The 142,707-nt window shown below is 50.4% G+C and overlaps 2 protein-coding genes across 8 annotated transcripts in view; both read left to right on the forward strand.

The window, feature by feature from the left end:
* Positions 1-2,996: 2,996 nt before the first annotated feature.
* On the forward strand, positions 2,997-114,266 carry Atp11a (ATPase phospholipid transporting 11A). Of its 7 annotated transcripts, none has more exons than XM_036209343.1 (31): positions 2,997-3,326; positions 52,395-52,517; positions 59,559-59,648; positions 60,334-60,414; positions 63,297-63,404; positions 64,375-64,503; positions 66,660-66,763; positions 67,084-67,134; positions 69,727-69,791; positions 70,343-70,424; positions 71,472-71,622; positions 72,637-72,834; positions 77,122-77,295; positions 78,603-78,772; positions 80,168-80,239; positions 80,817-80,890; positions 83,476-83,579; positions 88,394-88,575; positions 90,040-90,291; positions 91,520-91,697; positions 93,528-93,630; positions 93,766-93,911; positions 94,370-94,429; positions 95,365-95,492; positions 96,341-96,476; positions 96,893-96,916; positions 101,712-101,777; positions 102,892-102,995; positions 104,418-104,583; positions 109,230-109,333; positions 110,351-110,412. In XM_036209343.1, the coding sequence occupies exons 1-30, from the start codon at positions 3,288-3,290 to the stop codon at positions 109,320-109,322; spliced, it is 3,453 nt and encodes a 1,150-aa protein (XP_036065236.1). In that variant the 5' UTR covers positions 2,997-3,287; the 3' UTR covers positions 109,323-109,333; positions 110,351-110,412. The 7 variants fall into 7 exon arrangements, with proteins under 7 accessions (XP_036065236.1, XP_036065237.1, XP_036065233.1 ...); XM_036209344.1 differs by lacking the exon at positions 109,230-109,333 and adding an exon at positions 107,032-107,116 and having other exon boundaries at positions 110,351-110,410; XM_036209340.1 differs by lacking the exon at positions 109,230-109,333 and having other exon boundaries at positions 110,351-114,266.
* Positions 114,267-125,423: 11,157 nt separating this feature from the next.
* Positions 125,424-142,707, forward strand: part of Mcf2l (MCF.2 cell line derived transforming sequence like) — a 147,223-nt gene continuing 129,939 nt past the window's right edge. Inside the window, exon 1 of the mRNA XM_036166687.1 lies at positions 125,424-125,595. Within this exon, the coding sequence (XP_036022580.1) occupies positions 125,424-125,595 (172 nt within the window). The remainder of the gene's footprint in view (positions 125,596-142,707) is intronic.

Raw genomic sequence — 142,707 nt, forward strand, 5'->3', positions numbered from 1 at the left:
TCAGAGCTCAGCTAGCTTTAAAAAGCACTGGGGCAAATGCCTGGGAGAGCGCAGTCCTGGGCTAGTGCTATAAAAACAAACAAACTTCCCCTAGTGGTCACAGTCTATGAGGGTTAGATGAGCTGCTTTGAGGGATGAAGCACAGGGTACTCACCGGTGCCACTAAAGTGCTTAGGGAAGAAGCCATTACCCGGAACTAAAGGAAACGAAGAAGATGGAGGGGGGGGGGTGGGGTTTACCATAAAAGGATGATGAAATAAGATCTTATTCTGCAGAAGAAGATTCCAGAAAAAAACAGTCAGGGAGCTGGAAGGGATTGTGGGAGGCACAAGAAGTAAGATGTCCTCCCGTTGGGCGTGGCCTGCTGTCTTGGGCAGCACCTGTGGGACCTGGAGGCTCTCTTGGAAATACAGCTTACTGGTGTTCCTAAGGAGGGTGGCAGAAGGCATTTGAGCTCACTTTCTCCAGAAGAGTATGGCAGAGGGAACGCTCTGGGGACTCCGAACTCAGCCGTTAGGGGCTCTGTAGTGTCCACCTTGGCTCTTGAGAGACCCAACCACTGTGTGAAGAAGTCCAGGCTAGACCACTGAGTCCTAAGAAGCCATCTGAAGAGAAGAACAACCCTACCTCTGAAGCTCCCAGTTCTCCACCTCGGGGCACTTGTGCATCTGACTCGAGCTATGATGACATTCCTACCTTGGCAGAACCTCCTAAAGAATGTGGTAGCTTGGAGATTTGCAGCCAATACCAGGGAGGGCGGACCAACCTGCCAAACCTAGGAGCCCTGGCCCGGGCTGGCTGCCTGCTGCTTAAACACCTCCTGCATGGGTAGTGGCTTCTTACACAGCAATGACTCACAGGTTCACAGAATAAGTTGGAGTTTCTGTTATTTTAACAGCGTCCTAACTGATTTGTTTTTATAGGTTAAAAGCGCTGACATCTGTTGATAATGGAAAACCCAACTTACCTGGTTTAAACATAGTCGCATTGACTCTTAGGTTAGTAAGTTTCTGGTTAGGACTGGTTAATGGATCTATAGCAATCCCTGCTGAGCTCACTTTCTCATGCTTCTATGCCCAGCAAGAATGCGTTCCTCAGGCTACCACCTCTGATCCTCTGATGCCTGTAAGGGGGCTGCAAAGCATTAGGCACCCCCCCCCCCCAGACAACAGCTTCCATTCTCAAAAGGGGAGCATGTTTTCTTAAGAGTGGTCCTGGGAAAGGGCTACTAAAACATCTTCACCAAGCATTCTCCTACCAAGATTCTCCCACCAAGTTCCTCCTGGTGTTCGTTAGCTTTCTCATTTAGAATAAGCCAGCCACTTGATGGGATGGTGTTAGCTGGGAGGAACCAGAAAGTAGCCTGAGCTCCACAGAGTGTGAAGGCTTAGAGGACAAGGATGAAGTCACTCCTGATGTACCTCTAGGGACATACTTTCCTCAGTATGAAGAGTAAGCTGGGCACGGGGGCTCACTGCTGTACACCTAACACTTAAGTGGCTGAGGCAGGAAGACTGCATAGAGTTCAAGGCCAGCCTAGGATAAAGATTCTGTCTCAAAAACCCAAATGAGAAAATAAGAAAAGAAGAAGAAGGAGAAGAAGGAGAAGGAGAAGGAGAAGGAGAAGGAGAAGGAGAAGGAGAAGGAGAAGAAGAAGAAGAAGAAGAAGAAGAAGAAGAAGAAGAAGAAGAAGAAGAAGAAGAAGAAGAAGAAGAGGAAGAAGAGAAAATGAACACATGCCTCTACATAGAACATTCTCTAAAGATAGGAAGTCTTCATCCTGAGACTGGTCTGTGCCAGGCTCACCCATTCCAATTGTATGCCACCAGAAGCCTACAGTTTATCCTAGCAGTACCGATTCATGGTAGAAATTAGATAGTATCACCAGGGACACATGAGCATGCAGTCATGGCCACAGAACCACCAGGTGCAGGGCCAGCCATTAGTCCCCAGGCACAGGGGCCTGCCGTCCTGAGAGTTCACACCTAGCTACCAGTGACAGCTGCCTTCCCACACCACCAGGCTCATGGCAAGTCCAGGAAGGCCGGAGAGAAACGTTCGCAGAGACTGGCTCAGTGTCTGCAGCGGGTGCTGTGTGGTGAGACACGGGTGTGGAACCCAGGTGAAGAACAGGGCAGAGGGCCATGGGGAGATGGGGTGGAAAGTGGGAAACATCGAGCTGGTGGCTCAGAGGGTCTTTCTGCTTAGTTACTGGAACTGGTCCGTGGTCATCTGTGTTTAGTCCGAACTGTAGCAGTACCAGATCTCCCCAACACCCTGTCAGAATGGTCCTAAATACATTTCTAAGCTCCTGATCGGCCACTGCAGATCCTTAGTCCCCATCGGGTTCTACGGTTAGCTGAAGCAAAAGCAAGGGATGTGGAACCAGTAAACACTAGCTAGGTTAGGAGGACCCGGAGGTAAGGAACCTTGTGCAGGCTTCACACCTGGAACTGGGGGTGCTAGAGGTGCTATTTAGCTGAAAGCTAGTAACAGGAAGCACTTGACTGGGGACTGGATCACCAGGCAAAACCCAGAGGCCTGGGTCTGGATGGAGGACCCGAGACAGGGCCCCAGCAGCAGGTAGAAGTAGTCCTGAGCCGAATCAGGACTTGTTTAGTTGGGTCTCCAAGGGAGGAAGTCCTAAAAGGGGTGGTGGTGTCTGCACCCTGCAGCCACCTGAGGATCCTGCGCCTTCTGTCCACGCCAAGGCGGGAGGCATGACCCACAGGCTGGGGGGGGGGGGGCTCAGGCCCACCGCACCCGCCATCGGGCCCCGGGCTCACAGGCAGGCTTCCTTTCCAGAACAGGAGTGAGCCAAGGGAGATGGGGAACCCGCACCCGACGAGCCACACGGGGGCGGCGACAGCGCCCTCCCGCCCCGCGGGGAGGCGGAAGCAACAGGGCGGCGGCGCGCGCTAGGGAGTCGCGGCGCGCGCGCGGGGCCGGGGCGGGGGCTGCGGCGCGCGCATGCTCACACGCGCCCGTGACGCGCGGGGCGCAGCGGGGCAGAGCCGGCTCCAGAGGCGCGGCGGCCGCGGGAGGAGCGGACGCGGAGCAGCGAGCGAGCGCAGGCCGCGCCGGCCCGACGGGAGCAGCGCGGGGCGCGGGCCGCCTCCTCCGAGCCCGCCTTGCGCGCGAGCCGCGTCCCTTAGACCGCCGGGCGGCGGGGCATGAGCGCGGAGGGGCCGCGGCCGCCCCCCGCGCCGCCCAGGCCGTGACCGGGCGGGGGGCGGCTGCATTAGCGCCTGCAGCCCGCGGGGCTCGCAGAGCCCGGAGCGGCCACCATGGACTGCAGCCTATTGAGGACGCTCGTGCGCAGATACGTGAGTGGAGTGGCGAGCGGGGCTAGGGCTGGGGCCCAGGCCGGGGCTGATAGGGATCGGGATCGGGGTCCAGGCCGGGAACGTCCCGCCGAAGGGGTCCGCGCCGCCCTTCACCTGCGCTCGGCCAGGCCCATCCGGGGAAGGCAGTTGCAGCCCTGGCGATCCCGGGGGTTAAGGGACATCCATCCCCGGGGGTCGCGCTCAGTTTTAGCGGGGCGGGCCCGCGCGGGGAACAGGGACCGACTGGGAGATGGGCACAGGGCTGCGGGTAAGCGGGGAGTCAGAAGTGAAGTTTGCCGTCTCCGAAAGTAGCCGGCCAGGTCCGAGTGCGCAGTTCCCGGTCCGCCTAGATGCCACTGCTCGGGCAGTGACGGAGCGTGCCTCACCAGGGGAGACCAGGGAGGTGGCAGCCATGGGTCAGGACGGAGCGAAGGGGTGTGTACAGAAAAGAGAGAATCTGCCCCGGGACGGCGCGTCTTCCCCGGCGCTGGCACAAGGACCGATTGTCCGGCAGCTGGCGCCGGGTGGTCACAGGTTTGAGGAGCGCCCGGGTACGGAGGATCGACCCGAGCCGGCTCTTTCTGGCTTTCTCTGAGCCGGACACTTGGCCTTAGATGTGGGTTTTTTTCCCTGAGGGGGAATGTACCCACTGTGTTTTTTCCAGTTAATTCCCTTCCAACTTTGACCTTCCAGTAAGAAAAGAATGAGACTAGGAACTGAATTTACACACACACACACACACACACACACACACACACACACACACACACACACACACCCGTGGAAAGTGAAAGGTGGAGGGGTGGTCTTGTTCCCAGTGGAGACTCGCAGTGGGCGTGCTAGCCTCCCGGGGTCCCAAGTAGGTGCTGTCGGGTGCTGTCTTTTACTTCCGTATGGCCCCCGGGCAGGCCCTCGCTGCCTTACATTCCTCAATCTAGGTAAAATTTCAGGTTAGTTTCTTTCTCTCTTGCTGTTTTTCCTCTGAAGTGGCATTTTCTGTCTAGCAGGTAGATACTCCTTAACGAACTTTCCCACTCTTCAGTTAGTTATTTGATAATGCACCTGGTATGTTATTCATTTTTATTATTATATTATTCTCTCCACGTGTTCTCTTGACTCCTCTACCATATTCCTGGACACAGCTACTCATATCTATGATTTTAAACTCGAGTCTAAGTCATGAAATTAATTTGACTTTTTCCAGACACAGTTTGATTTTTCTTATAATATGGTTATCTTCCAAGATGTGTGAGATTATAGTTTCTTTTGTAAGAGGGAAAAAAAAGAGACTGCCTATTCTCATCTCATGGATTACGCAACTTACTCTACAGAACTGAGCCTCCTCCATCGCTCCTTCCTCTCCTCACAGTCAGAATTCCTGAGATGGTAAAAGCACCACAGCTCCCTCTGAGGCCCGAGGTTGCTAAAGATGGAGTCGTCAGTGCTTGGAAAACACTGTCATAGGTATTTTGTCCTGGGTCAGTTCCCGGCAGTGAGTAAAGGCAGGTAGATGAAAGAGAACTCTTGTCTAGGCGAGGCTGGTATACATTGCTGTACACTGGAACAATTGCATGGCCGTGTGGAGGTGCACAGCTTTTGCACCGTGAGGTAGCCTCCGTGCCAGTGTGCAGTCTGAGTCACACCATGTATCTTAAACATCTTTTTTTTTTTTTTTTTTTTCCTCTGTGTAGCTTTGCGCTTTTCCTGGAACTCTAGATCAGGCTGGCCTTGAACTCACAGAGATCCACCTGGCTCTGTCTGCCTCCAAGCGCTGGGATTAAAGGCGTGTGCCACCACCGCCCGGCACACCACGTATCTTAAACATCTTAAAGAGCGTATGTGGAATTAGTGACACTTCCTTTAGGTGTGTGAGGTGGGGAGTGTGGCCCCTTTGACAGGAAGCAGCAGAGCCTTCTGGAAGCAGCTTGAGGAGGCCTTCCGTGTGCTGCAGAGTACCTGGGACAGGTGGCCTCGTGTGCTGCTTAGGCGCTTTTGCCATAGGACAGTAACACCTTGCAGTTCTTGTGCGGATTCAGTGTCTTAGTCCAGAAAAGGGCTCAGACTGGGACCTGGGTCCGAGGAGAGGCTCAGCAAGTTTACCACCACACAGACTGCTCAGGTTTCCCAGGCCCTGGGCTGCCAGGGTTAGTTAGCTGAGTGCTTGAATACTCTTCCAAAACTTTGAGTGACTCTCACTGTGTGCCTCTGGTTGTCCAGGATGTCACTGTGTAGACCAGGCTAGTCCTGAACTCACAGAGATCTGCTTGCCTTTGACTCCTCAGTGCTGGGATTAAAGGCATTGGCCACCTGGCCCCAAGCCCTTTAAACTTTAAAAGGGGGGGGGCGTATTGGTTGGATCCCCCCCCCCCCCGCGCCATCCCCAGGGCTTCCCTGAGGCAGTGGGAGGGAAGAATTGGTGGTGGATATGACTTAATAAATTGAAGCAAGGTGTGGAGTACTGTTGCCTGGCACCCAGGAACAGAGCTTCTGAGGCCATGCTCCTCACAAAGGTCCTCTCCCTCTGGCCTTGCCTGGTTCATGCAGAGGGGATTTGATTTTCCTCTCATATTTCTGTAGGTCAGGAGCTTTATTTTGTTTATGTCTGAGTGATTAGGTTTATTAGTTTTTAGGCCTTACCGAAGCTTCTGTGAGCCTCTGCCTCCCAGAATTTGCTTTGCACGTAACACACTTTGTCCAAGATGGAAAACTTGGGAAAACCTGAAGGCCGGCCTTCCTTCCTTCCTTCCTTCCTTCCTTCCTTCCTTCCTTCCTTCCTCCCTTCCTTCCTTCCTTCATTGGTGATATTTAGCAATTGAACGTAGGACTGTCTGTATGCTAGGCAAGTGCTCTACCCCTGAGTTATGGCCCCAGGTCTTTTTGCTTTCTGAGACAGGATCTCCCTAAGTTGCTCAGGCTGGCCTTGAACTCACTTTGTATCCAGGCAGATCTCAAGCTTACGGTCATCCTGCCTCAGCCTCAAGGGTAGCTGGGATTATAGGCCTGCAGCACCATGTCCCACTGATTTAAATTTTCCTTGTATTTTATGTGCGTGGCCTCCTTGCCTGCATGTATGTAAGTACACCACGTTCATGTCCGATGCCTGCAGAGGTCAGAAGAGGATCACCTGGGGGTGGGATTTGAGTTGACCATTATGAGCGGGGACTGCAGATCACACCTCTGGAAGAGCAGCCAGTTCTCTTAACTGCTGAGCCTCCTCTCATCTTTTTATATATTAGAAAAAGATGGCTTTGGTTCCTGAGGACTTCAAGCACTTACTCTGTACTTCCCCCAAAGTCTAGACATTTGTAAGCATGCATATGTATCACCTACTACTACTACCTATTCTTCCTCTTCCTCTTCCTCTTCTTTTTTGAGGGAGAGTGTTACTATGTAGCTTTGGCTGTCCTGGAATCAGTACATAGACCAGGCTAGCTTCAAACTCAGAGATCTGCCTGCATCTGCCCCCTGAGTACTGGAATTAAAGGTGTGCGCCGCTGTGCTCGGGCTCTTCATTTTTATCACAGACATCAGGGTACACTATGAGCTTGCCTGGTCTAAGAGACTTAACTCACTGGACTCGCCACTCTAAGGATCCAGGCCTTCCTGTTCAGTCCCCAGAGTCCGTATTCCCGGACACAAAGTGAAACCACTTAACCACCAGGGCCCTTCTGGTATTTGAAGTAAGTGTTTCCTTAGGCATAAAACCCCAGGCTAATGCATGGGCTGTCTCCAGCATGGTGGTGGTGGTGGTAACTATCTATAGGATGGATTTGTAAAGTTTATAATTAACATACAAGGGGCAGCTAGACAAGCTTGTCCAGCGCCTGCCTGTCTTCAGGCTCTGGTGTGTTCTGATTGGACATTTCTGAGCAGTCACCCCAGCTGTGTATTTAACCTTTATGTTCCATTCCTTGCCTTGAATCTTGCCCACTGTTCTGTGGAGCCCTATTGAATGTCCCTGCTCATTAGGACATACGAGCCTCCGATGCTTTTATTTCATGCTGAGGACTGAATTTAATGACCACGGGGAAAGAGGATTGTATCATTACAGCCAGTTAAGTTTCTAGAAACAGGAGCACTGTCCTCAGTTTACCATTAGCTGAGATGGCATGACTACTAACAGGCTCGTGTGGTGCCTCACTACCCAGGAATTCTGTCTGCAGATGTGTTCCAAACCGAACATACAAGTTGTTACTGGGTGCCTGTGCCCTGTGCTTGACACAAACAGGGTGGGTGAGATGCCTATATCTCAGACTTACAGATGTTCTTTTCACCAAGTTAAACGCAGGTAAGAGTGCTATTTATTTGTAATAGGAATCAATAGAAAGCCATTTTTTACAGCACTGGAAATACAAGATTGAATAGGTACTATTTTTGCTCTACTGGGATGCTGATGGCTGAGAAACTCAGGGTCGATGCAGAGCTTTGGAGGTTAGGCATCAGTCTTCCTGGATCCTCACTCACATCTGTCTCTGCCTCCGCCTGTAACTTGGGCTGCTGGTTAGCTTCTTCAGTCTGTTTCCTCCTCTGAAAACAAGGCCGGCCCTTGTGCCCACTCCCTGGTGCCTGCACTGTCTAGGACATCGCACACGGTTCATGCTCCATGAGTGGGCCAGAATGGATTGGACACCATGAGTCCATGCTGCATCGCTTCTGAGTGGACTTCTGCTCTCCCTCTTCATGGAGCAGCTGACAACCTGCCTAGATGTCTGAGAAGAGAGCAGACGGCACACCCCTCTGCAGAGCCCACAGCCCTGCTGTTTCTGTCCTGGCCTGCCTCCCTGGTTTGGGGCAGCAGATCCTGTTTTGATAGAGACCAGACCTGGGGCTTGTACTCCCCATCCACCCTCTTCCTGTTCAGGTGACATCATCGGCCCCATGGCATGGAGTCATGTCTTTGACTGTCTACCCTTTATCTTAATGGCTGACTATTAAAGCTGACCAGACTTTCCTTCCACCTTGTCTTTGTCTTGCCCCTGGGGTGCTCTTCCCAGGGTCTTTTCCACCTCCGTGTGTGGTTTACATGACCTTAGTCAGATGGCAATCCCCATGCTTGGGTAGCCACCTCAGAATGGGAGGCAAGCTGAACGTCAGCGAGTGTTAGTGGTCAGATGTGTTCTTTTTTCGGCATCACAGATAACAGTTGAAAGGAGAAATATATTTTTGGCTCGTCGTTTCAGACCAGGCAAGGTGTGCTGAACATAATGGCGGGGTTAGATGGAAGATCAGAGGGACTTGTTTACTTCCTGGTGGGCAGCCAGAAAGGAAGTGGGTGTGGGGGGAGAGAGGTGGAGACGGGAGAGAAAATGGGGTCCCAGAGACAAGGGGTGTCTTTGTCTCTCCAGGGCAAACTCCCAGTCCCCCAGTTTCTCCACCAATGTTCCTTCCAGCAACTTCCAGTGACCCGTCCATTTATGAATTCATCACTATTAATCCATTGATCAGGTCTGAGTCCTCACCGTCCAGTTACCTCTTGATGATTGACTCTAGCAGCTGGGGGCCAAGCCATGAGCCTTTCGCAGGAGGGTGTTTTGTATCCAGACCATAACATTGGTTTAATAGACCTGGTTGGGCAGCATCCTGAGGACCTAGGGACTGACTGGGTCTGGACTGGGTAGTGTGTCCGGTGGAGGAAAAGGCTAGTGCAGAGGCTGTGGGGGCCTGTGTACACTCGGACACGTGTGGACTTTTCTCCTCCTGCTAGGATCCTGGCCTCAGACGCCCCTTCTCTCTGTTACTCCCTTATCTGGGGAGGGGATAACCCTCCTGTCCGTGCCAGGGATCCTGTACACACTGCTGCTCCGGACCTCTGATGGGTGACTCTGTCATCTTAACTGTGCTTGGAGGAAGTGCTGCTGGGCAGTTCTGAAGGGAGCACCACGGTATCACCAAGCACTGGAGCACTCAAGTCTTTAAGTCTTGGTCGGCACTTTGGCCAACTTCTAGATCCTGTTTCCTTAGCTCTCGGCAATGTGGGATGGACTGGACTCTGAAGGCTTCTCGCCCTGCAGCCAAGCCTCTAAGCTCTGTGCCTTCCTGCCTCTGATGATGTCCCTGTGTCTTTCGTAGGTGCCTTCCCGGGGCTGCTGCTAGCCCCACTGGCTCTGTCAGAACTGAGCTCTTGGGACTGGTTCCTCTTTTCTTCTGTCAGTTCTTAGGGCCTGGGGGAACAGCGGCAGTGCCCTCCACAGACCCTGATTTCCAGAGCAAAGCTCTGAAGGTCTCTGAGGAGTTTAAGTTGTTGATTCTCAAGAGTTAACTCTGTGACCCCGTGGAAGGGATTTCCAAGTTCTGTGTCTTCTTGCAGGAACCAGTCCTAGGTCAGGTTGTTGATTGGTGCTGGTTTGGGTTGGCTACTCAGTAGCTGGAACAGTAGTTGAATTTCTTGCCAATACTTCAAGATGGGTGAGTGGCTGCTAACATCCACACTTTCTGACTTTTCCAGAATACTGGTGGATCCTTTTCCCTGGGGCTCTGCTGCTGGAGAGAACAGCTGTTTAGGACTGCCAGTGCTGGCGCGGGCTGTTCCGAGCTGCCTGGCCTGTCTCTGGCATGTGACCTGTCTCTCACCCACTGATAAGGATTCAGGCCTTTCTGGTTTGGGCCCCCATGTAATGAGGGTAAAGCAGTTTACACGCTGCTTTTCAGGTTCTTATTGTGCTTCGCCTGATACTCGCTCTCTCTCCCTGCCCCCACTCTCCCTCTCCTCCACCCCCCCTCTCCCTCCCCCCTCTCTGTGTGTACATGAAAACCTGTGTGCTCACTCTCTCAAGCTTTAGTGCTGTACCTGAAGCAGGGAAGGGCCTCCCACTGCACCTCCTGAAGAGGAAGGAGGTGTGGAAGTCAGTGGACAGCACTTGACCTCGGTGACCTGGGCTCCTGGTGGACCTGGCATGTGAGCTCTCTGCCCGTTAGCTACTTTCTCCACTGTCAGCCCCTTCGCTGTTCCTCAGCATTTTAAAAGTGGAGCAGGAACCAGTTGGCGTTTATGAGTAATAGGTGACTGCTTCTTCCTCTGAGTCCACATACAAGAATTGTTAGTGGCAAACTCCCGCTCAGAAACATACTGAGTCCTCTAAGACACAGGTAATTCAGAAGAATTTGTATTTTCAAATTCCTGTTCTACAGCCATAGTAACCACATTCTGACCCTCCTGATTCTCTATTTTACATGCCTCTTCTGTCTCTGTATTTAATTTCGTGGGTGTCAGAACCGGACCCCTTCTTGGGATTTATATTGGGAGGTTCATGCACATTGGACATTGAGATGAACCAAGCTATGGCCGACTATGCTACTGGGGAATGAGCTATCTTCCTGGGGCTGAGCCATGCAGCTTTTGGGGATGCGCTTTGTTCCCAGGATGCAAGCCAGGTTAGAGGAGGGGGCACATTTCTAGAGTGACCCATACTGCCAGAAGATGGCATGGTGCCTATCTTATTTGGTATTAGTTGTGGCTCAGAGTATCCAAAGGAATATTAGCACTTGGGGCTGGAGTCCAGTGAGAGTCTGACCCAACCTAAGTGTTTCTTGTTGAGACAGGGTCTCACTATGTAGCCCTAGATAACCTGGAACTCACTGTGTAGACCAGGCTGGCCTCATGAACTCACAGAGATCCATCAGCCTCTGCCTCCTTAGTGCTGGAGTTAAAGGCATACACTACCACACATGGCCCTATCCAGTTAAAAAGTTTTTCTTTTTAAAGCTAGAGTTGGCCCATGTAGCCCAGGCTGGCTTTGAAATCCTTCCTTAGCCTCCTAGGAGTGCTGGGAACCTCTGTGCCTGGCCCAGTCTGTGTTCCAGGCACAGACAATTTTCATGGAGAAAGGTGTTACTGGCAAGAGGCACTATGCCCCTGCAAGTCTTGACCTCACTCACCTGGTGAGTCCTAGCCCTGTAGCTCTGTGTATGAGTCACATTCTCTGTGGTTCTCAGTTGTCCCAGGTGTCCATTGAAGTCACTCTGTCTCCCTGGGGAGAGGAGGGTGGAGGGGTGGAGGTGGGGTGGGGGTGAGTGAAGAAGAGGCAGATGGTAGGTGCAGCTGCTTCCCTGAGGGTATGGATCTGAGGATCAGATAGATACTCACTGTAAAGTGCCAGCAGAGTGTGGCTCGCCAGAGTGTATGTGCGTGTCATAAAGAATTTATTCCTCAACTTGAAAAGGGAATGGAAGTTACTTTTATTTTCTAGTTGGAAGCTAAAGAAAAGATTTTTTTAAGAGAAGATTTGTTCTATGAAAACTGTACTTGATCGAAAGCCAGTGGGTTAGGCATTCCACAACGCTGTGAGAGTACAGCCTGGGGATGGTGGCATTGTCCGTGGCCTCCCACCCCACCGTGCCAATCCCAGAGAAAGGAGAATAGGGCCCAGGTGAGAGAGATGTGGCTAGATGGATCTGGGGCCACAGCAACTCTACTAGGAGAGGGGACCCTCATCTGCTGTCTTGTGAGCACCCCCTCCCCCCCAGGAAGGAGCATTGTGCTCTTCACAAGAATACTGGGTCTGTATTCTGTAATGGGGTGCTTCCAGGTGCATGGGCCTTCTATGAGGTCATATACCTACTTTACCCAGCACGGCCCTGGCACAGGCATGTTGTCCTAAGATAGTTAATAATCGTCCACAACATCCCTGTCATACAAGTGCCTCAGTTTGGCAAGTTAGTTAGGTGGCCCTCTCTTAGGTGGAGAGTGGGCCCAGAGCATTGTGGTCCTTGCCCGCAACCTTGCCGAGAGGTGCATGTGACCACACAGGGACCGCTGGCCATGCTGCAGATTCATGGTAGATCCCATTACCTTGTTGGAGAAGTCACCTCCCCATGCGCCCCCAGCAGCATTAGAGGAGGGATTGGGTGTCCTGGCTCCTGAGGGCACTAGCCTACTGCAGTCTGCTGAGTAGGCACGTGAGGTTTAGGGTGGCCTGACCCCCATTGTCATGGCTGTGTTCTGCTCCTGCCTCCTTGTATCCTGTCCCCTGATGGGGCCTGTCTTACCCTGGGAACCCCATGGTGCTGGTCACACAATGTACCTCTGAAATCACATGTGTGTGGCTTGGTGGTGTACACAAGTGCCTGAGGAACATTCTGGCTGGTATTTGTTTTACACAACACAGCATAGAGACAGAGAGTCATAAGGCAGGCAGACCCCGCCTCCTGCTACTTGACAGAAAAGTCCAAGAAAGAAACTCCAGAGCAGACTGCTGAGAGCTGCCGCGGGCATGAAGGGAGCAGCAGCTGACTTGGGCTGAGGACAGAGTGGAGCTGCCCTCATGACTGAGGTGCATGCTAGCATTTCCCTGGCTGAGGAGCCTGCCGTGTGCCGCTGCTTCCACGTGGCCTGTACCCTGTTTGTGTTTGGGCCCTGGCCAACTGCTGATGTGGCCTGCCATCCATGCGCTGATATGTGTCAACACTTTGTATCTGTGATGAGAAGCCTTGGAAGCCGCCTCTCTCTGAAGTGCATCAAACATTATGTAAAAATGACATCTGAGGCCTGAAGAGCCCTCACTGCCCTGGCTGCTTCCATCCCTGTGAAGAGTCTCCTACTCACTCAGGGAGGACCCCGTGTCTGGGACCCCTGTCCCTATCCCATGCCAAGCAAGGCTCCCAGCCCCTTGGCCTTTGAGGGTGTGACCTGTCTTTACAGATGTCTTCTGGCTGCCCGTGTCTCCTCACTGTTGTCAGCTAACTAAATTTGTCCCCTCTAGGTGAAGCCAGAGCGGGCAGGCTGCAGGTTTGCATGGAGGTCTCAGGAGTTTATGTAGCGGATGACTATCTATCTCTGTTTTAGGCTCTTGCTAGTGTCTCATCAGGTGAGATTAGCAGCTGGAGTTTCTGAAACTGCAGCAGATGGGCATCTGAGTTAGATGGCTGAGTGTACCAGTGCCAAGGGTGGGTAAGAGAGGGAAGCCAGCTGTGTCTGAGGTGTTGCCCGGAGGGATGCCTCTTGCTAACTCTGTTAGCGTAAGTGGCTCTGTTGTTACCCAACAGCTTATGTGCAACACTGGAGTGGGTGCCATCCACACCTCCGTACACTGCCCACCTTAGCAGGAAGTATTCCTTGGGTCTGGAGGCTGGGCTCTCGGCAGGGCTGGGTTCTGATGTCCCCATCTGATCAAAAGAGAGGCTGGTCTTCCTAGATTAAGACCATCCTCGGGGCTTTGTTACCAGCCTATATGGTTTCATAGTACAAGGGCTTCGGCACCTGAACTTGGGAATAGAGTTCAGCCTAAAGTAGTATATGGTTTAGGAGGCTCTGTTTAGATCCTTTTCAGAGAGGAAGTGAATTTCAAAACAGACGCTTTGTTTCCTTTCTGTATTACCAAATAAATTATAGCGCTTTCTACAAAATCTGGGAAAATGGCATAGAATAGACTTAGTGGGTTTTTGTTGTTGTTATTTTTGTTTTTAATAGTGAAATAGATGAATCTCCCACTATTACACGTGATCTGATGACTTGATCTCTCTTCTGAGGGTCTGGCAGGGCAGAGGGAGTTAAGATAAGGCAGTAATGTAACACCTTGTTTGGGTCCAGATGCCCAGCATCTGGCTTATTGACCAGACAGATGTTGCTAGTTACGTCACAAAGTGGATTGGGCCTGCCTGCTTAGTGAGGACCGAGCCGTGGCTCTACTAAGTGGGCTTCCTACCTCTCTCATCTTCAGGCTGACTTTTTCCTGGGGCAAATTTAGGTAGGTGGGCAGGAAGTGCAGGAGTTGACTGGGGCTCTGCTGTCTGCACAGCTGTCTCTGGTACCATCGTAACACAGCTGCACACCACAGCTGTAAGTCTCCAAGCTAGTCCTTTTAGGGTGTTTAAAGAACCAGAGTCTCATGGTCTGTCATTTGGAGACTGTGATATCAGAAACCATCATCAGTCATGGCTCTCCTTCCAGGCGGGCGTCGCCAGGCCTCCCTGGTTGTGAATTCTAGAGACTTTAAAACCATTTGACTGAAAATGAAGCAGGAGAGTTTGCCTTTTTTTTTTTTTTTCCAAATTGAACTTTTTTATTGATTCTTTTTGGATTTTGTATCATGTATCTCGATCCAACTCATCTCCCCCTCCCTTCCCATCCACCCTCCACCCTTGCAACTCCACCCCACCCCCAGGATAAAGCAAGATTGAAAGAAAAGAAAAACCTTGTTGTGGAAGCTGTAGTGTGACAAAGTAAGTCATGTAGTCCTTTAGTCCATATATTGTTACTGGCAAGTGTTCATTGCATTGAGTCGTTGGTCTGGTTTGAGGTCTCTGATTTTTGCTACATCATCAATGCTGGACCCTCACTGGGACTCCTTGGATGTCCTGTTGATGTCCTATGTCATGGAGATCCTGTAACTTTGGATCTGCGGAACCAACCCCTCCACGTGCTCCAGCAGATCATAAATGGGGTGGATGGTGGGATGGGCCAACTCACAGCTCTGGTTCTGGTCTGGGTGGTTGCTGGGTTGGTCAGCCCACCAGCTCTCCTTCGTCATCAACAGCAGGGTGAGCTCTCCAGTGCTGCCCTGGCCAGCTCACCCTATGGAATAAGCAGTAAGGGGCAGGGCCGAGTCTCCTGTTATGTCCTCCGGTTGGTTTGCCCACACCTACACCACAGGGCCAGCTCTACTGTGCTGCCAAGTCAGTGTGTAGAGGCCACTCTGCCTGGTGTTGCAGCTGGTGAGAGGCATGGGCAGCTGAGAAGAGTCTGTCTTAAGGAGTAATGCCACCCAGCTTTGACACTGAAGCCCATGCCTAGAGATGTCATGTGCTGCCCCAAGGCACATGGTATTTATGCAAAGTGTGAACCAAGGCCAAGACAAGAAACTGCTTTCCACAGAAATTAGGCTCCACTGGAGCAGGGGAGGGTCTGAGTGGGCTTGTTTCTCTCTCACACACACAACCCCCCCATCTGTGACCTCCTCCCTCCATGGGAGGAGGAAGTGCCTTAACAGTTAAATATTCAGTGCTCAAGGAAAAGAGGATTTCCCCAGCCTATTTTCAGCCGGGGATTAGGGACAGCAAACTTCTGCTGTGAGGATTTCATCGAGGTTTCTGTGTAGTTTTTCGAGGCCTAGAGATCACCTGAACTTGGAGGTAGAAATGAAATGATAGGAGGGTCATTGGTGTGGGACTAAAGGTCAATCTCGTCTACATTTGTCACTTTCAGATAAAGTGCTGTACATTTGGACTCACCATTTGTCTCTAGGAAGTATTGACATGGTTGTTTGGGTTCAGAGAAATACGAACCGTCAGTGTAGCGCATTTTTCCAGTAATCAACTTTGGTATCCATTGGGAAGTGTCATGTGTGTGAAGAAGGCTGCGGGGTGGTCAGGGACCTCTCAGTGATTGTTCCTGATCAGTTAATCTCACTATTTCTTGGATGCAGAATAGGAATAAAACATCACTGGAGAGTGTCTACAGGCTCCCTGTGAACTTCCACACAGCAGCCTGCCTGCGCAGGGCAGCCTTGACATTTGATGCTCCTCCAACAGTGTGTGCTGTGTGCTCAGCACATTCAGTGGAACACACTGAAGACTGGTTACCACACAGATAAGAACTGAGTGAACACATGGTGTGCTTAGAGAAGAAGGGGTGGGGAGGTGGACAGAGTTGAGCACTAAAGGGCTCTGGGCCTGTGGCCCTGCAGCCCGTCTGTGGACCACCAAGCAAAGGAAGCCTGAGGCTCGGAGACTGGGTGCTGTAGCATGGAGCTTGGTAGACACAAGGATGACCCCACTGTCTGCCTTGGAGTTTTATGTCTTAAAATAGGTAATAGTGTGTTGCATTTTGAGAAAGGTTTGTTTGTTGGTTGGTTTTTAAAGCCCAAATCTGGCTTTATAGCCCAGGTTGTCTTCAAATGCAGGTTTCAGCTCTCTGAGTGCTGGGATTACCAGGGTACACTGCCATGCCCAGCTTTTTATGCAAGCTTTAATTCTGTCTTGGAATAATGTGACCAAAGAAATAAAGTTACATAATAGAAAAAAATTAGAATGATTTTAAAAATTGTTAATGTTTTAGATGACACAGTGTGTGTGTTTTGAGGCACAGCATGACATTTTAGTGTTGGTCAGCTCACGCAACCAACATGTCTGCTCACGCTACTTCTTTATGTTGGGATTGAGCACCATCTACACTAACTTTGCTGGTTATTTTGAAATATTTCCCTGACTGCTGTCAACTCCAGTCACCCCTGTACTTCTTGTCCCTAGCATCTGTGTCTTTCCCTGCTCTGCCCCAACACTGTCCCTAAACTCTCCCAGGCTCTGACACTGTTCTGTGCTCTTTCTTTGAGATCAGTTTCAGATTTCACATAAAAGTGGGGACACACAGTGCCTGTCCTTTGAGGAGTAGTTTTTCTTTAAAGGTACATGCGTGTAAGTGTGTACTTGTGCCTGTGTATAAGTGCAGGTATGTGCCACACACACGGAGGTCAGAGGACAACTTTTGGGAGTCAGTTCTCCCACCGTGTTGGTCCTAGGGATCAAACTTAGATCATCCGGCTTGGTGTCATGAGCCCTCACCTGATGAACCGTCTTATTGGCCCAAAGGGATGATTTTTAATATTCTATGGATGTCTTGCTTTATTGATTATGAACAACTTTTATTGTAGTAAAATGGTACTTGTGATACTAAATTTACATTTAACTAATATCTGTGGCATCAGACAACAATGTTTTGCATCAACACAGTCCATTTCCAGAACTTATTCCAAATGAAGCTGATTTGTGGGCAGTTTTAAATATGAAATTTATTCTACATTTGATATGGTATATCTTGCTTTTTGAGGAGACACTTTTTTTTTTTTTTTAATCTATAAAAACCAAAAAGATGGGTAGGCATAGTGGCAAAGGCAAGTGGATCTCTGAGTTCAAGACCAGTCTGCCTGATGGACAGAGTTCCACACGAGCAGTCAAAGTTAAACACTGAGATCCTGTCTCAAAGAACAAGACAACCCCAAACAAACAAACAAACCCCAAAACATAATAATAAGACTGAGACTGGAGCACCAACTAAATTTTCGTGGAGAATGTCCTCGGGCAGGCTTTTCCTTGTGAGTAACTAGCAGTGTTCTGAGCCGGGCAGGGTAGGAGTGCACCAGGCCTTTGCTTAGTGCCCACTCAGGCCAAGCGTGGTGAATGGAGATGGTAGGGGATGGAGAGGACCCGCTGATTCGCTGGGCAGATCGGGAGGTCCCTAAGTCCACTGAGCCATGGCATTCTGTGGGATAAGCCTTTCTAGTCTGTCTTGGCTTGAAGACATCTTTTTCTTTTCATCTGTGATGTTGAATCCTTTAATGTAAAGAAACAGTAAGAAATGGGTTCATTACATTTAAAATTACATTTTTTTTAGCAAAATTGTTAGTTCTGTGAGAAAATGTCAGATGCTTTGAAATTTTTGTTTTGTTTTTTTCCTGTCTAATTGAAATCATTTTTCTCTGTTTCATAACTTTGTTGCTTTTTAAAGGAAGGTATTTAAAAAGTTGTAAATCATCTTGTTCCTAGTAAGGATTTTTTTGGTGTGTAAGTAAGAAACTTCATTGTAACATTGAGTAATTAGGCCGGCGGACGCCACATGGCAGTCAGAAGAGTGCAGTTACAGTGTGACTTCCGTGGGTCAGGGTCTCCCAAGTGAGTTGAGTCTGGGCACTTTCCGTAGTGGGCATTTTCCACAGTAGCTGAGGTGACGCCATCATCCAGTATCCAGCTGGGACCTTTCTCACTGAGGCCCGCTGGTCTGTGACTGACTTTGCTTAGTGAGTCGCTGCTGCCTGTATCCTGGACGCCTGAAGGCTGAGTTTGTGTCGAGAACTTAGCGTCACGTGGGTCGGCTTCTCGTCAGTAGGTGGGGATGAAGAAGAGAAAGAATTTGGCTCGCATCTCTCTGTAAAGGCCTGTAACTGAGGTTGGGCTTTGCTGCTCCAGGGACCAGGGCCAAGTGTTTATTAGGGATCCAGCTTGGAAAGGGCTGGACAGGGGTGCACATGGACGCACCAGCCCTGTGGGGAGCAAGACCTCTCAGGCGCAGGGTCTGTGTCCCTTGCCCCTTCTGACTCCTTCACAAGATGGGGCTGTCCCCAAGCATGAGATTGCAGATGAGCCTGGGGCTCTGTGTGCTGTCCTGCACCACAGGAGTTTATCAGCGAAACTGGCTGGTCACAGGGTACTGACTGGCCACTGTGGCCCCTAGTTGGTACAGGTACCCAGCCCTTTTGCCCGTCAGTCACCACAGTTCCCTAGAACTAAGATCAGGGGTACATAGAGGCCTGGATGGGCCTACCCACAGAGCTCACAGCAGCCCCTTGGCACAATGGGGTGGCAAGATAGCGTGGCAGCTGGCACCAGCACGGTGATTGACCTCTGCAGGTGTTTTCTATAGTTTTATTTGGAGACATGCTGGAGACCATGTCCTCTAAGCAACACCTACAGGCCTTGTAGACCCTTCTGGAAAGATACTTGCTCAGCAAGAGCACACGGTCCTGACAGACTAGCAGTGAATGAACATCAAAGCAGATATCCACACTTGGATGGCTGGTGAAGTCCACCTCTGTCTCACGAGTGTAATTCCTGTTCACATGTGCTTTTTCACTTAGGTGAGGCACCTGCCCTTTTCTGACCATCTTACCCCACTCCAAATACACATCTAATAAGACACAGTAGTCACCTGATATCTGGTTGGTGCAAAATTGGCTTTTTCCAACAGGATGGGGCAGGCGCAGCCACTCCCTAGAAAATAACTGCCTGGAAATTTCCTGTCTCCTCCTCTCTGTGCTGGTGGGAGCTTTGCACAGTACTTGAAGACTTCACTTCACCTCATTGCTATAATTTTAGCAATCAGGAAGGAACCAGAGGGAAGGGAGAGGGCTTGGTGTGGCTAAGCTTTTCATGGTAACATCATAGGGAGAAGACCCAGCAGGAGAGGCAAGCAGGTTCAGTTCAGCTGCCCTGAGGTCACAGGAAGCTGTGGCTGTGACACCCTCAGTTTGCAAACCGTGGTGAGGGCGGTTGTTCCCGAACTTACCCAGAACTGGCCATGGTGCCAGTGGTGAGGGAGGACCAGTTTGGGATAAGTGCTGTCCCTGGTTGTCCATATGTGTATAGTTATAATAATTCTTTGGGAAGTTCTCACCACACACCCCAGTCCCACTAACCTTCCAGTCCCTCCATACCTACCCCTCAGCCCTGCACCATCCCCCAAAACCCCCCCCCCCCAAAAAAAAAAAACAAAGAAAAAATAAAAGCCTACCTCTCTTCTCCGTTTTTCCAACAGCTCCTCATCAGTCTAGTGGCATTGGGGGCTGTTGTGTGTCATGCAGTCAGCCCCACCCACAGATGTTCATTGCAATGAGTTGTTGGTCTGGTTCAAGGCCTCTGGCCTCTGGCTCACCAACATCACTGGACCCTCACTGAAACTCCCCTCAGGTATCTGCTGTTGCCTGAGTCATGGGGATCCTGTGGCAATGATCCTAAACACATAAGCAGACAGGTCATGGCGAAATGCTGTCCTTCTGGGGTGTGACTCCCTGGAGGGCTCCGAGGCCTTGGTTATGTGACCAGAGAGGTCTCTAGGGATGTTCCCTGGGCCATATATGTACACAGGGAGAGCTACTGTGGGCTTTCATGGCAGAGGTTAGAGGGGTCACTGGGTCTCTCTTTTTTTTTTTAAACCCCAAAGCGACTTAAACCTTTTATTGTTGGAATGTAGACTTTAACACTCAGTACGATACTATAAACATGGCTTGAAGTAATCAGGAAAATTGTTTTGCATCGTTTTGTTAAGGATAAAAACTCAGAGAGGAAGAGCCTAGTCAGGGCAAGGGCAAGGACAAGAAAAGGAAGACATGGATTCAGGGCCTGCTTCCTGTCTTTGATGGGGGCATCTTTGTACTTTCAGCTTGCAAATGAAGTGGCCACCCCGGTATCCTGGAGAGTCAGGTTTTCAGGACTAGAGACTGTCAATGCAATGGAGTGAAGTCAGTTTTGTCTGAGAGGAAGAGGTTGACAGTGAGGTCCCTCCCTCTCTCCTCTGCATCTGTGTGGAACCAGAGGAGCTGCCACTCACTCTATGGATCTGGAGTAGTGTGAGGCCAAGAGGATGCTTAGCTGGTGCAAGATGGAGGAGGTTGCACCTCCCAGACTGCATTGGAGGTGCAAGTCCCCTGTTGATGGTCCTAGAACCTGTGCAGAATAGATACCACCGTGGCCTGATGCAGTGTACCTGAATGCTTCCTTGAAGCCTGCTTAGTGCAGGAGTCCTTGTGCAACTCCAGCTGCAGTGACCACCAGCACCTCCCACCGGTGGCCATTCGTACACTGCCTGGTGACAGCCACCTGGGGTGCCTCAGAGGGTGAAGTGCTTGCGGTAGGCCAGGTAGGCGTGCTCAGCGACTCAGGACCACAAGTGTGTAGTGCGTGCTCCACTGTATGAACCTGGAGTAACAGCCTAGATGTGAGACCAGGGAAGCACACCAGCCCTGGGGATGGGGTACAGGTGGCATCTTGTGGAGGTGAAAACCCTTATCTCTGGAGACCATTTAGGACTCAGGGGCCTCTGTTTGTGAATGCTGGGGAACCTTATTCCTGATGGTGGACTGTGGCGGCTGGAGCCCGAGGTCTAAGGGGAGAGCTCTGTTTGCAGTTCTGCAGCGAGGAAGGTGGACATGAGATAAGGGGCCAGGAGAGACACAAGACCCTCCTCCCTCCTCATCGGCTGTGGGAGTGAGGGACTCCCTGCTACACTTAGATGGGCTGGGGGGGGGTTCTCTGTCTGCTGGGTGAGGTTGTGGGCTCTTGTGTGTCTGCAATGAAGGGGCTGGGAGTCCTGTCAAAGAAAGGCTGGAGACACTCCTCTTCAGGAGGAGGCCGGGGAACCCCTGTTAGGAGGTAACTTCCGAGCTCTTGCAGGCAGATTCCTGGACCCGCCCAGTAAAGGAACACAAGCTGGTCATTAGCCTGGCCATGGCCATAGCTCTCACCCTCCTTCCTCCCCATTTGTGTGTCCCTGGGGACCCATGAGTGTCCTGGTGCAAGGACTGCAGGGAACAGTTGCAAAATGGGAGCAGTATCCATTTCCTTGGGCGATTTGAGAGGCTAAGAGGAGCAGAGAATCTGGGGAAGGGTCAAAGCTCACAGAGCTAATGCTAATAAGAGGCAGGAGAGCAGTGCGCAGCCAACTCAGTCCTCCAGGCATCTTCCGGCGAGGCACAGGGGACCCAGGAACACAAGCTTTTTGCTGAATGTACAGCTTTAGAACTCTGGCATGAGGTATCAGTCCCCTACAGTAACTCAGGGTGGGTGTGGCTGAGCCTGACTGTCTCTGGTGACAGCTTGCTGCTCCATTTTTGGCAAGCTTGACTATACTTTGTTGAGCAACTACCAAGCATCCTCTCAGGGTCAAGTGTTGTGTCAGGCACCGGGAATATTGACAACAAAACAGAAGAGTCAGTTCTTCCTGCTAGAATTTAAAATGGAGTGAGGGACTCACACAGCTGCATAAGCAACTGATGAGCAACAGAACCCTGTCACCTCATGTGGCAGACTGGGGCACCTACAGGTGAGGGCCCCCATAGTGTGCTTATCTGTACGTTGGAAATGCTAGGAGGCGAGGCGTCCTTCATCTCTGCAGGATGCCGACTTCCTTAAGGCCACTGCCCCCCGCACACAGAGTCCATGACACAAGCTTGCCCTTTTCTGCCTCTAGTCTGAAACCAGGGCACATTGGCAGGTCATATTCAGAGCTTAAGTAACCAGGGGGATGGGGCCTGTAGTTAAAGGGTGTGCCTGCAGTCTTCACATTCCTTATTCTGCAGCCAGGGCTCTCCTGCTTGGTGAAGGTCACAAGAGTCCTTTCCCCTCTTCTGAAAGGAAGATCCCATGGCCTGGGGCCCACTTCCATCAGGGTGCAGCCATAGGCCAGGTATGAGGAATGTGGTAGCCCCAAGCCAAAATGCCTGTTTACAAAGCAGTTAGCTGACTATCCAGAGAGCAGGTGTGGCTGTTAGGGACAATACCGAAGGGCTGGACCACATGTCACTGCCCACTTGTTCCTGCTGGCCACTGGGGTCCTTCCATCTCTCTCCCACTGCACTGGTTGTTTGGGTGACTTAGATGATGAGGATTTAGTGACTGCATAAATACACAGGCACACGAGGGATGGATACGCAGTGCCATCTCTGCCCTTGGTCTCTAGGCAGCTGCTCCCGTGGGGCCCATGGTGGCAGCATTTTGGATGCTCTCTCCCCGGCTTAGGCTGGTTGAGGATAGGGGTCTAGAGGTCTTTAGGATTCACATAACAAGCCTTAAGTTTGCAGAACACCTGTTAGTATAGCATTGGGGCTTCTGGTACACCTGCTGAACAATCCTCGTATCTGTTTGGGCACAGCCTCCCATGCCATCTCTGTGACTCTTCTCCGAGGCCGTGTCTCCCTCCTTGTGCTCTCCCCAGGTTTCTTTCCTGCTTGTGGAAGGTGCCCAGGTCCAGTCAGCTCCTCCTGCAGCCCTGCCCCAGAGTGGCTAGGGTGTCCCCATGTGAGCAGTGTCAGAAGGCCGCGTCAGTGCTCTCCTGTTTTTAGTTAGACTGCTACTATCTTTAGCTGATGTTCCCCAACAAGGCAGCAACAGCCATATCTAGCCAGAAGTCTAAGGGAGGCAGTGCAGGCCTTGGACCTTCTAGAATCAGGAGGAAGACAGGGCTTTGTTGAGGTGCTTGTACATGGTCACTATAATAGCCATGGTTTATTGCTAGTTAGAGACTGGAGGTCATATCACTTCTCGTCTGTGTGTCCTGAGGGCTGTGTAGCAGCCTGTTTTTCTGTGGGACACTGTAGTGGTGGTCATCATAAATCGTAGGCCCTGCAGGTCCTTGCCCAGCTGCCCTAGGGTGGAGGACATCGTGCAGCAAATGACAGGTGCTGCCCAGTGGAGCCAGTCTGTGGACATCGCTGCTCCCCAGACTCCTGATGCTAAGACCGTTCCTGTGCTTGTCTGGGTCTGTGTTACTCCCTGAAGCCTCTTGGAGCAAAAGCAGATCAGAGATGAGGACAGCACATCTTGCCCAAAAGCAGTTGACTGTCACAGGCTACCTAGTCATTTGAGCACTAGGCTCTCAGTACAGTTGCATTTCCAGGGTGATGCTGATGGCAGCGATTTGGGAATAATAATACCTCAGGTTGTAGTCGTGCCGTAAGGAGGCCGAGTGCTGAACCCTTCTGGAGAGCCACTGGAGCCTCCACGAGTCGGGGTGAATGGGACTATTGAGAGGCATTCACAGCGACTCACAGAGGAGGGACATGGCGGGAAGACTCTGTCATAGAGATGTGTTTACAGTAGATAGTATGTAGGTGGGTTACAGCAGGTTATAGAACTGGCTGCCTGAAGTGCAGAGGTATGTGTGTAGTCAAGGGTCAAGTAGGTGGCTTGTTTTAGGATCTTAGAGGTGGTTCATGGTGGTGTGGGCTCCAATCTGGGGAATGGCTGCCTGCGTTGCTGGGTAGCGCCAGGTGTAGTATAGTCTCTAAGATAGTAAATAGACCTTAAAGTTTAAACACTTAGAGATCTTTCAGATTGTGTGTGTGTGTGTGTGTGTGTGTGTGTGTGTGTGTGTGTGTGTGTGTGTGTATGTGTGTATGTTCATCCAAAATCTATCTACTTCCTGCCCTTGATCAGAACACCTCTACAGCTACCAGGGGACTTCATGGAGCATCCTCCTGAGGCAGCAACCTGGATTGTTAAACACTGTTGTGAGTGTGCCTCAGCTCTAAAAAACAGTGGTAAGTAGTGTGAGCCACAATTGCTTCATGGCTTAGAGAACCCAGCTGATGACAGGGAAAAGAAATTCTAGTTAGGAACATGGAATGCCTCTTTCCAGGAATGATTTGAAGTTTCTTATGTAATTAATGCAACATAAGGAAGTGGTGGGGCAGAAAAACAACAACAACAACAACAACAACAAAAACAAAAACCAGAAAGCAAACAAGCAAATATTAGCAAGCCTCTGAGATGAACTCACTTCTTGTTTCTGCTAGTTAAATTGAAAAAGAGAAATTCCCTTCTCTGTCTAATGAAAGACGTTCCGTACATTTGTCTGGGGAAATAAACTTTTTCACTCAAGGGGGAATTAATTATAAAGGACACTGGGAAATCCAAGGACTACAAGCTGTGGTTTTGCTAATGCTTTAGACGTGTTCAGAATAAGTTTCTTTTTCTTTAAATAGCAAGTTGATTTTTCTGAATTTCCTGAAAGTATGGCATCCCACACAGCTCAGCTGTGACATTCTTTTGTGTGGGAGAGGGCTGAAGTTTTCAACATGTGAACTGATAGGTATAGAGGCCTGGAGAAGAGGTGCATGTTATGGGTAGGTGGCCAGGCAGAGGTCACAGGTGGGATGCTGCCTGGCCGGCCGTTCAGGGACTCTCCACCCTTCGCTGTCTTATATGGTGGTCAGGGTACCATTACATCAACTCCTAAATGATCTTTTGGGGACAAGACTAAAAGAGCGCCCGTCATAGTTCAGTAGAAGGAAGGGAGTGTCAGCGTCTTTAATCTTCAAACATCAGCTGCTAGTTACAACGGGACCTCATTGGCTGTTACCTTCTGTGTTGCAGATGCCTGTAGACTGGGACATTGCTAAACTGTCCCTAGCACTCTGTAGGTGACAAAAGACATGACATACAGAAGGATTGTTCTGAGAGCTGTAGACATTTGGGAATTAATTACGTCATTTGGGTCAGATTTCAGAATCTCTACTAATTTTTTCGGACAGTGGAAGTTTGAGAGATAGACTGAGCTCTAAAGACTTTTGCCGTCAACCTCTGACCTTATCCAGAGTCACGTGAACTTCTGACTTAAGTCATGAGAACCTGGGCGTGCAGTCTCATGGTTATGCTTCGTGGAGAAGGGCAAGAGTGATATAGCTTTAGCTTGTCAGAGTTCCTCCTAGCCACTGCAGTCCACTACATCTACTAACACAGGTCCCAGAGTCACACACCTCTATGGTATGATGAAAGGTGACACAGGTGATTCACACATTGTTGTGACAACCCACCAAACCTCAAGTGTCCCAGGGTCACCGGGGTGGCTGGCCTCATCACCCACCCTGGCAACAACAGGTTGGGTTACTCCAGTGATTCACATTGGCCACAGAATCTGCTCAGATGTCACACGTGTTGTCGAGAACTACACTGAAGAGCTCGTTGGAGGTTTAGGCTGGTGGCCACCACATCTTGCTGCAGCCATGACAGAGCCTGCTAGCTTGGGTTCTTCCCTCTGTGAGCTTGGTGGCCAAGGCAAGTGTTGCTCAGCCTCTTTGGGCCCCAGTGTTCTGAACTGTAAAATGGGAGTAATGATGGTGGTAAGCATGCAATTGACCAGAATCCTGAGCACCAACCAACTACAGGGTCAGACACTTGCCCCGCATGCCACTGGCATCTGCTGTTTGTTATCTAAGGGTAATCCTGTTGGCATTTTCCTCACACAGAAATGGAAGTTTACACATAATACTCTACATTTATTATTTCACTTTAATAGTATCAAACAAAGCTCCTTGTAGTGTGAGTCAGTCAGGACCCTCGGAGGCAGGCTCCAGAGCAGACTCCATGGAGAAGGAAGGGCTCACGCTCCTGCAACATGGGATTCCCCAAGTAAGGAGCCTGCCTGTATGGTGGCCGCACCGTCGCTGCCTGTTTCCCACCTCTGCACACTGCAGCATGGTCTCCCAGCGCCATGTAGCAGGCACACATGTACTCCTGAAGCCCTGAAGCCCAGGTCCTCCTCAGCACAGGTGGGGAGCCCCACCTTGTGGGTCTGGGGTCGGCAGGATGTGAGCCCTATCCTCCTTGGCCTGTCCTCCCTGTGTCCTCCCCTGTTCTGGGCCTGACACATCCTGTCCCGGCTGCTGTGCCTCTGCATCTATCCCGAGCCTCCTTTCAAGGCAGTTAGGAAGGTGTGCCTCCTTGGGCCCCAGAGCAGACAGCTGTTCACAGACTCTGCTGGGGATCTGGGCTGACACCAGCCAGGACACGGGTGGATATTAGGAACATCTCCACCTGATGCCCTTCCCTTCAGTGGGCAGAGCTAGAACCTGAAGGTACTCCTTGCTCCCCACACTAATGGAACCCTCCTGCCCATTGCTGCCCCCATGCTCTGTGCACACTCACTCCCTTGCCCTCTCAAGGCCGAGCAGAAGGGCAGTAAACAGCCTTCACCCCTTCCTCAGGCACCCCTCTGTGCATACATCCAGGGCATGGAGGTGTTGTTTGCAGACCCATTCTTCTGTCTGCCCCAGCACGGTAGGAGGTGGGTCTGCAGGCTGATCACCACCCACTTGAATACAGCAGCAGGTAGTGTGCGAAGTGAGGGGGCCCCAAAGCTCTTGTAGTTTCCCATCAGCCTAGAATTCTATGTTGTGTGAGGAGAGCAGGGGTACACCATGGTGTGGGGAGGAGAGCGGGGCTGGTACACTATGGGGTATGGCTGTCATTCTTTCTGTGGGGCTGGCTATGGGCTAAGCAGTTACCAAGTTAAGGATCTGCAGGGGAAAGTGGTCACTTGGGCTGCACTGCAGTGTGGGGGTGCTGTGCCTGCCACCTAGCTTTCGACTGAGAATACTCCCCTTGAGATCTGGCCACGGTGGGGACAGGCTGACTAGGGTGGTCTGAAGACCTGGGATGTGGGTCTTCCTGAGTGCTGACTTGAGCTTCCCTCAAGGCTGATTTCACAGTGAGCTTCTTGTCTGTTCCATAGCAGACACAGGGGACTGCTGCTCCCCTCTCACTGGCCCCGGCATCTTCCTTAGGGCATGGCAGCACGCTATTATGGCTGTGGTGTCCTGCCAGCACCTTGCCTGGCTCCCGGCCTCTGCTATCCAGTGAGTTGGTATCTGCTTCCACTTCCAGTGCCCTGAGGTCCAGCTCACTGCCAGTAGGCTCTGCTGCTGCCAGACGTGCCTCTTGCCATTCTTTCCCACTCTAACCATCTCTCTTCATGGAAGTGAGTGAGTGTGTCCTTCATCCACAGAAAAGAGAAGAGCAGGACCCAGGGCTTCAGAGCTATGCCTGTGCCTGCTACATGACATGGCCCTGTCAAGCATGCAGTGTAGACCTACACCTTGTGTAGACCCACACCTTCAGACTTGGTATCATTAAAGCTTCACACTCACCCACTGAGGACCCTCCAGACTAAGCTGGTGTTGGGCACTTTGACCTTACTGAGGATGGCCTGCCATGCTTCCTGCTTCTGGGTCCACTGGCTCCTTATTGCAGACTTATTGGGATTACCAGCACACAGAGTGCTCGGCGAATGGCTGGTAGGACATGCAGGCTTCTCAGACCCAATTGACCCCTTTAGAAAGTATCTGCCTCACCCCAGTGATTGTGACCCTCTGAGCATGCCACTAGGCACCCTCCGCTCTTTTTTTTTTTTTTGAGACAGAGTTTCTCTGTGTAGCTTTGTGCCTTTCCTGGAACTCACTTTGGAGACCAGGCTGGCCTTGAACTCACAGAGATCTGCCTGGCTCTGCTTCCCGAGTGCTGGGATTACAGGCGTGCACCACCATCACCTGGCCACCTTCTGCTCTTACAGAGGCCCATCGCACTCCTGTGGATCCTGTCCAGCCTTCCAAGTCTTGGCTTTGTGTTTAAAAGCAGCATTGACTGGACAGTCTGGATGGCATCCCACCCCAGCCTTCTATTGTGATGTCATGGCCAGTTTCTGCTTTTTTTTTTTTAAAGAAAGCTTTTGTGTTATTTTTAACATTAAGTTTGAAAGCCTTTCACTATTGAAGAACTATTCCTTAGATTAACAGTGTACTCAGGAAATGTACCCAGCCTTGACTAAAGAGTTACTGTAGAATATTTACAAGGAGTTGCAGGTTGTTTTTTTTTTGTGTGTGTGTGTGTGTTTTTTTTTTGTTGTTTTTTAATAAAAAGCCCTACAGGTAAGAATGGGCAAAAGAAATATACAAAATCAGAGGGAAAAAAATCAAGCAGGGTACTAGATACAGCAGAGGCAAGCAGGGAAGTTGGTGTCTGGGAAGTGGGGGCTGTGTGCTGGAGCAGCAAAGAGGAAGGGTCATCTATCTATCACACCCTTGTGACCTCCATGTCTCAAGCTGCTTCCTAGCTGACCCTCTGTGGACATCTCCCCTGGGAGGATGCTGAGGCCACACTCCGGGAAAGGCAGAGCCTGTCTTCAAGAGCTGATTTGCCTCTAGGATGCATTTGTGTAGTTTCCCGGTTTTAAAAGTGAAATCTTCATCCGAGTTACGTTCATAGAGCAGGTAGTAGTTGTGTGCAACAGAGGTCCTGGTGCTCAATCTTGACAGCATCTCTCAGGACAGAGTGGCACCACCATTTCCATTTTTCAGGCACCAATCAAGGCACAAACAGCAGGAACTTGTTATTGCAGAGGTGCCAGACCTTGGCAGTGTGCGCCCCCCCCCCCCTCGTCTCACCACTTCCTGCTGTGAAGGTTAGCTCCTCACTAAGCAAGACTCCTTATTCCTTTCTGACCTAGCCACTCCTCCCCCAGCAAAACAAGTAGGTGCCCGTGTGCATCTCCGTTCCCTCTGGATGTGTTCGTCCAGGGCACTTGTGAGTGGAGCTGTTGCTGTTCACGTTGGTTGGTTTGCCCAGCACTGCCTATCACATGGTGCTTCCTTCTTCTGGTGGTGTAGGTGGCATGTGGGGCACATCACTGTGTTGCGGCATGTCCATGGTTGTGCGCATGTTGGGCCTCTGGTTTTTCAGTGTCTGTCTGTGAACACCTGTGAGTGTGCCTCACATGGTCTGTGAGTTGCTCACATGCTCTCTTGATTGTTGAGAACTTTGTTTTTACATTAAAACTTTCTGCCGGGCGGTGGTGGCACATGCCTGTAATCCCAGCACTTGGGAGGCAGAGGCAGGAGGATCTCTGTGAGTTCGAGGCCAGCCTGGGCTACCAAATGAGCTCCAGGAAAGGGACAAAGCTACACAGAGAAACCCTGTCTCAAACAACAACAACAAAAAAAAAAAAAAAAAAAAACAAAAAAAACCCAAAAAACTTTCTACTGTTTGTGCCCTGATTCACACCTGGAAGATGGGAATGACGGTGCCACTCTGTCCCGAGAGCTGCTGTGAAGATTAAACACCAGAAACTGTGTGTCACAAACTGCCTGCTCTGTGAATGTGACTCAGATACAGACTTGAACTGTTGTAAAGTGAGGAAGCCTCACAAATGCAGTCTGGAACTGGGCTCTGGAATAATTTCAGTGCTCAGCTTTTTATTTGTCCTTTGCCATTTGAATATGCAACATGTGTGTGTGTGTGTGTGTGTGTGTGTGTGTGTGTGTGTGTGTGTACTCATATGCATATGTGTGAATTAAGATAGATATATAGCTAAATTATTTATCCCCGGTGGTCTCTGGGCTGGGTTTCCAGGATTTTCAGGCTCATTCTGTATCCCTGGAACATGCTGACCTGGAACTTACTCTTTATCCCAAATTGTCCTTCAACTCATGGTGATCCTCCTGCATCAGCTTTCCCAGTGCCAGGATTACAGGTTTATGTCAGCATGCCTTGCTTGGGATGGTCTTTTAAGAGACCATCTGCTCTTTCTTCAGGTCTGCAAGACTCTGGCACCTTCCCAAGGCATGCTGATTATGTCATCCAGTGGCCTCCTTTGAAGGTGTAGCATGGATGAGCATTCTGTCTGAGGTCCCTCATGTCTTGCCGGCAGTGCGAACCCTCTCTCTGTACAAGGACCCTGCTGCTGTGCTGGAGTCTCGGCATTGTCAGACCTCACTGTCTGGACCTTGTGCTGTGTCACAGAGTCCCTGGGTGTTGGACCTGGGGTCATGGACTCTGACAGCCCACCGAGGGTATAATGGGGAAATGTGAACAAGTGTTGGTAAAGTCCACGTTTATCTGGTGGAACAGGCCTTGCCAGTTCACCCAGCCTTCACAGGAGCGTGGAGAGAGCCTCCATTGGTGTACGGCTGACTTCCTTTGCCCTGTTGCCTGCTTGTGCTGTTCAATACCTATAACGGGGACTTGTATTCTCCCTTCCAAGCTTGAGCGTGCTGTCGCGCAGTGGCCTGCTGCGGCCACTCCATTAGTACACTCCACTGGTGGCTAGAGAGGGAAGTGTACCTGGGGCTGTTTCCAGCCTGATGACAGACTGTGGGGAAGAGGAGGGGCTTCCTGAGGGTGGAAAGATACCCCCACATTAGTAGATTGAGCATGGGCTTCTCTCGGAGGTCCCTCCTACAGGTCATGCCGATAAAGTGACAGGTGAGGACGTTTATCTGATGACGGCCCAGTCCTCTCTTGGGAGTCCTGATAATGACTATTGGATTGACTTCAAAGGGAAAGTGAAAATTAAAAATTTATTAATGGCTAGTTTTCACAGCAGCCCATTAAGCAGTTTGCTGGCCTAATTTATTGCATGCTAATTTCATGTTTCAAAAAAACCCACATTTTATTTTATTTTTAAAAATTGTTGTAGATAGCTCAGTGGTTAAGAGAACCTGCCGTGGTTTGCGGAGGACTTGGGATCAGTCCCCAGCACCCTCATGGCATGTGGGGAACAACCACCACCTCTATTCCCATTCCAGGGGCTCCAAAGCTCTCTTCTGGCCTCCTTGGGCACCAGGCATGCATGTGGAGCACATACATATAAAATAAATCTGAATGAGAATAAAATGTAAAAGAAAATATTATTTTATTTAGTGATTTTGTGTGTTTGTATGAGTGCATGTACATGTGTGGTACACGTACCACAGCATGTGTGTGGATGTCAGTATGTCCTCTCCACCAGGTGGGTTTTGGGAAATGAACTTGGGCTGTCAGGCTTGTAGCAGGTGATTTACCCCCCCCCCCCCCAGCATCTCGCCAGCGCCACAACCACATTTGAAAACGTGGTGTTGTGTGGCTTTCTTCCCCAACACAGGAGCACTGGCTGCATGTGAAACAGCACACTGGGGGCCTGCTGTTTATTTGGGCAGAGGATGTAAAATTATGACTGATGAACATTTGAAATGAGCTCTTATCCATCATAGAAGTGGAGGCAGGGAGTAATACAGGACAAAGCAGCTCTGTGTTCCCTGTGTCCTGCACATTGGTGACAGATTCAGGAGGCTGTCACTTACACCCAGTGTGCCTCGCTGGTGTGTGTTTTCTGAGTGCCAAGCCATCCTTGTCTTCAGCTTTTCCTTTTGCCTGTCTTAGTTGGCTACGTGGATGTCTGTGAATACTGGAAGGTATATTCAGATCAAAACTAGGCCTTGTTCTTCTTTATTTAGATTTGATGTTTTCCCAACTCAAGTTACATTTTTCAAAACCCACATAGGAGAGTTGATCGGAATCAGGAAGTCTCAGGTTCCCTTTTGGACCACCTCTCTCTACCTGTTGCCATGAGAACATTCCACCACTGTGTCAAAGTGACAAAGACAAAGCCCGTGAGGTAATCATCGAATAAGGATTGGCTTATGTTGGCTCATGATCTCGGAAGTTTCGGTCTGTAGTTGTTTGGTCCTGTCGCTTCGGGCCCTTTCTTACAGACATACCATCGTGTTGAACACATAGACAGCTGCCAAATGTCCAATAGTCTTAGGTTTATTAAATTACATAAATGAATTATTAAGCAAGTTATGTTAAGAGCAAATGTAATAAAGACTAGGAACATATACTTTCTAACCCTGTTGCTGGACTCTGTTGTGACTTCTGCTTTTGTGGATGTTCTTCTTGGAGCCCTGTGGTTTATGACACACTCATTTCTGTCCACATATCATGTGTCTTCCCACGCCTGGTGTGACGCTCGTTCAGCATTGCCTGGGCAGTGTTTTCCAGTAAGCCCCACAGAACATGTCAGGTTCCGACTGGAGCTGAACAAATGTAACCCATGTTGCTTGGCTTTCATTCAATTTCAGCATTTTCTTTTCACCTGAAGATACTTGAAATAAAGTGAGCATCTTGCACACTTCCCAGATCTGCCAGGGTGCTTCCCCTCACTGGCAACCAGCGAGCTCCTCCGTGATGACTGTCGGCAGTGCTCACTTCCACATCTCCTGTCAGCGTCTGTCAGCGTCTGTGGGGTGATGTGTGTAGGTCAAATGAACAGTGGCATCTTCCAGAAGGGGTGTGAGCACAGTGGGTCTTGGTGCCTTGGAACATTCCTGGTACGGCTCCCTTCCCTGGGCACGAGAGACCCCTTGTCTCCGAGTGTCTGATTCTCACAAGCTCACAGTGATTCAGATGCTGCATTTGGAGAGGAAACTGGCCTGGGACTTCTAGCTTTGTAGATTGCCCTTTGAACTAGAATGTAAAACTTCATTTGCTTCAACACACTGGGTGGCCCTGAGGTTTGCCAGCTCAGTGAGTGAACGCTGCCAAGTGCTTCCCCCCTGAGAAGGGTGAGGTGTTCAAGGACTAGAGAGCTGGCTTCACCTCAGTTTGTTTGCTGCCGAAGACAGAAGAGAAGACTTGTTCTGGAAGGGGTGTGGCTCAGGCACTGCTCACGTATGAAGTTCCGCAGCAGAGCCGAGTGGGCAGCTCAGTGCTGGGTGACGGGGGCAGAACGGACAGGTGCCTAGAAAGGCGGGAGATCCACAGTCCTGCCTCTCTCAGGGAGAGATGAAGCCTGGACTAAGGCTGGCAGCCTTGAGGAGGTGCCTGCAGCTGAGAGAAGTAGAGACCATCTTCCCTCAGGAGGCTGTGACACAACATGGCGAGGGCTGAGTGTTCAGAGTTTCACTCGGTTTCAAAGGACACTCTCAGCAGTGTTCCCGTGTGGGAGTCTGCGTGGACTACAGGAAGTAGGAGTGAAGTTTCCATTCCTACCCCATGTCACACCCTCCACTCACTCAGCATGTACCTGGGTTCACCTTCCCTAGTACATCGGTCAAGTGGGTCTCTCCATCCCCCATAAACAGCTGTCTCTGCCCCTTCAGCCTCCAGTGACCTCCGATTGGCACTTCTACCTTTATGGATTCTCCTATTCTGGACTTTAAAATAAACAGACTGGCTCAGCAGACATACTTGCTTGTGTGGTTTTGGCTGGTTTCAATCAGCACAGTGTCCTCAGGAGTCATGCATGTTATAGCAGATAGGGAGCTTCATTCCTTTGTGTGGGCGAACTGCCCCGCTGTAGGGATAGGCCATATTGTATCCACTCACCAGTCTGTAAACACTTTAAAGGCATTGCCTTTCTGCCTTTGTTCTGAGTGAACAGTTCAGCAGTGAGCATTTGGGTTTGCTTCTTTGGGGACACCTGCTTTGATAACTCTTTTCCAAACTGATTGCACCATTTCCGTGCCTGACAAAGGAGCAAGGCCCCATCGTCTCCTCATCCTTCCAACACCTAGCATCCATCTTTTCCAGCACCCACATGCATGGCTGTGAGGTACACCTTGGTGTGCAGGGCAGTCCACTCCAACACTGAACTCAGACCCGCAGGAACTCAGTACTGTCAATGGGAGCAGCCCCGCCCCACAGTACCCCCTACAACACCACTACTTCCCCCTCCTCCCCCATCCCCCACAGTGTCTTCCCCCAGCTATCTTACTGCTCAGATGATTTAAACTTGCAGTCATCTTGCCCTGAGGAAGAGGTTATCAGCTGGGAGCAATTCCTCCCACCCCCAAGACACTTGACGGCTCTGGAGGCTTCGAAGTTGACATCCGTGGAAGACAGTTGTTGGTGCTGCCTTATGATTCTGAGTCCAGAGGGTTGCTGTGAGCCTCTGCTCTCGCCCAGCAGACACCTACACATGTTCCTCACATGATCTGCCTTACCCAAGCGCAGCCAGTGGGGTAAGACCTGCCCTTCTTCACCCCATGCTGAGAACTCACTGAAATCAGAAGTCAAATCTCCACCGTCATGAGGAGCTCTGCAAGCTTACTTTTATTTACCAAGGGAAAATTGGAGACAGACACTTTTATTGTTCTGTTAAAGATGTTTCCAAGATTATCAAGATGGTTCTAAGTTTTTTGTTGTTTGTTTTTCTGTTTCTGTTTCGTTGTGTTTAATTAAACAGATTTGTTTTTTACAACCAGATAAGAGGAAGTCAGTTCTGAGATGGAGTCTAATTGCACAACCCTGTGTTGGTTTAACAAGCTCCTCTCAGAGAACGCCATGGCCTGCCTTCCTTGTAATGGCTTATGAAAGAAAGTTGGGTTTCCCCTTTAAAAAAGAAAGAAAAAACCAACAGAAAGCCCAGGCTGTGCACTGACTAATTCCTGCACTGTAGGCTGATAGGCGCTGCTGCTGCTGCAGTGTACCTTACAGTCACAGCAATGTAGACCCAGTGGGCTGACGTCCGTGTGCCTCCCATGCAGGGCTGCACAGGACACACCACAGTCTCACCTACATAACCAATCCAGACACCAGACAAAGTGAGGGCCCTTGTTTTCTCTTCAGATGTAAAGCCCATGGGAGGATTGTTCAGGGACTGGTCCTTAGATGAGGATTCTGATCTTTCCACAGTGTAGGCAGGGCCAGCTGTCAGGGTGTGGCCTGTGAGGGGCCCTGTTCCATGCAGAGGTGCTCAGGACTGGGCACAGGTGAGCAGTAAGGGGGACTTCATCCTGGCTCAGCAGGAGGGAGCTAGAAGCACATCAGCTGCCTCAGCAACTCCTGTGCAGCTGGCGTCTCAGGGTCCTCCCTCTGCAGCCGGCGGCGTCTCAGGGTTGAATCTCTGCTTACTCAATGGGCCAGTTTATAGGCAGCTCGCACAGGTGCTGAGTAACAGTCGTGCATGAGCTGGGCCGCTGTCTCCTGCTCGGACTCAAGTCCCATCCGCTCGTTTGTTCAGATACGGTTATGAGTCAGCACTGCCAATAAATATTTATTGCTTTGACTGAGTTTGATAAGAATCCAGCTGATGTTTGAAATATGGTGGCCTGTGAAAAACGAGAGGGAGTTTTCCCCCATATAAACTTCAATTTGTTCCTCTCCAGGGTGCTGGGTGTGGGACTTGGAACAGCTTGTCTGTACTCACTGGATGTGGCCACAGCTGGATTCTGTTGCCTGCTCCGGGTCTGATTTTGTAAAGCCATGTCACACAGTGAGCCTACAGCAGTTGAGGTCACTCCTGACAGCTTGGTCTTCAGCCTACAGCTGCCCCTTTGAGTGACTCAGGGCCATAGTGTGCCCCTCCACCCTGTTCTTTCTGTGAGAACCTGTTTGTCGTGCCGTGGTGGCGAAGACCTGGAAGACATTGGGGAGTCTAGCAGATAGGATCCCTGTTGCCCATAGCTTCATCTGATTGAGGCCATGAACAACACTTTCTCTTCTAGCTTTGCTTTTACAGTTGGATTTCAGCCTCTTGATTGGTCACGTGACAAGTGTCTCTGACCCCTGAGTTCTGGTGAAGGATCTAGACCCTTCTTTTAACAGGTCACTTCAGCTTACTCTATGGTTCCTTCATTGACCAGCTCAGTGATGGAGCAGTCAGCTGACCAGACAACCACTAAATCCATTTCCCTGGGGATGAGACATTGATCAGGCTCCTTTAGAACTGTCAAGGTATCAGAAGTGTTTTCAGAAACACTGGTAATTCCAAGTCATCAAATGTGAAACTCCGTATGATGAGGCATCAGTCTGCCTGGCTTCCCGTAAATTATAAGCATCAAATAGAAAAGGTCAGGGCCGAGGAGATGGCTCCACTGGGAAAGAACCTGCTGTACAAGAGAGGACCCATTCCACCCCACCCCAGAACCCATGGAACAAGCCAGACCCAAAGTGTGCATCTGTGATCCTGGTTCCGGCAAGGCAGAGTCAAGAGGATCCCTGAGGCACGCTGGCCAGCCAGTCTAGCCAAATAGGCAAGCTCTCAAATATATATATAGTGGATCCCTTGACCTCCACATGCACACAAGCACATGTGTATACATGTGAACACGTGCACAAAATATGAGTGAATGTTAGGAAGCCCACATAAGTAAGAGCCAAACCCACATTAATAATCAGACAAACCAGTAAGTAAAGACACCGCACAGGACAGCAGTCAGGCTTGCTGCCTGGGTCAGAGGATCAAGGTGACAAGTCCAGTGTGAGTGTGGGGTCCAGGCCTTCTGGCCCTGCTTGGAGACCTGTGGAGAACATCTTGCCCTCATCATGCCGAAGATTACAAGCCTGGATTCTATTACCTAGTGAAGCCTAGAGGCCTCTGTATACAGCACTATTTGTAATGGGGGATGGAACAAACAGGAAAAGTCCCTTAGGGTTGTGTAAATAAATCGTCCATTGATTCTATGGAGTATTGGACAGAGGTCTAAAGGAATGGCCTGTGTGTTTATCAATGCAGATAAGCTGCCGTTATCGCGTTCCTGTTGATACACATGGTATACTGACTGACAGCATCTACCATATGCACAGATAGTGCTGGGTGAGGCACTTATCCACACCCACAGGTGGATAAGAGTGTAGACACATCCCATCTCCGCTATAGCTAGACAGATGTGTAGCATGCTGTGCATACTCAGACTGAGGGACCAGGGAGAGTGGAAACGGGCCATTGTGGGGGACCAGCTCCTACCTTTACTGGGTACTCTTGAGGAATGAGGGATAAGAGATTTAGATAGAAATATGTAGGGGAGAGAAACAGAAACACAGGATAGCCTCAGGAGAGCCTGGATCCTTATCCAATGGTCCAGAACTTTATTCAAAAGGGCTTTTTATAACAATGCCATGGGGTGAGGCAAAAGACCTCCCTCTTGCTAGATACAGCCAAGCGTAGACCCTTCCAAACACCTGGTACCCAGGCGTGTGGTCCAATCATCCTTTTAGGCAGCCCTGCTGGTAAAGCAAGCTCAGATCTCACTAGGAAACATCTGTGGGCTCCCACAGGCCATGGGACTGCAGCATCATCTGCTCTGCTGTAAATTTTTTGTTTTTCAAGACAGGATTTCTCTGTGTAGCTTTGCACCTTTCCTGGGATTCAGTTGGTAGCCCAGGCTGGCCTCGAACTCATAGAGATCCACCTGGCTCTGCCTCCCAAGTGCTGGGATTACAGGCATGCGCCACCACCGCCCAGCTCTGTAAATTTTTTAAATTATATTTATTTATTATGTGTGTGCACATGTGGAGGTCAGAGGAAAACTTGTAGGAATCACTCTCCACCTACCATGTGGGTCCTGGAGATGGAACTCAGGTTGTCAGGTTTGGTAGCAGGCACCTTACCCACTAAGCTGTCTCACTGGCCTGTCTTGATAGTTCTTAAGGGCCTGGGAGGATGGGAAGTGAGGGTGCATTGTATGAAATTTCCAAATGATTAATAAAAACATTATATTGGAGAAAAGAAAAAGTAAATGCCAAATAAAGGCAGTCATGGCACAGACCTATCATCTGAGCTCTTGGGAGGCTGGAAAGAATTGTGAGTTTGCCAGCCTAGGCTGTATAATGAGACCCCTTCTCCACTATCCCCTGCCAGTACCCAAAACGAAACAAGTCACTTAGCATCTGTAGCTCTGTGAGTGAAGGTGTGGGAGTTTGTCCCTTGCTGAGGAAGTGCAATGATTACCTCAGACGCTGGGTCCGTGGGAAGGCCCAAGCCTTTCCTCTTTGTGCTCTGAGTGTGTGTCATCATGGCAGATGTCACAGGGGGGTTCTGTTTGTCCGTTTTGAAGTCTTCCTCTTGCTGTCCAGGCTCTTTCACTGTGTGCTCAGCCCCTCTCCCAGAGGTCCTCTCTTTGACTGACTGATATTTCCACATGCTGAAGTACAAGACCTCCCCAGACCCTGGATCAGACAGCATGCACTCAGCCAGTAGATGCTCTGACAGGCCTGTTGCCTGGCCAGGGTTGGGAGCTGGGGGCAGCTGCCTCTGTGGGTTGTTTTTCCGCCAACGCTGAAGTTGGAAGTGGTCACCTGAGGTGAGACGGTGCTGTGTTTTGAGAGGTCATCTGCTGGGTCTTCCCCACTACCACTGTGAGACTGATCTGCTGCTGATCACTCTGGGGCTGATCTGCCCTCTGGGGCAGGTGCTGGAGAGCTCACCTCCATCCACACAGAGGCTCCAAGCCTGCCAGAGGAACTGTCAGACAGCATGTGGATGTCACAGCAGCCAGAGTGGCTATTCTTCATTCATGTGTCCTCGCTGACAGAATCCCCACACTGTAAAACCGTGCCCTCCAGCCCCAAGAGTATTCAAAGGAGTAACTAGATGGAACAAGCAAAGGGTTTGTCTTTACTGTGCTCCAGTGGGAAAGAGTTTATGGAGGAGTCCTCCTGACGTCGTCAATGTGGCTCAGACCCTGAGAGCCACGGCCTCCCTGGGGACCAGCCCTCTTCCTGTTCCTGGGTTAGGCTGGTGAGACCTGAGGCGTGTTTGAGGAGAGCCCTCACTGCCCTCTTTCTGCTCTGGTGCCTCTGCTGTGTCCTCTCGGGAACAGCAAGCATCCCTGCCATGATTGCCTCTCTCGGAGGCAAGGCTGCTCTGTGGGCCACATAGAGCTCAGGGTGAGGCAGGAAGTGATGACCACCCACCCAGGTAGCTTCTTGGGGAAGCAACCTTCAGTTTAGCCAAATTTAAACCTGTTCTACCAGTTCCTCCCCCTCTCTTCTCCTTCTCTCCCTCCCTCCCTCCCTCCCTCCCTCCCCTTCCTCTCTCCCTCCCTCTCCCTCTCCCACCCTCCCTCCCTTCCTCTGGCTGTAGAGATACTGAACCCAGGGCTCATATATACTGGACAAACGTCCCACCTTGAGCTGCGTTCCCAACCTGCTTTTGTTCTGTTTTGAGACAGAGTCTGGTTAAGTTGCCCAGGCTAGCCTTGAACTCACATAGTCCAACTTTTCACCCTCCTGCTTCAGACTCCTGAGTAGTTGAGGTTACAGGTGTACCACTAGGCCCAGCTAGGCCAGTAATTTCAAAACGTATAGAGAATAAAACAAAACCTACTAGAAAAACCTTGGGAACCTTTAGGGACAGGTACCACCATCCCCTGTAAGGATGAAGCTGGAAGAGAGATGTCAAATAAGGCTGAAAGTCATCAGTGGAATCAGCAGTTTAGTTCTGGGTACCATCCTGTTTCTGCTGAAATACTGCATACTTCCCAATCCCTGGGCCTCTCCAGCCCTGCCACCTCCACAGTGACCCCTGAGCCTCATGGATCAGCAAGTGCAGACCCATCTAGGTCTGTGCTGAGGAGGAGGAGGAGGAGGAGGAGGAGGAGGAGGAGGAGGAGGAGGAGGCGGCGGCGGCAGAGTGGAGCTCTTGCCACCCCTACACCTCTGTTCCCAGGCTGTGAACTTCAGTGTGAAAAGCTCGTTATTAGAAATGTCAGGAGAAGGATGCACTGCCATGAGTTTGATTTGTGGCTGGGTTTGCTGAGTTCAAACCTGGCCCAGCCATGTTTCAGTAGTGTAAACCAGTTGTATTCACACAGGAGCGCCTAGCATCCCCATAAAGACTGAAGCCTTAAATTAGCCATGTGTGTCCGTTTCCATGGAGACACCTCACCGGCCTAGCTGCCTTCCCAACCTGTTCTGCTGGGTGTGTACCATCTTCCCTTGTGTCAGGAGGCTGTCGAGGAAGACCCAAGGCACTTTCCCAGTTCACTGTTCATTATGGGGTCCTGGAAGGAGTGACAGGAACAGGAACAGCAGCCAGCAGAGCACCCCGTACTGCATGCCACCTAGCAGGGCTGCTTACTGTCTCATTGGGTTTATATTGGGAGTCGGGAGCCAAGCGCTGACGCTCCACCCCTGCACTGATGTGGGGAGCTCTGATGCTCAGGGTGCCTTGGGCACCATGGCAATTGACATTTTAATGGCAGGGCCAGGACATTGGCATCTCATAGTGTTGAGGACAGCTTTCGTGCTGAGAATCATCTGTACTTAGAGTTGTCCTCAGCTTGTAACCCAAGTCCACACGTAAAGTACAAGTCAAATTGAGCTGGTTTTCACATGCACTATGTTCCCAGAGACACCACTGTAAAGATATGTGGTTCCCAGTTTTGATGTGACTGGTGAAGTCATGTGATTCCAGTTTGAGTTTGTTGAGACTCACCGAGGCCCCAGAAAGACCTTCCTAGCCTGTGACATTGAGCCACTCTCCTGAATATACCTGGCAGTCTGGAAGCTGGGTGTGTCACTGGCCCCCTCAAGTGATCTTAGCCCGTTAGGAGCCCAGCTTCCTCCTGCTTCTGCCTGTCTGGGGCACATGGGGACAGACACAGCCTCAGGCCCGTGTTGAAGGCTCCCAGTCACAAGGGTCCCAGGATGTTTCTACTGACATACTTTAACCTGTGAATGAGGTGGGGGTAGGTCTGTGGGGTCTCTGTGGGATCTGTTCTCCAACCTCCTCTGAGGTAGGCCCATCCCCCTGTCTTTTCACCCATATGCTGTGGGGGCAGCAGTAGTGGGGAGTTTGCCTTAATGTGGAGGTGTAACCCTTGCCCACATTGCTACTGTGTGGACCTCAGGCCTTCATGCCCGCGCCCTCCTAGGAGGACAACCTCTCCAAGCCCTCATGGAAGGAGTAGGCCGGTCACCACCTCAACTGGTTTTTCATTAAGCAAGCCTTGGCCCAGACAGCAGAGAGACCAGGCAGAACCGAGAGGCAGAGAAGGTTTGCGTGGACACATTTGTCTCCCATGGTCCCCTGCTGCAGGATGAAGCTGCAAACCGAAGAGGTCCAGGCATGGTAGCAATGTTTCCTGCCCTGGGAGTGTGTCTGGCAATTGTCTGCTCCTCCCACTCACCTGGAACTCACCTGGCAAAGAGCTAGCCACAGGGTCGCATAAGCTGGACAAACTCCACGAGCAGTAGCATCTTGGAGGGGGAGCTTGGGAGAGTGTGAGCCACCAGGGCACCTGGGAGCACTCTCGGTCTTGATAGCCCCTGCACCGTGGTCTGTGGTTGGCCTGGCCCAGAACTGCAGGCTCACTGGGATGTCCTCTCTCATACCGCTTTGCGTCCCCTCATGCTCCTCATTTGGTCTCTTGTTTGATTGCATTCCTTGAGTGTCCTTGTGTGATACAGTCAAGATTAAGAAACAGTCCAGAGAACGAAGAGGAAAATACTGGCTTTCTTAAGTGAACTTCAAACACAGGAAGAGATGCTTAACCATATTTTCATGGTAAGATTTGTTTCATTATATGTTCATGGTGAGTCACAGTCTTGGAGAGTTTCTGAGACATGCACTCTCTTCGGAGCATGTGACCAGTTCACTGGGTTGCTGCCGGATTCCAGCCAGGCGAGAGAGCATGTGGACTGGAGCATAGCCTGTCCCTTCTCAGTGCTGAGCTTAGCAGCCAAGAGTAGCAGTTACCATGTTCACGAGTATGTATGAAATGCCCCTGCCTCAGCTGAACCATGGCTTTGAGGACCCTTCCATGACAGCACCTCAGGCATGGGCACGGACTCTTGAGACGCATTGCTAGGACTTGTAGGCACTGGCAGGGGACTTCTGCAGTGTGAAGTTCTTAGGAAGGCAGTGGTAGGCATAGCTGCCTCTTCTACCCTGACGAGTGCCCTCTGCCTCCTTAGAGGGAGAACACTGTTGCCATGAGGCCCTCTTGGCCGCTTGTATGGGACTCTCTTGTGTTGGCCCTCCCCTCCCTTGGGACAGCACACAGAGCTGACCTGACCTGAATCGCTGCCTCAGTATCAATAAGGATGCTGAATGGGAGTGGGAGGAGACAGCCACAGGCCTTTACCTTCTGGTTTCCTGCTTTAGTGCACTGCACCTCGAGTCCACTGGACCCATGAGACAGATGGAGCAAAAATGCATGTACAGCGCGTATCCTGAGAAATGACGGGATGCTGGGCTGTGATTCTGTTACTACAGAGGCCCAAAGCAGGGCAGGAGGGCCTAGCCTTTAGATACTCCATGGGTGAATGTTTCAAAGGTGGGTCCCTATAGGTGGGCATACATTACTGCCTGTCCTTTGGAGAAGGTCCAGGGAGTCTCCACTGGTAGCCTACCACAGCCACGGTATCTATGTGGGACTTTTGGAGCTGTAGGTTCCTTCCCAGTTGGATGAGCCACCACCAGCCTAATCTGGTATGTGGTGTCTCACACCACAGTTCCTGTTGCAGTAAATGTAGATGAGCTTCAGCATGTCCCAAACATTGCCATACCATGCTACCAACGTAGGTACTTTGTATTCTTATTTTCTTGGCAAGAATCCAAGTGTGGGCGTGGTTGTTCCATGCAGACTACTGTCCATGTGCCAGCCCAGGGTCTAATGGATGATGCCAAGGGAAGCATCTCCTTGAGAGCCACCTCTCCTTGGTGAGTTCTGGCTTCTCTGGTGACCAGACACCACATCTTTGTCACCGTGTACACTTGGACAAGGACTTTAGGGGTGTGTCTGCCTGACTATGCTGTGGCTTCTGCACTCAGCCCTGTTGTGCCACTGTCGGTCTCCCATGTGCCAGACTTATGTGAGTACCAAGTGTCTAGACCTAACTCAGTAGCTTGCTGTGAAGGGACAAATGTGGGAACATCCGGACTGGGTGTCAGGACACTGGGGACTGGGTCTGGAAGGGACAAGGCTCCCTCTGCAGAGGTGAACCTGGACGGCCCCACTTTGTTGGTATCCATCAGACACAGCACACGGCCTGAGGTGGCCCTGAGTGGCGCTGGGTCATCACCATGAGTGTGGAAGGTGATGGAGTTGGCCAGGGTCTTACTGGTCTTCCAGGTCTTTGCTCAGATCTGCTCTGCAGTTTCTCTCCTCCCGAGGCGTCTCCACGTGTGGTTTGTTTGAGAAGTTTCCTTTCTGTCCTTCATCTTTTTATCCCAGTCCTAAGATGGAGCTTTCCCTAGAAAGCCACAGGGCATGATGGGAGTGGCGTGAACCTGCCAGGAACTCCTGTATGCTTAGCCTGGCCTGCTGCCTCTAATGTGGCCATCATGTCTGCACAGTGGAGGCCTTGACGCTGAGGCTCAGCCCCAGCTTCAGTACCGTCTTGTCTCCAAGGTAGAGTCTTAGCTTTGGATTCTCAGGCTTTTGTTTCTGATTTTTGAGATGTCTCCAGCTGAACTGTGCTCTCAGGAGTCATTGTGTGTGGTGTTGTTACCCGGTTTGCCAGTGTTTTCACTAAACAGTGTTCCATAACTACTGACTCAGCCCTGCATGCATCTTCATTAGATACAGATTCAGTATTTTGCAAATATGCCCACAGTGTAGTTGGAAGGTGTATAATTTCAGTTTCTTAAACTCACATGTGTACCCACAATGTTTTTGGTTTTGATTTTGGATATGTTTGCTGAACTTTTTGGCTCCTTCATCTTTAGAAGGAGGGAATCAGCCATGGAGGATAAATATAGAAGTCACTTGGCAGGCCTGGCCACTGTGACAGGTTTGGTGCGGCTTGGGGAGATGAGGGACTGGGTACCTGGTGTGGGCTCTCTATCCTGCACCTGACCAGGTTAGCTGCTTTCAGAGCTCCCTTGCCTGCCAGCCCACAGACAAGGCTCCTCCCTCTACTGCATCCATTGACTTTATCCCTGTTTTCCTGTCAGGAAGTGATGGGAGTTACGTTGTCAGTTTAATAACTAAGGACATGAAGATCTGTGTCTAGCATGTTGAGTGGCTTGTGGGAAGGTCTGTAGGTGGGGACATTGATAACTCTCCCTTCTTCCTCATACCTCCTCTTGTGTCCTTGGCCTTCCTCCCCACATTATCCCCATCACCACCCATGCTTGACAGGCCAAGGATTGGCCCATGGTTTTGGCCACAGGCAAGGCCATTGCCAGCACTGACCTTCTAGGCTCCAGCTCATCTCTGTTCTGCATCTGGGAGGAAAGAGGCCTTGGCATCATGCCGCAGGGCTAGAGGCCCAAGCAGAATTTGCCAGTACCCAGGCTCTAGGAAACAGGTGAGTGGCAACAGAACCAGCTTCTGGGTCATCTACAGCTAATCAGGCATCATGGCCGCCAAGTGATGCCTTCCCCTTTGGCCAGTGTCAGTGCAGCCTCTCCTGATGCTGGGGGTAGACTCTGGCCTCACAGCCGACACCTGAGTTCATCGTCCTCCAGAACCTTTTCCCTGCTCCACCCAGCATGAAGCCGAGCAAAAGGAAGTTTTGTGTCTGTGGGTTGGGGAGAGTTGGTCTCTGTGAATGGCGTGTGGCCCAGAGACACTGATTCCTCTGCATGGTGAAAACAGCTCCCAGTTTCCTGACGCCAGGCCTGCAGTTACTGTTAGATCTCCAGTCAGTGATGGCGATCCTGTCATGTTCTATAGAAGCAGTGATTAAGCCTTCAGTCAAGGTCAATATGGGAAGCTGCGATGCTGCCCAGGGCAGCCTGTCCACTCCCCACCATCCTCACCAGACTCCTGTCTGAGCTTAGAGAGTCACTGCAGCCGGTTTGTACATGTAGCACTCAGGATCTGCATCTGTCCACACAGGGGTGGGTCTTAGGAAGTGGTTGGTTACCTTGGCTCCAGTGACATTTCCCTGAAGCGGTACTGTCACCCCAGTCCCCACCTGCTTGTCAGACTGCAGTTCCTACTGTTGCTGGCTCTAACCCACCCGCCTTGTTCACCCCAGCACCACGAGAAACCCCAGAAGCTCAGAGGCTCTTGCTGCTGCTGTGCATGGTGAGACAAGCCCAGGGCAAGCCAAAGTCATTTGTGGTTACAGTTTCTATTTCTATTTTGGTTCTGGATCTGGGAAGTTATGGTTTAGGCAGTGAGTGTTTAATGGTTTTCAGATTGACTATTTCCAAATCAAGTGAATAGTCAATGTACTTTTGTGATCTAAATGGTTTTATATTTAGAAATCATGTTCACAGCAGAGGAGTACCCACTGAGCCTTGCAGAGAGCTGGAGGGGAAAGTTGGTACTGATGAGTATGGCAGGACGTGTTTCCACAATGCAGATAAGCAGACAGGCTTGTAGGGATCCCCTGCCTGAGAGCTTTGGGCCTTGAACAGGCTTGTTGGGGTTCCCCTTTCACTGAGCACCTTGGACCTTGGCCACAAGTCTAGACAAGAAGAAGCTGGGAGGGATGGCTGGGCCTCCTGAAAGCTGCTGAATGCTGCGTTTATACTTAATGTACTTGAGAGAGTCCTAGGGCTCCAGACTGAAGGACTCCCTCAACCCGTATAGAAGGGAAAGGTATTCCTGGACTCTGGGAGACAGAGGATGTATTGGGGGTGGGGTGGGCTTCATCACAGAATGTGACTAGGGGAACAGGAGCTGGCAGGGCACCTCTCTGACCCCAAGTGTGTGCTGTCTTGGAGCTATTGAACAGGGGACTTTTCCATTTACAGCCATAAACAGACACCATGGCAATAACTCTTGCCATTGGATACCTATAAACTTGAACATCATCCTCAGGAGGAACTGCCTCTGTTAAATCGATCAGGAATTGAGCTCAGTGACATGTTTGTCCTGTCGCCATGTGTAATTTGGTTAGTGGATTTCACTTGTTTCAGCTGAAATTGGACGCTTCCATTAGGTACCTGGCCCTGGCCAAGATTGCCTTCCTGTGTATTATTTAAAACTTGTCCCTGGTGCTCACTTCTTAGCTGGACTAGGGCAGCTGACTGCTGACGGTGGGCTGCTCTGGAGATACGGCTTTGTGACCAGGTCATGCTCCGAATTTTGAGTTCCCATGCATATTGTCCCTCCTAGAGCAGCAAGACTGTCATCTCAGGTGCTTGCAGAGGCACCGGTGAGGACCCCTGCTGGGCCACCCACACTTGCCTAGCCGCACTCGCCCTACTCCAGGCCTCTCCTTTGGGGACCCACTGAACTCAGTGAAGTGCTTCATTACAAATTAGCATTGGGGGGTGGAGCTGGAGCAATGGCTCAGTGGTAGCACTCTTGTAGAGGACCTAAGTTCAGTTCCCAGCACCCACACTGGGCAGTTCACAGCCACCTATAACCCAGTTCCAGGAGACTCTCCTGAGGGTACCTGCACTCACATGCACAAACTCCCCCAGAAACACGAAATAACACTCCCCGCCTAAATCTTAAGAATGTTGCTTGTTTTCCCTAAAACTGAGAGAAGACAGCCTTTCAGGAAGTCCAGCTTCCCTCTACTGGAGTGGTAGAAGGGGAAGGTGTGTCCACAGCCTGAGAGAAAGAGCAGAAACACTTAGATTCCGGCTACACCTACTTTGAATCATGACCTTTCTTAGAACCCAAGGACCCTGTGGCAAGCTTTGTTGAAATGGGATGAATGTGTCCAAAGACCTGCCTGTCTAAAGAGTAAAATTTGGTGATTTTTGTGTATTTATCAAGTTATGCCTCTGTAACCACAACCTAATTTACAATACTCTCATCTCCACAGAGGAGCTCTCCCTTTTACACCCTTCCCCTCCCCATACCTCCCCTACCTTGGGCAGCCATTCCTGCCCGTGAAGCTTTGCCTGCTTCCTGTAAGTGGAGCCTCACAGTCCCCACCTTTGGTTTGTGCCTGTTGGCCCTCTGTGGCTGGCCTTGCCTGCCTGAGCTCTGAGATCCAGCACACGGCAGGACATCCTGGTTCTCTCCTCCTCGATGCCCCTGGTCATTGAGACACCTGTGTGTAGTTGCTGTCCTGCAGGCCGCAAGGGTAGAACCCTGGTTCATCATTGCGCGTCCATTGTTCCATCTCCCTCAGGGTATGAGCTACTTAGATTCTACACAGGTCCAGTCTGCCTGCATGACCCATGTAGGTGCAGTCATGCCCTGCAAGGAGTGAGCTCTGTCCTCTTCTCTGTCCTGTGTGGGTCATAAGTGAGGGCTGATTTGGCATGCCCAGTGGCCTTTACCCTGGGGTCTGGTCACTTACCATCCTTGCCAGTAGCTCTTCTGTCCTGGGTCAGTCCAGAGATTAGAACAGTAACTCTGGTTGTTTCTCCTGGTACAGGACTCTCGGGGGAGTTGTTTGTGGGGAGAGCGAGGTAGTTGGCAGGTTTAAAGTAAGCTGAAACCAGTGTCTGTTTAAAATTGGATACATTGGCCTTGAAATGCTGGTATGCATTTCACTGAAGTTGTATGGAGACCGGTGCACTGGGAAAATTGGGCTAGTAGCAGTCATGTTTGGCAATGTATCTCCCTGCTCATCTTTGAAGAGGCTGCAGAACTTTAACTATCTCTCGATAGGGCCCAACCAGCCAGGAATTGCACAGAGGGTTGGAGGCTTCCAGGGAATGCTTTATTCAGTGAACAGGGTGCGGGCAGTTCCAGTGTGTCTTCCGTGGGAACCGCCATCAGTGAGTTTGACCTGATTGGGGATCCTTGTTCCTTCTTTACTTTTCATAACTGCTGATGGCTGGTTCTCTCTCACTAGTCTGAAAACTGAAAGCAAGTTCTTCATACTGAAGCCCACTTGTCTCTTGGCTCAGAAGTGAGCAGACCCTGTGCTAAGCCATCTTCCCTAAGAGACACCTTGAGATGCTGTTCATCTTGAGAGATGGAGATGACACAATCCCCAGGCTGTGTTCACAAGTACACGCGAACACACTTGCCCTGTGGTTGAGAGAAGATGGGAATCTGGTATGTGCGTAGACCCAAGGCCATCACTGTCCCTGGAGAGCTGCGCTTTGTGGCCCACAAGGTCTGCCTACAGACCCCTGACCTGTAGCGAGTGGAGGGCAGCCTGCAGCATGAACTTTCCTCCCAGAAGAAACAAACCTAGCCAGGCTCGCCAGGACCTCTGCACCCACTTTTGGGATAGCTGCTGTTCACGATTGTTCTGGAAAAGACTGTAGGGAGGCTTGTGTGTAAAGTACCTACCCTGTGCCCCAGAGCATTTCGTCCTGCTGAAGAAAGGTCATGGGAACTTCTCCAGCCCTGCTTGAGTGATACGTCTTGGTGCTGGGAATACTCAAGTTCTGAGTGGCCTCAGGCTTGAGGCCAGTGGAAGAGAATGGACAGTGCTATTGGTGTTCTCCCACAGCAGGCCAAAGATGGATGAGAAATTGGCTTCCTGAGTCCCCTTTCTGTGGGAATTCAGCATTGGGATGTTGATTAAATGTGCATTTTAGAGCTGGGCCTGCATCTTTCTTCAGGCTGGGGGAGCCTGCTCAGTCTGGTGGAAACGCACTGTCTCCAGTCTTCGCCAGACCTGCTAGAAAGATCTTCCCAGGGTCCATGTGGGGACTTACAGTCACCAGTGTATGGGCTGTCCCATGAAGGGCAGTCACCTGACAGCTCAGCACCTGCCCAGACTATGGAGCCCTCTAGGAAAACCTGCTGAGTGCAGGGTTCCCCCTCCAGCGCCCAGCCATCGGTCTGTAATGTGACTGTGTGATGGAGATGTGTGAGCAGACCACAGTTGGCTGGGAGGCACACAGGGGTCAAGAACATCGCAGCTCAGGTGGGGAGAAGATCCCAGGGGCTTTGAGAGGGATGTAGGATGGACTGGGTCCAGTGAAAGCCACCGAGTTCCATCAAGATGGAGACACAGTGACATGATGAAGTGATGGAGACAAATTGTCCATCTCTTCTATTTTGTTAAACCCTTTCCAGTTCCTTTGAATGGATGATAAGTCTTGCTGTTAGAGTGGCCTTGTCTTTAGGGTATTCTGAAACATCCCTTGTCCTGCTCCTGTGAGCTGTACCAGTTGGCTCCTCTCTGTGCTTCAAACATGAATGACGTGATTGAGGTTAGAGAATGGACAGTGAGAGTCTGTTCCTGACGGTTAACTGTTCTGGGCACAGTGTATGTATGTATATGGAGTAAAGCATGCAGGGATGGCAAGCCCCTGTGGCGTGTTGGGTCACTGTGGTCTCCTGTGTGCTCATCCTTTGCCCACAGTGAAGGAGCGCAAATGACACCCGTAAGACAAAAATGTCCAGTCTGGGTGGCTATTTCTGCACTCCAGAGTTCTGTGTTTAAGTTGTTTTATACTGTTTCTCTTCTACAGTCTGAGTGGAAGTACAGACTGTGCTTAGGGACAGTGACAGTGGGCAGGTCTCCAGGCAGGACTCCAACTCAGTGACACCTGTGTGGGCCCCAGCTCTAAGAAGATGCACTCCTCAGCTAGCTGCAGGCTCTTCTGCTAGTGGGGCCTGTGGCTTCCTGGCCTATAGCTCTGGTGGTCCCTTGCTGAGCCCCTGAAGTAGGGCTGGCCTTTGTGGGCTCAGGCACTGCACCCACAGCCTGCTTCCTCCTATCCAGGGTCTACAGTGACAGGACAGAGCGTCTTCCTGCCAACTTGTCAGACCCCTCCATCTGCTCCTGTGATGCACATGACAGAGCCTGGATCCTTTGCCTTATTCATGGAAGTGCTGCCTGCCTGCCTGCCTCTCAGATTTATCGATCTGTTCTTTTTAGTACTTTATTAATTAGTCATGCCAACAAGGTCCTGTGGCTGGTCTAGACTTCTGTTGTTGCTAATAAGTGCCTGTTTGTTCTGGTTGGGCCCAGCCCTAATAGCCTTCTTGCTAATCTAAAACTCTTGCTGTGATCCGGGCCTCTGGTGCCACCCCCCCCCCCCCACCCCCCCACCCCCCGATTTGGCATCTGTCAGGGACAAGAGCTTGTGGGTTTTATTTTAAAAACCCAGGCAGTCAAATGATTCGTAGGAGCAGCTCCAGCTCCTGGCTTGGTCAGGAAGAGCAGGAATTAATATTTAACTGCCTGTGTTAGCACACTGAGAACAGAGCCTGGCCTTCAGTGTCTCTGCCCTCAGCCCACGCTGCCCTGTGGTTAACCCTTTCCTGGAGAGCTCCCCACAGTTCAGCTTAGAGCCATCCCCAGCCACTAAGCACAATGCATCTGTCACAGGTGTGCTGCCAGGCCTGGGTGTGAGACCTTTTCAGGAAGTGCGTGATCCAAGACGTGAGAAGAACCTCGAGGAGAGGCCTAAGGGAGCTGCACTGTGTGGTCAGTGGTTTTCTCCAGGGTCCTGTTTTATAGGCTTGGAGGTGTTTTCACTCCAGACCTTCTCTCCTGCAGGGCAGAGAGGAAAGGTTAGCTCCCCTCTAAGTGGGTGCCCCTGAGGCTGTGGTGTGACTTCAGAGTCCAGCCCCCTCCATAATCCTCTCCCAGGGTCCAGGAAGAATCTAAAACCAGGTGATAATTAATCTTTGATGAAAAGAAATGAATCTATATACACAAAACTCCTTAGTTCATACACTTTATTATTCTGTGATAGTTTTCTCTCTACAAGCTTATACTCTGCTCTCATGTCTAGCTCCTTTCTTGCCTGATTTCTCTCTATATTTAACTATTGTCCCCCCTAGGTTCTATCTTCATTCCTTCATCTAGTTCTGTCCCTTCTAGGTTCTCATCCATCTAGTTCTTTCCCCTATCAGCTCCTCTCCCATCTCCTTTCTCATCTGGCTCTTCCTCATCTTGTTTTTTCCCATCTGGCTCTTCCTCATCTTCCATCTCGTTCCTCTAGTATTCTCTTCTAGCCCTTCAATCTAGTTCTCCCCCATCTCAGTTTGTTCCTCTCAAGATCTTACCCACCTAGCTCTTCCATTCTCTTCTCTTTTCTCCATCCCGTGCCCTGGAAGTCCCTGTATAAGAAGGGAGGGTCCGAACTAAATTGTATAAAGCTATTACTTAATGTCCACGTGACCTAGGCGGTGTCCCCTTGTGGAATTTACCTTAAGTCAGGAGACTTGTATGTGAGCTGCTATCACTGTTAGTCCTTGAAAGTGTGGCTAAGGGAGATAATCTGATTCCAGAGAAAGCCTTTCCTGAGGCTGTTCTCCAAATACCTGGAATGTGTATGTCCAGAGAGTGATCAGTTCACACTGTTAGCCCTTCTAAGGGAAAAGTCATTTGGGAAAACTATGAAGGTACACATGATTTTCATAACAGAATACAGCTGATATATAACAAGCCAAATAACACCAAAAGCTCCTTGGAATTTGGCTTCCTCTGGAGGAATTCCTTGATCCCTCCAGGTAGTGACTTTGCTATAACCAGCTGAGTTCTTAAGATATATTCCTGCAGCCTGCAGCAGGGGTCATGGCTTATTCCTGAAACTCAACCACTGCCTTTGAAGCTTAGTGCAATGGTTTCTGGGAGTGTCACTAGACACTGAAAGGTCTTTGTGCCTTCTCTTTCTGTGTGTTTACAACACTCAGTGCAGAGGCCTGACCCGGAGGGGTGAGAAGCACTGGGCAGCTGTCTTCTTCATGAGCTGGTGGAGCCCTCCAGGCTTTCCTGGCAGAGGAATGGTGTATGGCTCTTTACAAGGCCTTGGTTCCCATCCCCTCACTCAGAGGCAGCACATGAAATCTTCTCTCACTGGGAGGGGCTGCTGGGCCTTTGTTCTGACTAATGTAGTACCTGCTGGGCAGCCACTGTGCCTTAGCTGGTTCAGGGCAGTGGGTATGGTTAAGTTGGCTCCCTTTGAGGAGCCAAATCCTGAGATCCTGAGGGAATGCTCATTCAGCTCATTGTGGCCTAAGACCAGTCACTGCTCTGGGAGTGGCCGCGTCGCATTCGACCCCAGGGCTGGCAAGTGGCTCCTGTGACAGTAGCATTCATTCTGCCTGGCTCCTGGGCGTGTGGCCACAGTTTGAGCTGTTTATTCAGACTTGTGCACAAACAAGGCTGGGCCCTACTGAGGAAACGTGCAGGTGGGGGCATGCACAGAGACAAAACAGAGAGCACCGTTACAGAATGTATGCATTTAGGCATCTTGCAGCAGAGTGTACTGGGGACGCATGGGAAGGGCTTCGTGGCTTCAGCAAGCACGTCGCTGAACAGGGGGATTGGTCATGTAAAAGGCTACGGAGCAAGCCAGGAAGGATGGATGTGTAACTGGACAGACACACAGGTGCCAGTCTGCTAGACAATACCTTTACTGGCCATGAACTGGGAGTGTCCCAGCAGCAGAGGTCATCCAAGAGGGAGGTGCATCCCAGGCCCTCCTGGTCTTTTGGGCCTGGCACCTGACCATGTATTTGAAATGCACAGTCCCCCTGCCTCACACTGTTTCTGTCAGTACCCTATGTTAGAGTGCTTTGGGCCACTCCCCGTGTCAGTGTCTGCCTGGGGAACAACTGGCTACAGAACTAAAGCCCCTCACCTGTAGGGCTAAGCCAGTCGTGTTTCCATGTGACCCTCCACAGCATCAGAATGCACTCAGGTGGGGGGTGGGATGGGACTGTGGCCTCCATGTCAGCAGGATGTCTCTGTTCAGTGTGACAGCATTGTGGGAGGATCTGCACTCCCAGCTCCAGGCACATGCTGATGGTGCTCTTCTCTCCACAGTGTGCCGGAGAAGAGAACTGGGTGGACAGTCGGACCATCTACGTGGGACACAAGGAGCCCCCTCCGGGTGCAGAGGCCTACATTCCACAGAGATACCCCGACAACAGAATCGTCTCCTCCAAGGTAGCCTCACCTCCTGCCCTGAGCTTCTGCCTGAGGGAGGCTGCCACAAGGGACAGCACCTTCTGAGCAGCACAGGTGCTGCCGTGCGCCATCCCCGGGGCGGGGGGGGGGGGGGGGGGCACTGCTCTGCCAGCAGCCACACTGCCCCTGCATGGCTTTTGCTGGGCCTCGCCCTCCCCACTTCTCTGTAATCTCCCCCAGTGGAGGGTCAGACTTGAAGCGTAAGGCGTGAGTCACATCCCGATGCTGCCCCTTACCCGTACACTGCCTGGCTGTGCCTAGCAGCCAGGTCTGCCAGCTAGGTGCGGCCGACGGAGGAAGAGTGCAGCTGGGTCTCCTCGCTCTAGTGAGGTGCTTTGTCATCAGCAGGATGTGGAAATGTGGACCACATGGAAAGACGTCTGAGAGTGTTGGAGGGTGGGAGTGAGGAGTTGTGGCCTCAAACAGGAGGATGGACTTGGCTTTCCAGAGGGTCAGGAACACTTCCCTCATGAACAGACATATCTGAAAACACATGCATTTGTGTGCTGTGTGTCTGTACACTGTGTATGCATTGTGTGTGTGTGTGTGTGTGTGTGTGTGTGTGTGTGTGTGTGTGTGTGGCGCCAAGGTGCAGATATGTAAGTCACAGCAGAACACAAATGTTCTGAGACACAGGTAGGCCTATTTAAGTTGCATAAGACTCCCACGAAGGAGGTCTGTGTAATTGACAACTGGTGTTCTGACATGCACAGCTCTGGAGGAACCACTCACATCACAGATGCATGCCATTGTGCCGAGATCTGCTAAGTTCTCTTTAGAACCCTGAACCCTGCATTTGTTGACCCGAAAGGTTAGCTTCCCAAGGACTTTTTTATACTGTTATTTATTCTGTAACAGCAGCATTAAAATATTTATAATAGCTTTGTCCAGAAGCACAACCTAGGCCAGTAAGCACACTTACAAGTAAAACCTACACGAGTGTCCCTGAGGTGACATAGGCTTGACAGTGAAGAGACCAATGGAACACAGATACCTCCCCGTCCCTGTGTTCACAGACGGGACTGACGCCTCTCTCTCAGAAAGTGTTCTCTAACAGACCCATCACCACCACCACCCTGGGAGGGGGTGTGTGCAAGTGTGCGCTCGTGCAGTGTGTGTCCATGTGTGTGTGTATCTGTGTATGTGTCCGTGTGTGTGTGTGTGTCCGTGTGTGTGTGTGTGTGTGTGTGTCCGTGTGTGTGTGTGTGTGTGTGTGAGAGAGAGAGAGAGAGAGAGAGAGATCTGTGTGCAGACAGGCTCTGCCCAGGCTGTACAGGATGCCTGTGAAGAGCAGAGCAGCCTGACTGAGCTCTCTGAGAGGCTCCGGGGCTTTGCAGCTGTCGGGAGCCCCACCCTCACCCATTGCTTTTATCCGTTTGGGGCTTGTTGCCCACAGTGATGGTGAGAGGCTCTTACTTCTGTTTTTGCCCCTGGAGAACAGGAACCACCACAGCCTCCTTGACTTCTGGGAAGGAAATCCACAGGGAGACTGCGGGAATTGCAGGTCCCAGGGGTGTTCAAAAGCAGTTCTCCTAGAGAGCTAGAGAGGCTCCTTCCTACCAGGAAGCTTTTGAGCAGGAACCAACAGAATTAAGTCAACACTCTGGGCAGAGAGTGGCCAGAGGGAGGACAGGCCAGGAATTATTAGCAGAACCACTCCAGGACCCTTCATCTCAGCCTCCAGTAGGCTGTCAGCACGAGGAGTGAGCACCTGCGGAACATCAGTGCCTAGTCTCCGTGACAAGTAGCCAGTGATGTGTCAGCCTGGCCCCTGTACCAGTCAAATTCAGGAAGGGTGGGTAGACCCTTGGACAGGAGGCAGGGCTCTGGACCTCAACTGACACTGGGCTTTATGCAAACCTAAGTGCAAGTCTGTGAGGCATCATTGGGAATTTATCATTGTTTTTGCTTGAAAAACAGCTCAGGTATGTGAAAAGTACTAGTGTGTTCAACAGATATACAAACGTTTTGGAGACTATGTCTATAGTAATGTTGTTTCTACCTTAGAAATGCCAAAGAATGCCTCAGAGCCTCGCAGTCTGATTAAACCGGAAGCTGTGGCAGTGTTTGTCCGTGAAGGGTCACAGGAAGGCCTCCACATGCCTACCGTGGCAGGGGTGTTGTTACTAGTGGTAGTGATTAGCCAGAGTTGCCATTTCATGGAAGAAGAAAGATGAAGATGACCGCCTTCGTGGCTCCTCGTGGCCTCTGGCCACATATAAGTTTCCCATGCCCAGTGTCTAGGGAGACTCTGGTCTCAAGGCAGAATGGTCCCTGGGGCATGAAATTCACAGGGGGCCTGCCCTGCCTTCAGGAGGCTGCCGGAGTAAACACTGGCTGCCCCGGCATTGCCTGCTCCCCCACCCACACCCCATATGTTAGGAAAGCTGGACTATTTCTGATTATTGTGAAACTGATTACCTCTGCCACTTTAGACAGAGTGTTTTTTTAATGGATATTTATACAGATGACTTCCATATTTACCATGTTGCTTAAATGCTGAGCAACTTTCTGAGGCTACAGCTTATTTATGAAGAAACTAAGGCTTAGTGGCAGGAACATGTCAGTAGCCACGAGGTAGATAAGTGGCCTTTAACCATACTGTTCTCTGAGCATGGAGTTCCTCTGCAGGGCTGTTGTCCCCCATGACTCCCCCTAAACAAGTAATGATGCACCCTCATTCCCAGCACCAGCAACCCTGCATAGCGTTGAGACTTACTGTCCCTGACAGCCCCTTTCCCAGTCACAAAGGAGAGCTCCATGCGAGCTGATTACAGACGAGTATCTGGTTCTAGTGCTTCTGGGGAGCAGTAAGGTTCAGGCCTGTGGGCTGGGTCTGTTTCAGGTGGATGATAGCTGACGCTCTGGGACCTTCTAATTTCCCGGCTGCCATCAGAACAGAAGAGTGCTAGTCCCTCCCAGTGTGTCCCCTGACTTGTGATAGCATGTAGACGATGAAGTAGGACTTCTGTGAGCCTTCCTCCAGCCGGGAACACAAAGCCAGAGATTGGCTTACCCAGGGGAGCAGGAGGCTGTGTGGACATGAAACTCACATGCCAGTGGGCACCCACAGTTCAGTGTGAGAACAGAGAGGCCAATGGGCACCCGCAGTTCAGTGTGAGAACACAGAGGCCAGTGGGCAACCTCACCTCAGTGTGAATACAGAGAGGCCAGCAGGCTCCCTCTGCTCAGTGTAGAAAGGCCAGCAGGCTCCCTCTGCTCAGTGTGAATACAGAGAGGCCAGTGGGCACCCTCTGCTCAGTGTGAACACAGAGAGGCCAGCAGGCTCCCTCTTCTCAGTGTGAACACAGAGAGGCCAGCAGGCTCCCTCTGCTCAGGATGAGGACAGACAGCCCAACAGACTCTCGATGAGTATGAAGAAGCGGGGCTTATTAACTGTCTCTTGAGGGTCAGCACACCTCAAGACATCTCCATGGGAGAAGGAGACGCTGTGACCTCCTCATTTTCCCAGTCATCTTGCTCCTCCCCCTAGTCATTGATAACAGACTCTCCAAGCTGGGATACTTTCCACTGCTGATGTGAAGTAGAAGTGGAACTCGATACCTGAGCGTGGATGACAGTGAGGCATTGTGTGCTGGCCACGGGTCCCCGCAAATACGTAGACGTTTACAGATCGGCAGGATAGAAGGTGTGTGGCTGACCTGCCACTCTCACGTGGCCAGTACCAGCTCTTATAATAAAGTGCTCCAGTTACATGTGTGTGAGAACATGAAGAAGAGGGCAGTGTGCACATACATGCATATGCATGTGAAAGCCATAGGTCACAGTTGGGTGTCCTCCTTAATGCCTTAATTGTAGATATAATTCTAAACGGTCTTATTAAATAAGAAACACAGAGCCAAGTAAAGAGTTAAAAGCCCAGAGATCGAGCAGTAGCCAAGAGCTAAGACCACCTTATCTTACCACTCACTGCTCTCCTTCCCCTGAGAGAGAGACCTTCTCCCTGTGTCCTGTCTTTTTAATGCCTTTCTGTTCTGCCTTCTCATTGGCTCTAAACCCAACCACATGACTTCTTCATTACTGCCTGTCTTTACAGACCTCCAGGTCTCTATGGTTGGTACTGGGATTAAAGGCGTGTGTCACCATGCTGGCTGTGTCCTTGAACACATACTCTGCCTGCCATGTGATCGGGATTAAGGGCGTGTGCCACCACTGCCAGACTTCTGCTTAATGGCTTGCTCTTAGCTCTGATCCCCAGGCAACTTTATTAACATAAAAATAAAATCACATTTCAGCACAAATAAAATATCACCACCATACTTAATGATTCTTTGTTTTTTTTAGGCCATCTCTCCCTGAACCTGTAGCTTAGCTAATCAATTGGACTGGCTGGCTAGCGAGCTCCAGGGTCTCCGTGTCTCCACCTCCTCACTGAGGTTGTGACTGGCACTTCTGGGCCCTGCTATTTGTTGGGTGTTGGGGATCTGAACCCTGGTCCTCATGCGTGCGCGGCAAGCATTTTATTGACTGGGCCATCTCTCCAGCCCCTTGTTTTATCTGTCATGGAGGTGTCATATGTTCATGGACATTTGAATTCTCTTATTGGCTTTCTGTTACATGTGGTCAGCAGTAATGACTAATTAAGACTTTGAAACTTGGGGTTACAGAGCTGACAGCCCTCAGCCGTGGTAGGTCTATGTAGTGCATGGTTCTCTGGTACATGGTAAAATTTCAGGCTACTAGAACAGCGACATTCAGGTAACACCGGTGTAGACATGCATGTGGCCCTCTTTGCGGAAACACATTGTACACACCAGGGTCACCTACTGTGTCCCACTGTAGTGGAGTTGAGGTCCCGTTCACCTTCTCCAGGAACAGCCCACAGGGCCAGTTCAACCACACAGTGGCTCAGTCATGAAGACTGTTTCATTTAGCAGCTACAGCAAAACCTCCACCCATCACACCACCTATGCTAGTGACTGTCCCAGTCAGGAGTTCCTTCCGTCACGGCCTGAATCGTGAATCCCAGGCCCTGCTTTGTTGACACACCGGAGGTCCGTGGTCTGTTCCGGATTTTGATTGTTTTCTTCACTCCCAAATAAATCTTTCTTCATTGACAGATAGGAGAGAATCATTATCAATGTGTGTGGAAAGCTTGAAAGAGTCTACCAGAATTTCCAAATATAAAATATTTACTCGTTATAATCCTGGGAATTGAATTCAAGGCCTTGCACATGCTAGGCAAATGCTCTGCATCTGAACCATGTCCTCAGCCCCACCCCCATTTTTTAAATTTTACAAAAATAGAAACATATTCAAGCTCTTCCCCATCATACAGCGAGTGCTTTGGTCACCCCATATTGACCTGTGTGCCGATGCTGCACCTGTTTCTCCCTTTGTCCTCTGAGGTCATTTTGAAAGAAAGCCTGATGCCAAATGATTGTCACCTGTAAATATTTCAGTAGAGGAAACATTGAGTTTCCATCAATATGACTTTGTTGCTAAGTAACATAGAAATCCAGGGGCTTTTTTTTAAAAAAAAAAAAAAACAAAAACAGGTTCTCTCTACATATCCCTGGCTGTCCTGGAACTCACCATGTGGACTAAGCTAGCCTTGAACTCAACGTTATCTACCCACTTCTGCCTCCTAAGTGCTGGGATTATGTGTATGTGTGTGTGTGTGTGTATAGAGAAATGTGCGTGTGTGAGTACGGGTACCTGTGGAGGCCAAAAGGAGGTGTCAGACCCCCTGGAGCTGGTGTTACAGGCAGCCATGAACCACTGGATGTTGAGTGCTGGGACTATTTTGATTAACTAATGTGCAAGTAATGAATCTTAGCTTCAAAATAGGTTGGCTTCATAAAGTAGGACCTGAAATCATTACATTTGCCTTTAATCCCAGTACTCGGGCAGGTAGATTTCTGTGAGTTCGAGGCCAGCCTAATCTACAGAGCGAGTTCCAGGACAGCCAAAGCTACACAGAGAAACCCTGTCAGAAAAATCAAAATAATAATAATAATAATAATGATTCCATTTGGTGATGGAATTGTATAAAAAAACAAACGTAAAAAAGAAATCTGAGAGAATGAGGGTACACTCACTGCCATTACAGACACTTGTGTCTTTAATGCTTCTTAGAAAGCTGATGGAAGGTGCGAATTTTTTTTCTATTTGCCCTCTTTAGTCCAGTTAAGGAGAAGTGCATGTTGGTTGTATGTGCGATGTCTGTCAAGTTCTAGAACTTCAGCCTCTGTCCTGTTAGTGTCTGCTTTAGCCGGGCCCTGGGGTTTGTTAAGTTCTTCCCAGTACATGTGTCACACAGACAGAACGCTGAAACTGCACAACTGCTGTGAGACAGTGAAAGGTCAGTGTCCCTGGGCAGGAAGACGGTGTTAAGATGTCAATCCTCTTGACAGGATCTGCAGAGTTCCCACCAGTAACTTTGAGGGTCTCTTCATACTTCTAAATTTACGTGAAAAGGCCAGTGGCCGTGGAGAGCACCACAGGGTAGAGGGCATGTAGAGGGTAGCCACTGTTCTCAGTACAGACACTGAGTGGTCAGTTTGGAGAGCATGTAGTGTGGGATCCACCCTCTTTCCTCACCTTGCATGTGGCTGCAGACAGATGCAACACCCTGCAGTGTGGACTCCATGCCTGCCATCAGGGAAACAAGCCTCCAGGCAGCTCAGACTCTGCCTTCTGCTGCGTCCCTCAGTTGTACTGGGCAACAGGAGAGATGAGCAGACGCAGGAAGTGGCCCCCTGAGCAAGAGTTGTGCTAAGTCTCCACTGGGCCCTTGACTGATGGCACACTCTGGATGTGCACAGTGACTGCTTTCTTTCTTCCCTGACTCGATGGGCCGGGCCCTTTGGGTGCAGTTCCTTCGGAGGGTTCGCTGTCTTAGCATCTTGTCTTGGGGCCTTGTATAACATTGACAAAAGTGTCTAACACCTAAATTCGGGGGAGTTTGTATCTAAAATTACACATTTCATACTCGGCACTGCTCTTTCGTAGGAGAGCACCACATAAACTGACCTCCTTTGCCTTTGTTGTATACAGTACACGTTCTGGAACTTCATACCCAAGAACCTGTTTGAACAGTTCAGAAGAATAGCCAACTTTTATTTTCTCATCATCTTCCTGGTGCAGGTAAGGATGGTCCTGGCTCTCTGTCTCAGCAAATGTCATTTGAGTCTCAAGTAAGTGACACACAGTCACTAAAATCAGCAAGGATGTGACACCCCCTCATCTGCCATTCATTCTTGGGTTCTCTGATTCCAGCCCCAAGAAGAGACAGGGCAAGGTCTCCAGCCGCACCTGGCGTCTCCATATACTCCTTCTTGAAACTCAGAAAATGCAAAGCAGATGTACATGCAGGGAGACAGGAGAGGCGGGAACAGAGCAGGGGTGTGGGCGGGGAGCAGCTGGTGGATTGCGCTTTGTGAGCAACAGTGTTACAGTTTTCTAAATTATTCTAAGTATGACTATGAATGACATGGAAACACCACCCCAGCGTGAACTCTGTCAGAATAACTCAAGTGTGACACCCGTGGAATGGACTAAAGGAATCCCTGTCTCTAGAGTCAGACTGTGCCCTCGCCACATGCTGACTGCTCTCCTTCAGCACACCCTTACTAAGGAGCCTCCCTCAGCATTATAGTCTCCAGGACAGGTGGTGTCCCTCTTGTCCAGGCTGTAGGGCAAGGAGGGAGCCAGCAACGTGCTTTAGTAGGTAAAAGCGCATGGGAAAAGTCTGTATTGCCAGTCCAGCTCGCTGGCCGCGGCTGCTAGCAAGTGTTTTCAAGGTGACTGCATGGCTGTCTTGTCCTCACAGTTGATCATCGACACACCCACAAGTCCAGTGACGAGCGGGCTCCCACTCTTCTTTGTCATCACTGTGACAGCCATCAAGCAGGTAAGACTCTCACAGTCTGAGTACTGACTCGTGGTTTCTTGTGCTCCGAGGTCGTGTACAACATGATATGTTGTTTTTTCATCGTTAGATTGGTGTTAGGGTGACTACAGATGTGCAATACCATTTTTTTAAAATCAAAAGTATATGCTGTCAATTCGCTGTACCATAAGGATGTCAGTCAGACGCCGTATCCACCTGTGGTACAGTCGCCTGCCATATTTCCTTACCCCACTTGGAAGCAAGTTACTGAATTCATCTCCTCCGTCACCACGTCTGTCAGTTATTCAGATTCTTAGTCAAAGGGCATTTGCCTGATGCCCATTTGCTTTATCCACTGCTTTACTGATACCGTATGTATTTACAAATGTTTATTTTAAACTTTGGGCTAGAATCCAAACGCTTCAGTGTTTCCTGCTGTAGCCATCACTAGTTCATTCACCGGATTCTGGGTTCTTTTAACGCGCCTTCGCATTGGTGGCTGATTTGTTTTGAGTGTGTTGGGGGCACATTGCGGGGGCTCCCTTCTTATGCTGAGCTAACATTAGACACATACTAAAGATTGAGACATAATTTAAACGCCTTAAAATTTACCCTAGTGTTTCCTCAAAAGTTGTATTACTTTAGGTCATGTTTCTTGTAAATGAAATATAGTGTATGAGCTGAATTGCAATACGTTTATTCTGCATGTAGGTATTCAGTAACAGTTGATGAAAGACCATCTTCTCCCCATTGCTTATATCTGTGCTGAGTTTGTCAGCTGATACATCTCTGTCACTAGGGTTTTATATACCTTGCTTCATTACTGTAGGTCTGTAGTAAAATTTTCAAGTTGAGGATATAAATGGAACTGCTGTTATTTTGGACCTTGACCCTCTTGTCTTTACATAAATTGTAAGTTTAAATTGTCAGTTTTTAAAAATATTTGTACAATTTTTTTTTTAATTTAAAAAAAAATCTCAGAAACAGAAAGGCAGGTGTCCATGCTGCCATTCAAGGTGGGCAGTCTGGTTTACCAGTTTCAGCTAACTCATAGGGAAATTAAGACTGTAGAAGTTGGTTTTGCTTCAGGCTGAAATGAGTTAGAATCAGTTGGTCACAGGTTTTATGCCTTTGAATGGGAGAAGAAAGTAGCTCTGTACATTCTGAGCCAACCAGACCAATCTAGTGTCATGTCCAGCCTCCTAGGCCCTGTTCTGCCTCACCCTAGAATGTGCCTCTGCTGACCCTTGAAGGGAGTTTCTGTCTTGATTGATGTGGCCAGTGACTGTATCTGAGAAAGCTGTCTCAGGGACACATTGTTTTCCACTGGCCTCTTTCAGGTAGCATGATGTTCTCAAGGTTTACCCACACTGTAGCATATCAGAGCTCCGATCCACATCATAAATGAGAAATACTCTGGGGTGTGTGTGCTTAGATCCCCATTAGTTTATCCCACAGTCCGTCTATGGGCATTTGGTAATCGGTTCATTTTAACGCTGCTGAAGCACACTGCTCAGAGCATTTGTGTGGACACTGATTTGATCTTTGTTCCAGGTTCTTTATCTGTTTATTTATTTTGATTTTACCTTTCCCTGCCCCTATGTATTTATTTTTAATTATCAAATAATAAATGTACATATTGTATCTGTGGCTAGACATAGATTGATGGATGTAGATCCTTAATTCTTGGGGTATGTCCACAAGTAGAATTGCTCTAAGCCCCTGAGGAGCTGGGCAGATGCCTCCCTGAACAGCAGAACATTTTCCTGCCCGTGGTCTGCAGGCTCTGCCACTGATGTTGATGCACTCAGCGCATCATAGCCATCTGAGTGCGTGCCTGGTGGTGTCATATTCACACTTCCCTGACAGCCAGTGAGGTTGGGGATCTGTTTGTGGACTGACAAGCCGTTTGTAAATATTTCGAGGTGTGTCCTTTGCCTGCTTCATATGTTCTAGATCCTTCTGCCGCAGAGCACTGGACAGTGTGAATTTGCATTCCAGTATTTAGAATTCACTTTTCCATTTGTAGCATCTGGATAATTTGTGGAATATCAGCTTTCACGTAAATTCTTTCCCCAGAAAGAACAGCGCAGCCTCCCAGCAGCAGGTGCTGCAGGGGGCTGGCCTCAGGACTTACTCTGGAGTCTCCTGACAGGTGTGGGAGTCTCCACATGCTCAGTCTGCTCTCTTACACAACTCAGGACCACCTGCCCAGGTGTGGTACCACCCACAGTGAGCTGGGCCCTTATGTATCAATTATTAATCAAGAAAATGCCCAACAGAATTGCCTATAGGCCAATCTTATGGACAAATTTCTCAGTGACTCTAGCATATGTTAAGTTGACCAAAAAAAAAGAAAAACAAAAAACAAGAAAACAAACAAACAAACAAAACAAACAAAAAAACCCAACCAGGACAGAGATCTTGCCTAAAACAGTAATTAAAAACAAACAAGTACAGTTATTTGCTGTTGGCTTATCTCTCATTGCTCTGCTGGTAGTCATCTGGAAATGCAGGTTTGGAAACAGCTCACCTCTGTTTCAGGCCCTCGAGGTCACGTTTGAAAGTCTACAGAGCAGGTGAGATGAGTGTGGTTGGCAGACATGTCAGTACCTGGGGGCTGCTGAGCACTGTGGAGACCTTAAGTCATTGTGAATCCTGGCTCATCTTTTGACTGAGGTGTTTCCTGTGGAGGAATGTTTCCGAAGGATAGGTCCTGGGTTTGTATGGAAGTCTAGTTACAGAGATTTTATCGGTTATAACTGCAGGAACATAAAGCAGCCTAAGCCGGTGTGGAAGTGACCTGCTGTAAGGACCAGGGAGATGTGAGAAAATCCCAGGCTAGACCATGCTTAGCCATAATAGTTTAAACACATCTTCTCTCCCTGGCTCTCTGGTTTTAGGGTTATGAAGACTGGCTCCGCCACAAGGCAGACAATGCCATGAACCAGTGTCCCGTGCACTTCATTCAGCATGGCAAGCTGGTCCGGAAGCAGAGCCGGAAGCTGAGGGTAAGTGGCACACCCACATCCGCCTGTCACCAGTGTGCCCTTCCGAATCATCTTCAAGTAACTTTTAAAGAGGATTTGGTCACTAACAGACCTGTTGTTGGGGTCTGCCCTCTGTTCCGATGGATGTTTCAATGGCATGAGCTGCTGGAGCAGCTTGCCTCTGCCTGTGCTGGCCGTGTGAGAGCACGTGTGTGTGCAGACAGAGGGTGGCTTTCCAGGCTTGTCTCTGGGTCACAGCTCAGCTCTGGCTTTAGTCATCACCTGACTATAAATTTGGACTCATTCTCTGCCTGCCTCTTTTCCTCCTGGTGCTCCTCCCATGCCCAAGCCTGCCCCCCCCCTCCACCTCCCTCCCTCTTAGGCAGTTCTACTATCTGTCCTGACCACACCCCTGATAGCAGTCTGCCCCAGCCGGGGAGTTCAGCCAGCTCTGGTATAGGATGACCCTTACTCATCCCAGCCTGACACTAACCAGCTGTTGAGCTTGAGGTCAGAGGGTGTCTCAGGCTGTGGCCACAGTGCCTGGCCACGTACAGTGGAACAGCACCCCCCAGGATCACAGACACATACGAGTGTTTGCTAGTCCCATTCCACTTATTGATCTGTTGATACATGGCTGTGTGCATGCTTACTTTAAACATGTTTGATGTAGAAATACCCTTTCATGTGTCACTGTTTCCAGGAGAGCCTTCCCCTCTGTTAGAGAGATGTTTCTGTGTTTTCATATTATGGCAGTCTTTCCTGATGTGCCCTGGAGCTGCTCTGGTCCTTAGTGGCCCACAGAACCCAGAGAAGCCTTGTTCCAACAGAAAGCCTCAGCGTGGGTCTTTCCTAGTAGTGTTAGCATCCTGTAAGACACCGTGGTGGTGTCTTAGCACACTCTAGATACAGCAGGAGAGTGAATTCCAGCCCAGAGTGAGCTGTCACACAAAGGTGGACTCTCAGTGACCATTCTTTCTATGTCTTGCAGGTTGGGGACATTGTCATGGTGAAGGAAGATGAGACCTTTCCCTGTGACCTGATCTTTCTCTCCAGCAACCGGGCAGATGGGACCTGCCATGTCACCACCGCCAGCTTAGATGGAGAGTCGAGCCATAAAGTAACGTGCCTGGATTTGGGGTGCAGCTCAGGGTCTTCGCCAGACTGGGCTTTGGCAATAGATCTGACATCCTGGGTGCAGACTAAGCATGTCTATGGTCACAGAGCTCTCTGGGGAGGTCACACCCTCTGACCTTTAACCTTACTTTTGCTCTTTTCTATTTTCAGTTATTTTCTTTCCTCCCTTAATGTTGGTGACAACCGCCATCTGAGGTGGACAGATGTGACTATCATTACCCTGTGAGGGATTTAACTAGATTGTTAAGATCGTAATGTTTCCACTTTCTCATAGAAATTCATGTCTTTCCTAGTCTAGAACTGGGTGAAAGTCATGCAAAAGTTTATAGATTTCATCTGTGTCTTATTAAACTACCTTAAGAAATCTTCTGGAACTGTAATTAATCGGTTCAACTCCATATGGAATTCTACACTAGATATAAAACTTTGATAATCATGAGAGAGGAAAATATAAATCTGTTCATTTACAGGTTTAGTTTTCACATTAAAAATCTGAAAGAAGGAACTTTTATGAGATTATGAATTCTAACATAATGAAACCAGCCAATGCTTCTGGCAGCTCCCAGGAACAGTAGAGAGGCATCAGCCTCTAAAACTCCAAAAGTGTAAATGATCGCTGCAGGCAGCCATGCTGTGAGATGAGACACTTTCTCACGTGATTAGCAAAGGATGTCCCAATCTTCAGGGGTAATCGTTAGCACTTTGTGTTAAGGCCTGTGAGTGGTTTCATATTTCTAGGTAGAGCATCCTTCTTTAAGCACCAATAAGCAACAGTTCTTTGGGAGAGGGGCTTCTGGATGACTTGAGTTAGTGTACCTGGACAGGGCTCATGGTCTAACCTAAGACCTTGTAAGTGACCCCACCTCTATTGTAAAGCCTGCTCAATGGACCCCATTTGAGAGTAGGATTTTATTCCATGGGGACTGTGATTGCACAGACAGAATGGCCCAGTATCTGGACAGACCTGAGGTCCAGGGGCTTAGCTCTGTTCTGGGCAGTGCGCTGCAGCACCTGCTGTCAGTCTGGGAAATGCTGGAGTCCCTGCTTCATGCCGGCCCCTTGTGTGTTTGCACAGTGCATGTCATTGTGTTCTGGTGGCATTCTGGAGGTTTGGTTTGGCTCTGGTGGCTGGAGTTATAGGAACCCTGACCTTGAAAGAACAGATTATGGGAAGGCTTCTACCAACCTCGGGGAGTCTTACACTGCTCACATAACCTCAGCCTGGCTTTTTGCCCTTTCTGGACTTTTTACATCTGTGAAAGGTAGCCACACTTGTGATTAGAAATCTTCCTCCAAATTCTCAACACATAGCAAGTGCTTGATAGACCCAAATGGTGATGTGTAATCAACTGTCCACTTGCTCCAAGTCATAGCACTCACTCCAGCACTTATTATTAGAAATGTAAGCAGAGATGCAGGGACCCTTCCTCCTGACAGCCCCTGACACATCTTCCCTCTCCTCTTCCCCTTCCCTCCTCTCCCTTCCTTTATTCTCCTCCCGGGATAAATGAGGAAGAATGTCTACTGTCCATGGTCCCCATAGATGCTAGCTGGGCCATGTGGCCCTAGACAGCAGCACAGTGTCAGCTGTATCTTCTTAGAAATGCAGTTCTTAGACCTGCTGCTCAGACCCACTACACTGAGTTCTGGAGGGTGGCCTAACAGCAGTGGCCTAGCGGCCTCCTGGGGATTTTGATGCACACGTAGTTCAGATTTGAGGGACCTCGGGTCCAAACCGCAGAACCGCTGCCTAGAAGCGGTGATAGGAGGACAATTGGTGGCAGAGTCGGGAAAAAGAAAGCAATTGATGCTTTTGGCATCACCTCCTAGGAACAACAGTGCTTGGCCTAAAAGAGGAGGGGCACATCAGCAATCGATAGCTCTTCCAGGGCAGGTCCATCAGTAGCAGGTGGACAGGGTCCCGGTTTGCCCTTTGCCCTGCTGGGTAAGCAGGGGGAGTCAGAGCTCTCGTCATCCATCGAGTGGAGCCACAGCTGAGGCTCGTCTTTCTGTAGCCCCTTTGCACCCAGGCTCACAGCAGGGCTTACAGAGGTGCATGGAGACCAGATTGTGGGGTGGGTGCCAGAAGCCAGGAGGAGTGAGGTTTGGGGTGTAGCTCACCTTCCTCTCCGTCTGCAGACTCACTACGCAGTGCAGGACACCAAGGGCTTCCACACAGCGGAAGATGTTGACGGATTGCACGCCACCATTGAGTGTGAACAGCCACAGCCCGACCTCTACAAGTAAGCCAAGCATGCTGCCCAGAAAAGCCTGGGTGCACTGCTGAAAAGCTCGCCTTCTGTTGCCTAGACAAGCCCCGTGCAGACCTGCAGCTTCCCAGAAGGAAGCCTAAGTGTTCTTGACTCGGAGGCGTGGTTTGAGTTAAGAGGTGTCATCTAAGCCATGGGGGAAGACGCACCAAAAGTGGGGTGAGAAAGGAGGAAAAGCTGAGTGGCAGGGCCGCCGCCGCCTGTCATGCTGAAGAGTAGGATGAGCTAGCTGTGGTGCAGACTGGAGGTCCCACTGGTACCCAGAGTAACAACGTGAGCTTTTCTGTTGCCAGGTTTGTGGGACGCATCAATGTTTACAACGACCTGAATGATCCTGTGGTGAGGTAAGTCTTCTTGGGAATCCAAGGCCTTTATCGCCTTCATTGTTTGTTAAATGTTCATTTTTTGATGGGTTCTACCATGTCAGTTGGTTTAGAAGGCAGGGCCATGCCTCCTAAGCAAGTTCCACTCTCCACGTTGACTCTAGGGTTTTGGCTGTGCATATTGATGTAATGAAGATCCTGGAACCCTTGCCCATGACACTACTGATGTGTGTAGCCTCTCCAGCTAGGCAAGGCCAGAAACCCACAGGATGGTTCTTAATGAGAGCAGGGCCCAAACCAACTGTGAAAGGCACCTTCATCTTCTGTGACATCAGAAGTTTCCAGTACAAAGGCCTGAGAGTAGATCAGCCTGCTGTGGCCATCACTGGGGGAGATGTTTGGGGTTTCTTTCAGGCCTAACTAGGAAGAGAGGGCCTGCTGCTTATGAGGAGGTGCTGTGTACTCCCTGCTCCACCATCGCTGCCTCTGCCCACAGTCACAATATCTGCTGAGAGAGCAGCCTTCAGGGGCACTCTGAGCCCAAGAGCCAGCCTGGTATTGGCCCTGGGTACCACCTCAAATGTCTCCATCTGAGCACCACATGCCGCCATGCCACCTCAGATGTTCCATTAGAGAGCTGTCTGCCTCAGACTGTTATATCCAGTGTGTTTGATGAGGAAGTGTTTGGATTTATTGCTTAGGAAATTGGCTTTCGGTAGGTTTGAGGTTGATTTTTTTTTTTTTCTTTGCAGTTTAAGGAAATTCCCAATTATTGATATCCTAGTATCACTGTATGCTGAAGGAAGCATTTGCTGGGAAGTAGAGGTAGAGTTCTGGGGCAATACCACAGAGTAAATGTCCCTGGTTTGTGGATATGAGCTGGAACAGTGGCACCAGACTGTGAGGCAGCACTCAGGAGGCTAGGCTGGAAGGTCAGGTGTTCAAGGCCTTTCTAGCTAACAGCAAGATAAGGTCTCAAAAGTAAGTAATAGAAACAAAAATAACCACTAAAAACACAAGCTAAGAAGTTCCCAGGCTGCTCCCTTCAAGCAGCTGCTGACTGAGCCCCACGAGCCAGGTCAGATCTGGGTATTCCAGGGCATTAACTTGGAGGAAGGCTGGGGGACGTTACTTTTGTTTTCAAACAAGAGTTCCTTATTGCTTTGGAGACTAGACAGTGTGGAGAGCTGATTTGTTTAAGATGAAAGAACAAATGAGGTGTGTTCTCATGCCCGTCGGGGAAACTGAGGGAGCATGTACTATGGACCCCGAGCTTCACACTGAGGGGAAGCTGTGACCCCAAGCTGGGGGCCATGGTCCTAATGCACTTTGTATTTTGATAATAGCTTTAGCTCAGCCTTTCACATCAAGACTGCTTTTGTCATTTGGATTCTTAAGATATTTATAAATACTAGAAGTAATATAAACAGGAGGAAAACATTTGCTTTTATCAGTCCCCCATCCAAATTCCCAGTTCACTCAGTTATATTTCTTCTTCAGTCTGTCCACACTGGAAGTAAAGTATTTTGTCAAGTACATTATCTTTAGAGCTCTCAGAGGCCTGTTTAAGGTGAGGCCATTTGTTTTCATTAACATTTGTGACATGAATTATTGTAAGCAAGTTGCTAATAGAAGTGGACAGCCGTGGACAGCCAGGGAACTGTTGTCAGTGGCTGATAGACCAAAGGAGCCTCCAGTTGTCTGCTGCCCGCCTCAGTGAGATGCCTGAGCAGCTTGCAGCCCCTTCTTCCCTGGCCTCTTGCAGGCACAATCTGAACTGTGTTGGCCAAACTCACTGGCCCCACTGAGGGTGTAATAGTCTGTGCGTTCACATCTGTCCAAAAGGACAGGTAAGTAAGCGAGTGAATTCAAGGCAAACAGGCTCCTCTCTGACACACTATGGTCACTGGCATGTGCTCCTCTGTGACACACCGTGGTCACTGGGATGCAGCAGTGGGATTCACACATTTAGTTCTGCTGTTTTGAATTTCCTTACTGCTTAGAAGAAAGGCGTACAGCTGCTGCCTGTGAGTAATCCTTGCAGGCTGAACTTTCACTCCAGAGCCCAGAGGCCCAGCCTCTCATCACTAAGGATGGGAGAGAGACAGTTGAAGGATGGGTGGAACTCAAGGTTTTAGCCTTTCAGAACATTTGGAGGTCCCCTAGCACTGTCGCTCACATTGGAGGTGTGTTGGGAGAGGGTTGCTGGCCCTGCCTTCAGACCTCTTTTGTAGCAGGTCTAGGTGACATTTCTGATGTCCCTGGGTGTTACGGGTGGTGCAGATAGGGACTCCACCTGAAGACTCTTCTGGTGGAAACGTCACTGGAACATTCAGGCTCCGGGTTACTTGCGGGTGGGTGTCCTTAAGGCCTCTCAAATGCCACTGTGACACTCCAGGTCCCTGTGAGTGACCGGCCTGGAAAACAGGACTAGATACAAACAGCAGGCGATGTCTCCACCTCAGAGAGGCCCAGTGCTTACGCAGATGGACTTTGGTGATCTCAGTATGAGCAAATGCACACTTTACCACTTCCTTTCCGGGCGATTGAATCGATTTCCAGTCTCAAATCCCACCATTGCATCACACCACTTCTGGTCTCCTTATCTTCCAGGCCATTAGGATCAGAAAATCTGCTGCTCAGAGGAGCCACACTCAAAAACACAGAGAAGATCTTTGGTAAATATTTTTAATTTGCAAACCCCTGGTAATCATTTCTATAATCTAGGGACACACTAAGCAAACCAACTCCACAGCCCCCTGAGAGGCCACCAGATGCTTAAAGTCCTGCAGACTTGGTGCAGGGTGACTGGCTAAGAGGTTAGTGTTGTGGTGTAACCTGAACCCACAGAGCCATGACAGTGAAGGTCCTGGCTTGCTTATTAAGGACCTCAACTCATGACTCGGGAACATGAAGCTATCTATATCCAGGAAGATATTCCCAAAGCATTGTATGCAGGAGAGTTCTCTAAGTCTGCTTTTTCGGTATTCATACCCCCCATTGACAGTGTGCTGTTTCCTGTTTTAAATAACTTTTAAAATATACACTGTGCCCGCTGCCAGATCACCCAGTATATTAGCATTTGGACTGGAGAGTGTAAAGTGCAGATCAGATCTACGTAGGACAAGTCCTGAGTGTGAGGAATCCAGCTTCCTCAGGAAGCTCACCTATTTGTGCGAGCATCCTTTCCTCCAGAGAATGGGCATCTCACAGAATCTTCTGCTTCCAGGTGTGGCCATCTACACCGGCATGGAGACCAAGATGGCCCTGAACTATCAGTCTAAGTCCCAAAAGAGATCTGCCGTGGAAAAGTAAGGACAGCCCCCTGCTGCTACCTTCTAGCCATCACTGGCCCCTGTAGATGCAGCAGTGTCCTGGGGGCCCACTCCTCCAGGGACCGAAGCTGCTAACCACAGAGCCCATTACACGGGGGATTTGCTTACTTTCCTCCCGGTGAGATAAACGACTGCACCCCTCTTTCTGCTAACACACTGCCTGTAAGTCATTCCCCAAAGTTCTAATTTTGGGTCAGTCACAGATGCCTCGTATCCCCAGCCACTGATCCAGGCAAACCTCACAATGGGGGTCATATTCAGCCCCTTCCAACCCCGGAACTTGATAGGAACCGAGTGTGTCCTGATGTGGTTTTACTGAGGCCACTGAGCAGAATGAGTATTTTCCATTAGACAGTGAAGCACTGACAACTGTCAGCATGGAGGGTAGACTTATGAGAACGTGGAGTCTGAGGCTTTGTCATCTCAGCTCCTTGTCAGAGTTACCCTGCTTGATGTGGACAGCCTCCATGTCACAGAGTGAAGCAGCGGGAGCTAGTTAGTTACCATGTGCAGGGCGCTGGCCTGTGACCTAGGGATGCCGTCCCTGGGCCTGTCTGCAGCTTTTCCTCAGCTAGGATGCTCTGCTTGCAGACATCTGTGTGTGATACTTGGGCTTCAGAAGCAGACCTTGCCCCAAATCTGCCTCATTGTGATTCAGCACAGGCACTTTCTAACCTCGCACATCTCTCTCATTCTGGAGTGAGGATCACTAAGCTTTAAGCTCATTTGGTGGCACCTGATGGCTGACAAAGCTGACTCTGGCTATCCCTTTTCTGTAAGCAGGAGTTCCCATGGTACAGAGAGGTTGATCAGTGAACACGTGGCAGCATGTACCTTTCCCTCTCTTCCCATGGCTCTGGTCCTGTGTCCTCAGCATTAGCAAAGGTGGCTGTGAATGAGCTGGAGTCTTACTGGGTCAGGATGGACACTGCCCTCCAGGGCATTGCTGGGTGCCCTCTGCTGTCCCTTCCTGGTGAGGAAGGACCAGGAGCAGCCTCTGAAGGCTGGGCTGTTTTGCTGCAGGTCAATGAATACATTTCTGATCGTGTACCTCTGCATCCTGGTGAGCAAGGCCCTGATCAACACGGTGCTGAAGTATGTGTGGCAGAGTGAGCCCTTCCGAGATGAGCCATGGTACAACCAGAAGACTGAGTCAGAGCGCCAGAGGAATCTGGTATGGAAGCACTTCCTTTGTGTGAGGGAGGTGACCTTGGGCCGTCACCATAAATGAATGAATGAATGAATGAATGAATGAATGAATGAATGAACAAATAAACAAACAAACAAACAAACAAATAAATAAATAAATAAGGGTGGTGCTAGGAAACTGCAAAGGTGAATTTACTTCAGACAGGATGGAGCCTCGCCTGAGTTTAGGACAGAGGCCATTACTGGCACATGTGTGGGCAGGTATGAGCTTCCTGCTGTCCCTGGATACTAGAATGTACAAGCCTAGAAAGTATTTGTTTCCACAGGAAATGTATAAAGGACCAAAATCATTTTGATGTTTCCAAAACTCAACACCTCACTAAGATAAATGCTGCTTTTGTGGTAACTCGGGGACAAAAGGCTCTGACCTCAGAGCAGGGCCATGTGCAAACCTAGGCCTGTGTGCACTGATGTCACATCAGGGCTGTGTGCACATGTCACCCTGTGTACAAGCACAGACCCTCCATGATGCCGGCCTCCATCTGTCAGATAGCCTCATCCCGATAGCTTCAAAGGTGGGAATAAACTACAGAGAAGTCACTCAGAGCTAAGTGTGGTGATGCATGCCAGTAATCCCAGCACTAGGCTGAGACAGGAATCATGAGTTTGAAGAGAAAGCCACTGTTTAGCAAGGTCCCATTTTGTCATAAGTTTGGGGATTGTTAGGTACAGAGGGACATCATGAATACTCAAAAGTGGCATTCCCATTGGGCCCTACTTAGCATGGCCTCTCCACATCCCTGATGGTGTGGTTAGTGTAAACTCCTGTCCCTATCCCTCACCATGTCTCCACCAGCACAGCCATCTAATTCTACTCTTGGTCTTAACAAGACATGACAGACAGTGGTCCCTAGTGGATCTTTGTCTTTGGGGGGAAGTACTTGTGTCTACTTATCTGACTGGGGTAAGAGATGGCAATCTGAGGTTTCCTGTCCTTGCCATGTGACCTGCAGCTTCCTTATGCAGTCAATGCTCTCAGTTTCTCAGGGCCTTCACCGACTTCCTGGCCTTCATGGTCCTCTTCAATTACATCATCCCGGTGTCCATGTACGTCACAGTGGAGATGCAGAAGTTCCTTGGTTCCTACTTCATCACCTGGGACGAAGACATGTTCGATGAGGAGATGGGAGAAGGGCCTCTGGTCAACACATCTGATCTAAACGAGGAGTTGGGACAGGTCAGTGTCTTCTAGAGACTGCATGATTTCTCAGTGGTCTGGGTGCTCCTCGATTACTGGTAACTTGTCCAGGTCACGCACTCGGCATGTAGATATGCTGCAGTGGATGAAAGTCAGAAGTAAGGATAGCAGTAGAAAGACACAGTCTTTTTTATTTTCCTGGGTGTATCTTTTTTTAACTTGACTTACATAATACAATCAATACGGTTCTTTTAACTTTATAATGTAAAAAGTTGATTGCATTAGCTGATTGGAGTGAGCTCAAATCCCTGGGCCTGCTTTCTTATTCTGGGCCTTGTAGTTGAAAGAGCGTTGAGCATGTTGGGAGGCCACGGTCCCAGCACTTCTGTCAGGCATCACTTTTTTATTTTTCTATGACATTTAACTTCAGAGCAAGCTAGACGAGCAAACAGAAACCTAGGGCAGCTTTCTGGGGTGGTGTGTTGCAGAGTTAATGAACACATCGTTTGCAGAACCATAGTTCCTTTAGCTCAGGATTAGAGTGTCAGGGTCTGTACTCTGAGTAAGTATCAGAGTTCTGCCTTTCCAGTGTTGCAGAATGAGATAACAGATGTGAGGCAACAGTCACAGCATCTGTGATAACCTTCAGGGGCTTCACCTTGTGAGGACAGGGCTGATACACACCACAGCTGTTGCTCTGTGTTCTGCATGAGGCCACCAGGGTCCCACAGTAGGAGAGGGCTGACATGCACCCACATCTGCTAACTGCAGACCTCAGTGTTGCTACATAGAAAAGGATAGCCCAGAAAGGCTCCTTCCATCTCACCCAGCCCCAAGGGGAGCCTCTGACCTTTCCCAGCCTTGTGTCACTGGAAGGGCCATTTGGCAAATGGCAATTCATTAAATAAATAATTTATTTGAATTGGACACTGCAGCCTGCCCTGTGGTTGCATAGCAATACCATGTAAACGGTCTGTAGACTGACAGGCACATGTCCCCCACATGCCTTGGGGAACACATTTGTTACTGAAGAGGACATCTTTCTGATGCATTCCTCCAGGGTATTTCATGCCCCACCTCCTGTGTAACGCATGTGGTCTGGTCTTTAGAAATCGGTTAAGGGAATGTCAAGGGATGCCCTGGGACAAGATGGCTCTCCCAACCTGGAGTCCCTCACAGAATTCAACTCTGTCCTGCTCTGAGCAAGGCAGGCTGTAGCCTATGTTCTGTGAATGGGGCCACTGAGGCCAGGACCAGTTGGTGACTCCACAGAGCAGTGGCTTCCCCTGGCTGCCCCATGAATGTCGGTGAGCAGTGCCTCTCGTATACACAGCAGAGCAAAATGGCACCTGTGCCTGTGACACAGGGACTGCCCTCCAGCCAGTGTCTGTGTCTGAGCAGAGATGACCTCAGTGGGGGGCTTCATGCATTCTCCTGTGGCCCTCCCATCCCTGTGATGTCAGCACTCACATCCATGTTGTGTGGAGGAGGAAGTGAGGCTGCAAAGCTTTCCCAGCTGTCGTAGGAGTCAGGTATGGAGCCGCTGCTGTCATGGAAGACACATTGCCTCTGACTGCTGTCCCTGCGTGACTGTGCTCCAGGCAGTGAGGTGAGCAGTCTGTGCCTAGCAGGGCTCATGCCTTTGATCACCAGCGTCCTTGATGGGTACAGGCTCAAACTAGCAGCAGCTCCGGAATGACCACTTGACAGGATCCAGTGGGGATCATCCTGGCATGCCAGGGTGGGCCAGCACACACAGATCGGTAGACAGTGTCCACACTGCGTTGCAGGAGCGTACAAGCCAGATAACTACCCACAGACACAGCGAGGACGTAGACAGTTTCATGGCGACTTAGGAGAAGAAGGCACACCCTAACACAACACAGGCCGTGTCTGGCAGCCCCATAGCCAGCGTCACACTCCGTGGAGAAATGTCAAACTTCCTCTACATGTGACAGGTGAGACCAGGAGCCACAGAGGACTCCTGCTCCTCCTCAGCTATTCAGTAATGTGCTGCAGGAGAGAAGGAGAAGAGAGGAGACATCCAACCAGGGAAGAAGAAAGTTAAACTGTCCCTGTTTGCAGACAACTGTATAAAACCCTGAAGACCAACAAGAAACTATTAAAACTAATAAATTCAGTGAAGTTGAAGGGTGTGAGCTCAAACACATAAAACCGGAGTCCAGCATTAATGTCAGACTCCTGGATGAAAGACTCTCACGGACCTGTCTAAAATAGTGATAGCCATGTTCCCTTGGTGTCTCCAGCCAACAGGAACAGTTAGTTGGATTAGCATCAGGAAGTTTGGCTGGAGAAACGGCTCAGCAGTTAAGAGCACTTACTGCTTTTGCAGGAGCCCAGAATTTGGTTACCAGTACCCTTGAAGGGCAAAGTATAGCCACTTGTAATCCAGCTCCCAGAGATCCAACAAACTCTTCTCAGGTGTGCACACCCTTACACAGACACCCATACATTCATATAACTTCACTTGTTTTGTTTTGTTGTTGTTTTTGATTTTCAAGAGAGAGGTTCTCTATGTAACAGCTCTGGCTACCCTAGAACTAGCTCTGTAGTTATTCAGACATACCCACCTGCCTCTGCCTCTTGAGTGCTGGGACTAAAGGTGTGTACCACCACCACCTGGCAACAGGGAATGGACTCCAATAAGCCAATTCATGCACCTGGGATAAGTCCTGGTCCTGCTGCCAGGGACCCCATAGTTTGAGTTTTTAAGTGCAATACAAGATTTAAAATTCTTGAAATCACTAATTTGATTATTTAGGGTTTATTAAAATTAACAACTCTGCTCTACATATGATCTTATTAAGAGAATGGAGATAGCATCCACAAATTGTAGAAAAAAATATCCAGAAAATATTTATTATTTTAAAAAGTTACACAAAAATATATGAAAACTCTTAAAGCTACTACAAAACACACAACAAAATAAAAATCTAAACACAAATTATTCAAAAGGTAGACAGAATATGTAGAAAAAAATCATTGAAGAGGGTATGTGAACGGAAAGTAGGCTTGGGGAATTAGGTCCAATGTCCAATGTCATAAATGTTAAGTGGAAGTTTCTTTCACTTTATTTCTGCTCAGTGCACACCAAAATATGCATGTGGGTATTCATAGCAGTTTTACCATTATTGCCTAAAAGTGGAAACAGTCAAGGTGTCCATCAACAACCTAGTGAACTGGAATACCCATAGAATGAGTTCTTATTTAAGATTTAAGAATTGTGGCATCCGTCCAACAAGGATGTAGAATAAATTGAAATTTGTATCTAAGTAAAAGAAGCCCAGCTCAAAAGATTACTTGTTGTAAGAATATCAATAAACAGATTTCTGGGGAGCAAAAATAATTAATTAATTAATTTAAACCTTTGTTTATAAAACTGTGTAACATAGTTGATATGAAGATCAACCAAGGTAATGTCCAGTGCCTGGCATACACTAAGAACTAATAAATGTCCATTGTAAGTTTTTTTAATTGTTGTCATAGTCACAGAAATTGGCTAACTGCTGGGTCCTTAGGGATACAGCCAGCACACCTTCCCTGCTGGGTGACCCTGGAGGAGGCCCCATGGGCTTTGGCTGTTTAAACAGTCTCAGTACAACATTGCTGTGAGCTTGTGGTTGGTTTGTTACAGACAAGTACAGGTGAAAGGCACATCTGGGGTTTGTAAGATATGTTCCTGGGCAGACCCTTGTGGGGTGCATGGTCTGGCTCCCTCTGCACCCCACCCTGGCCCCCAATGTGCTTGATTCCACCTACTCTAGAGCTGTGCACGTGGCCCGGAAGCTCAACTGTCCATGATGGGTGTGCAGCCCGTGGCTCACTTTCATTCACAGTTGAAGGCTGGAGGCATCTTCACCACTCTGTGCTTTTCTTCCTGAAGTATCTTTGCCCTTTTCCTTGTGTGCAATCTGTCTTCTAACCCTCTCCTCAGCCTGGGAGCCTCGACCTCTCAGACTCGTAGAGAAGGTTCTTCCTTCTCTCCTCCATGCTGTCCTGCTTAAGGAGAGGCAGGGCTTCCCTCATCCTGCTCTTCACAGACATGTGGAGCCCGGTTCCCTGGAGGCCGAGTTCTGCAAGGCCACATTGTATTCTGCTCCATATTTGTCACCAGTGTGAGGAGGCCTCTTCCCCCGAAATTGCACCTGTGTGGGTAAAGGAGGGTGCCATGAATACCCAGACATGACACTGGAGCTGTCTGGACAGACTCTCAGAAGTTTCTGCCCCACTAGGATTGTAACAGGCTTGGGCTAAGAATTGTCACCTGCCTAAATATGGCTTGACCTGAGTGTGTGGTACCCTCAGGTGGAATACATCTTCACAGACAAGACAGGCACCCTCACAGAGAACAACATGGCCTTCAAGGAGTGCTGCATCGAAGGCCAGGTCTACGTCCCCCATGTCATCTGCAACGGGCAGGTCCTTCCCGACTCTTCCGGCATCGATATGATCGACTCCTCCCCAGGTGTCAGCGGAAGGGTAGGTTCCCTCCTGGGGAGGGTGTGCTGTGCCACACGGTCAAGGATGTGAGGAGGTGGGAGGGTGCTCTCACTCACAGAAGTTGCCCATTCATCTGAGCAGCACAACTAAGTCAGCAATCCTTTGTAGGACTTCAGTGAGGTCCTGGGTCGAAGCTGCCATGGTGCTGTGTCCCCTTCCAAGGGACAGGAGGTCTTGACAGTGATTCCTCTGATAGAATTGACCAAACAAACCAGGACAAATGGGACAGGCAGTATGCCGAGTATAGTGTGACTATGCACAGTTTGTGTGTTTGCAAAGCTACATGTGTATACAGACGTGTGTACACGCACCTAGACACATACACATGTGTATTTACATGTGCATAGATATATGTATACATATGCTACACTTGTGCATACACACACACCAGAGTGCCGTGGCCTCGGGTCTCAAATTCCAGCACCAATTTTATGGTGACTAAGGGGTAAATCATAACTGTAGAACCTGAGGGTTCCACTGAGAGCCAGAAGTGACCTCTTAATGATAGATGAACAGTTCACATTCAGAACACTGGCTCCTACAAAGTGAGCTCCGATTGGAATCATTTTCTCACAAAGAGGAAGGAATAGATGCCCGGTGGCCATCCTGAGACCTGAACACACCTCAAATCCCACAGCCACATTGACTGTCAGGGAAGCCTGTCATTGGCCACTGTGCTGTCTAGCTACTGAGGACCTTAGGGATCTTTGAACTCTGACTGCAGGGTGTAGCCAGCACTGAGGAAGCCGAGCTCAGATCTGGGTCAGCCTACCGTGACCTCATGCACAGCTCTTCAGCTCAGTGTGGGGCTCCTTGCTTCTGACTCCAGGGCTGTGTTTTGATTGAGCTGCAGGCCGCAGGCACACTGCTGGAGGTTAAGTTATGCAGAGGGCAGTGTCCTTTGCCAGGCAGACTGCCATGCCACACAGGCACTGTGGCCAGGAATGAGTGTGCCAGCTATGTAGGTGACATTTTCCCACCACGACACAGCCATTCCTGAGAGTGCGTGTAGCCATGCCTTCCTGGTTCCTAGGAGTGTCGCTATGAGCAAAACCCCTTTCAGTCTTCACTGCCGGTTAATACTTACATGAGTTGCCATGGCAACTCTGGAGCATGAAGGAGTCACATGTGCTTCTCTCTTGTAACCACTGAGACAAGCTAAGGACAGCTCACCCCCAGGAGGTCTTAGCCTCTGCTTTGTGAGTCCCTCCAGTCTGTCATCTCTCTCACATTCTTCCCATAGCAGGCAGAGGTGTTGCAGTTTCCCTGACTGTCTGTCTCCACAGGAACGGGAGGAGCTGTTTTTCAGGGCTATCTGCCTGTGCCACACCGTCCAGGTGAAGGATGACGATCATGGGGATGACGTAGATGGTCCGCGGAAATCTCCAGACTCAAAGTCCTGTGTGTATATCTCGTCCTCGCCTGACGAGGTTGCACTGGTTGAAGGTGTGCAGAGGTAAGTCAGGCCACCGGGCTCAGAGAGTGTTGGGGTAGCACGTCTGCAACCCAACTCGTGAGCCATTCTCGAAAAACTGTATCGTGACCTCTGTGCCTCATGTCCCTTGCACTCTGTGGAGGTGGCTTTCCTGGCCAGCAACACAAGCCCTTGTTGCTGTGTTTTCTGTGCTTAAAGCTGTCAAGACAAAGCCCTGTCCCCAGGCCTTCCCTTGGATCCTAAGACGCCAAGGCGAACTCTCTGCAGCCTTCCCTGTCTCCTGACCCGTTATGATTCATCACAGTAGCAAAATTGTAGTTTTGAAGTAGCAAAGAGATCATTTTCTGATTGGGGGTCACCACAACATGAAGAACTGTATTAGGAAAGTTGAGAACCATTGGTTTATGGGGGGAAGCCATGGCTGCTACAGATAGGAAAGTCAGGTCAGGCTGTCCAACCATCCCTGCAGCTCTTCTCTTCCCAGGGGTCTTTGTCTCAGCTGAAGCCAGCTCCCACTGGAGCAGGTGGCTGACATTACCCACATGCCCAGCACCTGCCTGCTGTGACAGCTGGTGCTGGATGGGGCAGTGTGTTCTGTCCCGTCTTTTGGTAAGCTGCTCAGCCAGAATTTCTTCACCGCTGGCAGGTGCCCCATGACTGGAGGTGTTTGTTTGTGCAGCAGAGGGAGGTGGGGTAATATCATTGCAGATAGCCACCATGGGCCTACATCCTCTCAGATAACTAGGTTGACCAAGGGCTGCATAATTTATAGCTTATAAAACAGAAACAAAACAAGCCCAGAATGTATTTCTCACAGTTTGGGGGCTGGGAGGTCCAGGGTCAAAGCAGCAGCTTCTCAGAGGGTTTCTTGCTGTGCCCTGAATGGTGGTGGTATGGAGAGAGGATGAGAGGGCAGAATGATTCTTTCTGTGTCTGAAGAGCCCTCTCCTGCAGTGGCCCAATTACTCATTTCATGAGGGGCCAAGTCTCTCTGGCCAACCATGCTTGACACTTGCACTCAGGTTCAGTTTCCAACCCAGGGACTCTGGTGACTGTCCATCCTGTGGCAGGCAGATAGCCTCTGAGGCCTCTCTTTCTACTGAAGCCTACTAACCAGTTAGTGAGACGTGGTTGGGAGCAGCACGTGCAGCCCAGACACCTGGTGCTGCCTTTCCACAAGCCCCCAGCATCCACAGAGTGCACCTCTTCACTGTAGGCATGCAAACTCCTGGGTCATTCCTAAGGTGGTCCGTAAATCCGAATCCCTGTGCCCTGGCTTTCTAATGCACCAAACAACCTGGCTTACCGAAAGTGCTTCCTCTCCAAGGAAGGTTGCCTCTGTGTAAAATGAGGACTCCATGGAAGAGGCCTGTCTGGACTCCAGACTCAGCCCTGCTTTGTCTTCTCCCTCCGCAGACTTGGTTTCACGTACCTGAGACTGAAGGACAATTACATGGAAATCCTGAACAGGGAGAATGACATCGAGAGGTGAGGAGCTGTCTGCATGGAGTTGTGTCACTGAGAATGGACTGCGTCCCGCTTATTGGGGTGAGACTGATGCCAGGACTGTGTGAGAGGCAGGGCTGCACGCTGCAGGGCTGCACGCTGCAGGGCTGCACGCTGCAGGGCTGCACGCTGCAGGGCTGCACGCTGCAGGGCTGCACGCTGCAGGGCTGCACGCTGCAGGGCTGCACAGGTCCTGTCTGAGCCGGGCCCTGAACTCGAGGCAGTTCCAGCTCCGGAGCCCCGGCAGGTCTCCAGGAGAGGTTTCCAGACTTGGCATGAGAGTTGCAGGCTCTTCCGAGATTCCAGCTGAGACTAGATATTATGACTCTCCTGGGAGGAGTCAGAGCCTGGACTGACCCGTCACTACTCTTAAACACTGACCCCCACACAAGGCTGGAGCTGGGCATCCCGTGAGGCCCAGGACATCCAAGGGGGCATCCACACAGTGTGGATAGGGCACAGGGAGAGGTGAGATGCCCATTTCCTGCTATGGCAATCATGCAGACTCAGCACCCACTTGGCAGCAGAGAATGTAATAGGTTCCCTCTTTCTGTTACAGATTTGAATTGCTAGAGGTTCTGAGTTTTGACTCTGTGCGGAGAAGAATGAGTGTGATTGTAAAATCTACTACAGGTAAGATTCCTCCTGGTGTTACGTGGTGATAGTTTTCTTCCGATGGATAGTTCTTTAGGATCTTAAAGGGTTTGGGGCATCAGAACTATTCCACACTTGTGTGTGTGCATGTACGTGGATGTGGATGTGTGTGTACATTCGAGTGTGTGTAGGCCGTAGGACAACCTGGGGTGCCACACCTCAGGCGGTGTCCCCTCCTTTATTTGATCTTAGAGTCTCTCTCTGGCTTGGATCTCACTGAGTAGGACAGACTGACTGGCTAGAAGTCCCCCTGTCCTGCCTCCCCAGCACTGACATTGCAAATGCATGTTCCTGTGCCTAGCTTTTTTTACATGGGCTCTGGGAATTGAACCCAGGCCATCATTCTCTCAAGGCAGATTCTTTACGACCTGAGTTGTCTCCCCCTCTCCGTTTATTCCATTTTTAAAGGCACAGGTAAACTCTTCTACAGTAACAGCTTTGGAAAGAAGTGAGTACTAACCAAGCCTCCTGCAGACACTCCATCTCATCTGTGAATGGCCTGCTGCTCCACACACATCTAAAATGCTGTATTTAAGGACATAGGAGTGTGTAGATACTTCTGTACTAGAATTCAGAATACTAATTGCAGTGGATTTCTTAGCTGGCTGGTTGCTATGACAATGGTTCTTTATTTGGGAGTGGCACCTTCTGGTTTGTGGCTAAAGTATGGGATGGTGAAGGAGTGGGTGCAGTGGGACCTCTTGACCAGGTGGTTCTGTTTGTTTGCCCTGACATGTGATCTCCATGTGGGCTGGCACTCGCCTCCTCTCTCCCATGTACCTCTGCGGCTGTCCTTCTCTGTCAGCATCTCATCTAGAAGGCCTTATGAGTTAGTCCCTTGTCATTCTCTCCAGAGAAATCTCCACAAAGGGAGACATGTGCCTCATCCTCTCCCTGCCCTCACGTTGGGCCAAATGCTCCCCAACACTCACCAGGCTCTCTTTACAGCCACAGAGCTCTGGTGTCGAGGTTCAGTTACTGTCTCCTGGCCTTTGACCAGCACTTTCTGTGGGCAGATCCCCAGGTCGCGTTTTCATCTCCTCGCCACCCGGAGGCTGCTTGCCCAGCCGTTTCTCCTTCCTGGATCATGGCGTGAAGTGGCACCCCTCCACAGGTCCCTCACTGAGGCCCTCGATGCCTTCCTGGATGCCCCCAGCTATCCACAGCATCCACACTGGGAGCTGCCTAGTACTCCCCCGCCTGGTGTGCACTGTCCCTCCTGGGACATCCCATCACTGTGCTGCACTTTTCAGGGACACTGACTGAACAATGTCTCTGTCAACAGTGTTTTCCCACTTTATACACCCCACATTAATACTTCCTACAGCTTGGAAATAGGTCAAGTGGGTGCCCCAAATAGCTGGGCATTGGGATTTGATCCCATCTTCAGACCGGAACTGTGCCCCTCCTTCCTCCCACCCTGGACAGTTGAGTAAACCAGTCACCACCGGCCTCTTGAGCCTTCTGGATTTACTCCCCACATACTTCCAAGCACCCTCAGTGTTAGGGACATGGAGCCTGTCCTACAAGGAATCTGTGTATCCCACATTCCTGGGAACATAAGCCACGTACCGTCATTTCCCTTCTGTAGCCTTGCTGCCACTGGGAAGTACAGTGTATTTCTTTCTCTCTCTCTCCTTTTAATTGTTATTGTTGTTATTGCTTTTTTTGAGACAGGGTTTCTCTGTATATCCCAGGCTGTCTTGGAACTCACTCTGTAGACAAGGCTGGCCTCAGACTTAGGGACCCGCCTGTCTCTGCCTGCTGGGATTAAAGGTGTGTGCCACCACACCAGGCTTTCTTTGGTGTTTCTATAGCTACACCCAAATACTCTGTTAGTATAGCACTGCAGGCCTGAGATTGCATTGTTGCTGAGCAGGGTGGCTGTGAGGGCTGCAGACTGTGCTTCGCAGGGGAGGGCAGGGAGGGTCTGGCCGAGCAAGTAGCATCAGAGCTGGTTTCTCTAAGCCATGGCTACTTCTTTGCGGTCTGTTAGTGTCTCTCACCTGGAAGGAGAAGACTCTTTCATGCTGAGAAAAGGGGCATGCATAGTCGGCACAAAGGTGCTCAGAGCTCTGAGGACAGAACTAGAGATGTGGGAGCTAGAGTTTCCCATGAGGCTTTGTGACACAAAGGATGGCCTGTCCATGGAAGACCCACTTTTGGGAGGAATTGACACTGGCCTTCTGGTATTTCAGGAAATTCGGCCATTCCTTTTGGAACCGCAGCACACCCTTTGTTCTGTTCTGCTCAGCCTGCCTCCCCAACCCCAGTCCCAGGGAGGATCTGCTCCTCAAAGGAGTGTGAGCCCCCAGAGCCCTCGTTGTTCATGGCTCCCAACTGCCTTTAGAGCGCCAGGTTGTAGGATAAAATGGGGCTCTAGCATACATAGTCCATGGATTGCACTTCTTTCAGATCTTACTGTGTTAACTGCTCCTTTAAGATGTACTTTTAAGTGGTCTCCATACCGGTGTCACTTGTTTTCATTAATAACAGACTGGAAAGTAAATTTATCTCTCCATGTAGTAATTAAATTCAACATGTGTTCCCCCCTCATCTTTCAGGAGAAATTTTTCTGTTTTGCAAAGGAGCAGATTCTTCAATATTTCCTCGAGTGATAGAAGGCAAAGTGGACCAGGTCCGGTCCAGAGTCGAGCGCAATGCAGTGGTAAGATGCTGCCCCTTTCTGTCCCCTCCCTCCTACAGACTCTTGGTTCAGGCACAGTGCTTTCCTGTCTGCTGCCGACCATAACGGGAGGTCATTTTTCACTGATGCGGTAAACTGTCCTTCTGCAGCAGCAGCAGCTTGTATCCCCTGAGCTGCTCCTCCCAGGACTGAGGAGTCAGAGAGACCCCATGCCTGGAATTAGACGGCTTTCTGTGCAGTCGGTAAAGGCTGTCTAGACAGACATTCCCTCAGACAGAGTCCCCATCTGGTGCTACCGAAGGCATGTGCTGGCTCCATTGAACTTACCAGGACAAACTTCTTGAAGCCCTGGTGTTAACTTTCATTTCAAATGGGCACATTGGGGATTCTGGCCTTCTGCCAAGGGTCACCTCCACGAGAGTCACTGGAGACACATAGTCCATACTTCATTGTTCCGGAGGGTTCTCCCCTGAGAATCTTTTTCCTTAAGGGAAGTAGTGTGTTAATTATGGTTATAGTAAAGGCTTTATTGAGGCTATAGTCAATAAACATTAACGTGTTCATATTAAAAAGTAGGTAAGTTTTGATGTACATTTCCAAAAGCATTGCCCCCATAGTGTCCTCAGAACCTTGTATTTCCCCTCCCTGGCAGCTCTGTCATCAGCTACCACTGTTTGCCAGCACTGTGGATGAGTTCTTACCTTGTGGAGTGTTCTTACAGTAGACTCAGTCTGTTGTCTTACCAGGCTTCTCTCACTACACAGAACTGCGCTGAGATTCATCCACGTATATCTGTTACAGAGTGGTGTCCTTTTCTCACTGAGCAACCCATCTGTGCTGACGCCCAAACTAGTCATTTGTTCACCTGTTGATGGACATTTGGGACTGGACACCAGTGTGGACTGGGGTCCTTGTTTAGACACCCCTTTTCTTGGGAACTCCATGCAATGGTTATTTTTGCTATCTATACTCAGCTTTTTTCTTTGCTGCTTCCCATGGATGGTTTCTCGTGGTGAGTCTGCAGTAATTCTCATACTTTTTCTGTTTGGGAGTCTGAAGTGTGGTCTGCAGGCTTTTACCAAGATTGGAAATTTTTCAGTAGTATCCTGCTCCACCAGCCTCGGCACTCGGCCTGCCATGGCTGGCTAGTTGACCCTCTGTGGGTGTGGACTCCATCCTGCAGGCAGGTCACAACTGTGAACTTTGCCCTATGGGCTGCTGGATCTTTCTCGTTCCTGCAGTTCCAGAATATTGTTCAGAGAAGTAGTCAAGCTCCTCAGAAACAGCATGTTCCTTCAAGCCGTGGCTTCAGGTTGTTTGGAGGATTTGGAATTGCTCTGCCTGGTACCTTTGGGGATGCTGAGAATGTGCTGTGCTCTGTAGCTCCCTGATGGCTGTGCTTGGCCTCTGGGCCTGCCCATCCATTGTTCTCTTCCAGGAACTTCAGGGCCATTGGTTGTTACAGTGTCTTAGGTAGGATGTCTGTTGTGTGTGGCAGTTTGAATGTAATTCCCCATTATATCATAGGGAGTGGCACTATTAGGAGATGTGACTTTGATGAGAAAATATGGCCTTATTGGAGGCAGTGTGTCACTGTAGGGGGGTGGGCTTTGAGGTCTCCTGTGCTCAGGATACTACCCAGTGTTTCAGACCATTTCCTGTCGCCGACAAGATATAGGACTCTCAGCTGCTACTCCAGCACCATGTCTGCCTGCACGCTGCCATGCTCCCTGTCATGATGATAATAGACTGAACCTCTGAAACTGTAAGCAGGCCACACCAGCTTGCTTTATGGTCATGGTGTTTCATTGCAGCAACAGAAACCCTGAGTAAGACTTTGTGACAAAACACTTTGACCAGAAACAACTTGGGAAGGAAAGGGTTCATTTCTGCTTACATTGTCCCCATCATAGTCCATTAGGAAGGCAGGCACTGAAGCAGGGACCGTGGAAGAATGTTACTTATCCACTTGCTCGGCTGGTTTTTTATGTACCTCAGGACCACCTGCCCAAGGATGGCACCACGCACAGTGGACCAAGAGTTCACACATCAATCACTAGTTGAGAAAATAAAATGCCCCATCATTTTATCAGTTAAGATCCCCTCCCTCTTCCCAGCTGTATCTAGGTTTGTGTCAAGTTGACAAAAAACAACCAGGATAGCCTCGCTTACATGTGTCCCGGAACACTTAGATCCACCCTACAGCTCAGGTGATTCACACTTCTCCCTGAGTTCCCCAGCCCAGCAGTTATTCAGGCAGTGAACTGAGGAGCCTGCAGGCCCCACATTCACAATGTTATTTTTAAACAATTAAAGCTTTACCCAAGTAAAAACTGCTGTAGGTAATGCTGAGAGCACCATTGTTCCCTTCGAATCCAGTCACCCATTTCTTCTTCAATTGCCTGTTTTGAGTATCGTAATTAAGATATTGCTGCCAAATACAAGATTATGAAGACTTTATCCTGTATTTTTCTAAGTAATTTACACTTTTAGCCTTTAAATTTAAGACATTGACCTTACTTTATGTGTAGTGATAGGTGAAGGAGACTGTCTTATTTTTTAAGTGGGTGTCATTCTTTGAGCATCATTGTTGAAGGAACGGTTTTATCCCTGCAGAGTGATCTTGTTCTTCCTGTTAAATCATCTAGCCAGATGTTCCAGGGTTTGTTTTGGGCCTCAGTTCTGTCCTACTCTCCCCTCTCTCTCTCTGTCTCTCTCTGTCTCTCTCTCTCTCTCTCTCTCTCTCTCTCTCTCTCTCTCTCTCTCTGTCTCTCTCTCTCTCTCTGCCCCTTTCCCACACATACACCAATTCAGTACAGTTTTCTTTCTTTCTTTTTTTAAAGATGCATTTATTTTTTATGTATACAGTGTTCCACCTGCATGTATGCCTGCACACCAGAAGAGGGCACCAGATCTCTATAGATGGTTGTGAGCCACCATGTGGTTGCTGGGAATTGAACTCAGGACCTCTGGAAGAACAGCCAGTGCTCTTAACCTCTGAGCCACCTCTCCAGCCCCCAGTACAGTGTCTTTACTGTCGTGTGCTAGTAGGTCTTGAAACTAGAGTGTATGCACGCCCAACTTTATTCTTATCTAAAATCCTCATGCTCTTCCAAGCACCTTGGCATTCCCTGAGTTCCTGCAGAGAACGCCATGGGAGCTCCTTCGCATCCCAAGACTCCAAATGGCTTTGAGTTGCCACCTTAACAACGTGAGACCTTGCACTCCGTGGAAACACTTTCTGCTCTTGGACTTGTCTGTGGGTTCTCCAGTGTTTCGTAGTTTGCGGTCTATGAGTCCTTCCCTCCATGAGTAAACACATGGTTTCCTGCTGATATAATTACGGGTGGGAGTGTTTCCTTGGTTCCCTTCCCAAGGTGAGCGTTGGGAGCGAGTGAGATGCAGCCGGCATGACTGTGCTGACGTCACCGCCGTGCCAAGGCTGCACTCGTGTAGCAGCCCTGGGATTTCATGAGAGGTGTGCATTCTTCCTGATTTTCTGCCCCTAGGCGCTGGCCATCTGCACATGCAGTCTTTAGAAAGGCATTCTTTCTGGTTTGGTGGCTCCTCCCTCATCAAATTACTCTGGTGGGATTTGTGATGCTGAATAGTGTCCAGCAGAAGTGCAGAGGGGAGAGAGTCCCTGCCCTCTGCTGGCCTTGGAGTAGTTCTCGGAGACCACTGTGAACACAGCTCTGCGTTGCTCCTGCAGTTCCTTCAGCTCAGATCCTCATGTTACATTAGCCCATTTCCTAGGCTGGCTCAGCCTGGCCTCAGGGATGAGTCCCATTCAGTCACGGCTTGCAGCCCTTCTGTAGCTGTTGGCTCCAGTTTGCTAGTGTGCTATCGGGGATGACTGTGTGTGTTTATGAGGGCGGGGCTCTACAGTGGTCTCCAGGTGTGACTGTCTTTTGTACAGCCTGGAAGTGTTTCACACAGGACTTTCGTCATGCTTAGCAAGAGGCTTGGGGAAAAGCACCTCCACCTCATGTCACCACAGTAGAAAGTCCCTGTCTACCATTGCAAGCAAAGGCCTGTTTGTTTCTAAAAGCCTGGTTCTCCACTCCCAGCACCCTCCGTCCTGGGCAATTCTAGCTGTTGTCTGTGGAGACTTCCTTGTCTATGATTCCTCGGCCTTGTGCCCCTCTCTCCCTTGTGAGGGGTGATGAGAACTGTTGACACAGGCTAGGTGGTCTGAAGCGCTGTGAGGAGTGTTGACACCAGGTAACAGGGAACGTCTTTAAAATCCAAACTCCAGAATTTGCAGTGCTTGTTGAGGAGTCTGTGAGTATCATCACACTGTTGCACACGGACTGAAGAGGAAGGAGCAGGAGACACCCAGGGAACCCTCAAGAGCCGTCATCCAGTGACAGTTTGGCGTGTCGTGGCAGGAGTGATGCATAGTGGCCAGCCATGTGGCCTTGAGAGCTGCATTGCGCCCTCTCCACACACCAGAGCCCCTCATCCTTAAAGCTTAGGTTCCCTGTACCCAGCTTGTGGGTGAATAACCTTGCAGGCTTCCTTGGTATTCATTACATCAAATCCCGACAAACTCCCAGGTTTGGATGTTACAAATTATGTCTGGAAAGCTTAAATTGAACTCCCTTTGTTTACATGAAGGAAAAAGTCTATGTTCTGGGTAGTGGCCTGGTCCAGGTATCATTGGTTACAGTTCTATAATGTACATGGTTGTCCATGTTTAATGTAATTCAGTAATCCCTTGAGGGTGGTTGGGTTATGACTCGTTCTCTTCAGAGATGGGTATGAGAAAGGCCTGAGAATACATTCAGCGAGTAACATTGGATTCAGATTAAACACTGACTTGTGGTCCACAGGAGGGGTTGCGAACCCTGTGTGTTGCCTACAAGCGGCTGGCGCCAGAGGAATATGAAGGTGTTTGCAAAGTGCTGCAGGCTGCTAAGGTGGCCCTTCAAGACCGGGAGAAGAAGTTAGCTGAAGCCTATGAGCAGATCGAGAGGGACCTGATTCTGCTCGGCGCTACAGCGGTTGAGGACCGGTAAGGCTGCCGCATGTGTCTGTTCAGTTACAGACTCCAGTGGGTGGGCAGATAGAACACGTCCACAGTTACAGATGCGAGCGGGCCATGAGAGTGGGTGGGCAGACAGCACACATGTCCAATGCTGGTGTGTTATTCCTAAGGACATGGTTCACCTGTTTTCCTTCATGTAGAGTAACAACCCAGGAAACCATAGCTGGGTGGTGTGTTACTGACCACAAATAGGATGCCTGAAAGGCCACTTCCCCTCCAGATAGTGGAAGTAACATCTTTACATCATGTTACACATGGAGGATCCAGTTTCTTTTCACTCCTTAGAAAGGAATTCGTAGTTGTTTTCCTAATTGCTGCTGGCTCTTCTGAACACAGCTTGCCGTGGTAGATATTAATATCTCCAATGTATTTGTCCTTGTTTGTTGAAGAAAGTGAACCTAATGAAGTGGACTGTTGTAAAAACCAGTAGCTATAGCTGATAAAATTATGAGAATGCTTCTGGAATTCTGTTACAAGTTGAAGGCCAAGGAACCATTGCAGTGGCCTGAGGTGGTGGTGCAGAAAGGGGGGCTGCCCTGGGGAGGGGCTTCCGACGGCTGGAGTGAGGCCATGGGACGTGGACACCAGGAGCACGTAGGGTGAGGGACAGTAAAACCATTGTTTTTCCTAGACAGCGTTTCACTGTGTAGCCCAGGTGACATAGAACATGCATCCTCCTGGGATGTCAGATATGATGTCCCATTGAAGTGATGTTTGATCACAAGTTACTTCTTTAAATCCAGAGGCAGCACATTGGTACACTTACCTCTCTGGGCCTCGGGTCCCTTATTACTGTTTCAGAAAAATTAGGAGATTGGAGGTGGTTTTCCTCATCTGTGCAGCTATAATGGCATCTCCACACTTCAGGCCAGGAGCATCCTCCCAGGGACTCGTCTGACTCCGCAGGGTTATGTAGAGGTGAAAGGTCATGCCAGATTGCACACAGTGCTGGCACATGTTACGCCAGTGATAAACGTTAGCTAGCTCTGGGGCCTCTAGCATTATTACCAGCGTCTGGTATGTTACTTAGAACCTGGACTCCAGTTTGGTAAGTAGCAGCATTAGAACACATGGCAACAAAAGGAAAGATAACACCTTCTTCCTCGACTCCATTTTCCTGTTTTGTTTCTGGTGTTAATGACTCTTCTCCTAAGTGGAATGATACTGGATTGTGGAAGGATGTGAGGCTCAGCAAAGGACACCACACAGAACAGCCTCCTTAAATAGCTCTCTGTGTTTGTTTGGAGGCCTTGTAGCACGTCATCGAATGGTGTGCACTCTGGGGGCAGGTTTGGGTCCTCAACATAGGCCCTCAGCCACTTGCATGTGCTGATTTATAGAGCTGAATATTTAGACGGCTTTGTGTTCTTGAAGTCCTTTACCTGGCGGCCTTTGCATCCTGACCCCCACTCTCCGGGCTCTCCTCCCCAGGCTCCAGGAGAAAGCCGCCGACACAATTGAGGCGCTGCAGAAGGCAGGCATCAAGGTCTGGGTGCTCACTGGAGACAAGATGGAGACGGCCTCAGCCACCTGCTACGCCTGCAAGCTCTTCCGCAGGGGTACGCAGCTGCTGGAGCTGACCACCAAACGGCTGGAGGAGCAAAGCCTGCATGATGTTCTCTTCGAGCTGAGCAAGACAGTGCTGCGCTGCAGCGGGAGCCTGGCCAGAGATGCCTTCTCAGGGTAGGCAGCTCCTCCCACCTCACGGGGACCCTGGGACTCTGGGGGCCACTAGTGTCGGCATTCTGTGGGTCACACAGATGCTTCAGGCGAGGCACAGCTGCACGTGCCTGGGCAGGCAATTTCAAGCTGATGGGTAGAGAACAGAGAAAGATGTTTTCACTCGTAAAATTTTTATCCGCTGTTTCACCTTGTGGGTCCATCGTGGAAGCCTCGGAATGCTGCTGGAGAAGTCAGAAGGTAGTTAGTAATAATGGAGGCTCTTTGTGTGAGATAGCAGTGGTGCTGAAGTTGGGTCTTTCCACGAGCATTCACCGGTCTACTCACACATTTTACAAGGGCCTCCCGTACCAGTGTTGGGCGAGTCATCTGAAGATGGTCTCCTTTGATTCTGACCCAGAGTCATTGTTTCATGTGTCTATTTGTGTGGGTATCAGCATGCGTGTGCCACGGCGTACATTTGGAGGCCAGAGGATAAGTGCTCTCTTCTTCCACCGTATAGATTCTGGGAGTTAAACTCAGGCAGAGCAGAACTGTTACTGAACCGTCTCAATCATGTGAATTTGGCAGAAGCTGTCGGCCCTCTAGGCATGTGCAGATTTTAGGCTGTTTTAAGAAGAGCACTGCAGAAGAGCTGCAGAATTTAGGGGCTTGTGGATGTTTTTTGTCATTTTAGGGCCTAGCAAAGCGACCTGGAGAGATAGCTCAGTGGTTAGGACGTGAACTGCTCTTGCAGAAAGTCCACATTTGATTCCCAGCACAGGTGGCCCCTGGGAGGTCAGACTCCGCTGGTCTTGGCAGGTGTGTGCCCATACCTACACACAGGTTACACATGATTTAAAATGATTTTTTTAAAAGAACAAACCTTTATAGCCCAGCAAAGGGAGACTTTGACCATGTTCTAACAGTGATGTCTCTAGGACTGACAGCCCAGGATGAATTAGCCATACAGGTCGAGGGAGGCCGGCATGGAGACCACAGATGAAGATCTGCCCTCCCAGGCCCACCTTGTGGAGTCTCAGTATGAGCCTGACACACAGACTCACAAAGAATTTTCATTACAATGTGACTTTACAGTCTAGTCAAAGAGGAGGCTCCAGTTCTGTGAAGGGACGTAAAGGAAAACTGTGTGCGTCTGATCCACGGATTGGTGCCATGTAGATGCCCCGGTGTCTGGTGTCCTAAACTAGAGTGGTGACTGAGTGACCTTCCCTTCTGTGTGCTCCAACAGCCTTTCGACAGATATGCATGACTATGGTTTAATCATCGATGGCGCTGCGCTGTCCTTGATAATGAAGCCCCGAGAGGATGGGAGCTCCTCAGGCAACTATAGAGAACTCTTCCTGGAGATCTGCAGGAACTGCAGTGCAGTGCTCTGCTGCCGGATGGCACCCTTGCAGAAGGCCCAGGTCATGGACTGCCCAGTAGTGGGCCATGGGGGGTTGGCATGGGGAGAAAGCCTTTGCTTAGTCTCACTGACTCTGATTGCTAAACAATTAGGGAGGCATAGAAATTTCAAACTTGAATCTTAGATTCTCCTTGAGGGTCGGGCATGGATGGACCCTCCTAGAGAGACACTATAGTGCCGTGGGAGTCTCCCCCAAGGGTGTGGGGAAGGGAATTTGTCTTCGCTGAGCACCTTCAGTGTGCCAGTGGCAGTCAGGACTTGACTCTCCTCCTTTGGACTCCAGACAGTCCTCTGTACCCTCCCTGTTCTTGTGGGAGCATGCCCAAAGTCTCTTTTTAAGTATGTCAAATGTACTGTGGGATGCATACATGAACATGGTGTCTTTCCAGTGTCCATAAACCTGAATGAGATGCAGCTTCACAGTAGCATGCTTCAGGTGCAGAATGCCTCCCTGAACTGCTTATAAGGAAATCAGGTCCTCTCAGGTGACCCAGCCATAAAGGCTGAGGACACATACAGAGAGCCAGGTTCAGGGATTTCAATACTCCAATTAGCCTCTGTTACTAGACATAACCAGAATGTGTCTAGGCAGTTCTCAGAGAAGACAGGCAATGGCTTTTTTTTTTTCTTTTTTTGCTACCCTCTTCTGTGCTTGACTCCATGTAAACTTTCTGTACTTGTTTCTCTGATTGCAGCCTGAGAATTCCAGTGCTGTTTTGGGCTTCTCAATTGATTTATACAAATGCATGTATACTTCCATTCCTTGTCTTGAAGCAAGAAAGCAATCTGTAGTTTCCCTTCTTCTGTCTCATATCCTAATGCATTGTCCTTAAGCACAGTGCATGGGGAGTGCATTGTCCTTAAGCACAGTGCATGGGGAAGTGCATTGTCCTTAAGCACAGTGCATGGGGAAGTACATTCATTGTCCATAAGCACAGCGCATGGGGAAGTGCATTGTCCTTAAGCACAGTGCATGGGGGAAGTGCATTGTCCTTAAGCACAGTACATGGGGCAGTGCATTGTCCTTAAGCACAGTGCATGGGGGAGTGCATTGTACTTAAGCAGTGTACATATGGAAGTGCATTGTCCTTAAGCACAGTGCATGGGGAAGTGCATTGTCCATAAGCACAGTGCATGGGGAAGTGCATTGTCCATAAGCACAGTGCATGGGGAAGTGCATTGTCCTTAAGCACAGTGCATGGGGAAGTACATTCATTGTCCATAAGCACAGTGCATGGGGAAGTGCATTGTCCTTAAGCACAGCGCATGGGGAAGTGCATTGTCCTTAAGCACAGTGCATGGGGAAGTGCATTGTCCTTAAGCACAGTGCATGGGGAAGTGCATTGTCCTTAAGCACAGTGCATGCAGGGAGGTCTATAAAGAAATGGACTTGGAAATTGAGAAAGAAATCATGAAGAATACTTACTGTATTAAGTTGACATATTTGATTTTTACACATGACAGGTTTGAAAATTAAAATAGCATTAAAAACAGCTTCTTTCTTTAAAAATTGTTTGATATCAAGTAGCATGGAATTATGGCACCTTCTTGCAGACTGCAGTGCTGGCATTGGTCCCGGGCTTTTCCAGTACCTGAACATTACTCTAATTTTGTCTTCCTGCCTTGGTGAAGTCATGTCATTGATCATGCCTTAGTTGTTAGGAGGCGATGTGATCCCATGTGGAGGAGACAGTCTGAGAGCCGTAAATGAGCTGTAAGCAGAAAACTTCCTGTGACTGACACCAGCTTTATGTCTTTGTTGCTTCTGCCCAGTCAATAACCTTAAGGAAATCCAAACAGAGAAGACAAACTCCGCTCTTTTCTTTTCCAGATTGTTAAGTTAATCAAATTCTCAAAAGAGCACCCTATCACCTTAGCGGTTGGCGATGGTGCAAACGACGTCAGTATGATCCTGGAGGCGCACGTGGGCATAGGTAAGCCCTTGCTGCTCCGGTGGGGATTGCACTCTAGGTAGACAAAGGCTGTGTCGTAGCATGCAGAGGACACAGGGCAGTGGTCCCCTGGGCTTAGCTGACTCTGGTTACCAGCACATTCACCCTTCGTTTTAGGCGTCATCGGGAAGGAGGGTCGCCAGGCTGCAAGGAACAGCGACTATGCAATACCCAAGTTTAAGCACTTGAAGAAGATGCTTCTTGTTCACGGGCATTTTTATTATATCAGGATATCTGAGCTTGTGCAATACTTCTTTTATAAGGTAGGAAGTTCTCTGTTTCAGTGGCGTGAGACCTTCATCAGGTGACTTAATGTTTCTGGAGTCATTTATCTGCAAGAAGTGACCGTCAGGAAGGTAGTTGCTCCTGTGACAGGATTCCGGACACTTCTTGAACCTTCTCAGAGTTTAACATAGAGCCAGAAGGGAGAGTTGTGTGGCATTTAAGCAGTCCTCTCCACGCAGCAGGCAGGTCCTGGCTGCTGACCTCTCTGTTGCCACACCCTTCTCTCTTAAGCCAGAGCGCCCCTTCCGCTCCCTGTGATCACCGGGGTGCACTATGGATGAGTACATTTCAGTTACTACACAGGGAAGAGAAGCATTTCCAAAGTCCACCAGGCCGGAACAGTCCCCCATGTGAAACATAGTGTGTTGACAATGGCTTGTGAGCTCTAGGCAAGCCCGTGCATCTCTTGAACTAACGGCCATGACTTGCCTTTCAGAATGTCTGCTTCATTTTCCCTCAGTTTTTGTACCAGTTCTTCTGCGGATTTTCTCAGCAGGTCAGTCTGATGTCATGAGTTGGACTCTCATCAGTCCTGTCTCCCTTCCCAATGGGGGCTATAGTGAGGGGACACTCTTCAGGAACATGCAGTCAGACCCCCATGGAGATCTGGTAGGGGCCTGTCAACAGAGGTGAAGGTCGGGCTATGGAGCTGAGGAGTTGGCAGCCCACACTGGATGTCATGAGGCTGACATGTTCCTAAACACAAGCCTCTGTGACACCGCTGATGGGCATCTGGATTGGGCTATAAGATAACATTGGAGGGGTTGCCCCACACCGGAACCTTCATGGGGGGTCATCTTGGTTCTGAGACACTGAAGTATGCAGGATGAGAGAGATGTGGCCTGGGAGGGGGGCCTCAGTACTGCTGCCTGGGCAGACACTTTCCTGTCCCCACGCATTGCACCATGTGCTCAGATGGACAGTGGCCAATGGCTTATATCTGGAGCCACCAGGACCAGGCTAATTGAGGCTAGAAAATGTGAAAGTGAACAGAATTGCAAAATTTTGGGTCCAAGCTCTACCTGGACCTGATGGATTTTAAACCTGATGAATTTACATCATGGAGTTTGAAGTCTGTCCCAGTTGTCTGTCTCTGTAGAATAATGGCTTCTACGTGTTTTAGGGGCATCCTATATGTCTAAGCTTCTTTACAGGTTGAAGAATAACGTACTCAGGGCCTAGGGAAGTGGCTCAATTGGTAAAGTTCTTGTTGTAAAAGCATTAGGACCTGAGTTCAGATCCCCAGCACCTATACCAAGCTGGGTATCGCAGCATAAGCCAGTGGTAAGGAGATAGAGGCAGGAGGACACTGGGGCACATTGGCTAACTACTCCAGCTGAATCAGTGAGCTCCAGGTCACCTGAATCCTCACGTCGGTCTGTTAAAGCCGCCCGGGCCGGAGCACCTTTCAGATAGCTTCTCCTTTTGCAGACTTTGTACGATACTGCGTATCTCACTCTCTACAACATCAGCTTCACTTCCCTCCCGATTCTCCTGTACAGCCTCATGGAGCAGCACGTGGGCATTGAAGTGCTCAAGAGAGACCCATCACTGTACAGGTGTGTCCTCTGCCCTGCACAGGTGTGGGCCCCTGCCCTGCACAGGTGTGGGCCCCTGCCCTGCACAGGTGTGGGCCCCTGCCCTGCACAGGTGTGTCCTCTGCTCTGAACAGGTGTGTCCTCTGCCCTGAACAGGTGTGGGCCTCTGCCCTGCACAGGTGTGGGCCTCTGCCCTGTACAGGTGTGAGCCCCTGCCACTCTTGTGTGCAGCACAGGGGACAGAGGAAGCAATGCAGAATCCACCAGTCAGCTCCTGGGGCATGGTTTCAAAGCTGGGGTTCACTTGCTTCCACAGGATCGTATTTGCACAGCCAGGTGGTGTCACCTATTCAGGGCAGAGGACACACCTTTATTACCCCATGTAATAAAGGCTCTGGGGCCTTTATTACAATGTTTAGCCATTTATGAGACCTTGAAGCTTGAGGAAGAGTGAGTGAGTGAGTGAGTGAATGTGTGTGTGTGTTTGTGTGCGCTATTTCAGACATGCACAGATGGAATGTTACAGACAAACCCCAGTGCACTGAACAGGCCTAGAAACTCATGTGGGTTGGTAGCAAGCCCAGGTCCTCAGTCTGCTGATCAGTGTGTCAATAGCGTGTGCTGTTGTGTGCTGATTCCATTCAGAAGACAAGAGTGCGCCAGGTTTTCTTTAACAACGTGACAGCTGAATACAGGAGAAAAAAATATTCAAAAGCTAGTGGAGAACCCTGGTGTGTAGCCCAGTGTGAAGTCTGAAGAGCATGTGTGCCTTGCCATATTTATCCGTCACAGTGGGTGCTCTTTAGGGACATGTGGACAGAGACGACGCTGCAGAGCGGTCACAGTTAACCCCACTCCTCTCCTAACAGAGACATCGCCAAGAACGCGCTGCTCCGCTGGCGGGTGTTCATTTACTGGACGTTTCTCGGCGTATTTGACGCTTTGGTATTTTTCTTTGGTGCTTATTTCATGTTTGAAAACACAACCGTGACCAGCAATGGACAGGTTAGTACTGAACGTCTTGTGGCTTCACTGCTTAGTGATAAGGCCCACCCTGCGCAGTTACTGTGTAGAGCAGTTGTGTGAGAACAGTCGGCCTGTGGTTAGGTGATCTGTGGAGCAGCGTAGAGGAAGGGCCGTGCCACACTGGCCAGCTCTAGGGGAAGGTCGGTCCTGAGGTGTTCCTGGCAGGTTCACACCGTGCATCTCACCCTGAGCTAATCCCAGTGGCTCCGTGGTCTCATCCAGCCAATGTACTTTCGTGTGGGAGTTAAGTTGTGAGTATCGCTCCACGGTGTGTGAGCGTGGCCCCTTACAGTGAGCAGCTCTGTAGTTCTCTTGTTGTTTGCCTACTTTCTGGGGTTTGTTTTATTCGTCTCTCGCTTTTTTCTTTTTACCACTTGCTTCCCTTCCCACCTCAGCTAATGACCACCAACACAAGCATGGTAAGACACCGTGGGTTTGTCCTCTCTGTGTCTCTGGAGTGCATTACAAATAAAATATTTCTTGAAAATATTTTCAAATGTGACTTCTTCTGTGTGCTCTGTTGGTAGAAAAGCTGTAGCCATTCCTGCCCTCTGCTGCATCAGAGCCACCTGACCCTGCAAGGTGTCTTCCCCCTGGGTCTCTGTCAAGGCTTTGGTGGAAGGGGCTTATTAAACTGACCCCGTAGGTCTGCATGTCACTGTAAATTAAGGACAGGAGCCTGGTGGGGACCTTGCTTTGGTGGCATCCCTGTGCCACCTGGAGAGAAAAGAGGCGTCGAGTAGCCCCAAGTGCCGAGCTTAGCGTTAGGCCTAGTTATGATGGCAGGTTTTGAGATGGCTGTTCAGACAAACACTGCAATCGACATCAGAGAAAACTCCTCCCTAGTCATCCCTTCAGGGAGCTTGAAGATGGAAATGCTTTTCATTTCTCTTTTACTCAGCTCTCCCCCCACCCCCCTGTCGTCTTCCCCATGTTGATCCAGAACTGTTAGGTTGAAACGCCAGCGTCTGGCCTGTGTGGGCCATGTGTTTGCCCGTGTATTTGTTTCTGTTGCCGCCAACTAAAAGTTCTCTTGTGTTGTGACACAGTTCAGCCTTACTGAATTTGACCCCAAAGATTGGCTAAAATTTATTTCACTGTTTTAAGGATTTTAAACGCTTCTGTAGTTTACTGTTGTCTTTTACTTAAATCAGACAATGCCTGTAAGCCACCAGCCCATAAACATGGTGCCAGAGTGGTCATCTGAATCTTAGTCGCCCAGGACACTAGTTCCCATAAGGCAGCCTCTCAGAAGCACCTGCCATCAAATATGCACGCATCTTCAACACTCAGGTCCCAGCTTGCTGTTCACTCTCAAACTACATCTTGCCACTCAAGCACCATTCATCTGGTGTTTCCCTGCACAGGGGGTTGAGAGAGGAGCATACACAGGCTGGGAAAGTGGTGTGAAGCCAGGTGATCGTGAGAGGCATAGCCAGAAGTCAGATCCTGACCTGTGCCAGCATTGTGGCATCCACCTCAGCCCAGCTGTCTGAGTTTCAGAGTAGATGGAGTACTGGGGAAGGAAGGACTCAGTGGCTGGCTGGCTGTTTTAGGAAGAGGGCAGCAGGGAGCTCACTTCCCAGAGGCTGCAGGCCTTCCCAGAGGCTGCAGCGTCTCCGCCAGCCGTGCCAGCCTGTGTGTGTAGTGAGCTCTCTGCTGCTGTCATGGGAGGTCAGCACTCCTCAGACAGTCCTTTTGGTCTCATTAGGCCTCGTGTAGGCTACTGAAGAGATGCGATGTCCCCACCTGTCACCCACAGTTCTGCCATTAGCCATTGTTAAGGTGTCATTAGAACTAGAAGAGAGACTGGAAAGCCAGTGTCGCAGGTGGAGATGGTCCCGCCTGCCTGAGCCTTCGCTGCTCACACAGGCTGTAGTGGAGGTTCAGCATGTGTGGTGCATGTCTTGACACAAAAGAATTCCCAAAGGAGGCTGGCAGGGTGGACCAAGCGACACTAATTCACAGGTGTATATTCAGAGTCAGGCAGGATGGGGGAGCGTGCTTTGGTCAGGCCGAGGAGATGAGAGACAAGACATCCATGACGCACGCTTCAGGGTAGGCACTGACACCTGTCTGTGAGGTGGGAATGGCAGAACTGGTCACCCCACAGACAAGGGAGGCCAAAGAAGAGACCTGGTTTCCAGGCATGCACACCACCCTCGCCCCCCACCCTGGCCCCAGGCCTCTAGCTAAGCTGGTGTTTGGGGGGTGTAAGCATATCAGATTCGCAGGACTCACGTGCAGGGGTGCCTAGACAATCCCCAGTCACGGTTTACAGTCTAGTGATTATAACACTTGATGCTCCTCGGGGAGCCAGATGCATCGTCTAGATTCTTCAATACAGACGTTCATTCTGTTGATTGCTGCTACAGACCTTTCTAGAAAGGTCATCAGTGTTCCATGGGAACATTCATAGGTCACATGCAGTGCGAGAACAACAGGATTATAAGTAATTTCTTAAAAATTGCTTATGGATCTTTTTTTGTACTAACATCAAAAGCCATAAATATTTCATTTTTTGATGCTAGGCAGGCAGTTATCTCGCTGACCCCTGGGAAGTTCCCAGCCTGGTATTCAAGTTGGAATGGTGCAGTAGTTAGAACAGACCTAGAGGATAGCTGAGGTAGCTAGCTGTCCATGGTGAGTGAGCCCAGCACACAGCTGACAGATGGGGTGTGGAGTGGGCTCAAAGGGCTGCAGAGCTGTCCCCACCGTGACCTGAAGAAGCCATGTCTGTTACGGAATATTACTGCATATAAAAATTAGATTGGCTTGGGTTTAAAGGCTCTAGTGACTAGGAAACACGCTATGAGAGTGCCCGTCCTCAGGGAAGAAGAACCAGGGAGAGAGGACTGAGCTGGCACCGGGCAGATAGGTGGGGCTGGCCTGCGGACATTCCTGCAGGGCCGAGACTGTCGGTCAGAGCACAGGTGGAGGTATATTGTTGGTCTGTGTCGGGTAGTCAGACAGTACGGGATCTCACTGAGGTGTCAGTCGCCCAGACCATCCAGTCGGGCTGTTGTGGAGTATGAGCCACCAGGAGAGGTGTATTACTAAAGTGTGCGCCGGTCATACCATCAGCGTTGGTTTACTGTGGAGCTGTTAATCGGTTAGACGTCAGTAGAGGTGTGCTTTCAGATCCTGGTGAAGGCAGAAGCAGGAGCCTCGCAGGGGCATATGACCATCCAGCTAAGGGGCTGGTATCCCCACCCTGTAGATCCTTAGAGAATTAGAAGACAGTAAGTGACTTTTGGTAGGTGACCAGAAGGCTGCTTCTGGAAACAAATGAAGTGAAGATTATAGAAACGGCTCTGTGGCCATCTAGCCATCCCGGTGAGCTGGCACTCACTGACCAAGAGCCATGGGCACAGGGGAGTAGATGAGCACATTTCTTAGCTCCTATCCAGTTTCCAATTTCTCACTTGAGCTTATTACGTTTCATCTGCCTATGAAAGTGATGGTGGTAGTGGTGTGTCCTGTAGGTCTGGGGCCTGGTGTCCCACCATGGCACCACAGGTCTGCCATAGCCCACCAAACCCGAGGAAACCTGGCAGTGGGGGAGTTTACTCTGGCCTGGTGTGAGGTGCTGCTGGGATCCGTGTGCCCACCCAACCCATGTCTTGCTGCCATCTGTGTTTTTTAACTCAGTCTGTGCCAACTGATGGCACAAAGAGCTGGGGTGGGGGCAGTGGGGCCCCTCCTGCCAAGCAGAGCCTCTGCAGGGCAAGGCTTCCCTCCCCAGTGAGGGTCACTATGTGGCTGCCACCCATAGCTTTCCATTAAACAAGCCAACAACTGCTCACTCTCTGACACCCTGCTGCCAGTCTGCTGCCCTGAGTTGTAAAATCATTCCTGCCCCAGGGGGAAAGCATGTGTCAGAGACACTTCCATCAGCCACAAACCTGGGCATTGGTGTTGAAAGCCAACACCATGGGGACCTGTCCTCAGCACCTTGCAGTATCTCTGGTTTCTCCCTGCTGGTTGCAGCAGCACCCACTCTAGTGTGACCAAGTGGCCCCTGGCTAAAAGCCACTACCCCCCCCCCCCACACACACATATGCAGGCCTGAGAGCTTCTGTTGGTGCTGTTTCTAAGCCCAAGGAGGAAGCATCTCTGGTAGAATGAAGAGCAAGGCACAGTAGCATCCCTAAGCAGTCAGTGTTTCCACAAAATCCTGATGCTTCTGTTCCAGAACTCTCCAGGGTCCTCCTCCACTGGCTCCCAGAACTCCTGCGGGCCATGGATTTTCACAGAAGTCTAGCTTCAGAGTATGCTTGTTTCTTTTATTGGAAATTAAGCAGAAGCAAAAGTACTAGCTTCCTAGCCTTTTGATTCTTTGAAGTAAAACTTGAAGAAGGTTCTGGGAACATTGAGAGGCACAGTTCCCAGACCCCAACAGTGTCCACCTTGTGTGCTGTGTAGAGAACCATTCTTGCAGAAGGCTTGTGCAGACTGGCTTTCCTGAGAGAAAGAACTTGTGGCCACTGACCTCATGTGTGTCTGTCTGTAGTTGAGGAATGTGTTGCTTCTTGGAGTGTGACTCATGTCTGTACCTCCCCTGTCCTGCCTGCGTTCCACCTAGGAGGGCAGTCCCTCTGCATTGGTTAGTTGTTAGCAGCCACGGCTGTTGCCAGGGGTTTGGCTATTGGAGGAGTAGCCCTTGTCCAGTGTGTGCCGCCTGCCCACCTCCTCCTTGTCCTGAGGTCTTCACAGAGAAACCCTCCCTGATACTGTCACCTCTGTGTTCTGGTGTCTCCTCTGGCTGTCTCCTGCAGTGTTCTAGCAGCTGTGTGCCTCAGCTGTGGGCATCTCTGTCACCAGCAGCAGGTCCCCTGAGTTTGTTCTTGAGACAGGCAGTAAGGTGGACAGCCCTCCCTTAGAAAGCACCATGCATATTGACTCCAGCTGTGAGGTCTCTCCCTGCTGACTCTGAAACCTTAGGACTCTTCACAGTCAGGTGCTAGTGCCCAGCAGGGCCATTATCAGGGGCCAGCAGGACACTAACATGAGGCATTCCTGAGCTAGGCTTGGCCTCTGTGCTGGCCTAGGGCCACCTGCACGCTTGCCTTTTCTAGCTCACCAAGCTGTAGGCCCCGTGTCCTTGGGCTAAGAGGTGCAGAGGCCAGGGGTTATGCTCTCTAGCATCCGTGTTCGGGATGAGGGAGGAGAGGTGAGCGGCAGCAAGCACTCACTTGACTCTTGTCTCCGCAGATGTTTGGGAATTGGACCTTTGGGACACTGGTGTTCACCGTGATGGTGTTCACTGTCACACTGAAGGTGAGTCAGTGATGTGGTCTCACGGCCAGTCTCACCCTGTGCTCCTGGAATCCTAGATCCATACTGATGCTGACACCTCATGCTAGGTGTCATGAGTCATCTTTCTCCTTATCCAGGTCCCAGCAAATGTACACTGTCTGGTACATGAACTTCCAGGATTGCTCAAAAGGAAATGAAGAGCTGAGTGTTTACAAAAGGATGGAAGTTGAAATTCTCAATATAACTAAAACAGCTCTGTTTAAATAAATTCATCTATTTTGGAAATTTTTTTCAAAGATCTATGGCTGTTTAGTCTGCATGTGTGTCTGTGTACCACATGGGTGCCTAGTGCCTAGCCCCTGGGACTAAAGTTACAAAACTGACATGTGGTTGCTGGGAACTGAACTCAGGACCTCTGGAAGAACAGCCAATGCTCTTAACCCCTGAGCCATCTCTCCAGCCCCCAAAATTAACTTTTTAAAGTCAAGTCAGATTCTATGAAGAATTTCATTATGAAAGTCCCTGAACCCATCACATTGGGTCTTTAAAAGTATGTAAACTCCTCGAATTGTCTTCTCAGGGAGCAGTATGTCAGCATGGAGGATGCTTCATGCACGAACACACACACACACACACACACACACACACACACACGCGCGCGCACACACACACACACACACGCACGCACACACGCACAGGTCCCAGGTGACTCGGGACAAGCTGGCCGCCGTCCCGGCCGTATACACACACACACACACACACACACACACACACGCACAGGTCCCAGGTGACTCGGGACAAGCTGGCCGCCGTCCCGGCCGTATACACACACACACACACACATGCACAGGTCCCAGGTGACTCGGGACAAGCTGGCCGCCGTCCCGGCCGTATACACACACACACACACACACACACACACATGCACAGGTCCCAGGTGACTCGGGACAAGCTGGCCGCCGTCCCGGCCGTCTCCCCCTGCGGAAGCAAGGATTGGTTGCTGTGGTTTTTCTTGAATGCTTTCGTAGGCACTCTGCCGCCACCGTGTTTGGTTTTACCTCGTGTTTCACGGTTTTCTGGCCCTCCTTTCCGCATGCCCGGGCGGTGCCACTGCTGACAGCTCCTTCTCTTGCAGCTTGCCCTGGACACGCATTACTGGACTTGGATAAACCACTTTGTCATTTGGGGGTCGCTGCTCTTCTACGTCGTCTTCTCCCTGATCTGGGGAGGGATTATCTGGTAAGAATCCTCAAACCCCGTGTGGCTCGCGCTGCCCCACACCCGTCATGGAGGGCCCAAGGTGCACGTTCTGCTCAGCCTACAGCCTCTGCACTGCCGTGTCCCTGGTGTCACGGTGCATTCTGGGACCTCTGGCAGACAAGTGGTTCATAGTGACGATCCTCAAGTCTGGGAGACGCAGAACATGGCAACAGCATGGCCTGCTCAGCACGCAGTGAAGGTCCCTGCTGTGTCATGACAAGATTATAAGGGGTGGACACCAGCTCCTCTCAGCCTCACCTATGATGCTGCCACAGGGACCCGTGCTCATCAATCAAAATGCCATTGTGGGAGCTTGAGAGTGACTTTTCCACCTGTGTCCCTGGGGACACGGGTACAGTGTGGGGCAGGGTAGTGTGGCCCATGTTGCTGTGATACTCGCAAAGGGCCTCAGCAGCCCACTGTCACATGAAACCCTGACTGAAGGACAGCTGAGTTAGCTCCATGGCAGAGGTCCCGGGAGGGACTGGCCTGTGACCTGAGAGCCCTGGCTAGAGAGTAGTGGGAGGGGGCAGCCACACATATGGCCTATCTCCATCAGTTGACCTTGCCCTGACCCTGGCCAGAGCGAAGATTCCTCACTCTGCCTCACAGTTCTGGGGAGGAACAACCTTAGACAGGACCATCCTAGCCTCCTCCCTCCCTAACACTCACCCAGGAGACCTTTGCGAGGGCTCCCGAGCCCTGCCGAGGCAGGGACAGACCCTTGTCCTAAACCAGAACTGAGGTCCTAGCAGCCCTTATCTCCTGGGGTGGGGAGGCTGCAGTGGGGGCCTGTGCGTCTCATGACTGCTGCACCCCCTCTTCTGAGTTGTGGGTGTAAGCAGCGACCTTCCCAGCAGCTCTGGCACCCTGTCTCTGCGAGTCTTCCCCCTCCCCACACTTACTTCTGATGATCACCTGTGTCCACATGCAGTTTGGGGGTCCTTGGAGGTAGGGCTCCACTCTCTCCCTGGGCTGTTCGTGGCTCCAGGAGGTAGAAGGTAATTCCCAGGTCTTGGGTGGAATCAGGGCGCACGGAGCCAAGGAAGCCATCGTCAGCACACTGGAACCATCCCTGTTCCTCTCTGTCTCCTTGCGAGGGAAGCCTGTGTTCAGAGCATTTGGTGGCCACTGGGCCTGCTGGTCAATGCTCTAACACCCCCATGTGAATGCTGCTGGTGGTGTGAAGAACACCCAGACACTGGCCCTCCGGGACCCCCATTCCCCTTTGGGACGACAGTCTAGAAGACTCCAGGGGGCAGATCCACAGCACACAGGGTGGCATCGTCAGGGTCGGAGGGCACACAGAAGGGTGCCTTTGGGGAGGGCTTGGGAAGCAGCATGAGGCTGTGGCATCCCTCCTGGCCAGGCAGCATCTCACCAGTGTCCTCTGTCCCCCAGGCCATTCCTCAGCTATCAGCGGATGTACTATGTATTCATACACATGCTGTCCAGCGGGCCTGCCTGGCTGGGCATCACACTGCTCGTCACCGTCAGCCTCCTCCCTGATGTCCTCAAGAAGGTCTTGTGCAGGCAGCTGTGGCCCACGGCAACAGAGAGGACTCAGGTATGGAGGTTGCCCAGGCTGGCCAGCCACTTTCCTCTCCCTGTCTTATGATTGGGAAGTTTCTGAGAGACAGTGTGGAATGTCTGGACATCCACGATGTGTTGACTTCCACCGGAGGCCCTACCCTTCTCAGGAGTGGATGCGGGCCGTAGAAAGGAGGTAGGGGGAAGGAAGGGGAGGAGAGGAGGGAGAGGAAACTGTGGTTTGTGAAGTATATTTTTAAAAATCAATAATAAAAAATAAGTAAATTTTTAAAAGGTCTGGGCATCATAAAACGGAGCAGCCCACACCTTACTTATTAATTCTGCAATGACACATTTTAAGTGTTATATTAGATAAAATTCAAAATGAACAATGTTCAACTTAATCTTTAGACCTAAACAATCAACTGAAAAGAAAAATAAGAACAAAGATTAATAGAAAAAAATATTTTCTGTAAATCCACAAAAAGTGTAATTAGCTGTTACTTTGATCATTTACTAATGGACTGGGCTGTTGCTCAGTGATCTGGCACCTACTTAACCTGTTACAGAGCCTAACTCTGTCCACTCCCTAACTCCGGAGATGGAAAAAATGATTGTCCTGTCACTTTTAAGGGTGTCGGATTTGATTTTGGCTCAAAGTCACCTTTACAAGAGGAAGTGGTAGAGGATGGGTGACTGTTTCCTATCTCCCAAACTGGCCAGCAAGCTGAATCCTCAATAGGACCCTGCCCCCGGGGTTGCCTGGGGTTCACTAAGACACAGACTTTCAACCTCACCCCTGAAAACCTTGACCTCCAGGTGAGGCAGGGCTGTGGGGTCTGCATTTCTAGCAGCTTCCCCATAACACAGCCTGACAACACCTGTGTGCACAGAGGGACAGGCCTGCACAGCTCCTGCAGAGAGACCCAGTAAGGAGCCAGGGTGAGGGCGTAGGTTCCTCACTAGCCTGCCTCTCTACCTGTGGAACCTGAGTCTAGAGTGCAGCCAGCTGGCCATGTTTGGGTTGGGAAGCAGATACCCGACCCCATTGATCCACCTTCAGGTTGGTTTTCCTTCTCGGGACTTTATGCCAGCCATTCTCCCAGCTTTATGTCTCCTGTCATAGGTACAGGGTCTATTGTTAGAACTCTAGCCCACGCCTCTGTCACGAGAGTGGGCGTGTTCCCTCGCTGCTGCTGCTAGGAGCTGTCCCCAGCTAGCGCCTCTCAACAGAATGGTACCAGGCAGTGCTAACTCTGTGGGACCCCTCAGCTCCCAGCCTGAGAGAGAGCAGGAAAGGCTATCCACCTGCCACTGAGACCCCCCACTCCCTCCTAATCCCCCCCCACACACACAGAGCACTTGGTCCTGGAGCTGTCAGTGCTCGGCTGCTCTGGTTCCATGGGAATGGCATTCATTGTTCCTAGCCAGCAGTCCAGCCTGTAGGGAACTGGAAAGCTGTCCAGTGGCTGTCTTCCACACCGGCCTAAGGCCTTTGCTCTTCACAAGTACAGCCCCAAGGCTGACAGGCGTTTTCCTGACACCAACACGTCTAGGTTCACAGTAGACACTCAGCTTTCTGACACACAGACACAGTGGACATGTGATCATGAAGATTCCCTGTACCCAGTGATACAGTGGACATTGAGTTCACAGTACCAGGGACACTGGATGTGTGTGTTCTTTAGGATGCCTTATGCACAGAGATGCTGTGTTCATGACAACACCCATGTATAAGGACAGCATGAACATTCCTGCACTGCTCATGGCACTCCCTGTGCCTGGGGATGTGGGGGCACACATCCAAGGCAATGTCTTGACACTTGGGACACAGGAACATATGCTCATGACAGCACTGTGCACAGAGTTCTGACCCCAAGAGAGAGGCACAGATCAGGATGTCTCCTGGGTCCCCCGGCTACGGTCACAAAAGCACCTTCTACCTGGTGCCCCCATGTTGACGGACTGTTCAGGTGTTTGACTGGATACATTTGAGCAAAGAGTTAGCTCTGGAGGGTAGCAAGGGCACCTTCCTACAGGACTTCTGAGATTTGCTGTGGTAGGAGTTGTAGCTTCTACTGTGGGATGCTACTTTGCAAGAATCTTCTGGAATGGCCTTAGAAGGTGGGCGGGAAAGGCTGAGTTTTCCCATCATCCCTTCCGTCAGTGGAGAAGTCCCCACTGCTGCTGTGAGATCTGAAGCCTGTAAGAAGCAGCTTTACTACACACGGTCCCCAGATGCCACACAGGAGGCATAGAGCTCGGAGGAGGCGGGTGTGGGCCTGGGTAGGAGGAGTGGGCCAGTGAGTCCTGGCCTGGCAGCACCCAGCAGCTAGGGCAGTGGTGTTACTGTGTGCTAGGATGTTTGCCGATAACCAACTTACCTCTTGTCTCTCTCTCCTGCCTCCCTTACCCTCCACTGCTTTGCCTAAATAACCACTACTTGTTCAAACACTCCGCGCGGGCTCCGGACTGCGGCCTGCAGGCCAGGAACAAGTGCCTTTCTGTTGAGCAACCCACCGTCTTTATGCTTTCCCAGACCACCAGTGGTCTGAATTTCTGAGCAACAGGTGACCATCTCTGCCTTCATGCATGTTGGGGTGATGGCCACAGGACCAGGTGGGAAGAGCTTAGTGTTGAGGCCACCCTGAGTGCACTCCCTGTTCTTGTCATTCATCCCAGTTGCCTCGTCAGGTAACACGGTGACAGCGCTCCAACCGGGAGAGGTCCACTAATATGGGCTTTGTCCTCCTCCAGCAGAGGCTCGCGGCAGCTCTTTGTCCATCGGGGGTCCAGAGCCTTTGGTAGACACTGGTGGCTCAGCCCCTAAGCACCTGACAGTCAGGCAGGTCACACACACAGTCAGTCCAGCTTGAGCAAGGTGACCTCAGCATGGCCCTGTTCCCCACTACCATAGTGGTAGAGATGGAGGCTTCTTCCAACATACCCCTGCTCTGGGGACCCAGTCTTTAGTGTGGAAACTGAGGAAGGCCAGGAGAGAATGTTCTGCTCAAGACCCCTGAGTACATCGTGAGGTAGAGTCACACTATCACTGGTCTCTACTTACTAGATTCCTGTTCTACTTTTCAAAATAAAAACCTGGTTTTTAGAACACACACACACACACACACACACACACACACACCTTGATGTGCTGCTTTTAATGGCTACAGTGACTCCACAGAACTTCTCCCCAGGGCCCTTTCCCTAGGTGGCAGCTGTAGCCAGTACCTGCTCCTCACAGCCGGGCAGTCAGGGGAGATAGCAGCATCATAGTGCTGTGGCAATTGGGGTGAATTTTCCTGTACCCAAATGTGACAGTGGAGTTTGGAGGGTTACCTGCATTGGGTACCTGCCTCACCAGAGCTTAAGCCTGAGAAACACCCAAAGCCGAAAAGAGCAGTTCCCTTCTATCTGTCTTAAACACCATATTTAACAAGTTAATAGTGTCATAAGATCCATTAGAATAGATTTTTAGGAAGACTAAAATGTCACAAGATCTTTGTAAAACATTACATATGCCAACTCGGGCTGCAAACACTGTTCCCTCTTGACAAAACTTCCTCAGCATTGATTTTCTTGGACCTGTGCAAAAGTAGATTTCAGCCACTGGGGAGGTGGCACTGTGATCCTGTCTCCAGTGGCCTGAGACTTGGCCCCCAGGAATCATAGCAAACCACACATGCACACAAGGCCCTGCCACTACACTTGAGACACAACAGACAGACACGCTGCTGCTGCTGCAGAGCATCATGGGTCTGCAAAGCTTTGGAGGAATACACATCCCACAGGTCTCAGTGGGGCAGATTTGACGTCAGGCGTCTGGGGTTCACTTTCAACCTCTTCCTAGTACAAGGCAAGCGTGACGGACACTGGGCATGTTATATATCAGACTTGCATATATAGCATCGTGCTTATGTTCACACCAGTCCCTACGTCCACACACTTGCAGCAGCCTGCCTGCCCTCCCCGTGCCTGTGTGGGCAACAGCACCATCCTCTGGTTCCTTCTCCTACTGGACACTTGCCGGTTCACCTGCTCTTCTGCCGTCCAGCCTTGTCTTCCTTCAGCTCTGAAAGCTCCCTCCTTCCTCGGCACTGAGAAACTGGTGAATGGGGACTGGAAAGTGCTTGAAAGCTGCACCACGCCAGGCCAGGAGCCAGCAGCCTTCAGGACATGGCCTGTGAATGTCCTGTCTGCCAGGCAGGCTGTGCAGAAACCACTGCTCACATGCCAGTGGCTCTGCAGAGGAGGCGGCACACAGGTGCCCATGGCAGGATGCAGAGCCTTATGATTCTGGATACAACCTCTGTGTTGGGAGCAGGAACTTGCTAGGGCCTTCCAGCTGGTGGCCCTCTCCCATGGTGCTGCATCTTGCCCTCTGACCTTGCCACTTCTTCTCCGGGTGCAGACTTCTTGGAATGAACCTGTTCAGAGCCGTCTGTTCCCCCTAGAGGAAGCTTTGTGCACCTTTGTGGACAGGCAGCCCCTGGAGCCAGCTCTGGCTGCCTTGATGGCATCACGACTGATATGTGTGCAGACCCTGCCATGGTGGAGAGTGTGGGGATGGTATAGGTCAGTGTAGATGCGGCCTTGGGTCCGCAGCAGCCAGGGCACAGGTCCTGGCCTCCTACGCTGGCCTCCATGCAGACAGCAGCTCAGTGTCTTTCCTCGCCCTTGCAGAAGAGCACCCGACTCAAAGCATTGGCCGATGCCACTTCGAACAGCGACAGGCCCCTGCTGAAGGAGTACTTACCACAGCCAAGACGTGTCTAGCCCAACGCTAGGTAACGGTATGGCTGCCTGCTGGGCACTAGGCCAGTGTGCTGTGATCCTCAGACTGCCTGCTCTTCCTCCAAAGTTTTGCTGTGTTGTCCCCTTCCTTTTTATAAGAGTGAGTCGTTCTGGAAACAGACTATGCCATTTTTACACACACATACACACACACAGGTAAGTGGTACACCTGAGAGTGAGCTAAGCACATAGGAATGTCACACACACATGTGTGTGCACATACAGATGACATGTGACCAATGCATTGTGCCGGTGTTTCCTGACGAGCTGGCTCCTGTCCTTATGATAGACACAGTTTCACTGAAAAACCACTTGAGACCATCCATCCTGTCCTGAAATCGGAAGGAAGGTCTCACCCAGCTTCACTGGACACAAACCAAGTCAGTGTCCAGCTGACACACAGCTGTAGTCGTAGTGCTCGCCGGGAAGTAGTGTGATCTGGGGATTGTCAAGAGAGAGAGAGATCTGCGCTCTGCAGCCTCTTGCCCCCTCTCCTGGATACCTGCTGCTGTGTGTGCATGCTGTGGCCCTTCTTAAGAGGCAGCCACCACCACTTCTGTCTGGTAACTGTAGGCCGAGGGCATGATAGCTGCATGATGTTGACCCCAGTCCCTGTTAGGCTAGGATGTACTAACCTGCATAGGTGGGTCCTGTCTTCTCCCTGGGTAGTGGCTAGACCAAGGATGTCTGGGGACTTTGTGTGATCCCAACATGCCGCTGGTGACCGGGAAGAAGCTCAGTGTGTTTAGCACTTTGCCCCCCCTCCCCGCCCTCCTGTGTTGTCCCTGGCATGTGGGATCCCCCTCTGTTGGCACTCAGACAGAAGGTGTTTGTTCCCAGAACTGAAGGCCTATCGCCTCCAGGCACAGTTGGCATGGGATGAGCCCACTCCCCTGCCCTCGGGTGATATAGTGGTCCAAGGTAGGCTAGTAAAGCTGTGGGTGCACCGGCTGCTAGGGTTCCCCAGAGAGGGTCTATGACTGATGACGGGCCTTCTCTTCTTTTGGCAGAACATTCAACTTCGGGACAGCGTTTCAGAATTCACCCCTCTGGCCTCTTTGCAGAGCTGGGGTGCTCAGGGCACCAGACCCTTGGCTGCCCAATGCAGCTCCCCCTCTGGGAGAGTAGTGTGCCTGGGGTGGGAGAGCCAAGAGTACACTGTGCTCCCTCCCCACCCAGGCCTTTCCCACAACACGAGGTATGGGTGCTGTAGGTCCAGCCTGGAAACACCCACCTGATGGACAGATAGCCTTCTGTCCCAGCCTCTGAGAGCTATGTTCTTGGGTGCCTGTGTGTGCCTGCACCTGCCCCACCCCCATCCTCAAGGAGGTGGGGGTGGGATCACAGGTCACCCACTCAGGCACAGCACACTGCAATCTAGACTGTGCGTGACAGGCATCACTGTCTCAGGCCCGGTGACCGCACCGACAGTTGGGCTATGGAGAAGGACATCATGCTTGGCTTCACCTTAGGCATTGCAGCTATGAAGCTTGCCCTGCCAGGCCTGCGTATCCACCTCCGCTGTTGTCAATCTCTCTGTCACTTGAGGAGAAGACCCTGTCCCTCTGTCTGCAGCCTCATACATCTCGCACATGGGCTCAGCTCATGTTACATCCTGATGTTCCTGACCACGTGTTTCCTGTGTAAACTATCCACACTTCCCACTAGGGAAGTGGCCATGTCAGACACTAAGTGGTGTGCGCCTTCTGGACCTGTGGCCTTGCTGTGCTCACATTCTCTGTCCCCTCATAAGATCATGTCTGAGTCTGTTTGCTGAGGAGATGCTGACCCTGCACATGGAGCTTTTGAAGTCGTCAGTGCCCCCTTCTTCCACCAGCTGCCTATGGGACATGGTGTGTATGGATGTAGATAAGTCACACTGTTAACCAGGTCCTCAGGAGTGATGTCCACCACATCCCAGAATGATGCAGTTTACCTTACTGGAAACCATTTGTTTCAGGGGTGCTGGGGAAGGTGGCAGTTTGGGGCACCCAGGCAGGTATTTATCTCACCCATAGGTGAGTCCCACCCATAGACAGTCCCAAAGCTGTCTGGGGCTGAGGTGGACTCGACCGTTCCAGTCTGCCTCCACTGGTGCCACACCAATTCCATCCAGGGCTTTCCTTGGAGTGGACAGGCCGTCAGAAGGCCACTGTACTGTGAATCCCTGCTGCTTTCCACACTGGCATTTCTGTGTCTAGTGGAGCGTCCACCAGACCTCACATAGAGAAGATGTTTCAGTGTGGTGCAGCCTTTCAAAGAGTGCCAGCCAGAGATCGGGAGAAAGCCATCTCCATCCCAGTGGAGTCATGTGGTAGACCTGGGGCCATAATGAGGGTCGCAGGCACTTGAGAGCCTACAACCTGGGAAGCACAAAGTTTGTAACAAGATTACACAAGGTTTCCCTATAAACAGTGTGCTTGCACTGGGGGACCAGCCGACAGAAGGAGCAGTTAGTGGACCTGGCAGCTGGGGAGAGGTCAGGTGACCATAAACATCACACCAAAGACAGGGGATGGCCTCGAGCTGTGACAGACAGAAGAATGTACAGCTCCTCCAAGGGCTGTCCCTGGCTCCACACACCCTCATGCCCAGTCACCCACCTGCGTCGCCATGTGTCAGCCCAAGATTGGAGCCCCAGTCTACACTAGCCCTTAAATAGTGGTGTGTGCATTTTTACAGCCCTTTTTAAGAACCCAAAACGGGTACAAATGTAATGCCTGTGGGGAGGGGCAGATTCTCTGTATGATTAGTTAATAAATTATTTGTAATGTATTTTTTTAGGGATCTTAAAATTGCCTTTGCACTGAAGTATTTTCATAGCTGTTTCTATATCTCTTACTCATTTGTTGATGTATCTTCTGATTTTTAAGTATGTTTTTAAAGCTTTCACATTTTAAGTTTAAGAATTTTGGCCACTTTAAATGCTGGTGAGTGTTCGGCTGAATGTTTCTGTCCCTGCTGAGTGAACTGATTCTCCCTGTGCCTCTGTGTCTCTTGGTGTTCCTGAGACTGAGCAGGTGAAGGGTGTACTGAGGGTGTGACCACTTCCTCCTCTTGTTTCGTCACAGTCCTTTGCATTTTCACGTTTTCTGTTTTGTTTTTGTTTTTGTTTGTATTTTACTTCCATCCTTCAGCCTTAAACACAGAATATTCTTCCTGTAGGCTCTGCGTCCTGCAACCCATTCTGGGTGTGGGGATACTCTCTTGCAACCCCCAATAGCCTAAGTTTACATAGGAACACCCCAGACTTTATACTCACTCCAATGTCTTTTAAAAGTGTGCTTGGGAAATTACCACATGAAGGTGCCTAAGAATTTGAACTAGACAATGGCACAGGTGAGACGCAGGAACAGGAGACCAAATGTGAGTGCAGAAGCCCTCCACCTCACCTCACAGCAGCTGCTTTTTACTTTCCTTAGAGCACACAACTTTAACTCAGAGGAAGCATTTTCTTAATTGCATTGCACATGTCAACATCTGGGACATACTGCGTTGGCCAGAATTCATGGTTCTGTCCCCTGCAAGCAGTCCATCTCATGTATGTACCAGGAGCCCTGGCTTCATATATGTTCTCTTTCTGTTCCACACACACACTCATGGCCATTTACAAACTTGTATAAATATGTACACATGTGTGTACACACACAAGCACATGTACATTTTCCTCCCAGCCTCCATTCTGATAGCCTTGTGTAGAGGTTTTGCCCTCTGGGACCATCAGGCTCCTTTCACACTCACACAAGTGCATACACACACACACACACACACACACACACACACACACACACACACCCTAGAAAGAGGGTTTGGGCTGTGCTCACATGTGAGCTGTGTGGGTGACGTTGCTGTGCTGGACCAAGCTCTTCCCCCAGGGAAGTGCGCCTCCCTGTCAGACCTCCCCTTGCTCCTGAGCTCAGTCCAGCCAGCAGGACCAGGCTAACTGAGCCACATGCCATCCTGAGTGCAGGTGCCTGTCCCTTGCCACATACTAGCTAGGAAAACATGTCCCTAAATCCCAGCGACCCATTCCTGAGTACAAGCAGACCAAAGGCCCCACCCAAGCAGCTCCTGGATGGGAAGGGGCTCTGAAGGCTGAGGTAGCAGTGGGGGGATGGCTCAGGCAAGGCTAGAAGAACAGGGTGACTTTGTGTTTACTGAGCACATTAAGATCAGCTGCCGAATGTCTTGATTGTGCTGTCCTGGTCACCTGGTCACTGGGTCACTGAGCATCAGCCAGGTGTCTGGGGGTCTGCAGAAAGATCCAGCCTGGGTCTCTGAACTCCCAAGTTCAAGGTGTATCTACACTGACTGGCACTGGACTCACCCATCCACATTGATTTCATCATCATGTAATTTATTGGCGATGCCATAGAACAACAGGCTCTGGTGTTCTACATTTCCTTTGGAAGTTTCCCACTCATGACGGTAAAAACAGGAAAAAAATATCACTTGGCGAATGCAATCTCTGTTTTCAAAGTCAGAAGGCAGGTAACCGGGAACGAGAGTGGTTCTGATACCGTGTCTAAACAAAGCTTTAATGAAGATGTGTATGTAGGAAGTATTATGAAAGTGTGATTCTAATTTTGCAGAAAAAAATGTCTATCAGTTTATATAGCTTTATTTTTTACCTTGTCAAGAGATACAGAATTTTAATATGCATATATTGTCTGACTTAAAATCATGTGTGGCTGCATTACCACTTAAAATGTCCACCTACCATGTATGAATAAGAGAGACTCAAAGATGTATTTAACATGAATGGTTATCTGTAGCTGTCATCTTCATAAGTACTGGGATTTATTTTAAATTATCAAATATAGTAAGTACATTAAACATGTCATTCTCCAACACTAATGTTTAACTGATAGCCCAGTAACCTGCTTTGAAAATTAAATTGTGAATTAAACCGGATCAGACATCTCATGAGGTTTACTTTGTGTGCTGCTGATGATGATTGTGCCTTTGATTTCTGTAGGCAGTCCTGATACACTGGGCCTTTCTGTAGGAGACTTTGGTTCACTCCCAATGACTGAAAAGATGCATCTCTGATCTCTTACAAACGTGTGTGGTTTCATGTAAGTTGCACACACACTTTCTGCTAACAGAAACCATGGTTAAAACTGTAAGCACATATGTCAATGGGGGGTGGTCACATCGAATAGGTATTGTGGAAAACAGAATCTCTTAGCTTTACTGAAGGGGGCATAGGGTGGTGGTGTGATGGGTACTGTACTTCCATCCCTGAGCATATGTGGGCTCTCTGGAAAGCCTGAATGTAAAGCCATACTGTGACAGCCCTGGTCCACAGCCTGAGGGTACATGTTGAGTAAACCTAGAACAAGAAACTTAGCATCAGAGCCCCCAGTGCCATAAGCCTTCTTCACTAGCCCTCCTGTGCAACCCAAGGCTAATCCTGTACCCCACCCCTGGGACACCTCCTCTTTCCTTTATCATCTGTGAAACTTAGGGCTCAGCAACCCAGTCTCACTATCAGGCAGCTAACTAACTCCTCCATGCTATTCCCAGCTGAGTCAGACTCTGGGTGCTACGTGAGGAGCCCCAGGAGTGCCCCTGAATCTCTGCTCCTCTAGGCTCATCACTGTCTGCCTGCTCTTGGCCCTGGCACCCTCTGCAGCTGGAGGTCCTGGGTGCTGATGCCTCGGACATAGAATATCAGGATATGCTCCGTTGCTGGGCATCTGGGGCCCAGCTCACACTTGAACATTCAGAGTAGATCGCCTAGGAGCCAGGATCAAAAGCCACCTAATTCACTTGAGCAGTTTCTAGTAAGAGTGATCTCTGGCTTTGGTATGATGGACTGATGATCAGTCCCTACCGAATCCTTGGCTCCTGGCCACCTGAGTGGTTCACATTGCCCATGCAGTTCACAATCCTGAACCTGTGGGACTCTCCCTTTGTAGCATCTTGGCCATGTCTGTGTGTCCATGGGCCACAGGGAGGCCCCAAAAATGCTTTGCAGAGCTGAGTACATGCAGCCTAAATATGCGCTCAATGCTCAGCCTGGTAAAGTGAGACTAGGGTACCAATTCCCTACCTGGGAGGCAAGACAGCAAGTCCCTCTGGGTTCTCCACCTGCTAGAAGTCTTTTGTAACTAAGAAATTCTTGGTGCTCTCATCAACTTTCTGTGCAGACGTGGGACCTGGGCAGGCATCTCCAGCTGTAGGCCACCTCTTTCAGGGTAACTGACACACAGGCCACCTGATAGTATCATTGCGCCACTGGTTAGCAGGCTAGGAGGGAGGGACATGGGATTCTCAGATGCCTGAGCCTGTGTCCTGCCTCTGCTCTGCCCAGCTCTCCTGACCACTGGTGCCTTGGCTCCCTCACCCCACATTTGAGTAGTAAGTAAATAAATGCAAAGTGGTGTTGTGGAATAGAATATTTGTTTAACTATGTAAAGATGTGCTGCTGTTTCACCTTGCCTGCCTAAGGCACCTGATTGGTCTAACAAAAAGCTGAATAGCCAATAGCTAGACAGAGGAGGGATAGGCATGGTTGATGGGCAGAGAGAAAAGGGGAGCCAGACAGACACGGAAGAAGCAGTAATAAGTCTCCACATCATGATTTGGGGAATGGCAATCCATGAAAGCCTGCTACAGAGTGGAGGCTAGTGGATGGGAATTCCAAGGGGTCAAGGCAGAGACCAAGACCAAATGTCCCTTCTGTGTGTCCCCTGGGGCTTCCCCAACCCAATACAGGCCTGGATAGGGCTCTGGAGTGTATCAAACTCTGGGACCCTTTTTGGGTTCCCATTCTCTTTGATATAGCCCTTAGCTGGAAAGTATTGCATTCTTCCCCTCACAACTGACTTTTCTAGTATGTGGCACAGATCACTGTCTTTGTCAGGAAGAGATCATCGGGGAGCATGTGTGGAAAAGTTACATCATGCCAGGTGCTTGTCTGTTCACTCCCTTTGATCCAGGACTGCAGAACCAGCTCCATCTCAGATGCTGTGGTCCAATCTACCCTCACAGTTCTGGAGGATGGAAATCCAAGGTCATAAGTCTGGGTCCCTGCACCTCCCCTGCTCCTGCTTGGGAAATCTGTCCTGATTTCCGCCTCTCTCGTCACCTGTCATCATCCCTGGCCTGTGTCCCTAGACCCTGGTCCTACTGAATTGGATCTAAGCCAAAGATGGCTTCACACTTTAAGGATGTACCTCATGAACTGGATGTGGTGACACACACCTTTAGGCCAGGGCAGGAGGGTCTCTGTGAATTCAAAGACAGCCTGGTCTACATAAGCAAATGCCAGGCCAGACAACCCTGGCCAAACCAGAACACCATACCTTCTTTGGAGAGCTTGCTGCTTTAAGAAGGCGCAGTCTTGAAGTGAGAGTCCACAAAACAAAACAGAGCAAACAAAAGGGTGTAGCTGATGGTATCTGCGAGCCCAAATCCACTGACTCACCTTCCCATCTGCATATGGCGCCTTTCCCTCTGCTCTTCCTGCTCTTTGCACAGAGCCCATCCACCGAGGTGTCCTGAGGACACAGGCCACCACAGTTTCTAGGCAGTTGCAGCCTGCCCAGGGGCTGCTGAACCTGCTTTGTGTCCCATGGGAAGGGACAGGAGCTTGGTCAGTGAACGTCACAGCAAATCGGGGACTCCCTTTGCTCAGAGAGGCATCAGACTACTACCAAGCTGCCTCTTTCTACTAGCTATTATCTGCAGTGTTCATCTCTCTCTCTCTCTCTCTCTCTCTCTCTCTCTCTCTCTCTCTCTCTCTCTCTCTCACACACACACACACACACACACACACACACACACTTCTGCAAAGACTCCTGAACCAACTTGATCTCCTGGGCTTCCTGCCCCCCCCAACTCCTTTGTGATGCTAATTTCCTGTGTCTTTTGCTGGGGGCTCCTGGGGCTCCAGGAGCTGCCAAGCACAAAAGGCTCGCCCAGCTAACAAGCCTGACACCAGCAGGGAGCTGCTGGGATGTGTGATGGCATGGATGGGCTTTGTCATTGGCTGCACGAAGTCCCTTGCATTACCTCACTTGGAGACTCGACCTAAGGTTTTCTGAATGGCAGAATGCTCACTCTGGGCTTCCCAAAGAAAGATGGTGCTCTTGGTTGGCCTCGTTAGCAACAGGCCTGTTTAGGGCTGGCTGTGGCTGTTCATGTTCTACTCAGTTGAGAGACAGTTTTCTGGTTGTCAGGGGATGTCTTTAGTCCTAGGATGGGCGCCCCCCCCACCTTGTGCAGAACCACCTGTGGGTCATGGCGATAGCACCGGTCACTTCTGGTTCTGCACCAGTGGTAACAGCTGTGTGTGTCCTGCAGAAACTCTATGCATGGGGGCTGCTGCTTTTGCACTTTTGTGAACTTTTATTGCTCCATTAAATGACATTTAATACAGCTGTGTAGAGAGGGTCTTGAATGCCATCATGGGAAACAGGAACTTTGCCGGGTTTTTTGGTTTTTGTTTGTTTGTTTGTTTTTTAAAGGTTAAAGAACCTTATGTGGAGGTTGTTAGATGGGTCCGTGGTAAGGATACTTGCTATCAGGCCTGATGACCGGGGTTTGGTCCCCAGAACCTATATAGTGGAGAGAACAGATCCCCACAAGTTGACCTCTGATCTCCACGTGTCCCTTGGGACTTGCATGTGCACATGGACACATATGCACACATAGTTTTTGTTTCATTTTGTTTTTATTTTTTAACTGAAAAACAAAACAAAAAAAGCTTCATGACGGTCCAATCTGACCGTTTTGGGTATGTGTGGAAGCCTTCAGGAAGGAAACCCTAAGTCTGCCTCTCACCAGCTCCTAGCAGTACAAGGCAGTGCCTGCTCTGCCCTGGCTAACTGGAGAAAACTGCCATTAAAGGACTGGAGAGGTAGCTCTAGGGTTAAGGCACTACTTGCTCTTCCAGAGGACCCAGGTTCAATTCCCAGCACCGACATGGCAGTTCACAACCACCTATATAACTCCAGTTCCATGGGCTCTTACATCCTCTTCTGGCCTCTGTGGACACCAGTCACGCAAGTGGTACCCAGACATACATCCAGACAAAACATCCATAAACATAAAGGAAAATCTTTAAAATAACCTAAATATAAGAGAGGAAAAAAAACAAGCAAAAGATTCCAGGGGTTTTCTCTGTAGTCCCGAGCTGTCTCATCTCCCGGAGCCCCACCTCCCTCCCTGCTCATCTGGAGGCTCCTTCAGCACCTGTGCCAGGGAAGCTTCTGCACTGAAGTCTAGGCCAGGCAAGTGCCCAGTTCTGGACGGGGCAGGGTGCTGAGGCTTGCCCAAGAACACTCACCCCAGGAATGACATACCCACTCAAGAAGAGGGTCCTTTAGTGGTCACCCCAGTCCCAGATGAGTGTCCATCTTGTCGGCCCAGCTCAGCTCAGAGCCATCGTCACCCCTCGAGTGGGTTCAGCCATCGCTATAATTTCCCACAGCTGTTTGGTTTGCGTCCCTCTTCGGGGTCCGTTCTGTCTGTTCAAAGAGGTTCCCCGCTCTGCCCCGCCAGTGGAGGTACTTTTCCGCCCATGCTCCATTCTAAAAGTTTGCTTCTAACTGCGCATTTATGATGAGTGAATGCCTGCCCTGGAGCCTTAGCAGATGCAGGATCAAAGAGTGGGCTCTTGGGGGTGTTTTCTGCCAGACCCGAGTTTGTCTCGGGGCACAGTGTCCTTCCTGTCTGTGACACTCAGAAGACAGGGCGCGGTTCATGCGTACTAGGGGAGGGGACGACTGACGTCTTGCCTTGGGACCAGAGACCCAAGACTGTGTGGTCTTTCTTGGAGATGGTGAGTGCCCCTGTGTTTAGGTGCACCCGGCAATCCGCTGTCTCTACAGATGGGAACTCAAGGAACCTCAACAAGCCATTGTGAGTGGAGCATGTTCTTCCACCGGCAGGTCAGATAAGAACGCGGAGGCCAGAAAGGCTTGTGGAACCTGTCTGAAGCCAGGGGGTTCCCATCTGAGTCAGTTCTTCCACCTGGGAGCAGCAGAGAAGGGTCTTGGGAGAGCGGGCAAACCCAGCCGGGTCAGCTGGGGCTTCATAGTGGACACAACTTCCCCACAGGCCAGTTGAGAGGCAGATCCCGAGGTATGGGGAGCTGGGACCCAAGCGCGCCCGAACCCAGGCTGGGCTCGGATCAGAAGACCTCGGTGCAGAAAGGGACCGGCGCCGCACGCCCCTCCCTTCCCCCCCTGCCCCGCCCCTGCCCCGCCCTTTTCCACTCCTGCAAACCCGCCCCTGCCCCACCTCCTCCCTGGGACCGCGCTCTGGCCCCCTTCCCCTGAATCCCGCCCCTGCCCCGCCTCCTCCCCCGAGATCCCCCCCCCCCGCCTTTCCCACTGTCCGGCTGCAGCGGCCGCTTCCCGGTCCCCAGCGCCTCCGCCCCTCCCCCCCCCTCTCGGGCTCCCGCCTTCCCGTCTCCTCCCCCCCCCCCGGTCTCAGTGGCCCCGGACGGACCGGCGGGCGGAGTCTGGGAGCGTGGCACCTGCGAGCGAGTGAGCTCGCTGGACCCGGAGAGGACAGTCCCCAGCACAGACAGGTGTGCACGGGGTTGGGGCGACGGGGAGGGGGGGGCAGAGGAGAGAGGAGGGTGAGGTGCCCAGAGAGGAGGAGGGGGGTTACGGGAGTGAGGGTGTGGTTGGCAGAAGAAGGGAGTGGGACCGAGCTGGCCGCCCTGAACCATTCTTGTCTGCATCTTTGCATCGCTTTGCTACGGGACCCGGTCTCTACACTCCACCTCCTCCCGGCGGGAACTCTGGCTCGGAGCGGGGTTCTCCCTAAGTGTCCCCGTTGTTAAGAGCGGGGTTCCTCTCACACTCCCAGGGTCACATGGAGGGGGAATCCCCTCGCACACTAGACAAGGTGTCACCTGCAGGAGGCGGGGCGCTTGCCTCTCCTGGACAAGTCTCAGAACCACCCTCCAAGCTCTCTCCAGCTCCTTCCAACCTAGTACTTGGGTCAGTGTCCAGGACAGGTGCCATAGACAGGGAGACTTGGCCGGTCCTGGCTGCTTTGCCTTTTTGCCAAAAGAAGCTTGGTCTTCGGGTTAAAAATAATCGTGTCACTTTCTCTGCTAGCTCCAAAGTCTCGCACTAGGAGTTACTTTTTAATCAGGATCTTGGCATGGCTACTCTTGACCCTCTCAGGCCCTAAGGCAGGAGACCAAATGCCACCCTGGTTTTTTTTTTGGAAGCCTCCTGGCCATGGCGAGTCCTACCCCAAACAGCTGCAGAGCCATGGGCCAGTAAGGATTAAGATGCCCATCTGCCCAAAGGATGTGCTGCAGGGCCGTGGGAGGCTCCAGGATGTGTGTCCCTGGCAGCGGGTCACCACCAAAATAAAGTACCACCCTTTCTCCTTAGCAGCTGGGGCTTGGGTGTGCACCAGCTTCTCCTCTAGTAAGCAGGCTACTTGGCCAGGTAAGAGTGGGGTGCTACCCTAGAAGAGGAGCCTCTGGGCTCTGGAGAGGTCTTCTAACTCACAGAGACCTGTGTGTCCTGTCAGTCCCAAAGCTGGTGTCAAGACCCAAGCTTGCAGAGGAGGGTTTCAAAGCTCTGCTGCAGTCTTGGTCAGATGCAGTAGGAGGGACCTCCCCTTTGTTCTTAACTGTTCTGGTCTCAGAGCCCTGCAGGCTAAGGCAAGGTCCTCTTTTGATTTGTCACCCCACCCTGAATGCAATGCCTGGGCAGAGGCTTTAAAATGGTCACTCAGGCTTTCAGGTCCAATGTGACCAAGAGCCACCACACTTCGGGAAGATCCCTAGCAGAAGCCTGCCCCAACTGCCTTACCCAATTCTATAGAAATGGAGACCTGTAGAAAAGACTTGTGGAGAGTGAAAGGGTGTGAGGGACCAAGGATGGCCATGGAAGCCACTTACAGGCCTGTGGACAAAGTCTCAGTGCTGAGCACCCCTTCATTTCTGGGTGACTATTCAGAGATCTCTGAACCATCACATCTCTGCAGACTTGCCTTAACTACCTTTAGTGAGGAGGCCTGAGAACCTGAAGGGGGACAGAATGTCCCCTCCCCATGCTGCTAAGGCTTTCTTTCTACTTGTAGGTCCTACGTCAGCTCTGTTTGAGGGTCCCCCAAGTGCAGACCTTTGTCTTGTGAAACCTGGTGTCTTAGTCACCTCTGTACAGAGGTCCCTGCCTTGAAGGTTACTTCGTTTTATTTCTGCAAAATATGGTGAAATATGAAACCAAGAGAGGATCCTCCAGTAAGGAGTGGAACAAGTGACCTTGACCTGGCTGGGCCAACTGAGGCTCTGGAGATACAGCTGTCACCCATATAAGGGTGACAGTGACAGGAACACCATGTCCTACGTGTACCCAGCTGTTTCTGTGCCACTCCCTGGCCTTACCTTCCTGGTTCCGGTGAGAGAGTGGCCAGGACACCACACGTAGTCTCTCATGGTCCTCTCAGTGTGAGACTAGGGGTGCCTGAGCCCTGGATCCTGATGAGCCAGTCCCTGTCTGTCCCACACCTTATAGAAATAACAGGAGCCTTCTTCTGTAGGACCTGGCCTTCAGGCACAGAGCAGCTACTGCTATTGTCCCCCTTAGAAAGAGCCCCAAAGGGCGGGCACATGATGTTGGGCCTCTTTGGGGGGCACTACACCTGTAAGAAAGTAATTTAGGACAGTGGCACCCGCATGGAGTGGTGGCTTCTGGGCACCTTGCTCCACTCTGCGCCATTTTGGAGGACCAGGGGACGGATCTTTGTGTTCATCTCACAGCTCCAGGCTGCCACAGGCCTGGAAGGATGCAGTGATATTCCCTCCAGGCCCCATCAAGTAGAGCTTGCAGAACATTTGGGGCTTTGATAGGACAGTGAACACACCATAGCTAGCTACCAAGCGACCCTTGGATGCACAAGAGGGCCAGTCACTTTGGACCAAGTTTCAAGAGCCCAGAATGTGAAGTGGCTCAGTCATGAGTTGTGGCCACCACAGTCAGCTCCCTGGAGTCACAGGAAACCGGCTCCTCCCCCAGAATGTTCAGGGTGACTTTGGAGCCCTAAAGGGCAGATGCTCAGAGATCTAAGGAAGTGCCAGCCACAGAAAGCCTGCATTTCAGCTGGGAGACAGTAGGACTCTGACTGACCATGGACATCACCAAAATTTCTAAAATGGAATAAAGAGGAAACACCAACACAAGTCCACCGGGGAGGAGCAGTGGACAGACACCGTCTGTCACAGGACAAATGAGCCTGGGAGAGGCTCTGCATGCAGGAGACAGAGGTGGAGGTGGGGCGGGGCTGCGGGAGGTATTCATGACCCTGAGCGGTGGGCTGGAACCAGAGGCACTCATGTGAGGCACTCTGTATGAGCAGCAGGCTCAAGCCACTGGGGCCCAGGCTGCTGCCGTGGCCCATCCTCGAGGGCGTTGCCTCTTTTGCATGTATTGGCACCGAGTCTTGTCCCGTGCCATAGCCTGTGCCAGCCGGCAGAAGCAGGAGTCACCCCGGCAAAGATGACAGCAGGTGTATCATAAACACTGGCCAACAGACCGGTGAGGCAGGGTTGGGGCTTTGCCTTGGATCGTCACTGTACTTAGCCGAGTTCCAGCTACCTGGTGACTTTTCATAGCTGTGGGTGGATGTAACCCTGCCCTGGTGTGTGCGACACCTATCAAGGCACCAGGGTGTAAAGACCTAGAACCTGGGCCACCCAGGCTAGCCCCTCACTGGACACAGGATACCTGCAAGTTGCCAGACACCTGTTCTGGGGTTCTGGTAACCTTGAGACTGTAAAAATGAGTCCGTATGGATGCAGTCCTCAGAACTGAACTGTGCCCGTAGGCGACACCAGCTGTAAGAGTCTGATTTCCTACCACTCAGGAAACACATCACTGCCTGTCACCCTTCTGCTATGCCCAGCCTCCCTTCCCTCTCTCCGTCTCTGTGTCTCCCTCCCTCTCTCTATCTCTCTGTCTCTCTCCGTGTCTCCCCCCCCCCCCCCCCCCGTCTCTTTCTGTCTCTCTTTCTCTGCCTACTCATGATCAGCTTGGGCAGCTTAACCTCCACTGGGGTGTTCTTACATATAGCACACCAGGGGCTGGTGTGCAAGCAGCCAGGGAAATAGCAGTCTGCTGGAGAAAGGGAGGCTTGAGCAGGAAGCATGCCGAGCTCAACCATCATGGGGAGCTAAGGATAACCCAGAGGGTCAGGATACCCCCAAGCCTTGCCCTGTTGTTCCTCGCCATTGCTGAAGAAAGAGCCTGAAATCCTCTCCACTGTCCTTAGAGATAGAGTATGGGCAATAGAAGCACCAGACATGTGAGGCAGAGACACCCCTTGGCACACTTTGGACACCCTTCAGTATGAACACACACAGCATCAGCCTGGCTTCTCCCCAGAAAAGTATGGGACTCTGACATCCTCAAAACATATTCAATTCTGTCACTAGACTTTAGAAGATGCGAGGATAAAATGGGTTGGTTGGTTGGTTTTTGAACCAAGGAAATTTCCCTTCCAACTTTCTAGAGTCATAATCTGGTTCACAGAGCCCAGAAGTAGGTCTCTGGTCAAGGGTCAGTTGTCCTTGGAATTCCATCCTTCACGAGTCTCTACATAAAGGTGAGGGGGGGGGGCGTGAGTCAAAGCTAGGGTGTGCGTATGTTGGTCTCACCATGTAGAGAACACCCACCCCGTATTCCCCAAGGTCGGTCCCCAAACCATTGCAGAGATAGCTTGAGAAACTTCGTAATAAACAGACATAGAGTGACAGAGGATTGAGTGGGCAGCATTTAAACCACAGAGGGACTTGTTGCATGTCGGACAAGCAGATAGGCCAGCTGTCCATCCCCAGGGTGGCTGGGAGCTGGGGAGGAGGTGGGAGAGAGCAAAGTCTTGGCTGGACACTTCCCAGAGCTAGAATGTCTGCCCTGTTTGGGAACATTGTACTTACTGGATCATGAACATTCCCTGGCCAGGCAGCCCGCTTCCTACCTGAATGACCCACACTGTGAACAGAGGTTCTCAGGCCGTAGGCACCTTGATCACATTTCGAGAGCCAGACATCTCAGTACAAATCTCTACCCACCAGCGGCCAGACTGCAGGAGGGACAGGCAGCAGAGCCCAGAGCAAAGCAAGATGCTAACCCTGGTGTGGGTTTCCTCTGAAGCTAGGCTTGTGCTGAACAGGAGCTTGAGACGGGCTTTTGAAGTGGGCTTAATTATCCGACCTGTCCATGAGAGAGTCTCCTGCAGACAGTGGCCTCTTCCAAGATGAAGCTGGGGAAAGAAGTACTATAGCAGGGTGTATGGAGCCCGAGGCAGGGGCATCAGAGCTAGAGGGCCAAACTATAGGGGCACTGTGAAAGACAGACACTGTGGAGCCACCAAGACAACATACCATGACGTGTTCCACTCTTCCTTCTCCCAGGACGGCCTGTGGGCACTAAGCCAACAGACAGAGTCCCACAGAGCCTCCCCAGTGCTGAGAAAGGCACCAGAAAGCCCCGGTGAGCAGTCACCTGGGCAGGTGATGGGGCTAACAGCTACAGTGGGCAGGTGACTTTGAAACAGTGACAGTTTCTCTTTAAATTGAAGATTACTTCTCAAGAAGCTTCACCAAGGTGTTTGCCAGATTTCCCCTGGAGGGAGAATACAATAATGTTTGTTCTGGACCTGGGAGCCTTTGCTTTGCTTAGAGGGCTTAAAAATGCTTTGAGCAATCTGAAAAGCCACAAGCCTGGCTTGGAAAGCCTGCCTGGCCAGTGGGGCAGAACCGGGAAACCAGAGACCTGGCACTTCCACGTCCTTGAAACAAGAACCTAAATGTCAAGAAAGTCTCCGTTTCTCTCTTTCCCCTCTTACGCTGAAGAAGTAAGTACTGTTTTTCTTACCCAACCCCCATCCCAGCATATATAAGTGATGGTTGGTTTTTTTAAAAAACTGAGTATCAAGACAGCCTGCTATACAAGCTGTTGAAATGCGGAGAATAAGCTTAACTTCACACAGAGCCACTTCAGAATAAGAGCTGAAGTAACCCGGGGCTTTGTTCTTGTCCGGAGAAAGACTTCTTCGATCTCCCTGCAACCTGACCCCATTTTCCTTTGATATCACAGCCTCATGTCTGACTGCTGGTGCTTCATCGCGTGCAAGGAACGTGGCAGACGCAGAAGCAGCTCTCCATCACAGCAGCACAATGAAGCCTCGAAGGAGGAGGCCGATCCCCGAGTGGATGTGTCCGACGGCATCAGACTTGTTCCGGACAAAGCAGAGGCGATGGCCACAGCCCCAGGTAGGTGCTAGCGGGCCAAGCCTCTCTCTGATCCCCGCTGATGATTAGGGTCTAAAGTCATATGCTCAGCCACAGGGCACCGGATGGAGTAGCCGGGTCCCTGGTTGTGGGGGGGGACTGGGGGGGGGTTCTTGTGGTCAGTCTGCTTCTGAGGGCAGACTGTCTTCTCTGGTCGCCTGCTTGTTGGCTACGTCAATAAGGATCATAAAAAGAAGCTGGCTCTGGTTAGAGATTATAAAAAATATGTCTTTGGGTTTTAAATAAAGTACAGTACAGCAGAAGTGGGGGGGGAGCTATTCACAGTCTTTGCTTCCTTTTTTTTCCTCGTGTGTGTGTGTGTGTGTGTGTGTGTGTGTGTGTGTGTGTGTGTGTACTGTTGCTTTAATTTGGTATGTTTTATCTTAGCATGCCAACCAGCTCCCTGCTACCAGAAAGGATAGAATTAGAGCCATATAGTGTATACCCCTAGACTTCCAGCACACAGGCTTTTCCCACGGTCCGTCTTTGCATTAGGCTAATCACTTTGGTTCACGGTCATGGCCAGCCTACCAGCCCGGTGGTGTGAGAGAAGGGCAGAGTGTGCCTTGAGTTCACGTACTTTTCACTGCCTCCCCACCCCGACCCCAAAAGTAAGGCATGCAGCAGGCTGAGCAGGTGTGTACATTCCACCGAGGGGAAGTGTGAACTTGACTCCAGGGCTGTCTGGTTCTGTGACTGACCAAGCGGCAGGCTGTAGACCCGAGGAAACTCTCTCAGCACCATCTTCCCGCCATCCTGGACTCTTCCGGCCATGGCCCAGGCTAGCATTTGTGTAAGTTGGTCTGATTCATGGGGCCAACCTGGCTGTTTGCTCTGAGGCTTCCCCATCTTCGATCCTTGCCGAGGGCTGGGTCCTTGTTCAGGGTGTCTGTGGTGATAACCTCTCTAAGGGTTAGGCCTAGTACGCTTGTGCCGGCTTCTGAGGACGAGCGCTTTACCTGGTGACCATGGCTTGGGACTCAGTATTGTGAGCCATACCTTCTGCCTTGGCTGAAGGGGAGATTTCACTTCATGTGGCGGCCCCGGCCGGGGTCTGTGACTCATGTGGCAGTTTCTGTCCCTCTGCGCCAGTGACTGCCCGGTCCTAAAGAAACAGCTGGAGTTCAGTCTTCCAAGGTGGACCCCAAGTAGGAACCGGGAAACCGAACCTTCTTGTCATGAGCCACATGTTTATGCTTCTCCCAAGCAAGGGCTGGTCCCAGAATGTGAGAAGAGGCAGTCAGGGAGAGGTTGCCATCACAGCACTATGCAGAAGGCGGGGGTTCCCCAAGAAATCCCCCTTGTGGGGGCAGTTTGGTGGAACCCCCTTAGCACCGTGTGCTCTAGCTGGAGTGTGATGAGTCCCTTGGGGCTCAAGCTGCTTTGGCTGCCCAAGCCTTGTGCCAGTTGGTACCAGTTGGTACTTGTTGACCTTCCCTAGGCTTCTGGTTGAGCCTCACAGGCACTGGGTCAAGGCTTTCCTGGGAGCAGCCTACAGGTCAGTCCCACAAGGTTGACCCTGACCTGACTGCTCTGAGCATCTGTTGATTTATCTGCATTTCCCTGACAGGAAAATCCGTCCGTATGTCCTGTTTATTGATGAGACATGGAATGTAGAGCAGAAAATCTAGCTCAAGCTCGGGCTTTGTCATGCCTACTCGAGTGTGGAGTGTCCTGAGCTTGCTATTGCACTCAGCTGTGGCGGCACCCAGGCTTTGGGGAGCCAGGCAGGCTGCTGGGCACCACTCCGCAGATCCAGGCCCTGACTCCTGTCACTGCTGACTCTCTTCTCTCTGTATGTCCTGGTCCTTCCCCGAGCCGTGGGGCCCAGAGAGCTGCTAAACCAGTGCATCCCAGGCAGTGGTCCTGGGTGATAGACTCCCACAGATGACCTGTGTACAAGCTCTGAGAAATGAACCCAAACGCTGTCCAACAGGAGTGTGACAAAAGAAAAGCTGTGATCAGGAACCCATATCCTGAGTTGAGCTTGGCATGACGGCTTGTTGGGGTGGCTCCTGGGCTGTTTCCCCTCTTCGGGTCTGGTTACCTTTTCCAGATTATTCTAGAAGCCCTTTGAAGTGATGTAACCTGTCAAAAATTACATTTTAAATTCATTGTTTTTTTTTTTTTATTGTGGCAAAATACACAGCACTGCTTCTTAGCTGGGCGTGGTGGCACACACCTTTAATCCCAGCACTCGGGAGGCAGAGGCAAATGGAGCTCTGTGAGTTCAAGGCCAGCCTGGTCTGTAAGAGTTCCAGAATAGCAGAATAGCCAGGGCTATTACACAGAGAAACCTTGTCTTGGGGGAAAGTATCTACGTGTGTGTGTGTGTGTGTGTGTGTGTGTGTGTGTGTGTGTGTGTGTGTATACATTTACGTATACTTATATGTATATCTCAGTTTCCATCATAAACATTTAGTACATGAAGTATGCTCCCATTATACACACACACACACACACACACACACACACACACACACACACACATACACACACACACCATCTCCAGCACTCACATCTTCCCAAACCCAGTCTCTAATCCCAGTCCCAGAAGCCACCACTCTACCTTTGGTCTGGGTAGTTGGGCTCTCCAGGGGTCGTAGTGAGTGTCCTCATTGAGTGAGCGTGCCTCGTGGTGGATCATTTCACTCAGCACATGTCAGAGGCGCTTTCTGTGTCAAGGCTCAGTCAGAGTCCAGGGTGCAGATGACCCAGCATGTGGTCCCACTTGCATGTAAGTGGATGCCAGGGCTCCATCCCCTCCGTAACTACTGTGAACAGTTCTGAACGGGGCGTGCCTGTTACCCTGTGTGTCTCCAGGGGCAGGCAGATGCTGGGTGATGATTGGTCAGTTTGCAAGTTGTTTTACAGACCGAGCCCCCCAGTGCCATCACCACCATTGTGACGGCAGGAGCCTCGTGTGCAGGCTGCTGCATCCACAGTCTGTCCACACGCTCCTGTCCCCGAGGTCATGCGGAGGTTTGGACGGTGCTGGGTAAACACTGATAAGCCTGTTTTCCAGCTCACTCGCTGCCGTCTGTGGCCTTCTGTGTGAGCTGGCGTTCCTTCAGCCTGCTTCATTTCAGCATAGCATACCACCACAACAGAGTGGTTTGCCAAGTAGTCCCCGAAACACTACAGTTAACCATTTCATGGCCAGCTGTGGGAGGCCTCAAGAGCGTCCGTGGATAGGCCCGTTCAGGGATCCCATCTGGCTGGTCAGACAGCTGCCATTCAAAATGACTTAGGGAGAGGCCACACAGCCCTGCTCAGTTGCCTCTGGACTCTGCTCCTCCCTCGGCCAGTCCCCCCTGTAGACTCATCCTCACCACAGCTGTTCATGCTGCAGAGCCTTCTGAGGCACTGTTCTGACTCTGCTGAGGCTGGAGTATGTCCAGCCCACGGCCCCCTGACCCCAGGCTCCTCCGACACTCCTTCCGTGGTTAGAGTTGGCTTTCCTGAAGAAAGTCACTTCCTTCCATGCAGGATGGAGCTGGGCCCTTCCCAGGAGCGACTGAGGAGCCTCTGCCTCCCAGCTCACGGGTCTGTGTCTCACCCTCTAAGGGCCAGCCATGCCTGTCTTCCGGGTCCTCCAAGCTCCCCCAGTGCTGGGGTTCCTTGCTGGACCCATCGGCGTGGCTCACCTAGTTTGTAGACACCCTGTCACTCCATCACCCACCATCCTGGCGACTGCCTCTCTTGCATCTTGGCAGGTCTCTTTTCTGGCCTGAGGGATGCTGCGTGCCTTATAAGGGCCTTGAGTCTCTTCCGTTGCTCATTCCTCAGCACTTACAAGTGCTGCTGCAGCTCCACACGGGTTATCTCTACCAGGGAGGTAGAGGCAGAAGGATCTTATATTCAAGCTCGTTCCCGGATATGTAGAAAAAGCAAGGCCAGCCTGAGCTCAGGAGACTGTCTCAAAACAAAAACAAAAACAAAAACCGTGAAGCCACCTCTGTTGGAATACCCTTGGGGTCTAGGGGGGCCCCTTCGAGTGGGGCTAAAAAGATAGTGTCCCTGTGTTTTCTATCTCTTTCACACACACACACACACACACACACACACACACACACACACACACACACCTACATACCTACCTCTATGTAGCCAAGGTCCAACTCCATAGGTAGTCTGTGAGGTCTTGGAGCAGAGATGGCTGTCCTGTATCCACCCCGGCCAGAGGCCTGGCATACACCAAGCATGGGAACCAGGCACAGAGCTTCCCTACCAAGCACCTCATCTGTGGTCACACACACAACTAAACACAATGGAGACCTCTTCAGAGTAGAGATACAGTGGCTGCAGACTTGTCAGATCCCATCTCCTCAGGACTGGGGCGTGCAGCCTGCCAAGGACCCTGACCCGCCTCTTTGCCTGGGGAGATGACCTCTGATAACCTCAAGGGCTGTGGGCCTGCAGCTTCCTGGCTCTGTGTGTGAACGCCCTGGGAGACTCCTTGTCTCTTCCTGGTGTGCACTTGATGAGAAAGGCAGGTGTGGAGGAATGAGTTCAATGGCCATTCGGTGGTCCTGTGAAAAGCAGGACCCGGTGAGCAAGCTACTTGACGCTTCACTCTGGTCTTTTCTGGGTCGTTTTAACAGTCTGCAGGCTTGTGCAGATGGTGCTGGCAGCTTGGCTGCAAGTGATTAACCTCTCACTCTTCCGAATCCCTCAACATCTTATCGCTTGTGAGTTTCTGTTGTTCGGAAGTTGGCGAGAGTTCTTGATAGTTTTGGAAAGCATTTTTAGTGAAAATGGGCTTACAGTCCGTTGGGGACTGGTTTGTGTGTTATTGGTCAAATTAAGTATAGTTAGCAATTCTCTCCTCTGCTGCCGGGTGGGGGTGAGGTAGGGGTGCTGGGGGCCAGTAGGGCAGGCTGCAAGGGTACCTACCACTCCTGAGCTTGCAGAACTCACCCTGGCCCCTACGCCTGTCCTGGGGAGTCCACAAGTCCTGCCTCCCCAGCCTGTCCCCTTTGGCTCCCGATGGACCTAAGAGAACTAGCCAGTGCTCATCACTGTTTGATTGAAATGAACAGTGTGTGTTATCTGAAACGGGTGATTAGGGACCGCTGCAGGGACGGCCCCCAGGAGGTGGGCAGGGTGTGCCTGAGCCGTCTCAAGGGCCCTGCTCACCTCTTCCCAACCTGCAGTCGGCTGTGGGTCCAGAGATTTTGCCTGCATTTCTTCAGGGACTTTGTGAGTTCTCTGTCAACTGTGAGCTGTCTCTACAGAATCTCCCATCTTACATTTGAGATGCTCTCTGTGATTAAGGTGATGTTTAAGAAACTCTCCTCTGAAGTGTGTGCTTGATCCTGAAGCACCAAAGGGGCATGCCAGCCACTAATTGTTACTACATACACTATTACATATTTATCTAATACACTATTACACATTTATCTACATATACTATTACATACTTATCTAATACACTATTACATACTTATCTACATACACTATTACATATTATCTAATACACTATTACATACTTATCTACATATACTATTACATATTTATCTAATACACTATTATATATTTATCTAATACACTATTACATATTTATCTGCATACACTACTACATATTTATCTACATACACTATTACATACTTATCTATATACACTATTACATACTTATCTACATATACTATTACATATTTATCTAATACACTATTACATATTTATCTAATACACTATTACATATTTATCTAATACACAATTACATATTTATCTACATACACTATTACATATTTATCTACATACACTATTACATATTTATCTACAGACACTATTACATATTTATCTAATACACTATTACATACTTATCTACAGACACTATTACATACTTATCTACAGACACTATTACATATTTATCTAACACACTATTGCATATTTATCTACAGACACTATTACATACTTATCTAACACACTATTACATACTTATCTAACACACTATTACATATTTATCTAACACACTATTACATATTTATCTAACACACTATTACATACTTATCTACAGACACTATTACATACTTATCTACATACACTATTACATATTTATCTAACACACTATTACATACTTATCTACAGACACTATTACATACTTATCTACAGACACTATTACATACTTATCTACAGACACTATTACATATTTATCTAATACACTATTACATATTTATCTAACACACTATTACATACTTATCTAACACACTATTACATACTTATCTAACACACTATTACATATTATCTACAGACACTATTACATGCTTATCTACAGACACTATTACATGCTTACCTAACACACTATTGCATATTATCCACAGACACTATTACATGCTTATGTTGCTTCTTCCAGCTACTCGGAGTGTAGCTGGCTCTCCCTGGAATTGCTCCCGTGTAGACACTCCTCTTCCCACCCTGGCCACGGTGAGCTGCTGATGAAGACAGGCAAGAGTGTGGCCTGTCCCAGGTAGAAGCTCCTGGATCCTGATGGCCACTGTCTCCCTGAGTGCTTCTGGCCTCTGGTCCCCACTGTTAATGATAAAAATCACAGCTCTTATCTTAAACAGGGTAAGAGTTTATTCTGGAGCCAGTATGAGCGACCATGGCCCCAGAACACAAATTTAGACTACCCCAAATTTCATGTTCCACATAGAAGCAGTTTCATAAAGTTCCATAGTTTTACAGAACAAAGAAAGTCATAAATCAAAGCAATTATAAAATACATTGGTGGTATTTAAAATACACCCCAAGAGACAGTTACCACGAGATGGGAGAGCTGTTTTGTATGCCCAAGATGCTAACTGGTGATGTTCCCAGTTGTTGGATTGGGTGGAAGGAAGCTAGTGTCCTGCTAAGTTAACAATTTCTCATGGGCTTTGATTTATTATCACAAGGTGTTGGTTCAGATACAAAATGAGGCAATAAATGGCTGTTCCAGAAGCTAACACCGGCCCAAAATAAAGTAACAAGCCTCTGAACCTACAAAATTCCAGTCTTTCCACAGTACTGAAATCCCAACTGCAGGAGTTCTTTGGTCACAGCCAGACACAGCGGCTTTTCAGGGATTTTTGTTCACACCACAGGACTTCCTGTTCTCCCAGGACACAAGGCCTCACTGGTTCCCACCCAGCATGTGAAAGCTTTCTCCCCTGAGTCCATTGGAACTGGCTGCCCAGCATCATGTCTACCGTGGGCTGGCACTGGTTAGCCTCAGCTGAAGCAGGAGCTGAGGCTTCCGTGGACACCCACCCTGGTGTTCTGTTCAGGTGTCTTCATCTTCTATTCCGTGTCCACAACAAGGAAAAAGGAAATTCCCTGCTGGCACACAGTGGGCCTTCATCAGTGGGTTTGTTTACCAGAGACAAGCAGAACGCAGGGATGTTAGGAGTTCCTTAGAGGGTGCCATGTGTTCTAACAAAGGACCCAGGGGAACAGAACACTGAAACTGCATCAGAAGCCACAGTGATAAAGACTGACCACATCTTTTAAAAAAATCCCCCAAGGACAGGCTTTAGTACATCTTTCTCCTGGGCAGCACAGTGGTGGTCACCTCAGAGAGCCAGCTGTGGGGCTAGAGAGAGAACATACCACAGCATGACGTGAACCCACCCTGAATAGCATTGAAGAATCATGAATATGGGGTGGAGTTGGCTCAGTGGTTAAGAGCACTGGCTGCTCTCCCAGAGGACTCAGGTTTGATTCCCAGCATCTACAACCATCTGTAACTCCAATCCCAGGGGAGCCGTCACTCTCTTCTGGCCTCTGAGGGCACAGCATACTTGGGGTACACAGACATGCATGCATGCACATCACCCATACACATAAAAATAAAGAGGAAAAAGGAAGCATCAATGTGACCACAGAGCCCCCCTCTGTGCCCACCTGTAGACCTGATTTAAATCCACTGCTGGTAGGAATGGAGCTGTTGCAGCTACAAAGGAAAGAAAAGGAAAAAAACAAAAAAAACAAAAACAGTCATCATGAATAAAAATCCCAAGACCACTTTTAGAAATTGAATTAGGAAATAATCCAAATATTGTCATAAGGACTCATGATCCAAGATGTTTACTGTGGCTGTTATTTGTAGTTAGGAAAACTAGGAGGCAAACAAAATTATAGCCATAAGGGTTCGGTCAAATTATGTATCTGTTAAGATCTCTGCTGTATCTTTTGCTGTGGATAAACCCGGCAGTGGTGAAAACACACCGTGACCCGGCTACCTCATGGCTCGTGCGTGTGACTGGGAGGTTCTCCCTATGAGCGACCTCTGCGCCCTGTCTGAGGAAGCCTTCCTACCTATCCCATGTTCCCTAAGGTGGGGAATTAGACCACAAGTCACAGGCACAGGGCAACGGAACCTGTTTCTGAGAGGCGACTCTCGCACAGGCTGTGCCTGGTGGGGCTGCTTGCACTTGAGGGGTGTTTCATTATGAGTCGGTTTTTGTGGGGGAAAGTATTCATGGGAGAGTTTGTCTGGAATCTGCCAGCGGCACTTTTGGAGGAAGGGCTGCGTGCACAAGAAGCCATGCCAGAGCAGTTCACGGTACCGGAGATGTCCATGGCCGCTCGGCCCCGTTGCTGTCCACCTGTGAGAGGGCACAGTGGTAAGAAACACAGAGAAAGAAGCAGAAGGGGCTGGGGACAAGGTTTCTCTCTGCAGGGCATGCACCCCGGCTGGCCTGCTTCCTCCAGCTAGACTCTACCCCCTATTTTCCACTTCTCAATACTCCATCCAAGGGTCAGTCCACTGATGGAGCCGGAACCCCAGGACCCAGCCACATGCACCCTTTGGGGAACCCTTCACATTTAAATACCACAAGGACCACAGTCTGGGAAAGGCCTGTCTGAAAAGCCATGGTCCGGGATGGGCATCCCTGCTGAGTCGAGAGACAAGGCAGGGCTGGGCCTGGGGTTCCTTCACTGCCTCTGGGAGTCTTGGATATAAACAGACTATGAGGAACAGCCATGCCTTCTGGATGTGTCTACAGTCAACAACAGTGGGACCCCAGGATCTTCTTGTAACAGACGTGGCTGAAGCCAGCTCACCAGGGAGGGGGCCCAGGGCCCTCTGATTTATGCATTGTCAAGAGGTTCCTTGTACTAGCATCCCCAACCAGTGGGTTCTGCCTCTGAGTGCACATCCCATCTGCTCCTCTCCACCTCCACCCTTCCCCATCTGACGACCTCTCTGCCCGCCCCTCTCTCCTCTGTCCACTTCTGTCCTCTACATGACCCCCCAAAGCCCTATGCCCTTTCTCATCTGTCCACTCTACAGGAGGTGCTTGACTACAGGAACCAGCCACTCAGAGGCACCTAGATGTCTACACTGGGATTGTTGTCTGGACTCAGGACCTCTTTGACTCTTCCCATTTGCCCAGAGACTTGCTTAATTACATTCACGCAAACTATGGAAATCCCTACCACATCACTGGCAGTCTTTATGCCTTTTTCCCAGTTACGCATTCACAGGGAAGTAGTCAGGGAAGATTTTACCATTTCTAGGATATTTAAATGTACTTTTTTCTTGTAAAAATGTTAGAAGTATTTCCATTTCCTTTTTTAAAAAATACTTGGAGATGCTTGTACTGGAAAGCGCAAGCCATGCAAGCATGGCGGTTATCAACTGTGTTCCTGCCTGCCTGCCTGAAGTCGCTTTTGGTACCTACAGAGGCTGTCTTCTCAATCAGACTCTTGGCAACGGTATTCATTCATCTTATCGGCTCCATCTGGAACTCTGAGATGCAATTTTTTATTTATAAATCAAGTAGACCATGAAATGTATTTGAGGTGCAATATTAAATTCCCCCATGTTCTGAAGGGACCCACAGCCAGTCTGATTTTCTGAGATTTCACTTTGCTCCAGCCTGAACACGAGTCATGCATATTTTGTGGTTATTTTTACTTCTTTGCTATAGTAAGCAGCCCCCAAGTGGCTCCACATCTCTGATGAATACAGTATGTGCCAGCGTGTGTGGTGGCCAGTGTCTGGGTGGGCATCCCTGCTGAGTTCTTCCCTTGCATTTGGTGGAGGGGTAGTCTTAGGGTGTCAGCAGAGTATGGGGAGCAGCCTTGTCCTCTGGATGGTGACTATATTCATAGTCAGCAACGGGGGACCCCGGTGTTTTCTTACAACAGACCTGATTGAGGGCGGCTCACACATGTGGCTTCCTGTCCCTTAAGCAAAGTGGCTTTCTCTAAGATGGGAGTGAGAAGCCAGGTGATGGTCAAGTCCCTTTCTTGGGCACTGAGCCTGGTAGAGAAGCCTGTGTCACCTTCCTGAGATGAGCAAAGCCTTTGGGGATTGTACTTGGCCAGGATCAAGGCTGGGAAGATGCCATCAGTATGTGAGTCTTCTGCTGTCTGATGCAAAGCCTTTCTTCCCTTTTTGGACATAGAATGTAAAGTGAACTTAACAGCTGGGAAGAGCAAGATCCATACATGTGTGTGTGGCATGCTGCCTGAGTGTGAATGTGCAAGTGTGTGTTATGAGCGCGCGCGCGCGCGCGCACACACACACACACACACACACACACACACACACACACACACACATGTGTATGCATGCATGTGAGTAGTGTGTGGGTGAGGGTGTGGTGAGTTATGGATACTCCTGAGAGCACATCATCTCCATGCTAGGGTGTGTTAAGATGTCCAGACTGCTCAATCTAGATGAGCCAAAGGGCTGGGGGCCTTTAACAGGAATCCCTGAAGCGGAAGAGAGTTTGGGGAGTGTGTGAGCACACAGACAGACCCCTGCACTGCTGTCTACTCGCCTTATATGTGGAGGGAATCTCTGCTCCCCCAGTGACTGAGGGGAGCAGGCAGAAGAAGAACCTGTCTGGCCTAATGACATGGAGGTACACACGGCTGCCCTGCCAGTGCAGAAGACTCTCGTCTGTAACTACTTGGAGAACTCGGTGCCGGAGGCAGAAACCAGAGAGAGGACAGCCAGGCCCAGTGCTGCTGAGCATGGGGCCTGGGAACTGATGATCCCCCACGATAGGTGGGAATCTTGCGGGACACCCATGCACAGGCAGCATTCGGGATAACGGACATAGCACCGATGGGCAGATGCTACCACAGGAACATTCACACACATGGGCATGTCTAACCATGCATACCCATGAATACAACACAGACACACACATGTGCATGCAACATAGGTACAAACATACACACACATAACAGACTCATGTTGACACAAACACATGCATATCCTGCACAGAGATACATAGACATTTTTTTTTCCTTTTCTGAGACAGAAAAAGGTAGCCTTGGCTGTCCTGGAGATTTCTCTGTAGACAAGGCTGGCCTCGAACTCACAGAGATCCACCTGCCTCTGCCTCCCCATTGCTAGAATTAAAGGTGTGCACCACTACTACCCACATGCACATGACACACACAGTCCCACACATTCATAGACCACATGTGCACATAGATACATGTTCACACAGCACTGGCACAGAGACACACTCATGCATACGACATACCTGCAGATCACAAGATGCTGCAGCAGGGCTGAGCATTTGTATTCATTTAACTCTCTTAAATTCCCAAAGAAAAAGCAGCTCCATGGGTCCTACTACAGGAGAGCCATAGCTGAGATGTGCTCAGAAACCCAAGAAGGAGTTCTCCTAGTGAGTGCATGTGTAAGGCACCCAGGGAAGCAGCATGGCTTCTGCCAATCACCATCCCTAGGAACCGGTTTCCAAGGCCACTGGCAGAAATGTGAGGATGTGTAGTCCTGTGGATTTCTAGTGTCTTCCCATCCGTGGCTTCCAGAGAACCCCATCTAAGCAGCAAAGGAGGCTTGCCAGAGAGACACTATCATTTTTGCAAGATTGGGTGAGTTTGCGAAACCAGCTCCATCCTGCTGCAGCCACCAGGCATGGGAGCCGTGGTTGTCGGGTCCCTGAAACAAATGAAGAAAAAGCTGAGGTAAACCTGAAGGCAGTCATGTGGGAAGCTGGGAGCAGAGGAGCCCTAGCCACCGCCGAGGATCCTGAATGCAAACTCCAGATGTGTGAGCCTCCATGTTGTCTTTATTGTGAATATGGTTCTGTGGGAAGCAGCCGCAGTGACCACCAAGTGTCCAACCTAGGGTCTGCAGTCACAGTGACCAACAGTGTCTAACCTGGGCCTGCAGTCACAGTGACCAACAGTGTCTAACCTGGGCCTGCAGTCACAGTGACCAACAGTGTCTAACCTGGGCCTGCAGTCACAGTGACCACCAACAGTGTCTAACCTGGGCCTGCAGTCACAGTGACCACCAGTGTCTAACCTGGGCCTGCAGTCACAGTGACCACCAGTGTCTAACCTGGGCCTGCAGTCACAGTGACCACCAACAGTGTCTAACCTGGGCCTGCAGTCACAGTGACCACCAGTGTCTAACCTGGGCCTGCAGTCACAGTGACCACCAGTGTCTAACCTGGGTCTGCAGTCACAGTGACCAACAACAGTGTCTAACCTGGGCCTGCAGTCACAGTGACCACCAGTGTCTAACCTGGGTCTGCAGTCACAGTGACCAACAACAGTGTCTAACCTGGGCCTGCAGTCACAGTGACCATGGATAGCTGTGAGTTCAAGCTGTCGTGAAAATGTACACAAACTTAAAACATTGACAGTAACATTGGTGACTTGATTATAGAAGTTATCAAGTGTAAACTTGGTAGATGACAATGTCATGCTGCCAAGTCTGCTAACATGTTCCAGGGGATCTGTGAGCATTTCACTTCTGTTAGAGCATCTACTATAAAATTCTAGTTCACCTGCTCCAGACCAGGAGCCCCAGGCAGCCCCACTCAGCCCTAGGGAAGGGCCACGGTTTAAAGAAACAAGCCTAGTCTGCTCGGGGCGCAGTGTCTAACGGCCCTGTAAACTCGGTCTCTCTCCCCAGAGCAGCTCCAGACCTCCCCAGCAAAGTTTCCCTGCGCAGTGGACGGCGGCTAGTGGGAACTCACAGCTGGTCAAAGTGCAAAGAATACGTGTCATGGGACACCCAGCCACAAACGGGCCAGCTCTGTCACCCTCCCTCCCCAAAGCTCAGGGGCCATCAGGACAGAGAAAGTGGAAAGACCGTAAGAGCCAGAGTGTGGCAGGAACAGATCGGAACTGTGTGGACCCAACAGGACCACCACACTCATGAACACACAGCAGCTGTGCCTGCACAAGATCAAGTCCGCCAACATCCCAGCACAAAGGAGGGAGGCGCTCATGAGCCCCCAACCCAACTGAGGAGCTATGGACCATTGATGGCTTCTGGGGGAGGGAGGGTCAGTTCTCCCTTTGAATTTTAGTTTATGTGTGTGGATGTTTTCTCTGCACACATGTGTGTGCACCATTTAGGTGTGTAGTGGCTGTGGGGGACAAAAGAGAGCATCAGATCTCCTGACCTTGAGTTAACAGATGGTTGTGGGATGCCACGTGGGTGCAAGAACTCAGATCTCTGAAAGAGTAGCCAATGCTCTTAACCACTAAGCCATTTCCCTAGCCCCAAGAAAGTCAACGTTCTTTAAAGGTGTGGTCCTTGGTAGGCTATCCATGCTCTAGTGAATGGCACACAGGAGGACATGGCCAGCACAGACTGGATTCAATGGGATATTAGGAAGAAGAAAAAGGATCAAAATTGGGGGAGGAGTGAGTAGATGGATGGATGGGGGGGGGATAGGGAAAAGAGTGGGAGGTGGATATAACTAAATATATTATATGAAATTCTTTTTTGTTTTGTTTTGTTTTTGTTTTTTCGAGACAGGGTTTCTCTGTGTAGTTTTGGTGCCTGTCCTGGAGCTCACTCTGTAGACCAGGCTGGCCTCGAACTCACAGAGATCCACCTGGCTCTGCCTCCTGAGTGCTGGGATTAAAGGCGTGCGCCCCCCCCCCCTTATGGCTGTATGAAACTCTTAAAAGGATTAATCAAAACATTACTTTTTTAAAAGCCTAGAGCCTCAGACACTCCCAACACCAGCTAACAGTGGAAACAGGTGTTTGTCTGTTCAATAAATCTTCTGCCAAGCAGCTTCCCCACCACATTCACAGCCAAGGGTCGCAGCCAATGGTGGCTCTCTCGGCTGAGGTTGGCCCATGTGGACCTGGAGCCAAGAGGCATGCTTGAGTCTTTACCAGTATTGACTCCTGGGGATGTGGTCTTACCTGAGTCACCTCAACATGTGGTCCCAGAGGGCTTGTCCACATTATGCTATTCTGGGTTTCCTACAAGAGAATAAGGGTGGAACCCTCCATACTGTGCTGCTGCTCGGGGTCTCCCACAGAATAGAGCAAGGGCAGAACCATCCAGAGGCGTCCCCTGTGCTGAGGTGAAGTCCAGCTGGCTCTTTCCAGATCTGAATGAAAGCAGAGACTCTGGTCCATGCCTTATCACTTCCCTACACATCCTCCCAAGCTGAAATGTCCTTTCTGTATCTCTCTGCCACTTGGAGACCAAGAAACATGCCCCAGGGGTGTGCGATGTCTCTCCACTTTCTCTGAAACCTCCTTGCCATCTCCCCAGAGGAGGTGAGAACTTGCAGCCACAGGAAACCTGCAGGTGGGTGTGTGCATATGGTGGTGTCATCTCCAAGCCCTGAAAATGTGCAGGTTCCCAGCATGTCCCCAGATGACGCAGTCAGCGGACACACAGACCAGCCACTTGGACTATGAGTAGCATGTCATCCAGGAACAGGAAGGAGATACGCAATAACCTTAAATACACTCTGCTGAACAGAAGGAGCCGGTTTGAAGGCTCTGCTGCGGGACTCCCACTGTGCGACAGTGTGGAGATAGCAGGCAGCTCAATGCTGACGAGAAGGCAGGACAACTACAGGGGATTTGGTTTGGGGTGTCTTTGAGACAGGTCTCAGGCTGGCCTTGAACTCACAAGCTCTGCTCAGCCTCCAAAGCTCAGCACAGTGTCCACTTAGAGGATTTTTAAGGCAGTGAAAGCAATTCTCCTGTAATGACAGGTGGACAGTGGTGTGTACATATCAAGATCATAGAATTTCATGTTATGGATAGTGACCAAAGCATCATGGGAGGTCCAAGGAGTCCTAGAAGGAACAGGACTATGACAAGAGAATCAGCTGCATTGCAAATATACAAGCCCCTCCCTGGGGGGCAGGACATTCAGGACTAACATTGGAAACTGGGCAAAGCCGAGGCCAGAGAAAGGCGTAGAAGAAGCCATTTATGAGCCCTGGGCTGGGTGAGCTCTGTCCCTTGAGAGCACAGGTCCACCTGTGATCTGTCCCATAGACACTAACATGTCCTTCATGACATGGAGGGCGCCTCTTTCTCACCAATAGAGGAGGTAACAGGAAAGAGTGGAAGGGTGGTGACTGGGGGATGTGGAGTCACCATGGGGACTCACCTAGCTCAGTATAGATGCGGATGGTCACCTTCAGAAATCTGTGCACACCCTAGTATCTATCATTGTCTGCTGCCCCAACAGCTGGCTGTCATTACCCCAGTACCAGGGAGCCTACCAGGAACACACTCTTGTTGTCTGGCACTCCCTCCAACAAAAGGATCCCAGTTCCTCAGAGAAATGGCTGAATCCAGGATGAGGGCAGGAAACACAGTGACCCAGGATCTTGTGGTGCCAGAGAGTCAGGAAGTAATATATATCTAGAGAGATATATATCCCAAACCCACAATGATGGGGCAGGTCAGAGGGGCATAGGCACCTACTAAGAGCCCAGTTAGCCAACACTGGAGCAATGGATATCCAGGTAGGTTAGGCGAGTCTTGATGTAAGAGTCGGGTAACCACCCATGAGTATACACCGACGTCAGTGCTACAGAATAAACCAGTCCTGCTGAGGAGACAAGGCAAGTGCCCTCTGCAGACATGTAACTGAAGTAGCTATGTGTTCATCTAACGCCCGGTCCCTACCTTCTCGCTGTGGGTCACTGAGCCACAGGGGCTGGAGGTTACAGTGTGCAGAGGAGGAAAGGAGGGGGCAGGGAGATGAGCTGCACCCATGATAACCCTGTCACACCCCTGAAGACCCACCCCTAAAAGACTTCGAGTTTCCTAGAAGTTATCCCACTCATGCCCAGCAGGGACAGATATGCAAGGCATTATGGGTACAGGCAGGGAGGGATGGGAAGGCTCCTGCTGGGCCTGGTTCTGGTCATGCCTGCCTCACTGCATCTAAACAAGGAGGCACATGCCTCCACAGTCCTGAGGGCTTGGCTGACCCCAGCCAGGAAGAGACTTCTTGATGTTTTCCATCATAAAAGTGTTAGGTCTTTAGGAAAAGTTTGACACTTTTGATGTAAATCTTGATGTTATGGTTTTTTGTTGTTGTTTTTGTTTTGTTTTGTTTTTTTTTATGGTGAGCAATTTGGAACAGGTTTATCTTGAGGCCAGTAAAACCATCCTTTCTTACCCATGTATCTGTTGGGGACAGGAGATACCATTTACAATGCTGTCCCCAATTCTGGACACGTGAAAAAGCTCTGCATTTGAACTACGCTGAGTGGAATTCTGCTGGAATTCCACCAGGTGAAACAGATGGCCTTCTGGGTGGCCACTGCCCATGGCCAGCTCAGGCGGAGGGAGCCCTGGCTGTCTCGTTCCATTTGCTGCCTGTCAGCCATGTAGGTCAGTTCTCCATGGGTCTCAGGACGGCACCAAAATAGATGACTTTGACTTCTAACTTGAAACCTTCTGTGCCAATCAATTAATGCAAACCTTCTCTCAAGTATGCGCACACTTCCAAAGAAGTACTTGCGTTTAGCTCCGTGTGTGTTATTGTAAATGTCAAAGCAGCTACAGGATTGTGTCATGTACCCCCTGCACCATTGCTGTATGTGGGGCAGATGTCAGCGGTGGGTTTGTGGGCATGGGAGCACTCGCCCACCCGCGGACATGCTCCGTCTGTTGCCTAACTGTGGTGCAACCTCGGCTCAGGTAGCATCACATCCAAGACAGACCCCCTTGCATTGAGGTTGCAATTCCTCAGCCCACCACCTCCTGGACAGTGACCTATACAGGATGGCCCCGGGAGCCTCCAGGATGCACAGGGTATGGAAATGACATCCACCCTCAGCCGGCCTTGTGTAGTCCCACAGGCTAAATGTGTCACTTCCCTGT

Source organism: Onychomys torridus, chromosome 17 (genome assembly GCF_903995425.1).
Source record: "Onychomys torridus chromosome 17, mOncTor1.1, whole genome shotgun sequence".
In the NCBI taxonomy this organism is placed as follows: Eukaryota; Metazoa; Chordata; class Mammalia; order Rodentia; family Cricetidae; genus Onychomys; species Onychomys torridus.

Coding starts and splice junctions, on each gene's coding strand:
- Atp11a (XM_036209340.1), top strand. CDS start 3,288: ATGGACTGCAGCCTATTGAGGACGCTCGTGCGCAGATAC. Junction 67,135..69,726: donor CTGAATGATCCTGTGGTGAG/GTAAGTCTTCTT, acceptor CTTATCTTCCAG/GCCATTAGGATCAGAAAATC. Junction 72,835..77,121: donor TAAACGAGGAGTTGGGACAG/GTCAGTGTCTTC, acceptor TGGTACCCTCAG/GTGGAATACATCTTCACAGA.